The sequence below is a fragment of the Pristiophorus japonicus genome, chromosome 6 (genome assembly GCF_044704955.1).
Source record: "Pristiophorus japonicus isolate sPriJap1 chromosome 6, sPriJap1.hap1, whole genome shotgun sequence".
NCBI classification, from domain to species: domain Eukaryota; kingdom Metazoa; phylum Chordata; class Chondrichthyes; family Pristiophoridae; genus Pristiophorus; species Pristiophorus japonicus.
In genome coordinates, this window is record NC_091982.1 from 144,445,149 (window position 1) to 144,589,327 (window position 144,179).

General features: G+C 46.2%; 3 protein-coding genes and 1 non-coding gene across 9 annotated transcripts; 2 read left to right on the forward strand and 2 right to left on the reverse strand.

Annotated features, from left to right (window-relative positions):
* Positions 1-13,721: 13,721 nt before the first annotated feature.
* Positions 13,722-109,905, reverse strand: mterf4 (mitochondrial transcription termination factor 4). Of its 4 annotated transcripts, none has more exons than XM_070883255.1 (5): positions 109,807-109,905; positions 107,512-108,049; positions 102,125-102,309; positions 100,921-101,288; positions 13,722-13,864 (listed from the first exon to the last, which is right to left on the reverse strand). In XM_070883255.1, exons 1-5 carry the CDS (start codon positions 109,837-109,839, stop codon positions 13,861-13,863), a joined length of 1,128 nt encoding a protein of 375 aa, XP_070739356.1. In that variant the 5' UTR covers positions 109,840-109,905; the 3' UTR covers positions 13,722-13,860. The 4 variants fall into 4 exon arrangements, with proteins under 4 accessions (XP_070739356.1, XP_070739352.1, XP_070739353.1 ...); XM_070883251.1 differs by lacking the exon at positions 13,722-13,864 and adding an exon at positions 87,993-89,796; XM_070883252.1 differs by lacking the exons at positions 13,722-13,864; positions 109,807-109,905 and adding exons at positions 87,993-89,796; positions 109,088-109,697.
* Positions 38,152-96,486, forward strand: pask (PAS domain containing serine/threonine kinase). Of its 3 annotated transcripts, none has more exons than XM_070883248.1 (20): positions 38,152-38,209; positions 40,756-41,018; positions 42,285-42,496; positions 43,495-43,665; positions 44,391-44,531; positions 45,675-45,809; positions 54,258-54,399; positions 56,525-56,712; positions 60,025-60,196; positions 66,466-66,558; positions 70,286-70,457; positions 75,390-76,732; positions 79,403-79,578; positions 81,895-82,062; positions 83,236-83,361; positions 84,420-84,554; positions 86,896-87,095; positions 88,695-88,828; positions 91,280-91,429; positions 92,115-96,486. In XM_070883248.1, the coding sequence occupies exons 2-20, from the start codon at positions 40,802-40,804 to the stop codon at positions 92,354-92,356; spliced, it is 4,317 nt and encodes a 1,438-aa protein (XP_070739349.1). In that variant the 5' UTR covers positions 38,152-38,209; positions 40,756-40,801; the 3' UTR covers positions 92,357-96,486. The 3 variants fall into 3 exon arrangements, with proteins under 3 accessions (XP_070739349.1, XP_070739351.1, XP_070739350.1); XM_070883249.1 differs by lacking the exon at positions 38,152-38,209 and adding an exon at positions 38,217-38,469; XM_070883250.1 differs by lacking the exons at positions 91,280-91,429; positions 92,115-96,486 and having other exon boundaries at positions 88,695-88,924.
* trnak-uuu (transfer RNA lysine (anticodon UUU)) lies at positions 64,442-64,514 on the forward strand. The gene has a single exon. It is a non-coding gene; the product is annotated as a tRNA-Lys (tRNA).
* A 24,588-nt stretch (positions 109,906-134,493) lies between the features above and the next one.
* On the reverse strand, positions 134,494-143,955 carry LOC139265250 (tripartite motif-containing protein 14-like). The gene is made up of 3 exons (XM_070882187.1): positions 143,902-143,955; positions 138,680-138,810; positions 134,494-136,259 (listed from the first exon to the last, which is right to left on the reverse strand). The coding sequence occupies exons 2-3, from the start codon at positions 138,693-138,695 to the stop codon at positions 135,721-135,723; spliced, it is 555 nt and encodes a 184-aa protein (XP_070738288.1). The 5' UTR covers positions 138,696-138,810; positions 143,902-143,955; the 3' UTR covers positions 134,494-135,720.
* Positions 143,956-144,179: the final 224 nt, after the last annotated feature.

Genomic DNA, 144,179 nt, shown 5'->3' on the forward strand with positions numbered 1-144,179 from the left:
CTCGCTCCTCGCTCTCGCTCCCCCCCCTCGCTCCTCGCTCTCGCTCCCCCCCCTCGCTCCTCGCTCTCGTCCCTCGCTCCTCGCTCCCCCCTCGCTCCTCGCTCTCGCTCCCCCCCCTCGCTCTCCCCGTCCTCGCTCTCGCTCCCCCCCTCGCCCTCGCTCTCGCTCCCCCCCTCGCTCCTCGCTCCCCCCCTCGCTCCTCGCTCCCCTCCCCCCCCTCGCTCCTCGCTCTCGCTCCCCCCCCTCGCTCCTCGCTCTCGCTCCCCCCTCGCTCCTCGCTCCCTCGCTCCTCGCTCTCGCTCCCCCCCTCGCTCCTCGCTCTCGCTCCCCCCCCTCGCTCCTCGCTCTCGCTCCCCCCCCTCGCTCTCCTCGCTCTCGCTCCCCCCCCTCGCTCCTCGCTCTCGCTCCCCCCCCTCGCTCCTCGCTCTCGCTCCCCCCCTCGCTCCTCGCTCTCGCTCCCCCCCTCGCTCCTCGCTCTCGCTCCCCCCCCTCGCTCCTCGCTCTCGCTCCCCCCCTCGCTCCTCGCTCTCGCTCCCCCCCCTCGCTCCTCGCTCTCGCTCCCCCCCCTCGCTCCTCGCTCTCGCTCCCCCCCCTCGCTCCTCGCTCTCGCTCCCCCCCCTCGCTCCTCGCTCTCGCTCCCCCCCCTCGCTCCTCGCTCTCGCTCCCCCCCCTCGCTCCTCGCTCTCGCTCCCCCCCCTCGCTCCTCGCTCTCGCTCCCCCCCCTCGCTCCTCGCTCTCGCTCCCCCCCCTCGCTCCTCGCTCTCGCTCCCCCCCCTCGCTCCTCGCTCTCGCTCCCCCCCCTCGCTCCTCGCTCTCGCTCCCCCCCTCGCTCCTCGCTCTCGCTCCCCCCCCTCGCTCCTCGCTCTCGCTCCCCCCCCTCGCTCCTCGCTCTCGCTCCCCCCCTCGCTCCTCGCTCTCGCTCCCCCCCTCGCTCCTCGCTCTCGCTCCCCCCCCTCGCTCCTCGCTCTCGCTCCCCCCCCTCGCTCCTCGCTCTCGCTCCCCCCCCTCGCTCCTCGCTCTCGCTCCCCCCCCTCGCTCCTCGCTCTCGCTCCCCCCTCGCTCCTCGCTCTCGCTCCCCCCCTCGCTCCTCGCTCTCGCTCCCCCCCCTCGCTCCTCGCTCTCGCTCCCCCCCCTCGCTCCTCGCTCTCGCTCCCCCCTCGCTCCTCGCTCCTCGCTCCCCCCCCTCGCTCCTCGCTCCCCCCCCTCGCTCCTCGCTCCCCCCCCTCGCTCCTCGCTCCCCCCCCTCGCTCCTCGCTCCCCCCCCTCGCTCCGCTCCCCCCCTCGCTCCTCGCTCTCGCTCCCCCCCTCGCTCCTCGCTCTCGCTCCCCCCCCTCGCTCCTCGCTCTCGCTCCCCCCCCTCGCTCCTCGCTCCCCCCCTCGCTCCTCGCTCCCCCCCTCGCTCCTCGCTCTCGCTCCCCCCCCTCGCTCCTCGCTCTCGCTCCCCCCCTCGCTCCTCGCTCTCGCTCCCCCCCCTCGCTCCTCGCTCTCGCTCCCCCCCTCGCTCCTCGCTCTCGCTCCCCCCCTCGCTCCTCGCTCTCGCTCCCCCCCTCGCTCCTCGCTCTCGCTCCCCCCCTCGCTCCTCGCTCTCGCTCCCCCCTCGCTCCTCGCTCTCGCTCCCCCTCCTCGCTCTCGCTCCCCCTCCTCGCTCTCGCTCCCCCCTCCTCGCTCCTCGCTCTCGCTCCCCCCCCTCGCTCCTCGCTCTCGCTCCCCCCCTCGCTCCTCGCTCTCGCTCCCCCCTCGCTCCTCGCTCTCGCTCCCCCCCTCGCTCCTCGCTCTCGCTCCCCCCCTCGCTCCTCGCTCTCTCCCCCCTCGCTCCTCGCTCTCGCTCCTCGCTCTCGCTCCCCCCCTCGCTCCCCCCCTCGCTCCTCGCTCTCGCTCCTCGCTCTCGCTCCCGCTCCCCCCCCTCGCTCCTCGCTCTCGCTCCTCGCTCTCGCTCCTCGCTCGCTCTCGCTCCCCCCCCTCGCTCCTCGCTCTCGCTCCCCCCCTCGCTCCTCGCTCTCGCTCCCCCCCCTCGCTCCTCGCTCTCGCTCCCCCCCCTCGCTCCTCGCTCTCGCTCCCCCCCCTCGCTCCTCGCTCTCGCTCCCCCCCCTCGCTCCTCGCTCTCGCTCCCCCCCTCGCTCCTCGCTCTCGCTCCCCCCCCTCGCTCCTCGCTCTCGCTCCCCCCCTCGCTCCTCGCTCTCGCTCCCCCCCTCGCTCCTCGCTCTCGCTCCCCCCCTCGCTCCTCGCTCTCGCTCCCCCCCCTCGCTCCTCGCTCTCGCTCCCCCCCCTCGCTCCTCGCTCCCCCCCTCGCTCCTCGCTCCTCGCTCTCGCTCCCCCCCCTCGCTCCTCGCTCTCGCTCCCCCCCTCGCTCCTCGCTCCCCCCCCTCGCTCCTCGCTCTCGCTCCCCCCCCTCGCTCCTCGCTCTCGCTCCCCCCCTCGCTCTCGCTCCCCCCCCTCGCTCCTCGCTCTCGCTCCCCCCCTCGCTCCCCCCCTCGCTCCCGCTCCCCCCCCCCCGCTCCTCGCTCTCGCTCCCCTCCCTCGCTCCTGCTCCCCCCCCTCGCTCCTCGCTCTCGCTCCCCCCCCTCGCTCCCCCCCTCGCTCCTCGCTCTCGCTCCCCCCCTCGCTCCTGCTCTCGCTCCCCCCCCTCGCTCCTCGCTCTCGCTCCCCCCCTCGCTCCTCGCTCTCGCTCCCCCCCTCGCTCCTCGCTCTCCCCCCCTCGCTCCTCGCTCTCGCTCCCCCCCTCGCTCCTCGCTCTCGCTCCCCCCCTCGCTCCTCGCTCTCGCTCCCCCCCCTCGCTCCTCGCTCTCGCTCCCCCCCCTCGCTCCTCGCTCTCCCCCCTCGCTCCTCGCTCTCCCCCCCTCGCTCCTCGCTCTCGCTCTCCCCCCCTTCTCCTCGCTCTCGCTCCCCCCCCTCGCTCCTCGCCCTCGCACCCCCCCCGCTCTCCCCCTCGCACCCCCCCCGCTCTCCCCTCGCTCTCGCTCCCCCCCTCGCCCTCGCTCCCCCCACTCGCTCGCCCCTCGCTCCCCCACTCGCTCGCCCTCGCTCCCCCCACTCGCTCGCCCTCGCTCTCCCCACTCGCTCGCCCTCGCTCTCCCCACTCGCTCGCCCTCGCTCTCCCCACTCGCTCGCCCTCGCTCTCCCCACTCGCTCGCCCTCGCTCTCCCTCGCTCGCTCTCCCCACTCGCTCGCCCTCGCTCTCCCCACTCGCTCGCCCTCGCTCTCCCCACTCGCTCGCCCTCCCTCGCTCTCCCCACTCGCTCGCCCTCCCTCGCTCTCCCTCGCTCGCCCTCGATCGCCCTCGATCTCCCCACTCGCTCGCCCTCGCTCTCCCCACTCGCTCGCCCTCGCTCTCCCCACTCGCTCGCCCTCGCTCTCCCCACTCGCTCGCCCTCCCTCGCTCTCCCCACTCGCTCGCCCTCGCTCTCCCCACTCGCTCGCCCTCCCTCGCTCTCCCCAATCGCTCGCCCTCGATCTCGCTCTCCCTCGCTCGCCCTCGATCTCGCTCTCCCTCGCTCGCCCTCGATCTCGCTCTCCCTCGCTCGCCCTCGATCTCGCTCGCCCTCGATCTCCCCACTCGCTCGCCCTCGCTCTCCCCACTCGCTCGCCCTCGCTCTCGCTCTCCTCGCTCGCCCTCGATCTCCCCACTCGCTCGCCCTCGATCTCGCTCGCCCTCGCTCTCCCCACTCGCTCGCCCTCGCTCTCCCCACTCGCTCGCCCTCGATCTCGCTCGCCCTCGCTCTCCCCCGCTCGCTCGCCCTCGCTCTCCCCCGCTCGCTCTCCCCCGCTCGCTCGCCCTCGCTCTCCCCCGCTCGCTCGCCCTCGCTCTCCCCCGCTCGCTCGCCCTCGCTCTCCCCCGCTCGCTCGCCCTCGCTCTCCCCGCTCGCTCGCCCTCGCTCTCCCCCGCTCGCTCGCCCTCGCTCGCGCTCGCCCTCGCTCGCCCTCGCCCTCGCCCTCGCTCGCCCTCGCCCGCTCTCCCCCTCGCTCGCCCTCGCCCTCCCCCTCGCTCGCCCTCGCCCTCCCCCTCGCCCGCTCTCGCCCTCCCCCTCGCTCGCTCTCGCCCTCCCCCTCGCTCGCTCTCGCCCTCCCCCTCGCTCGCTCTCGCTCTCCCCCTCGCTCGCTCTCGCTCTCCCCCTCGCTCGCTCTCGCTCTCCCCCTCGCTCGCTCTCGCTCTCCCCCTCGCTCGCTCTCGCTCTCCCCCTCGCTCGCTCTCGCTCTCCCCCTCGCTCGCTCTCGCTCTCCCCCTCGCTCGCTCTCGCTCTCCCCCTCGCTCGCTCACTCACGCTCCCCCTCGCTCGCTCACTCACGCTCCCCCTCGCTCGCTCACTCACGCTCCCCCGTCGCTCGCTCACTCACGCTCCCCCACTCACGCTCCCCCGTCGCTCGCTCACTCTCCCCCTCGTTCGCCCCTCGCTATCCCACTCGCTCGCTCATCGCTATCCCCCTCGCTCGTTCACGCTCCCCCCTCGCTCTCCCCCTCGCTCGTTCTCGCTCCCCCCTCGCTCGCTCACGCTCCCCCTCGCTCGCTCACGCTCCCCCTCGCTCGCTCACGCTCCCTCACGCTCCCCCTCGCTCCCTCACGCTCCCCCTCGCTCGCTCACGCTCCCTCACGCTCCCCCTCGCTCGCTCACGCTCCCCCTCACTCTCCCCCTCACTCACGCTCCCCCCTCACTCTCCCCCTCGCTCGCTCACGCTCCCCCCTCACTCTCCCCCTCGCTCGCTCACGCTCCCCCTCGCTCGCTCACGCTCCCCCCTCGCTCGCTCACGCTCCCCCTCGCTCGCTCACGCTCCCCCTCGCTCGCTCACGCTCCCCCCTCACTCTCCCCCTCGCTCGCTCACGCTCCCCCCTCACTCTCTCGCTCGCTCACGCTCCCCCCTCGCTCACGCTCCCCCCTCGCTCCCCCTCACTCGCTCACTCACGCTCCCCCTCGCTCACGCTCCCCCTCTCTCCCCCTCGCTCGCTCACTCACGCTCCCCCTCACTCACGCTCACTCATGCTCCCCCCCTGACTCGCGCTCCCCCCTCGCTCCCCCTCACTCACGCTCCCCCGTCGCTCGCTCACTCACGCTCCCCCCTCGCTCTCCCCCTCGCTCACGCTCCCCCTCACTCGCTCACTCACGCTCCCCCTCACTCATGCTCCCCCCTCACTCATGCTCCCCCCTCACTCATGCTCCCCCCTCACTCATGCTCCCCCCTCACTATCCCACTCGCTCGCTCATCGCTATCCCCCTCGCTCGTTCACGCTCCCCCCTCGCTCTCCCCCTCGCTCGCTCACGCTCCCGCTCGCTCACGCTCCCGCTCACTCACGCTCCCCCCTCACGCTCCCCCTCGCTCGCGCTCCCCCCTCGCTCACGCTCCCCCTCGCTCTCCCCCTCGCTCACGCTCCCCCTCGCTCACGCTCCCCCTCGCTCTCCCCCTCGCTCACGCTCCCCCTCGCTCGCTCACTCACGCTCCCCCTCGCTCGCTCACTCACGCTCCCCCTCACTCACGCTCACTCATGCTCCCCCCTCACTCTCCCCATCGCTCGCGCTCCCCCCTGCTCGCTCACGCTCCCCCTCACTCACGCTCCCCCGTCGCTCGCTCACTCACGCTCCCCCCCTCACGCTCCCCCTCACTCGCTCACGCTCCCCCTCACTCGCTCACGCTCCCCCTCACTCGCTCACGCTCCCCCTCACTCGCTCACTCATGCTCCCCCCCTCACTCTCCCCCTCGTTCGCCCCTCGCTATCCCACTCGCTCGCTCATCGCTATCCCCCTCGCTCGTTCACGCTCCCCCCTCGCTCTCCCCCTCGCTCGCTCACGCTCCCCCTCACTCACGCTCCCCCGTCGCTCGCTCACGCTCCCCCTCACTCACGCTCCCCCGTCGCTCGCTCACGCTCCCCCTCACTCACGCTCCCCCGTCGCTCGCTCACTCACGCTCCCCCCCTCACTCTCCCCCTCGCTCCCCCCCTCACTCTCCCCCTCGCTCGCTCACGCTCCCCCCCTCACTCTCCCCCTCGCTCGCTCACGCTCCCCCCTCGCTCACGCTCCCCCTCGCTCTCCCCCTCGCTCACGCTCCCCCTCGCTCTCCCCCTCGCTCACTCACGCTCCCCCTCACTCGCTCACTCATGCTCCCCCCTCACTCTCCCCCCCCCCTCGCTCACTCACTCACGCTCCCCCCTCCCCTCACTTGCTCACTCCCCCCGGCCACTCACTCACTCACCCTCCCCTCCCCTCTCCTCCCCTCCCCTCTCCTCTCCTCTCCTCCCCTCCCCTCCCCTCCCCTCTCCTCTCCCCTCCCCCTCTCTCCCTCTCTCCCTCTCTCTTTCTCTCCACTCACTCCCTCCCGACTCACTCTCCATGGCTTGCTGCTCCGCTCCGTTCTCCGCCATTCTTTTCCCCGCCCCACAACACCGGAAGTTCTTCTCGTGGATTGGCAGCTCCCTGTGGACCAATCGGAGAGCAGAATGGGATGTGGACTAACCAGACTGACCAATAGCGGCGAGGTGAGGGCGGGATCAGGGCCCTGCCGCCGGCCAGCACGTTGCGCATGTGTGCCGGCCGCTGGCTGGTGCTGTCGCTGACCTGATGGACATTTTGATTGTGAGTCTGGACCTAATGCCAAGAGTTGTCGTGTGAAGTAAAATCACCTCAGAATTCTCACTACATCGAATAAACATGACCTGAATTCTGGTTTTACATTAATTTTTGGCAGTATTCATGCCTTGTGGTTGTGCCTGCGTATTTGAAAAGTACAAAGAACTTGCATGTATGTACCGCCTTTTTAAGCATATTTTTACTGTTGTAATGTGGGGAAATGAGGCAGCCAATTTCATCACAACAAACTCCCTCAAAGACCAATGAAATAAATGATCAGATAATCTCTTTTAATGATGTTAGTTGAGAGAATAATGTTGGGCTGACCACCCCTCCCTGCTCTGTGGGATCTTTTACGTCCATGTGAGAGAGAAGTTGGTTTAGCGAAAGGTGCCACCTCCGATAGTGCAGCACTCTCTCAGCACTGCACTGTAGTGTCAGCCTGGATTATTGAGCTCAAGTCTCTGGAGTGGGGCTTGAATCCCAAGCCCCCGACCGAGAGGCAAGACACCACCACCAAGCCAAGACTTACACTTCGTGTTTTTCTTTACATCCACCTGACGAATCAAAAGTGGGGTAAGGTTTACCGACAAAATAAATTGTGTACAATTGCGAAATAGATTTGATCTCAATGTTAATTCAGTGGTATGCATCTCGCCACAGATTATTTTTATTGTGTACAGTATATGCTGCAGCAGCTTTAGTGTGATTTTATGCATCCTAAATTATTGGTAGTTCTGCTGCAAATGATTTCCCTAGTGGAATCTTGGTTTTTGAAGCATGCTGTCCATTGTCTGTTTCAGAAGCCGAACCCCACTAAAGGTGAGGTGAGAGTGACTGCCCTTGACATCAAGGCAGCATTTGGCTAAGTGTGGTATCAAGGAGCCCCAGTCAATGAGAATCAGGGGGAAAACTCACCATTAGCTGGAATCATACCCAACTCAAAGTGTTATGTATGTAAACCTGTAAATACCATGTCTAACCACCAGAGGACATATCCCCTGTCCCAAGGGATCCCACAATCCTTTGGGAGCACCAGTATATAAGGAGGCCTCACAGGCTGGAGAGGCACTCTGAGATCTGTAATAAAGGACTATGGTCACATCTTACTTTGAGCTTGCAGTATCTAGTCTGACATAACAACTGGCGACGAGATACAGATGACGAACCCCACCGCAACAATGCAGAGAACTGTGGGCATCCTGGAGAAATTCTCGGCGGGAGATGATTGGCAAACCTTCGTGAAGCGCCTTGACCAATACTTCGTGGCCATCGAGCTGGAAGGAGAAGCGAACGCTGCCAAACGAAGAATGATCCTCCTCACTGTTTGCAGGGCAACAACATATGGCCTCATGAAAAACCTGCTCGCTCCAGCGAAACCCACAGACATGTCGTACGATGAGTTGTGCACACTGGTCCGGGAGCATCTAAACCCAAAGGTTCTACACGTACAAGCGGCCTGAAGGCCAAGAAGTGGCGTGCTACGTCGCCGAGCTAAGGTGCCTTGCAGGACATTGCGAATTTGAAGGACACTTGGAGCACATGCTCAGGGACTTCTTTGTACTTGGCATTGGCCATGAAGTAATACTTAGCAAACTTTTGACTGCAGAGACCCCAGCCTTGAGTAAAGCCATAGCGATAGCCCAGGCGTATATCGCCACCAATGACAATACCAAACAAATTTCTCAGCACACTAGTGCTGCTGCAAGTACTGTGAACAAAGTAATGTTGTTTTCGAATTGAAATGTACATGGCAGGACTTACATGCCTGCAGCTGCACATCCGCAGATGACTCGGAGTCCACCATCAAGGGTGGTGAATACAAGGCCCTTAACATCTTGTTCACGCTGCGTGGGTGATCATCATTTCCATTCATGCCGCTTCAAAGGATACGTTTGCAAGAGCTGTGGAACAAGGGGCACCTCCAACGCATGTGCAGGTGAGCTGCAAACCCTGCTAATCCTGCAAGCCACCATGTTGCAGAGGAGAGGACACATCCACAGTAGATCACAACGAACCAGAGCCTCAGACCGAGAAGGCAGAGGTATATGGGGTGCACACATTTACCAAAAAGTGTCCCCCGATAATGCTGAAGGTTGAATTAAATGGACTCCCGGTGTCCATGGAGCTGGACACGGGCTCAAGCCAGTCCATAATGAGCAAAAAGACTTTCGATAAATTGTGGTGCAGCAAGGCTTCAAGGCCAGTCATGACTCCCATTCGTACTAAACTGAGAACGTATACAAAGGAACTGATTCCCGTAATCGGCAGTGCTACCGTAAAGGTCTCCTACGATGGAGCGGTGCACGAGTTATCACTCTGGGTGGTACTGCTGTTCGGCAGGAGCTGGCTGGGAAAGATACGCTGGAACTGGGACGACATTCAAGCACTTTCGTCCGTCGACGACACCTCATGTGCCCAAGTCCTAAGCAAGTTCCCCTCTCTGTTTGAACCAGGCATTGGGAAGTTCCAAGGAGCAAAAGTGCAGATCCATTTGATTCCGGCGGTGCGACCCATCCATCACAAGGTGAGAGCGGTACCGTACATGATGAAAGAGAGGGTGGAGATCGAGCTGGACAGGCTGCAACGAGAGGGCATCATTTCACCGATCGAATTCAATTAATGGGCCAGTCCGATTGTTCCAGTCCTCAAGGGAGACGGCACCGTCAGAATCTGTGGTGATTACAAAGTAACTATCAATCGTTTCTCACTGCAGGATCAATACCCGCTACCAAAGGCAGACGACCTATTCGCGACGCTGGCAGGAGGGAAATCATTCACGAAGCTGGACTTGACCTCGGCCTACATGACGTAGGAGCTGGAGGAATCATCGAAAGGCCTCACCTGCATCAACACACACAAAGGCCTCTTCATTTACAACAGATGTCCGTTTGGGATTCGATCGGCTGCGGCGATATTCCAGAGGAACATGGAAAGCTTGCTGAAGTTGGTCCCGCGCACCGTGGTCTTCCAGGACGACATCTTGGTTACAGGTCGGGACACAGTCGAGCACCTGCAGAACCTGGAGGAGGTTCTTAGTCGGTTTAATCGTGTGGGGCTCAGGCTAAAACGCTCGAAGTGCGTTTTCCTGGCGCATGAAGTGGAGTTCCTGGGGAGAAGAATCGCGGCGGACGACATCAGGCCCACCGATTCGAAGACGGAGGCAATCAAGAACACACCGTGACCACAGAACATGACGGAGCTGCGGTCGTTTCTAGGACTCCTAAACTATTTTGGTAACTTCTTACTGGGTCTTGGCACATTGTTGGAACCCCTGCACTCTTTACTGCATAAAGGAGATGAATGGGTATGGGGTAAAAGCCAAGAAAATGCCTTAGAGAAAGCCAGGAAGCTGTTATGTTCAAACAAATTGCTTGTGTTGTACGATCCATGCAAGCGTTTAGTACTAGCATGTGATGCGTTGTCGTACGGGGTCGGGTATGTATTGCAACAAGCTAATGAATTTGGGAAATTGCAACTGGTTGCTTATGCATCCAGAAGTCTGTCTAAGGCCGAGAGAGCCTACAGTATGATCGAAAAAGAAGCGTAGCGTGTGTTTACATTGTAAAGAAAATGCATCAATATCTGTTTGGGCTCAAATTTGAATTGGAAACCGACCATAAGCCACTTATATCCCTCTTTTCTGAAAGTGAGGGGATAAATACGAATGCATCGGGCCGCATCCAGAGATGGGTGCTCACGTTGTCAGCATACAACTATGCCAGAAAACTGTGCCGATGCTCTCAGTAGGCTGCCATTGCCCACCACAGGTGGAGATGGCACAGCCCGCAGATTTAATTATGGTAATGGAAGCATTCGAGAGTGAGCAATCACCTGTTACAGCTCGAAAAATTAGAACCTGGATGAGCCAGGACCCCTTACTGTCCTTAGTAAAAAAAACTGTGCTCCACGGGAGTTGGTCTCATGTCCCGTTAGAGATGCAGGAAGAAATAAAGCCGTACCAGTGGCGCAAAGATGAAATGTCTATACAGGCAGACGGCCTCCTATGGGGTAATCGGGTAGTTGTGCCAAAAAAAGGGCAGGGACACCTTCATTAGTGATCTCCACAGCACCCACCCAGGTATCATAATGATGAAAGCTATAGCCAGATCCCACGTGTGGTGGCCCGGTATCGATGCAGACTTAGAGTCCTGCGTGCACAAATGTAATACATGTTTGTTAATACGGATTCTTTTTCCCTCAATCTGTTTCAGCGAATACACTGACACACGAACACCTTGCTGCCTTTTCTGTAAAAGACCTTTATTGAAGGTTCTCCGGCCGGGACTTGTCAAGACAAAGGGACACTCTCAATCAGAGCCTGTTTACCTTCCTCTGGACAAGCCTCTTTTCAGCGCGACACAACAACAGTTATACATTTTCAAAACAGAACACATTTGATTAGCACTTGGTCTATCCAATCCCTTTCTGCCTCCTTCCCCCCCCCCCCCCCCCCGAGTACGTCCAATGGCAGGCAAGAAAGTCTCCTAATTAGGGCTGGTGTCAGGGTCAGGTTAGTTATAGCTTCGCTACACTGTCTTCCCTTATCAGTAAAGAACCCAATTAGTTTCCCTTCCTCCTTATCAGTAAAAGCCATTACTTTTCTCCTCCTATCTAGGATTGCTTTCTTTCTTTGTGCCGCCTTGCGTCTTTCTCATGACCCGTGTTTAACCTCAACCTCAACTCTTGGTAACCCCTTTTTTTTCTGTCAATTCTGCAGTTGTCTGCATCTTGACATTTCTTTAGCTATTTTCCCATGATTCCCTATTTCCATCCCTCTGCCACATTTACAATCTTTCTGTATCCATTCTCATTCCCCCCTTTTATCATTCCATGATAACCCTGGTGACTATTCCAGGAGTATCGCATTCAGCCGTTCGCACTCTTTCCTGATCCTCCTTGTTGTCTGTGAGTCCGCCTCGAGCCTCTTCGCAAGGTCTTATCAATGTCTGTTTAGGTTCTCCCATCGTATCCTGTCGGAATATTATTGAATTGATAACTTCTGGAGCCTTGGTACAAGGCCGAAGAGAGGCCTTTTACCTCCTTATGGGCCAGTGCAGGAACCAGCACTTTAACCCTTGTCCCGCTGGTACCCCTAATGCCAAATCTTTCTCTTACATTTCCTCACTTTTGGCCCTTGGCTATACGCCAAGCTGGCCATATTTCCCAATAACTATCTCCCTGTAGGCAAGTTCCAGATAGGCTTGTTCACCCGGGTGGCCATCTCCCAAGCTTCGGGACCTCCTGAAACCTTCCCACAGAGTTATATAATGTAAGTCCTTCCTGTAGGACTGCTTAAATTTTCATCCCTTATGGCCTTAATCATAGTGCGTGCCCTGACTTATCGTTTGGCCTGTTTAATTCGTGCACATGTTAATCCCATCATGACCATCAGAACCAGACCCTGTATTACTACAAGTACATGTGATGATATTCTTATCCATGGGTGAATTTGAATATTAAGTCCAATGTCCCACAGCTTTGAGTACCAGGGCTGATCAGCCAGCATTGCGTTAGTGTCTCTCTGTAAGTTGTCTATTTCTTCCTTCAGCCGGGCATACTGTCGTCTTTGATTCTGGATTCCTTGCACCAAACGTAATTGTTCCTCATTTAGTTCCGGTATCTGTTTGCCTTGCGGTTCCCATACCGCCTCTTCGTACCCTTCTCGGAGGGTATCCGTGATTGTTCCGTGGATGATTTCCGTTGTCTCCGGATATATGTGGTATCCATTTACATCTATTTTTCCCATGGGCCTGAAACACAAGTTAGGGTTGGTGATGACACAGGGGGTGACTCCTCCCCTGGTCTTAATCATTGGGTTGGCTGCTCCTGTGCTTCATTCCCTTGTGGAGCAGCGATTGTTTCGGAATCGTGTTTGAGAGGAGTGATACTCAGCGTGCATCCGTTTGTTTGGTGGAATCTGCAATCATCATTCGTCATTCGTGGCGTACCTCGACATAAAACCACTTGGTTAATTTTATAGCAGTCAGTTATATCAATGCCTTTGGTACTATTGTTAATTTTAATCACCCGTCTGGCAGGCTGATGGTAACGTAACCGAGTTTGGTTTCTCACTTCACCAATATTATCGATCTGATATAAGGGGTCTCCCTTTGTTACGTCATACTGTGGTATGGACAACACAAATCCGATCATATTCACCCGCCCAGTAATACATCTGAATTTCGGCACCCATGCGTGACTATTCCTTCGTACCTCGCATGTGTTATTCATTTTTTTATCTAGAGTCCAATTGTTAAGTATGCTGTTCGGAATCCAATCTGGTATGTCTCCATTCTGGAGTTGCTCCAAATTATGTTATACCTCACTTAATATCCAGGCCCCATACCCGGAGCAAACTATCTCAGCCTGTAATCGTTTACTTATATCTTTTCCCATTGCGTGGATCAATTTTATTGTCTTGGCATTTCGGCAATGTATGGGCCACTTGTAACAGTTCCCCTTCCGCGCCATCTCCCAACCGCGCTTGTAGGGCTTGGTTATCCAAGTCCCTCCCCACTAAACCACTCAAGACTACGCCATTAAGTTGTTAACCCGGTCGTATATTGCCTACAGGCCTATGGAATTCATCATCATAACCCCTGCCGCATAACCCGTGCCTAGTGTTTCCAGTATTCCCCTTTTTTTCCGACCTTGCCCTGTTCCATTTCTGACATTAAATCTCAGGGTAGTGGGTTCCGGGCCTTCGAGGATCCGTTGTGCCAGGTTCTGGTATAGACTTATAGTTTCATTCCCACAGAAGCTCGGAAAAATTATATCCATTAGGTTTAGGATAAGTAGTCGCTGACGCAGCCCAAATTATATCCTTTCTTTAGATTCTTTTATTACTAGCCCCCCCCTTTGCTCCGTTCTCTTCCCACCCTTGCGGGGTGGATTTGGCTGCTTGTTTGCAGCTTCGTCTGCCCAGGCACGAGCTTCTAGAACTGAAATTCCATCCAGTTGGATTTTTGCGCCCTTCCCCTTTTGGTCCTATGAACTTGCTCCTGTCCTCGGAATCTACTGGCGCCCATGGCATCGGCAGCCTGCTGCATTACAACCTTACTTAATACACTATACATAGCCATGCGTTAAAATAAGTTCTGCCCTTGCTCCAGTCCTTGGCTGCTGGGTTGCATATTTCGGCAGTCAAATTAAACAAAGCTAGTTCATGTAGTTGTGTCTTTCCTGCGTGTGCTATATCTCTCGTAGTCCATCAGTATTATCCAGTGCCTGCTTGGGCCTCAAGGTCCCCAGTATCCGGAGTCTCCAGAGTCGAAGCAGCCGCTGCGGTCCCATCTCGGTGAGTGTTCTATCTGCAAATTTTAAACAGATAGCCTGGTCGTCACCAGGTGTTAGGTTCTGGTCTACTCATCTTTTATCCATGCATGTTGCGATCACTCTGTGAAATCGGAGGTAAGGTTAGGTTGGGTTTGTAGACTACACTTACCCACCGTGGGGTACATTGGTTCTATTGCCATAGGTGATGGTGCTATGGCTGCGCACTGCACCATCCGTCAGGCCCCGTTTATAAAAAAAAAATCTCTTCCAGCTTATTTATCTTAGCTTTTAACTCTTGAATTTGTTTTGTTTGAGTATCTTTCTTTTATTTGTATCAGGCGAGTATTATTACATAGGCTAGTTCTGTTTTTATTTTTATTCTGACTATCGTACCATTTCCTCTGTTAGGTGAGTCTTTTTTATTCTATTAAGAAATCCAAATTAATAATGTCCAGTATAAAACAGCTGTCAATGGGAAGGGTTAACTCCTTTACAGGTTTGTAAGAAAGCCTGATGTCATTACGTGACTTCACGTAATCATCCGAAAAATTCTTTTTTTTTAAGTCTTTGTGCCTTCAAAACTTGCTTAGAAATTAGGAATCCGTTAAAACAGCAGAAATCATTCGTAAAGCCATCATAATAAGTCTTCTCATCAGGGAAGACAGCATTTTAGAGTAAACTCCAATGCTTTCTTAACTTCTAATTGCCAAAGATTTTTTTGATTGATTTAAAACGAGACCACACATTTTTAATAGGTATTTTGTTTACTGAAATCCAATTTTCACACACGCTGTGTACATTCTAACATTTCGTTTTATTTTACGGGTCCCGTTCACTGGGCAAATCTTGTGGGGTTTTTTTTCTCTCTCAGCACAAAATCTAAACATCCGTGCCAGTTCCATTTTCTATAAGAATTTTAAAATTTAGTAAGATTCTCTAATTCCCAGTTCTTTCTGTGCTGAGTTCGCATAGCTTAGATCTTTTCTCCTCGTTATTTTCAAAACCCTCCTGCTTGTTTAGACTGTTCAGGACTTTTCTTGATAAACAACGTCCATTTTGGAAATCTTTCAAACTGCAGTGAAACTTTCTCATAATTTAAAATCATTATCACTGTAGAGTGTCTTTTACCTCTTCCAATTTTTTTTTCCTTTTCCTAATTAAACCAATATCTTTTTCACAGCAAACATCAACTAGTATTTAGTAAGTTATGTCTTTTTCCATCACAAACACATTTTTTTCAGCACTTATTTAGTACGTTACATCTTTTTTTCAAACCTTTTAGTTTTATATCTCCTTTTTTCTTTAAGAGATCAGATTTAATTTAATAATTTTTTTTTGAATCCACCTCAGTATTTTGCTGTGCCTTCTCTTAATATCTCAAAATCCCAATTCAAATTTTGTAATTTCAATCTTTATTTAAAACTTTTTCTTGAGCTGGAAGCTTTTTTTAAAAAGGCATTCTTTCTCATTCCGAGACTAAATTTATGTCTTTCAACCCAATGTAATCAATCCTTTGTGCATTTCCTAGCTCCGTAACTTATCATCCGAATAAATCCACACCTGCGTTCCTAACTTAAAATGTCTTAAAACTTCCCACATACAGGACAAGACTACAAAGGGTTGAAAAAACTTTCACTTGTTTGGAGAGGTGGGTGGGGCTAAAATAAAGAAACAGCTGCTCCACTCTTCAAACAGGCTTTTAAAACATGAAAACATAAAAATTCATTCCGCAGTCAAAAAATCACACAAGTACTCTCATTCAAAAACAGACATTCACAAAAGTCTCTCTTCATTCAACAAAGCTTATTAATTAATTTTTTTTCTTTGGCCGGCTCTATTTTTGGATCCATGATTGCCCATTCCCGCGTCGCCCCGCGGTAAAGAAATATTTTATCCTTACACAATTCCTTTTATCCTTACACAATTCCTCGCGTCGCCCCGCGATTTAGTTTTACACAATTTCTCTTTTCTTCCGCGTCGCCCCACGGTGTTCCTATTCGCTTCGCACCGCGATAGTCTATTTCTTGCGTCGCCCCGCGATTTCCTTTTCCCTTGGCGTCGCCCTGCAGTTTTCCTATTCACGTCGCCGCGCGATAGTCTATTTAAGTCCTATCAGCGCCTAGACGGACTAAGTGATATACAAAGTCGACATCATACCTGACTTCGACACTTATTTCCTAAGTTAAAAGGTATTCGCCAGATTGACCTGGATCTCGTTCAGACGCTACCTGAGAACCAGCGAATGGCAAAACTTTCTTCAGACTTTTGGGACTGGAGCAAACCGAAGTGGTGTTTAAAAAGTACTCACTCCAGTGGCCACTTTCCTCCTGTCTCGTCCGAGGCTAGATCGGCTCTTAATTCGCAAGCTTTCGGCAGCCGTCCGTTGAGATCCCACTTCTGACACCAAATGTTAATATGGATTCTTTTTCCCTCAATCTGTTTCAGCGAATACACTGACACACGAACACCTTGCTGCCTTTTCTGTAAAAGACCTTTATTGAAGGTTCTCCGGCCGGGACTTGTCAAGACAAAGGGACACTCTCAATCAGAGCCTGTTTACCTTCCTCTGGACAAGCCTCTTTTCAGCGTGACACAACAACAGTTATACATTTTCAAAACAGACACATTTGATTAGCACTTGGTCTATCCAATCCCTTTCTGCCTCCTCCCCCCCCCCCCCCCCCGAGTACGTCCAATGGCAGGCAAGAAAGTCTCCCAATTAGGGCTGGTGTCAGGGTCAGGTTAGTTATAGCTTCGCTACACTGTCTTCCCTTATCAGTAAAGAACCCAATTAGTTTCCCTTCCTCCTTATCAGTAAAAGCCATTACTTTTCTCCTCCTATCTAGGATTGCTTTCTTTCTTTGTGCCGCCTTGCGTCTTTCTCATGACCCGTGTTTAACCTCAACCTCAACTCTTGGTAACCCCTTTTCTTTCTGTCGATTCTGCAGTTGTCTGCATCTTGACATTTCTTTAGCTATTTTCCCATGATTCCCTATTTCCATCCCTCTGCCACATTTACAATTCTTCTGTATCCATTCTCATGTTCCCAGTTATGGTCCTGGCCCTCCAACCCGTGGTCTAGGGTCCATGTCGACTATGCAGGCCCATTTTTGGGGAAAATGTTTTTAGTGGTTGTTAATGCGTACTCCAAATGGATTGAATGTGTGATAATGTCAGCAAGCACGTCCGCTGCCACTATGTTTGCCACGCACGGCCTGCCTGATGTCCTTGTAAGTGACAATGAGCCGTGCTTTACCAGTGCCAAGTTCAAGGAGTTCATGACCCGCAATGGGATCAAACATGTCACGTCTGCCCCGTTTAAACCAGTGTCCAATGGTCAGGCAAAACGAGCAGTTCAAACAAGCAGAGCTTGAAAAGGGTAACCGAAGGCTCACTGCAGACTCGCTTATCCCGAGTCCTGCTTAGACCCGCACAAGACCCCACTCACTCACTGGGGTTCCTCCCACTGAACTGCTCATGAAAAGGGTACTTAAGATAAGGTTCTCGTTCGTCCACCCTGATCTACACAAACAGGTAGAGAGCAGGCAGCTTCAACAGAATACATATCATGATCGTGCAAACGTGTCACGTGAAATTGAAATAAATCATCCTGTATTTGTGTTGAACTATGGACAAGGTCTCAAGTGGCTTGCTGGCACTGTTTTGGCTAAAGAGGGGAGTAGGGTATTTGTGGTCAAACTCGCAAATGGACTCATCTGCAGGAAAAATTTGGACCAAACCAAACTCAGATTCACGGACTATCCAGAACAACCCACAATAGACTCTACCTTTTTTGACCCTCCAACACACACACAAGTGGCAGCCGACCCAGCAGTTGACCACGAAGCAGAACCCATCACCCCAGCAGCCCAACAAGGCCAACTGCACAGCAAAGGCCCAACAAACGACTCACCAACACCAGCATTTGCACTGAGACAATCAACCAGGGAAAGGAAGGCCCCAGATCAACTCACGTTGTAAATAGTTACGCTATTGACTTTGGGGGAAAATGTTATGTATGTAAACCTGTAAATACCATGTCTAACCACAGAGGGCTTATCCCCTGGAGTCCCAAGGGATCCCACAATCCCATGGGAGCATCGGTTTATAAGGAGATCTCACAGGCTGGAGAGGCACTCTGAGATCTGTAACAAAGGACTACGGTCACAGCTTACTTTGAGCTTGCAATATCTAGTCTGACTTTTTTTTCAAGACATAACAAAAAGGAAGATAGTTATGTGGGTTGGAGGTTAATTATCTCAGCCCCAGGACATCGCCACAGGAGTTCCTCAGGACAGTGTCCTTGGCGCAACCATCTTCAGCTGCATCATCAATGACCTTCACTTCATCATAAGGTCAGAAGTGGCGATGTTCGCTGATGACTGCATAGTGTTCAGTTCCATTCGCAACTCCTCAGATAATGAAGCAGTCCGTGCTCGCATGCAGCAAGACCTGGACGACATTCAGGCTTGGGCTGATAAGTGGCAAGTAACATTTGCGTCACACAAGTGCCAGACAATGACTATCTCCAACAAGCAAGAGTCTAACCACCGCCCCTTGACATTCACTCAGATAGAGTGTTTGCTAGTGCCATTGGGGAGGGGTTAAACTAATATGGCAGGGGGATGGGAACCAATGCAGGGAGACAGAGGGAAGTAGAATGGGGGCAGAAGCAAAAGATAGAAAAAAGAAAAGTAAAAGTGGAGGGCAGAGAAACCCAAGGCAAAAATCAAAAAGGGCCACATTACAACAAAATTCTAAAGGGGCAAAGTGTGTTAAAAAGACAAGCTTGAAGGCTCTGTGCCTCAATGCGAGGGGTATTCATAATACGGTGGACGAATTAACTGCGCAGGCAGCAATTAACGAATATGATATAATTGGCATCAAGGAGACATGGCTCCAGGGTGACCAAGGCTGGGAACTCAACATCCAGGGGTATTTAACATGCAGGAAGGATAGACAGAAAGGACAAGGAGGTGGGGTAGCGTTGCTGGTTAAAGAGGAAATTAATGCAATAGTAAGGAAGGACATTAGCTTGGATGATGTGGAATCTGTATGGGTGGAGCTGCGGAATACCAAAGGGCAGAAAACACTAGTGGAAGTTGTGTACAGACCACCAAACAGTAGTAGTGAGGTTGGGGACAACATCAAACAAGAAACTAGGTATATGTTCAATAAATATACAGCAGTTATCATGGGCGACTTTAATCTATATATAGATTGGGCTAACCAAACTAGTAGCAATGCGGTGGAGGAGGATTTCCTGGAGTGTATTAGGGATGGTTTTCTAGACCAATATGTCGAGAACCAACTAGAGGGCTGGCCATCCTAGACTTAGTGATGTGTAATGAGAAAGGATTAATTAGCAATCTTGTGCGAGGCCCCTTGGGGAAGAGTGACCATAATATGCCAGAATTCTTTATTAAGATGGAGAGTGACACAGTTAATTCAGAGACTCGGGTTCTGAACTTAAGGAAAGGTAACTTCGATGGTATGGGATGTGAATTGGCTAGAATAGACTGGCGAATGATACTTAAAGGGTTGACAGTGGATCGGCAATGGCAAACATTTAAAGATCGCATGGATGAATTGTACATCCCTGTCTGGAGTAAAAATAAAATGGGGAAGGTGGCTCAACCGTGGCTAACAAGGGAAATTAAGGATAGCGTTAAATCCAAGGAAGAGGCATATAAATTGGCCAGAAAAAGCAGCAAACCTGAGGACTGGGAGAATTTTAGAATTCTGCAGAGGAGGACAAAGGGTTTAATTAGGAGGGGGAAAATAGAGTATGAGAGGAAGCTTGCTGGGAACATAAAAACTGACTGCAAAAGCTTCTATAGATAAGTGAAGAGAAAAAGATTAGTGAAGACAAACGTAGGTCCCTTGCAGTCAGATTCAGGTGAATTTATAATGGGGAACAAAGAAATGGCAGATCCTTAATTTCCCTTGTTAGCCACGGTTGAGCCACCTTCCCCGCTTTATTTTTACTCCAATGTTGAACGAATACTTTGGTTCTGTCTTCACAAAGGAAGATACAAATAACCTTCCAGAAATACTAGGGGACCGAGGGTCTAGTGCGAAGGAGGAACTGAAGGAAATCCTTATTAGGCAGGAAATTGTGTTAGGAAATTGATGGGATTGAAGGCCGATAAAAAAATCCCGGGGCCTGATAGTCTGTATCCCAGAGTACTTAAGGAAGTGACCCTAGAAATAGTGGATGCATTGGTGATCATTTTCCAACAGTCCATCGACTCTGGATCAGTTCCTATGGACTGGAGGGTAGCTAATGTAACACCACTTTTTTTAAAAAGGAGGGAGAGAGAAAATGGGTAATTATTGACTGGTTAGCCTGACATCAGTAGTGGGGAAAATGTTAGAATCAATTATTAAAGATGAAATTGCAGCGCATTTGAAAAGCAGTGACAGGGTCGGTCCAAGTCGGCATGGATTTATGAAAAAGAAATCATACTTGACAAATCTTCTCGAATTTTTTGAGGATGTAACTAGTAGAGTGGACATGGGAGAACCAGTGGATGTGGTGTATTTGGACTTTCAAAAGGCTTTTAACAAGGTTCCACATAAGAGATTGGTGTGCAAAATTAAAGCACGTATTGGAAGTAATGTACTGGGGTGGATATAGAACTGGTTGGCAGAGATTCAGGATTAACGGGTCCTTTTCAGAATGGCAGGCAGTGACTAGTGGGGTGCCGCAGGACTCAGTGCTGGGACCCCAGCTATTTACAATATATTTCAATGATTTAGATGAAGGAATTGAGTGTAATATCTCCAAGTTTGCAGATGACACTAAGCTGGGTGGTGATGTGAGCTGTGAGGAGGATGCTTAGAGGCAGGCTGCAGGGTGACTTGGACGGGTTAGGTGAGTGGGCAAATGCATGGCAGATGCAGTATAATGTGAATAAATGTGAGGTTATCCACTTTGGTGGCAAAAATACGAAGGCAGAATATTATCTGAATGGCGGCAGATTAGGAAAAGGGGAGGTGCAACGAGACCTGGGTGACATGGTACATCAGTCATTGAAAGTTGGCATGCAGGTACAGCAGGCAGTGAAGAAGGCAAATGGCATGTTGGATTTCATAGCTAGGGGATTTGAGTATAGGAGCAGGGAGGTCTTACTGCAGATGTACAGGGCCTTGGTGAGGCCTCACCTGGAATATTGTGTTCAGTTTTGGTCTCCTATTCTGAGGATGGACATTCTTGCTATTGAAGGAGTGCAACGAAGTTTCACCAGACTGATTCCCGGGATGGCAGGACTGACATATGAGGAGAGACTGGATCGACTGGGCCGTATTCACTGGAGTTTAGAAGGATGAGAGAGGATCTCATAGAAACATAAAATTCTGACGTGACTGGACAGGTTAGATGCAGGAAGAATGTTCCCGATGTTGGGGAAGTCCAGAACCAGGGGACACAGTCTAAGGATAAGGGGTAAGCCATTTAGGACTGAGATGAGGAGAAACTTCTTCACTCAGAGTTGTTAACCTGTGGAATTCTCTGCCGCAGAGAGTTGTTGATGCCAGATCATTGGATATATTCAAGAGGGAGTTGGATATGGCCCTTACGGCTAAAGGGATCAAGGGGTATGAAGAGAAAACAGGAAAGGGGTACTGAGGTGAATGATCAGCCATGATCTTATTGAATGGTGGTGCAGGCTCGAAGGGCCGAATAGCCTACTCCTGCACCTATTTTCTATGTTTCTATTACCATCGCCAAATTCCCCACCATCAACATCCTGGGAGTCACCATTGACCAGAAACTTAACTGGACTAGCTCCATATAAACTGTGGCAACAAGAGCGGGTCAGAGACTGGGTATTCTGCGGCGAGTGTTTCACCTCCTGACTCCCCAAAGCATTCCATCATCTACAAGGCACATGTCAGGAGTGTGATGGAATACTCTCCACTTGCCAGGATGAGTGCAGCTCCAACAACACTCGAAGCTCAAAACCATCCAGGACAAAGTAGCCCGCTTGATTGGCACTCCATCCACCATCTTAAACATTCACTCCTTTCATCGCCAACGCAACTTGGCTGCAGTGTGTACCATCTACAAGATGCACTGCAGCAATTCGCCAAGGCTTCTTCGGCAGCACCTCCCAAACCCACAACCTCTACCACCTCGAAGGACAAGGACAGCAGGCACATGGGAACACCACCACCTCCAAATTTCCCACCATGTCACACACCATCCTGACTTGGAAGTATATCGCTGTTCCTTCATCGTCGCCAGGTCAAAATCTTGGAACTCCCTCCCTAACAGCACTATGGGAGCACCTTCACCACACGGACAGCAGCGGTTCAAAAAGGCGGCTCACCGCCATCTTCCCAAGGGCAATTAGGGATGGGCAATAAATGCCAGCCTTGCCAGCGACGCCCTCATCCCATGAACAATTTTTTTTTTAAATAGTCCCAAAAACAGCAACCTGTGATTCTCCTGTGGGTGCTGACAGATGCTGGGATACAGTTTTGTGTGTGCCAGGATCCCTCCAGTCTCTTGCCTGATTTGCCATTCTTCATATAGTGAGTCTCAGGGTGCTGCAACAACAATAACTTGTATTTATGTCGCGCATTTAATATAGTAAACATCCCGAGGCGCTTCACTGGGGCGACACCGAGCCACATAAGGAGGTATTACAGCAGATCTTGGTCAAAGAACTAGGTTTTAAGGAGCGCCTTAAAGGAGGAAAGGGAGGTAGAGAGGAGGAGAGGTTTAGGGGAAGAATTGCAAAGCTTAGGAGTAGGACCTTGGCAGCTGAAGGCAAGACTGCCAGTGGTGGAGCAATTCAAAAATGGGATTCTCAAGAGGTCTGAATTGGAGGAGCGCAGAGATCTTGGGGGTTGTGGGGCTGGAGAAGGTTACAGAGATAAGGAGGGTGATGCCATGGAAGAATTTGAAAACAATTATGAGAATTTTTAAATCGAGGCATTGCTTAACCGGGAGCCAATATAGATCAGGGAGCACAGGGCGATGTGTGAATGGAACTTGATGTTAGTTAGGACATGGGAAGCAGAGATTTGGATGACCTTAAGTTTACAGAGGCCAGCCAAGTTGGAATAGTCAAGTCTTGAAGTAACAAAGGCATGGATGAGGGTTTCAGCAGAAGATGTGCTGAAGCAGGGCCGGAATTGGGCAATGTTACAGAGGTGGAAATAGGTGGTCTTAGTGATGCCGCGTATATGTGGTCAGAAACTCATCTCAGGGTCCAATATGACACCACGGTTGCAAACAGTCTGGTTCAACCTCAGACAGTTGCCAAGGAGAGGGATAGAATCGGTGGCTTGGGAATGCAGTTTGTGACGGGGACCAAAGACATTGACTTAAGTCTGCCCAATATTTAATTGGAGGAAATTTCTGCTCATCCAGTACTGAATGTCAATTTAGAGACAGCAGAGGGGTCAAGAGAGGTGGCGGTGAGGGAGAGCAGGGTGTCATCAGCGTACATTTAGAAACTGACACGGTGTTTTCCGGATGGTGTCGCCAAGGGGCAGCATGTAGATGAGAAATAGGAGGGGGCCAAGGATAGATCCTTAGGGGACACCAGAGGTAACAGTGCGGGAGTGGGAAGAGAAGCTGTTGCAGGTGATTCTCTGGCTACGATGAGATAGATAAGAATGAAACCAGGCGAGTGCAGTCCCACCCAGCTGAATGACAGTGAAATGGCGTTGGAGGAAGATGGAGTGGTCAACTGTGTCAAAGACTGCAGACAGGTCGAGAAGGACGAGGAGGGATAGTTTACCTTTGTCACAGTCACATAGGATGTCATTTATGACTTTGATAAGAGATGTTTCGGGACTGAGGCAGAGGCGGAAACCTGATTGGAGGGATTCAAACTAGGAGTTCCAGGAAAGATGGGCATAGTTTTGGGAGGCAACAACACATTCAAGGACTGAGGAGAAGAAAGCGAGGTTGGATTTGGGGTGATAGTTTGCAAGGACGGAGAGGGGCCAAGGTTTGATTTTTTTGAGGAGAGAATTGATGACGGCAGATTTGAAGGAGAGGGGGACAGTACCTGAGGAGAGAGAAGCATTAACAATATCAGCTAACATGGGAGCCAGAAAGGGAAGTTGGGTGGTCAGCAATTTAGTGGGAATAGGATCGAGGGTACAGGAGTTGGATCTCATGGATAAGATGAGCTTGGAGAGGGCATCAGAGGAGAGAAACTAGAGAAAGATGCGAGTTCAGGGCTAGCTACCCTACTATGGTGGACAGCATCACAATTCATCCTCTCACCTGATGTTCACACACTTGCAGTTTCCATTAGGTGTCACTGGATAACATTGAGTAGTGGGAAGCCTCGCTAATGTATTTCCCCCAGGGGCACCGAAACCTTATTATATCACCCCTCTGAAATCAGCTAAGTCAGCACAGACCAAGCACTGAACCTGGAACCTCCTGATCTGAATAATTCAGCACCACACTGGGTGGTAAATTTACCCACAAAGCTCTGTGAAGGAAGTTAACAGATAAAGAGATGTCTTCTGGCGTCAAGGAACCACGATTCTTAGCCCTAAGTAGAGTATATCAGGACAGAGAATTTGGATCATCAATCTTAATATGGTGCTCAGAGGTCAATGCGATAGATGCTTAATCTGACGTAAAAATGATCAGTGACATTTAGAGCAACTTTTTAAAATTCTAAATGCAGACAGTCATAGAAAGCAATTAAAAATTACATCAAACTTCCAAAATGCATAATTCTGACAGATTCTTCACTGACAACTACCCCTGGGGAAGCTCCTTTACAACATTTGGAAAAAACATTCAAATAGATGGGTCGCCAACATTGTGATGCCATCTGCATTAAAAAAAATGTCTCAAAAGATATTACCCATCCAATTCGCATTAAATTGTCCTCAAGGAATGTTTGCAGATGTAGGTGTATCATTCTTCAAATGGAAACATCCTCCACATATCACCAGTAGTGAATCCAGGGCCATAATAGAGTACATTATGAGGAGAATATTGCTTTAATATATAGCTTCCTCCAATGGCTCAGCAAGTTTACCCAGCCAATAGCTGAGGCATACAGACTAGGAAGATTATAATCTTGATCCCTGATCTGTGCTGATTTACCTAATCTCAACCAAAATGGTGGTATGTGTTATGTATGCAACACCTTGTAACCAGCATTCTATCGCCACCAGAGGGTGCATCTGTTGGAGTCCCAAGGGAACCCAGCATCCCTTGGGAGCACTGCATATAAGCCGGCCTCCCATGCTGTGCTGGCACTCTGGAGTCAGAATAAAGAGACTAAGATCACACTTACTCAAGTCTGCAGTACTCAGTCACATTTCTTTATTTGAGACATAACAACTGGCGACGAGTAATAGATAACGAACCATCACACGAAAATGCAGAGAACTGTTGGTATCCTGGAGAAATTCTCAGAAGGTGACGATTGGGAAGCCTTCGTGGAGCGACTCGACCAAAACTTCGTGGCCAACAAGCTGGAAGGGAATGAGAACACTGCCAAACGAAAGGCGATCATTCCTCACTGCGGGGCAACAACCTACGGCCTCATGAAGTATGAAACCAACAACCAAATCATATGAAGAACTGTGTACACTGGTCTGGGAACACCTAGATCCGAAGGAGAGCGTTCTGATGGCAAGGTATCGATTTTATACTTGTCAACGGTCTGAAGGCCAGGAAGTGGTGAGCTATGTCGCCGAACTAAGATGCCTTGCAGGACATTGCGAATTCGGTGGATTCCTGGAGCAAATGCTAAGAGACGTTTTTGTGCTTGGCATTGGCCATGACATTATCCTTCGTAAACTACTGACTGCTAAAACACCGAACTTGAGCAAAGCCATAATGATAGCCCAGGCATTTATGTCCACCAGCGATAACACCAAACAAATTTTTCAGCATAAAGTTGCATTGGCAAGTACTATACACAAAATAACATCGTTTTCAGGCAGGAATGCATATGGCAGAACATACATGCCTGCAGCTGCACGACCTCAGATGACTCAGAGTCCGCCATCAAGTATGAATGCAAGGCAGTTAACACCTTGTTGGCGCTGCGGAGGTGATCATCGAGCTCATCAATGTCGCTTCAAACACTGTACGTGCAAAGGCTGTGGAACAATGGGACACCTCCAGCGAATGTGCAGACGAGCTTCAAACCCTGCAAACCACCCACGTTGCAGAGGAAGACCGATCCATGGCAGATCAAAATGAACTAGAGACTCGAACCGAGGAGGCAGAAGTGTACGGGGTACACACCTTCACCACGAGATGTCCACCGATCATGTTAAAAGTTGAACTGAGCGGAATTCCAGTATCCATGGAATTGGACACGGGTGCGAGTCAGTCTATCATGAGGCCTTCGAGAGGCTGTGGTGCAACAAGGCACAAAGGCCCAAGCTGAGCCCTATTCATACCAAGCTGAGAACTTACACCAAAGAGCTGATCCCTGTAATTGGCAGTGCAACAGTAAAAGTCTCCTATGATGGAGCGGTGCACGAACTACCACTATGGATTGTACCAGGAGATGGCCGCACACTGTTCGGCAGAAGCTGGCTGGGAAAAATCCGCTGGAACTGGGATGACATCCGAGCGCTTTCATCCATCGATGATGCCTCATGTGCCCAGGTTTTGAGCAAGTTCCCATTGTTGTTTGAGCCAGGCATCGGAAATTTCTCTGGGGCGAAGGTGCAGATCCACTTGGTTCCCGGTACACGACCCATCCACCACAAGGCATGTGCGGTGCCATACATGATGTGAGAGAAAGTGAAGATCGAGCTAGACAGGCTGCAACAAGAGGGCATCATCGCCCTGGTTGAGTTCAACGAGTGGGCCAGTCAGATTGTTCCGGTTCTCAAGGGCGATGGCACGGTCAGAATTTGTGGTGACTATAAAGTAACAAATAACCGTTTTTCGCTGCAGGACCCGTACCCGCTATGTAAGGCAGACGATCTTCGAAAGGCCTCACCTGCATCAACACGCACAAAGGTCTGTTCATCTACAATAGATGCCCGTTTGGGATTCGATCAGCTGCGGCTATTTTTCAAAGGAACAAGGAGAGTCTGCTAAAGTCAGTTCCGCCCACTGTGGTTTTCCAGGACGAAATATTGATCACTGGTCGGGACACCATCGAACACTTGCAGAACCTGGAAGAGGTTCTAAGTCAGCTAGATTGTGTGAGACTCGGGTTGAAATGCTCAAAGTGTGTTTTCCTGGCACCAGAGGTCGAGTTCTTAGGGAGAAGAATTGCAGCAGACGGCATCAGACCCACCGATGCCAAGAGGAGGCCATCAAGAACGCGCTGAGACCACAGAACGTGACAGAGCTGCGGTCGTTCCTGGGACACCTCAATCATTTTGGTAATTTCCTACCCGGGTTAAGCACCTTGCTAGAACCTCTACGTGTGTTGCTACGCAAGGGAGATGACTGGGTATGGGGGAAATCACAAGAGACTGCTTTTGAGAAAGCCAGAAATGTGTTATGTTCCAACAAACTGCTTGTTCAGTATGACCCATGTAAACGTTTAGTGCTAGCTTGCGATGCGTCCTCGTACGGGGTCGGGTGTGTGTTACAACAAGTGAATGAATCCGGAACATTGCAACCGGTCGCCTATGCGTCCAGGAGTTTATCCAAGGCCGAAAGGGCCTGCAGCATGATTGATAAAGAAGCTCTGGCATGCATTTACGGGGTGAAAAAAATGCACCAGTATCTATTTGGGCTTAAGTTCGAGTTAGAAACTGACCATAAGTTGCTCATATTGCTATTCTCAGAGAGCAAAGATATTAATACCGATGCCTCTGCTCGCATCCAAAGATGGGCGCCCACGCTGTCTGCATATAACTATATAATTCGCTACAGGCCAGGCACAGAGAACTGCGCTGATGCTCTGTCGGCTACCATTGCCCACCACCGGGGTGGAAATGGCACAGTCTGCAGACTTGTTCTTGGTGATGGATGCATTTGAAAACGAAAAGTCACCCATTACGGCTCGCCAGATCAGGACCTGGACCAGCCAGGATCCTTTACTTGTCCCTTGTAAAAAAACTGTGTCCTCCATGGGAGCTGGTCTCAGCAAAGAGTCCAGGAGAGGGGAGAAAATTGGCAAGGGCAGAAAAGTAATTATCAAGTACAATGAGTAAGAGTCAGATATTGGTAGTCCCCTTGAGGTGAAATCCTTGTTTTCAAAACTATATCTCTGAGTCTAAAAGGAAAACCTCCACTGGAACACTGCTGTGCTGTGTAAGCTTAAACCTATTTTAGAAAGAGTTACCTGAAGAAGAACATTTGTTCCCCCCAAAAATCTTGAATGGCATTTCTAGTGTCACTCTCAGGCATTTACTAAATGTGAAATGGTGATGGGGTTATTGGAGGCACATGTGTGTTTTTAAAAAACAGTTTAATGGCTCTTGTTCCATTCTTTCACAAATGTAATTGAATCATTAATAAACATGGAATAGTAAAGGTTAGTTTCATGCAAGATGCCCGTGGAACAGACAGAGAAAATATTGGTTTTATTTAGAAATAATACTGAAAATACTCAGCAGGTCAGGCAGCATCTGTGGAAAGAGAAATAGATATTTATCTCACCACAAATGCTGCCTGACCTGTTGAGGATTTGCAGCATTTTCTGTTTATATTTCAGATTTCCAGCATCTGCAGAATTTGGCCTTTGTATTGGTTTTATTTGTCCTTTTCAATCTAAAGGATAACGGAGCTACTACATATGCTTCATAAAGACCCTTTTATTCATGGTTATTTATGAAATATACACAGATCTGACAGTCCCTGAGGAAGACAAAAGTGGATATTTGACCAAGGGAAGCTTGTTTGAACATGATTGAGTCAGGACCCATTCCAGAGTGCAGTAGCAATTTAGCTTTTGAAGAGGATAATCAATACTCATCTGGGTGCTTAAAGGGGGTACTTACTCTCATCCAGCAAATTTTAAGCTTTTTGTTTATCTATTGGCTGAAAGTGAAATAAAGTTTTAGTGATAGGCATCATTCAATTAATTGTATTGGGGGATTAATGCTCTACAAACATTTTGATCTGCAACTTTTAAATAAAAAATCTCTTTTGTCTTCTTCCCTCTTCTCCTTTCCAAGTGTTATGATATATGGTGTCAGCTGTGGCTCAGTGGGTAGCACACTTGTCTCTGAGTCAGAAGTCTGTGGGTTCAAGTCCCACTCCTGGGGCATGAGCACATAAATCTAGGGAGCACTGCACTGTCAAAGATGCTGTTTTTCAGATGAGACATTAAACCAAGGCCCTGTCTGCTCTCTCAAGTGGATGTAAAGGATCCCACAGCACTATTTAGAAGAAGAGCAGGGGAGTTATTGCCAGTGTCTTGGCCAATATTTATTCCTCAATCAACATAACAAAAAAAACAGATTATTTGGCCATTATCACATTGCTGTTTGTGGGAGCTTGCTGTGTGCAAATTGGCTGCCACATTTCCCAGTGACTACATGGTCGTGAAAGGCGCTATATAAATCCAAGTCTTTCTTTCTTTCACAAACAGGCCATTCGGCCCAACCAGTCCATGCCAGCATTATGCTCTACTCGAGCCTCCTCCCGCCTTTCCTCATCGAACTCTATCACCAGTGCCTCTATATCCTTTTTATAATATGGCGACCAGAACTGTACGCAGTGCTCTAATCAAGGTCTGATACAGGTTCAGCATAACTCCCCTACTTTTCAATTCTATACCTCTATAAATCCTAGTGCTTGGTTTGCTTTTTTATGGCCTTACTAACCTGTGTCACAACTTTTAGTGATTTGTGTATTTGTACTCCGAGAGCAGTCCCTAAGCCAGTGCTCTACTCGGAGCTCCCACATGCCAAGCGAGCCCCAGGTGGGCAGAGGAAACGTTTCAAGGACACCCACAAAGCCTCCTTAATAAAATGCAACATCCCTACCGACACCTGGGAGTCCCTGGCCTAAGACCACCCAAAGTGGAGGAAGAGTATCCAGGAGGGCGCTGAGCACCTCGAGTCTCATCGACGAGAGCATGCAGAAACCAAGCGCAGGAAGCGGAAATAGCGTACGGCAAACTAGACTCCCCACCCACCCTTTCCTTCAACCACTGTCTGCCCCACCTGTGACAGAGACTGTAAGTCTCGTATTGAACTGTACAGCCACTTGAGAACTCACTTTTAGAGTGGAAGCAAGTCTTCCTCGATTTCAAGGGACTGCCTATGATGATGATTCCGGGATCCCTTTGTTCCTCTACCCCACACAGACTCGCACCCTCCAAGTAATAAGTGACCTCCCTATTCTTCCTACCAAAATGTAATACCTCACATTTATCTGTGTTGAACATCATTTGCCAATTATATGTCCATTCTGCAAGTTTATTAATGTCTTCCTGTAATTTGTTGCAGTCCGCTTTAGTATTGACTGCCCCCCCCCCCCCCACCCATTTGGTGTCATCCGTAAATTTAGAAATTGTGTTTTTGATTCCAAAGTCTAAATCGTTAATATAAATTGTGAACAACAGTGGTCCCAGCACTGATCCTTGTGGAACACCACTACCCACTTTCTGCCACTGTGAATAGCTACCTTTTACCCCTACTCTCTGCTTTCTGTCTTGAAGCCAGCTAGCTATCCATTCTGTCACTTGTCCCCTGACTCCGCATTCTCTGACCTTGTTCATCAGTCTATTATGGGGTACCTTGGCGAAGCCCTTTTGAAAACCTTCTGAAGGGATTGACTAATGCTGGGGTGCGTTTCCACAGATACCATGTCAACATTAAGAATAGGCTAGATGGTTGAAGGAAAGGATATGGGAACAGGGCAGGTGTATCCCATTAGGATTACTGCTCCTGTGGAGGATAATTACCAACACAGACTGGTTGGGCCGAACAGCCTGTTTCTGTGTCGTAATTTCTGTCATATGTATTGCCTTGGAATGGTTGGAACACAGGTTGCTGTCATTCTTGTGGTCTCCAAATCTCACTCACATTGATGTCGGAAAGTACTGAACAAAGGTTAGGGATCTGCCATCGTAGAGAGATGGAAAAATCAACAAACTGTCGCTTATGCACACTTCCTCGCGACTCACTCAAGAACAACATTGTTGTTCGTAACAATTCCTCCAGCCATGGATAGGCCTGCTGCAGAAACATTTAGTTGTACTTGCTGCATAAAGCAGGCTCAATGTGGGTAAAAATCTAGTGGCTCTGGTGATACGGTTGTAGAGTCTGAGTAGAGCTCTTACTTTAGGTGTCTCGTGTCGGACATGTGGTCTGTGGAGTGTGGTCAGTGCTTTGATGCTGGGGACGTTGGCCTGAGCGAGAACACTGATGTCGGTGCGTCTATCCTCCCAATGGATTGGCAGGATCTTGCAGAGGCAGCGTTGGTGGTATTTCTCCAGCGCTTTGAAGTATCTGCTGTATATTGTCCATATCTCTGAGCCATATAGAAGGGCAGGTATCACTACTGCCCTGTAGACAATAAGCTTAGTGCTCCTACACGGCAAGCAAGCCTCAGGTGGCCAGAGGAAATGCTTCAAGGACACCCACGAAGCCTCCTTCATAAAATGTAACATCCCCACCGGCACTTGGGAATCCCTGGCCCAAGATCGCCCTAAGTTGAGGAAGAGCAGCCGGGAGGGCGCTGAGCACCTCGAGTCTCGTCGCCGAGAGCATGCAGGCAACAGAAGGAGCGTGCGACAAACCAGGCTCCCCACCTACCCTTTCTTTCAACCACTGTCTGCCCCACCTGTGACAGAGACTGTAATTCCCGCATTGGACTGTACAGCCACCTGAGAACTTACTATTAGAGTGGAAGCAAGTCTTCCTCGATTTCTGTTTGTGCTCTTAATGTTTTTAATCGGCTTAACTGGTCACACAAACTCAACTCTTTGTAATTTTGCAGACAATTTGTGGAGAGACTAGAGAAGCTGGATTGTTCTCCTTAGAGCAGAGAAGATTAAGGGGAGATTTAATGGAGGTATTCAAAATTATGAAATGTGTTGATAGGGTAGTTAGGGAGTACCTGTTTCCACTGGCAGGGGTGTCAATAACCAGGGGACACAGATTTAAGCTAAATAGCACAAGAACCAGAGGCAACATGAGGAAAAGTTTTTTACACAGCGAGTTGTTATGATCTAAGGTACCATATAAAACATTACTGCACAAGATAAAAGCCCACGGGGTTGGCGGTAAGATATTAGCATGGATAGCGAACTGGCTAACTAACAGAAAACAGAGAGTTGGGATAAATGGATCATTTTACAGTTGGCAAATAGTAACTAGTGGGGTGCTGCAGGGATCGGTGCTGGGGCCTCAACTATTTACAATCTATATTAATGACTTAGATGAAGGGACCGAGTGTAACGTAGCCAAGTTTGCTGATGATACAAAGATAGGTGGGAAAGCAAGTTGTGAGGAGGACACAAAGAATCTGTAAAGGGATATAGACAAGCTAAGTGAGTGGGCAAACATTTGGCAGATGGAGTATAATGTGAAAAAGTGTGAGGTTATCCACTTTGGCAGGAAAAATAAAAAAACTAATTATTATTTAAATGGAGAGAGATAACAAAATACTGCAGTACAGTGGGACCTGGGGGTCCTTGTGCATGAAACACAAAAAGTTAGTATGCAGGTACAGCAAGTAATGAGGAAGGCAAATGGAATGCTGATCTTTATTGCAAGGGAGATGGAGTATAAAAGCAGAGAAGTACTGCTGCAACTGCATACAGTTTGGGTCTCCTTATTTAAGGAAGGATATACTTGCATTGGAGGCAGATCAGAGAAGGTTCACTAGGTTGATTTCTGGGATGGGGGTTGACTCATGAAGAAAGGTTGAGCAGGTTGGGCCTGTACTCAGTGGAGTTTAGAAGAATGAGAGGTAATCTTATTGAAACATATAAGATACTGAAGGGGCTCAACAAGGTAGATGCAAAGAGGATGTTTCCACTCGTGGGGAATCTAGGTCTAGGAGGCATAGTTTGAGAATAAGTGGTCGCCATTTAGAACTGAGATGCGGAGGAATTTCTTCTCTCAGAGGGTCATAAATCTGTGTAATTCTCTGGTCCAGACAGCTATGAAGGTTGGGTCATTGAATATATTTAAGGTGGAGATAGACAGATTTTTGAAAGATACGGGAGTGAAGGGTTATGGGGAGCGGGCAGGGAAGTGGAGTTGAGCCCAAGATCAGATCAGCTATGACCTTATTGAATGGCGGAGCAGGCTTGAGGGGTGGAATGGCCTACACCTCCTCCTATTTCTTATGTTCCTAATGCTTGAAAGTGTGGTAAAAGCAGATTTGATAATAAATTTCAAAAGGGAATTGGATATATACTTGAAAAGGAAACATTTGCAGGGCTATAGGGAAAGATCAGGGGAATGGGACTAATTGGATAGCTTTTTCAAAGGGCCTGCACAGGTGGATAGGTCAAATGGCTGCCTTCTGTACTGTAAAATTCTATGATTCTATGAAAGATGCTTGAGTCAGGATCTTCCAAAACTCTCATGATTCAGGAATTGTCCCATTGGATTGCAAAATTGTCAAGGTCACTCCATTATTTAAGAAGGATAGGAGAGAGAAACTTGGAAGGTATAGACCTATCAGTCTGTTGTGGTGAAGTTACTAGAATCTGTAATTAGCAACAGAGTGACTGAGTACTTGGACTGATCAGACAGAGCCAACATGGATTAGTAAAGTAGAGATAATGGGTATGTGTGACAGGATGTGGCTAGTGGTGTCCCCCAGGGATTTGTACTGGGGCCTCAGCTTCTCACTAAATTTATCAATGACTTAGATGAAGGAATAGAGAGCAGTATATCCAAGTTTGCTGAGCACACTAAGTTAAGTGACACAGTAAGTAGTGTAGCTGGGAGCAGAAAGTTGCAAAAGAATATTGATAGACGAAGTGAATGGGCAAAATTGTGACAGATGGAATTCAGTGCAAGGAAGTGTTCTGGACCTAAGAAAGGTAGATCACAGTATTTTCTAAATGGTGAGAAGCTAAAAACTCTGAGCAGCAGAGAGACTTAGGGTCCATGCACAGAAATCACTGAAACCTGATTGACAGGTAAAAATATTAAAAGGCTAATGGAATGTAAATCCCTTGCCCTACTGTCTAATAGAATCACCTTTCCTTTATCAAGATGGTGGGGCTGTGACTTCAGGACATGGGCAGATGTCCTTAAAAGGCTAATGGAATGGAATTCAAGGGGGATGGAATACAAAGGGGGTGCAAGTTATGCTACAGTTGTATAAAGCTCTACTTACATCTAGAGTAGTGCTTTCGATGGTATGAGACGTGACTTGACTAGAATAGACTGGCGAGTGATACTTAAAGGGTTGACGGTAGATAGGCAATGGTAAACATTTAAAGACCACATGGATGAACTTCAACAATTGTACATCCCTGTCTGGAGTAAAAATAAAATGGGGAAGGTGGCTCAACCGTGGTTAACAAGGGAAATTAAGGATAGTGTTAAATCCAAGGAAGAGGCATATAAATTGGCCAGAAAAAGCAGCACACCTGAGGACTGGGAGAATTTTAGAATTCTGCAGAGGAGGACAAAGGGTTTAATTAGGAGGGGGAAAATCGAGTATGAGAGGAAGCTTGCTGGGAACATAAAAACTGACTGTAAAAGCTTCTATAGATATGTGAAGAGAAAAAGATTAGTGAAAATAAACATAGATCCCTTGCAGTCAGATTCAAGTGAATTTATAATGGGGAACAAAGAAATGGCAGACCATTTAAACAAATACTTTGGTTCTGTTTCATGAAGGAAGACACAAATAACCTTTTGGAAATACTAGGGAACTGAGGGTCTACTGAGAAGGAGGAACTGAAGGATATCCTTATAAAGCGGGAAATTGTGTTAGGGAAATTGATGGGATTGAAGGCCGATAAATCCCCAGGGCCTGATAGTCTACATCCCAGAGTACTTAAGGAAGTGGCCATAGAAATAGTGGATGCATTGGTGATCATTTTCCAACAGTCTGTCGACTGTGGATCAGTTCCTATGGACTGGAGGGTAGCTAATGTAACACCACTTTTTAAAAAAGGAGGGAGAGAGAAAGCGGGTAATCATAGACTGGTTAGCCTGACATCAGTAGTGGGAAAAATGTTGGAATCAATTATTAAAGATGAAATAGCAGCGCATTTGGAAAGCAGTGACAGGATTGGTCCAAGTCAGCATGGATTTATGAAAAGGAAATCATGCTTGACAAATCTTCTAGAATTTTTTGAGTATGTAACTAGTAGCGTGGACAAGGGAAAACCAGTGGATGTGGTGTATTTGGACTTTCAAAAGGCTTTTGACAAGGTGCCATACGAGAGATTGGTGTGCAAAATTAAAGCACATGGTATTGGGGGTAATGTCCTGACGTGGATAGAGAACTGGTTGGCAGATAGGAAGCAGAGAGTCGGGATAAACGGGTCCTTTTCAGAATGGCAGGCAGTGACTAGTGGAGTACTGCAGGGCTCAGTGCTGGGACCCCAGCTCTTTACAATATACATTAATGATTTAGATGAAGGAATTGAGTGTAATATCTCCAAGTTTGCAGATGCCACTAAGCTGGGTGGCGGTGTGAGCTGTGAGGAGGATGCTAAAAGGCTGCAGGGTGACTTGGACAGATTAGGTGAGTGGGCAAATGCATGGCAGATGCAGTATAATGTGGATAAATGTGAGGTTATCCACTTTGGTGGCAAAAACACAAAGGCAGAATATTATCTGAATGGCGGCAGAGTAGGAAAGTGGGAGGTGCAACGAGACCTGGGTGTCATGGTTCATCAGTCATTGAAAGTTGGCATGCAGGTACAGCAGGCAGTGAAGGTGGCAAATGGTATGTTCGCCTTCATAGCTAGGGGATTTGAGTATAGGAGCATGGAGGTCTTACTACAGTTGTACAGGGCCTTGGTGAGGCCTCACCTGGAATATTGTATTCAGTTTTGGTCTCCTAATCTGAGGAAGGACGTTCTCGTTATTGAGGGAGTGCAACGAAAGTTCACCAGACTGATTCCCGGGATGACGGGACTGACATATGAGGAGAGACTGGATCAACTGGAGTTTAGAAGGATGAGAGGGGATCTCATAGAAACTTACAAGATTCTGACGGGACTGGACAGGTTAGATGCGGGTAGAATATTCCCGATGTTGGGGAAGTCCAGAACCAGGGGACACAGTCTTAGGATAAGGGGTAGGCCATTTAGGACTGAGATGAGGAGAAACTTCTTCACTCAAAGTTGTTAACCTGTGGAATTCCCTACTGTAGAGAGTTGTTGATGCCAGTTCATTGGATATATTCAAGAGGGGAGAGTTAGATAAGGCCCTTGCAGCTAAAGGGATCAAGGCAGGCAGTGACTAGTGGGGTACCGCAAGATTCTGTGCTGGGCCCCAGCTGTTTACATTGTACATTAATGATTTAGACGAGGGGATTAAATGTAGTATCTCCAAATTTGCGGATGACACTAAGTTGGGTGGCAGTGTGAGCTGCGAGAAGGATGTTATGAGGCTGCAGAGTGACTTGAATAGGTTAGGTGAGTGGGCAAATGCATGGCAGATGAAGTATAATGTGGATAAATGTGAGGTTATCCACTTTGGTGGTAAAAACAGAGAGACAGACTATTATCTGAATGGTGACAGATTAGGAAAATTGGGGGTGCAACGAGACCTGGGTGTCATGGTACATCAGTCATTGAAGGTTGGCATGCAGGTACAGCAGGCGGTTAAAAAAGCAAATGGCATGTTGGCCTTCATAGCGATGGGATTTGAGTACAGGGGCAGGGAGGTCTTACTACAGTTGTAATGGGCCTTGGTGAGGCCACACCTGGAATATTGTGTACAGTTTTGGTCTCCTAACTTGAGGGAGTGCAGCGAAGGTTCACCAGACTGATTCCCGGGATGGCGGGACTGACATATCAAGAAAGATTGGATCAACTGGGCTTGTATTCACTGGAGTTCAGAAGAATGAGAGGGAATCTCATAGAAACATTTAAAATTCTGACGGGTTTAGACAGGTTAGATGCAGGAAGAATGTTCCCAATGTTGAGGAAGTCCAGAACCAGGGGTCACAGTCTAAGGATAAAGGGTAAGCCATTTAGGACCGAGATGAGGAGAAACTTCTTCACCCAGAGAGTGGTGAACCTGTGGAATTCTCTATCACAGAAAGTTGTTGAGGCCAATTCACTAAATATATTCAAAAAGGAGTTAGATGTAGTCCTTACTACTAGGGGGATCAAGGGGTATGGCAAGAAAGCAGGAATGGGGTACTGAAGTTGCATGTTCAGCTATGAACTCATTGAATGGCGGTGCAGGCTCGAAGGGCCGAATGGCCTACTCCTGCACTTATTTTCTCTGTTTCTAAGGGGCATGGACAGAAAGCAGGAAAGGGGTACTGAGGGAATGATCAGCCATGATCTGATTGAATGGTGGTGTCGGCTCGAAGGGCCGAATGGCCTACTTCTGCACCTATTTTCTATGTTTCACTTCTGGGCACCACATCTCAGATAGGAGGAGGTGCAGCACAGATTCGCCCAAATGATACCGTGGCTAAAAGGATTAAATTATGAGGACAAATTGCAAAAACTAGGCTTGTATTCCTTTGAATATAGAAGATTAATTGGACTGTTTAAGATGATGAAAGGGTTTGATAAGTAGAGAGAAACTATTAACTATGTTGGGGAATCCAGACAAGGGAGGATGACTTTAAAATGAGAGTTAGGCTATTCAGAGGTGATGTCAGGAAGCACTTATTCACACAAAGGTGACTCACTCCCCCCAAAAAGGTGTTGAGGCTGGGGGTCAATTGAAAATTTCGAAACCGAGAGTGATAGATTTTTGTTCGACAAGGTTATTAAGGATTACAGAACCAAGGTAGATAAATGAAGTTAAGATGAAGATCAGCCAAGATCTAATTGATTGGCAGAACAGGTTTGAGGGGCTGAATGGCCTCCTGCTATTCCTAATTTAGGAAATTCCAATTAATATGCTGATAATGTAACATGTTACCTGGAAAAAGCAGGAATGTTGATAAATTAGCAACGGAATGTCATTGTAAACCCTTCCCCTATTCTCTAATAGTAGCACCTTTCCTTTATCAAGATGGTAGCGCTGTGACTTCAGAAGAGGGTCAGATGTCCTGACCCTGCTCCGGCGCACCTTTTGACCTCTCACCCTCCCTCCTCGTGCTCCCATGGTTACGGGATCCGCGCGTTCGTCTCCAAGCAAACGGCTCCAGTCGAAGCGCCGCCTTCCAAACACTGCCCATTGGCTGACGGTAGCGCACGCCGCACGCTCAGCGTTCAATTGGTCGGTTCGGCTGTCAGTCAGGGTGCGGCGCCTATCAGCAGAGACTAAATTTGGCGGCGAAGCGCGGGACTGGTACAGACAATGGCGGCTCTGAGGGAATAGAGAGCGAGTAACGGCAGGTAGGAGTGGGTGGCCCCGCGCTCACTGACCCGAAAGGGCAGCGACAGGCTTCGTATCTCAGTGCAGATCATATAAAGGAGCTGAGTTGGCCATTGACTGCCGGCCACGTCTACCCTGACTGACTCCAGTGATACCCCGCCTAACTGTCGAGGGGGCTGGCTACTGACCGCGACAGCCCACCCCTGGCCCGGCTGACCGCGACAGCCCACCCCTGGCCCGGCTGACCGCGACAGCCCACCCCTGGCCCGACTGTCGCAAGGTACTTCACAGGAGTGTTATCAAACAAAATTTGATGTTGAGCCATTTGTAGATATTGGGACGGGTGACCAAAAGCTTAGTCTAAGGTGTGGTTTTAAAGGAGAGGTGGAAACCCTGGGATATTGCCCACTGAACCGAGCTCTCATCTCATCTCATGTCCTGACTGAGTGTAGAGGTGATTGGCCACTGACCCTGATTGTTGTAGGTTTTGAATGCTGGTGCTGAGGTGTGGGGTGGATTTTGCCCATGGCTGCTAGCTTCTGTTCTGAATGATTTATGATGGGGACAGATTGGATCTTGACTGTAGTCGCCAGTCCTTGCGCTGATTATGTGGCAGTGCAATGGACTTGGAACATTGCTGGTCACTTCTCTTATTCTAGTGCCATAGCCACTAGTGTGGCAGGGGTATGGCAGTTTTTGCCTTGGAGTGGTTGAATGAGGGGCCCACTCACTGACCATCTTGAGCCTCCAACATAAGTGACAGAGTGCTGGCTGATGGCTTCTTGACTTGACTGAGTTTGGCTGGGAACTATCTGTTGGGTCAGTTATTGCTGCCTCTGATGATGAGCATCTATAATTTTGCCTCCTTATCATTGGTGCAAATATATTTATATTATATCCTATGAACTTTTAACACTAATTTGAATTGATTTTAGCTCCACCAGCATAAATATAAGATTTGATGTGACACTGAGGACTACAGATCAGGCAAGTCTTTTTGGTTTGATTACTAGTCTGTAATGAGTTGGCCAGTCTTTGTCAGGTCATTGGTAGCAGTGCTGCAACTGAGCTCTGTGCCCCAAGGTTATTGGGAATAGAGTGGAGTTGGGATTTTTGCTATCCTGTGACCTGTGCTGGAAGTGTCTGTGGATTTTGGGTGGGAATGCAATTGTGCTGGCTGTGGTGCATTTTGACCAAAGCAGATTCATCAATGTGAAATGCCAGGTTTATGTGTGATGAATGGCCACTTGGGCAATGCCAGAGAACTGCTATTTCCTGGAGTGGATAGGCAGGACCTATTTCCCTTAGTAGAGGGGTCAATAACCACGGGGCATAGATTTTAAAGTAATTGGTAGACGGATTAGAGGGGAGTCGAGGAGAAAATCTTTGACGCAGAGGGTGGTGGGAGTCTGGAGCTCACTATTGGAAAGGATGGTAGAAGCAGAAACACTCAGCGCATTTGGATGTGCACTTGAGATGCTGTAACCTACAAGACTGCGGACCAAGAGCTGGAAAGTGGGATTAGGCTGGATAGCTGTTTATCAGCCGGCACAGACACGATGGGCTGAAATGACCTCCTTCTGTGTTGTAAACTTCTATGATTTCTATGAGGCATAGTAAGAGGAAGAAAACAAGAGGGAGGAATTGAAAGAGTCTTGGTTTGCTGTTGCAGTATTAAGAAATGTTCCATATATTTGTATCTACCTGTTGCTTAAGGCTCACTTGTAATCTTCTTTGAACATTTTATCTTCCTGTACACGTGGCGGTCTGTGGCTGGAAGCATTGCTTATTTTTTTGAATTGTGGAATGTACGTTGGCAGGGGGAAAGGAAGAAAGGAAAGAATTGCACTAAAGTTGAACTGTTGCCAACAGCGAGATGTTGGGAAGAGGAAAAAAATCCCACAGGAAACAGACCGAAACATTAATTGTAAGGAATGGTGGAGTTTATTGGCAGTGAGACAGATTGAGACCCCATTGAAATGAAGAGTTGGATTTATTTTCACCGTTTTAAAGAGATGCCTATTAACAAGTTAAATCTTTCCTCGTGTGTTGAACCTTAATAAAAATGTGTTGCTTGGCAGCTCTGCTGTCACACCCCTTCCTCCTCGAAAGCTGGTCTTTTGCTATTGCTACAACAAAGATGAATTCTTTCAACCAGGACAAGCTGTTACTGTCACATTGATATCCAAAGTTAACACACTTAACCTGAAATTTGGTGTCAATATTTTTAAAATTTTGATGCTAATTTAATACGTTATTACAGCAGTGACTACACTCAAAGTACTTGATTGGCTGTAAAGCGCTTTGGTCGTGAAAGGTGTTATAAATGCAAGTCTTTTTTTATAAGATGTGCTACAGGATAAGTTCTACTCTTGTTGGTGCCACATCTCTGGTGACAGTTTTGTGCCAATGCACCAGCTGTCTGGTTCTTTTACCTCAAGGTTGGTTGTATTTGGTACTTTTTCTAACAATTATTCCGTATAGCTGACTCGCAGTAATGTACCAACATTTTGGGCAGTAGCTCTTTTTGTTCTTTGTTCTGACCGCCCCTCTCTCTCTACTTTAGGTGAATGATTGCATAAGCATTTACTATAAAAGTGCCAGTGCTAAAGATGGAGTCGAAACTCCGGGGCTCCTTGGATGGCAGTTGCAGAGCCTTATCACCATCTGACTATTTGGAGAATGGCAAGAGGTCAAGGGCAGCCCTGTTTGGACTTGAAAGGAAGTTGAACGATTCATTTGACCTCAGCAAAACGTTTCCACGGATAGCAAAGCCTGCCCTCCGGAAGGTAGCTCCTGGCACCTACTGGGACCTGGAATCTTTTACAGGTGGGCTTTTCCTCTGTTGTAGATGTGTGCTGGGAGATCTCTTTGGTTGGAAACATGTAGCTTTGATTGCAATTTGCAACAAACCTAAAAGAATTGAAATGCTGATTGATCTGTTAATAAATCTGCACAGCAGAAAAGCCATCTCAGGATTCTACGTTCATACTGTACAGTGCTGCTTGTGTGCCAATCCAGATATTTTTAGAATTCAATTTCAGGCTACACAGTCTAAGGTTTGACGGTATATTTAGATTGGTCTGATTTTTTTTCTATAACCCGAGGTTTGGTGACCTTGCTGTCTGACTTCTCAGAAATCAGCAGACTAGTGTTATCTAATAGTTTTTCATACACTCTAGCAGTTGGCAAATACAGTGAAGCTCAGTACAGTTTTAATCAGTGCTGGGAAATCAGCTTTTAAAAATGTGGAGTTGAGGTTGAAGATCAACCATGATCTTATTGAATGGCTTGAGGGGCTGCATGGGCTACACATCCTATTTCTTGTGCTTATGCCTGATTTACTTCTATATCTACCCTTATTCCTGTCTCTCACACACACACACACACACACACACACACACACACACACACACCTGCAGTATTCCAGACCCTTTCTTCCATAATCCCAATTCCAAGTATTCCCTTTGCAGTAGTCCCACTCACAGTACTACCCCCTACATTAGTCTTTACACAGCTCAGCACCATCTCCCACTACCCCAAGCTCCTTGGCCATACTCCATTTCCCAATTCCCACCAGTACCACACTCCCCACACACCAGATAACTGGGGACGACCTCTCCCTACAGTGAAAGATCCTCTTCCCCAATACTCAGATCCTGGTAGCCCTCCATTGCTTTCAGATCCAATCTGTACAACTGTCCTCCATCCCTCACTACTACATGTCTCCAATATTCCTGGAAGATCTGTCGTCCTATCTTGCTGTGCATCCTACCCTTCAGGAAAAGGCATAAAGTCCCTTTTGTATATCTTGATGCTCAGACTGGTTGGAGGATGATGTGGGTGGCCCTACTGTTTGCAGTCCTTGATGAGGGTTGCTTGCATGGTGATGAGTGCCATGAGCTCTGTGGTGGTGACCAACCACCTATCTTCCCAGCTGAGGAAGAAGTCATGCAGATTAGCCTAGACTCTCCTCCCCTTGACGGAGTAAGTCACTGGTGCTTTGTATGGGGAGACAAATGTTAAAGTATGAAGACAAAACGTGACCAAATTTGGCATGACCTTAACGATTTGTTCTTTGCTTACTTCTAACAGGTGAATCTCTGAACTCCTACAGTTATTCTTCTGTGGCCTCTCGAAACCTTCTCCTGACAGATCTCAGTAGTCCCTTCTCTTACCTTGGGTCATCCTCTAATATATCGAGCAACTTTTGGAATCTCCTAGGAGGTGATGGCAATTCTACTCTCCCTTCTGCAGTCCGCAACCCTAACAAAGCCATCCTTACAATAGACGGCCTGACTACAGAGGTACAAGATGAACTCTGATCTTTCAGCCTTTACTGTACTCCTTTACCATGTACTTACCACATGTAGCTTTGAAGAAATCGAGTACAAACAATCTAAGAATATAATAGTTTGGGGGTGAGGGAAGGGATGTGGTAGAGCCACTATGCATTTGCAGAAAGTTAGTGTGTATAATCTTGGGGATAGGGTGAAGAAAGGAAGCGATACTGGAGGGGACCCTCATATTTACATTATATTGTTCGAGCTTTCAGTGCAAACCCCACGTACTGAGGCAGGATGGTATTGTACAGCTCTCAGAATCTGAATGCTTTGGTACTCCTGCCCAGTTTATCTATAAAACAAACGAGAAATAGTGCTGTACCTTCGTGTGTGTTTAACAACGAGATTTCTCTCTTGCTCTATCACCATTTCTTTTATAATATACTTCCAAATTGTTTGTACCCTGCAGTAAATGACTAAAACTGCAAATTTGCAGCTGATTTACCTTATTGGGCTAAAACCTGTATGTGCAACATAGTGTTTTATGGCCATACTAATTCAGATGCACGCCATGTGTTCGTACACCTGACCGCTCCCACTGTTGCACAGACTGAGCTGGGGAGATTTGCTGCAATGAGCCAAGTCTGAATAAATGGCACGTCCCCTGCAGTACTGTTCTAATTTGCTTTACAGCTTAATTTAAGTACCCCTGTGAATGGTGTACATGTCTTCCATTAGCACTCCCTTATCTTGGTTCCTTTTTCAAATCAAACCAGGAAAAGTTTAACTTTTTTGGATGAATATGCAGCATCTTCTCCCTTCCCCAGGTATTTCACCCCTTCTATTCCCTACCTCTTTTACTGACCTGTTAGAATAATTATCCTGAGGATAAGAGCAAACAATCTAATTAGCTAGGGTTATATATCTGTATCTCCTGCCCAAGGTACTGTGCATTCCTGGTGATTTTCTAGTATGGTGGAGCTTGTAATTATGATGCCTGTTTGTTCTTTGTGACCTAACAGATATTAGTGGCCAATGATATGGCTTGTAAGCTGCTTTGTTACAGTAGCAAAGAGCTAATTGGTCAGAAGTTGTCTTTACTTGTATCGAAGTCCAACCATGTGCTGGAAGAGGCGCTATATGAAGAACATCCAGAAGTTGATGGACAAGTTGTGACCATCTCTGGAAAAGTGGTATGTGACAAAATACACACATTCAGTGGTTGTCTCCCCATGTTTCTATTGTGGTGTTCTCAGTAATGATTTATTTCCCTGTCGATTGGTCATTGTTGATTAAAAGTTGGTATGAGCTACTTTTCACAAATAGAAGAAGGGCTGTTTGGACAGAGGCAGGAGCCAAAAGTACTAAGGGCTGCACTGTGGGAGCAGGAGAACCAATGTGCATCAAACCTTGTACTGAAGGCTTAACCTAGGCTAAGCCATGCACTCACATAGGGTAGGATGGAGAGAGCTTTAACCTTGTGCTAGGGGATTTCTGTGAACTAAGCGTTGCGCTTGGTAGCACTTTTATGTATGAAGCCTCATAATTGCATGTTGAGGTAACTATGGATTGAAACATTTATTGTCCAGAAGAATTCTGTGATTTAATTGCACTGAAATTCGTTTTTATTAAGTCTGCGACATTCGGGTTAATTTGGGAGGGAGGGAGACTGGTTGTGTTGGGGGGAAAAAAGGGAAAGAAAGTCATTTTGAACTGATGTTGCATACCTATTAGCTGAATTTGGAATGACCGTAACAAGCCGTCATTCATGGTGTGAAGAGACCCAGAAACGAGAAGAAAATCCCATCTTCCCCAACATAAAAAGGATGAAATAAGCCAATAAATGACACTGTCCTCTGAGTAAACTACTTTCCAATAATATTCATACTTTTCCCATTCTGATTTGTGTTGTTTCCAGATTGACATTGTTGGCAATGGTGGAGTGGAGATCCCAGTGTCTGTCTGGATGAAGCGCATAACTGGTGAAGACAGGCAGTGCTGTGTTGTGGTGATGGAACCTGTAGAGCGACTTACTGCCTCTGTCACATTCACAGGCAGCGTGAGTTCACCTATCTTGATTTCAGTAAACCGTGGTTATCTAGTAGTAGTGAGCCACAGAATGCAGGCTAGTTCAACAACAACAACTTGCATTTACATAGCTCCTTTAACATAGTAAAATGCCCCAAGGCGCTTCACAGGAGCATCCTTGGACAAAATTTGACACCAAGGCACGTAAGGAGAGGTTTTAGGAGCATCTTCAAGGAAGAAAGAGGGGTGGAGAGGTTTAGGGAGGGAATTCCAGAACTTGCGGCCTAGGCAGCTGAAGGCATGGTCGCTGATGGTTGAGTGATTAAACTCTGGGGATGTGCAAGAGGCCAGAATTGGAGGAGTGCAGAAATCTGAGGGTTGGAGGAGATTAGAGATAGGGAGAGGCGAAGCCATGGAGGGATTTGAAAACCAGGATGAGAATTTTTAATTCGAGGCATTGAACTGGACATTGCACCGGGCCCAATCACTTGAAGGACAAGACTGTTGGGCTTTACACCAACACATTGCAGTTTGATACAGTTGGAAGGAGATGAATAATGTAGCTTAGTTTTTTTTAAATGATTGTCTGCCTTTCTTTTAAGGATATGTGGTGAACTTGGGAGGAAAAAACAAGTGGGAGGTACTAAATGAAACATCTTGCCTGTGAACTGCAGTTGGATGCTTAATCCTTGAGCCTCCTGAATGGCCTTTAGTCACAACTGTTCAGGTGGATATTGAAGATCCCACGGTACTATTTGATGTAGAGCAGAGAGTTCTCTCAAGTGTCCTGGCCAGCATTCCTTTCTAAACCAACATCAGATTAACTGATTATTCTTCTCATTTGATGTTCGTGGGACATTGCTGGATGCAAATTGGCTGCTGCGTTTGCCTCATAACTGTGACTGCACAAAGTAATTTATTGGTTGTGAAGTGGTTTGAGACATCCTGGGAATGTGATAGTGATATATAAATGCTAGTTGTCTCTTTCTAACTCCTTCAGTTTTATAGGAAACTGAAAAGAGAAGAAAAGGATTTTGACTTATTTTATCTCATTTGTAGTACTATAGTTCTTTTCCAGCCATCTATCTAATCTAGTTCCCAGATGCTCAATTGCAGAATGTTGCATTCACCTTTAGATTATTTCACGGTAAAATTAATGTTTCGTTTTTTTTAGGGAAGAATTGTATCCTGTGATGCATCATTTGCCTGTCTCCACGGCTACACAGCTGAGGATGAGGTCACCGGCCTTTCAATAACCAATGTCATCCCTTCAGTGAAGATACCCTTGCCTAACAAGAAGATACCAAAGGTTTGAAACTGCTGAACATGAATGTTGTAAAATCAGACTGGAAGGGTAGGGCGGTGGGCTGAGATTTTGTGAGGAAGCCCCCTGAAATGTAAACATATCTGGTTGGGTCAGATTATTATGCCATGCTTTTGGTCTTGAACAGAGGCTTTGAAGCAGTACATGTGAAAAGACCTGATCCTGCTGTCCACATCACTGGTCCTGACATTGTACTTCAGTTACTGATTTCCCACCTCTCCCTGCCTGTGGCAGTCTGTATAACTGCAATATGCATTCAATTTTTCTGTTTACCCTTTTGCATTTTCCTTGTCCTTTTCACTTCTAATTGGATGAATCTTTTCCTCCTTCTTTGTTTCCTTATGGCTATTTTGGTTCAAATCCTGTCTGCCATCCAGGTTTTTTTTAAATAAAGAGGAGTGATCATAAATTGTGTTATTTCTTCATTTATTTTAGCCTGTGCAATTTTTAAAAGTTGGTTATCTTAAAATTTTTAATACGCTAAATTAAAAAAATGCATTTGCAAATTAAAAATCCAGATGGCATTGGAGATGGGTTCAAGAGATGCTGCAAGGATGGTGATGTGGAGTGAAATATTTCAGTGGTAGATCTTTTTTTAAATGTAATTTCAGGATAACTCTGATGCCCATAGAGAATTCAGGAGACACTAGTTTAATTTCTGTGAAAATCGGAAGGTTGAAGCCTTGACTTTGTCTCCAAGTCTTTGGGAACTGTGGGGGGGTGGGGGTTGCACAATGGCAGGAGCATCGACAGAGATAGAACATAGAAGTTTACAGCACGGAAGGAGGCCATTTCGGCCCATCGTGTCCGCACCGGCCAGCAAGAGGCTATCCAGCCTAATCCCACGTTCTAGCTCTTGTGCCGTAACCTGCAGGGTTACGGACCTTCAGGTGCTTTTTAAATGTGGTAAGGGTTTCTGCCTCTACCACCCTTTCAGGCAGTGAGTTCCAGACCTCCACAACCCTCTGCATGAAGAAAGTTCCCCTCACATCCCCTCTAAACCGTCTACCAGTTACTTTAAATTTATGCCCCCTGGTTGTTGACCTCTCTGCCAAGGGAAATAGGCCCTTTCTATCCACTATATCTAGGCCCCTCATAATTTTAAACACCTCAATGAGGTCTCCCCTCAGCCTCCTGTTCCAATGAAATCAAATCCAGCCTATCTAATCTGTCCTCATAGCTTAGATTCTCCACTCCCAGCAACATCCTCGTAAATCTCCTCTGTACCCTCTTCGGTGCAATCACGTCCTTCCTGTAATATGGTGACCAGAACTGCATGCAGTACTCCAGCTGTGGCCTAACCAGTGTTTTTATACAATTCAAGCATAAACCACCCCCCCCATCCCCAGCTCTTGCCTTTTTTTAGCTGAGGCATAGAATACAAGTATTCTGTATGCCACCTTAACCACCTTATCTACCTGTCCTACTTTCAGGGATCTGTGGACATGCACTCCAAGGTCTCTCTGTTCCTCGACACTTCTCAGTATCCTACCATTTAATGTGTATTCCCTTTCCTTGTTAGCCCTCCCAAAATGCATTACCTCACACTTCTCTGGATTAAATTCCATTTGTCACTGTTCTGCCCACTTGACCAGTTGATTGATATCTTCCTGCAGTCCGCAGCTTTCTTCTTCATTATCAACCGCACAGCCGATTTTAGTATCCTCTGCAAACTTCTTAATCATGCCCTCTATATTTAAGTCTAGATCATTGATTGATTGATGTATATCACAAAAAGCCAGGGACCTAGTACTGAGTCCTGCAGAACCCCACTGGAAACCTCCTTCCAGTCCCAAAAACACCCATCAATCATTACTCTTTGCCTCCTGCCTCTGAGCCAATTTTGGATCCAACTTGCCACTTTGTTCTGGATTCCATGGGTTTTTACTTTTGTGACTTGTCTGCCATGTGGGACCTGAGCAAAAGCTTTGCTAAAATCCATATACACTACATCATACGCTTTGCCTTCATCGACCCTCCTGGTTACCTCCTCAAAATTCAATCAATTTAGTCAGACACGACCTTCCCTTAACAAATCTGTGCTGATTAATCCGTGTCTTTCTAAGTGAAGATTTATCCTGTCCTTCAGAATTTTTTTCCAGTTTTTCCACCACTGAAGTTAGGCTGACTGGCCTGTAATTACTTGGTCTATCCCTTTCTCCCTTCTTAAATAAAGGTACCACATTAGCAGTCCTCCAGTCCTCTGGTACCACACCTGAAACCAGAGTGGATTGGAAAATGATCATCAAAGCCTCTGCTATTACCTCCTTTTGCTTCTCAACCGCCTGGGATACATTTAAGCCAGGCCTGGGGATTTATCCACTTTCAAAGCTGCTAAACCCCTTAATACCTCCCTTCTCACTGTTTATTTCATCTAATATTTCACACTTCTCCTCCTATAGTAATGTCTGCATCGCCCCACTTTTTTGTGAAAATAGACACAAAGTATTAAGATCCATACCTACAATCTTCTGTTTCCACACACACATTACCTTCATGGTCTCGAATAGTGGAGGTTATCACATCTGATAATGAATACGTATTTTGATCTATAGGATCCCGACAGTCACTTTGTTCTCTAGCAGCTTCCTTATGCTATGGGGAATACAGATTAGTTTGATTAGTAAAAGCTCACTTTGAAGATATTAAGATGCTTTTCCTGACATCTATCTGCAAATGTGGTGGTCTATTCTGTTTGTTCAGATTGATACCTCTGTTATGTACAGACAGATCGGTTGATGTTTGAGTTCTACTGTTGTATTTGTAATGACCAAACCTTTTTGAGATCCTGAAAGACTATTAACAAACTGATCAGCCAATCTTCAAAGGATTTTGAATGGTATATCTGTGGCTGACTTTTTTTTCCAGTCAGCAGTTGTTCTGAAGCAGACAGCAATAAGCCACATCAGGGTCTGGGTAGTAGCGAAAAGACATGGGACCAGTTTTGCGTTGGCACAGCAGAAGTATCTGTTGTTTTCAATAATCCTGAAGAAAATAGTTAAGTCTGTAACTGTAAATGTGCAATTTGTATTCAATACTGTTGTGTATATGTTTAACGTTCAATACATAGCCTGATCAGCTTGTTCATTCTACCACTTTTTCTGAAGTCATGTGAGAGCATGTGATGTATCCAGTAAATGGGAATACAATGCTGAGTGTTATTGGTTTGATTATTTATATGGACTACCAGAAGGCATTTGACAAGGTTCCACATAAGACTTTCAACAAAAATGAGCGCACATGGGATTGAAGGCAGCCTATTGGCTTGGATAGGAAATTGGTTAGGAGGCAGAGAGTAGGTAGGAATGATTGGTATGTACTTAAATTGGCAGGTACTGGGGCCACAGCTTTTCACTGTGTATAAATGACTTGGATATACAGCTCTATTCCTTCATCCAAGTTTGCTGACGACACCAAATTAGGTGGCTCAGTAAATAGTGTAGATGGGAGCAGAAAGTTGCAAAGGAACATTGAGTGGGCAAAACTGTGGCAGATAGAGTTCAATGTGCAAATGTGTGAGGTCATCCACTTTGGACCCAAGAAAGAAAGATCAGAACATTTTCTAAATGGTGAGAAGCTAGGAACTGTGGAGGAGCAAAGGGATTTATGGGTCCAAGAACTGACATCACTAAAAGCTCATGGGACAGGTACAAAAATATTAATTTAAAAGGCTAATGGAATGTTGGCCTTTATCTCAATGGGGTTGGAATACAAAGTAGTGAAAGTTATGTCTGCTCTGGTTAGACTGCATTTAGAGAATTGTGTTCAGTTCTGGGCCATGCACTTTAAAGGTTATATTGGCCTTTTGAGGAGGTGCAGTGCAGATTCACCTGAATGATACCGGGGCTATAAGGGTTGAATTATGAGAACCGGTTACGTTGACTAGCCTTTTAAACCCTTGCATATAGAAGATTAAGGGGTGATCTAATTGAGAGGTTTAAGATGATTAAAGGATTTGATTAGGTAGATATTTCCTTTTTTCCTTTGGTGGAGGTCAGAGATTTAGGGGTGATGTCACAAATCACTTCTTCACACAGAGGGTAGTGGAAATCTGGAATTATGTCTCAAAAAGCTGTTGAATCTGGGAACCAATTGAAATTTTTTGTTAGGCAAGGGTATTGAGGGTTATGGAACCAAGGTGGGTGGATGGAGTTAAGATACAGATCAGCCATGATCTAATTGAATGGTGGAACAGGCTTGAAGGGCTGAATGGCCATCCTCCTGTTCCTATGATCCCTGGGTTTGCTTAAAATATCGAGCAAGTGAAGGCACATTGCGGGTATAGGGCACACGGGTTCACTTGGGTTCACTGTGCTCTGTGATGCTGAACTTGTGGAAAATATCCAGAAAAGAATCGCAAACCTTGGAAGAAGGTGAATGGAAGACAAGCAGAGACCGGTTCAGGCAAAGTAAAATATCAGTTTTATTTTTGTCTGAGCAATGTTATTGTTAAATTGTTTTTTTTTAAAACTTCGGTTTTAATGTCTCAAAAAATCCCATAGGTGAGCTTTGCTCCATATATCCCATAGTGCTTTCACTACTTGCTTATCTGGGTGATTTTGTAGTGTGCCCAGGGATCAAACAAAAGGCCCTATTCACTTTGTTTCAGCTTACTGGTTGCAGTATGTGCCCCCACAATAGAAAAACAGACATAGAAACATAGAAAATAGATGCAAGAGTAGGCCGTTCGGCCCTTCTAGCCTGCACCGCCATTCAATGAGTTCATGGCTGAACATGCAACTTCAGTACCCCATTCCTGCTTTCTCGCCATACCCCTTGATCCCCCTAGTAGTAAGGGCTTCATCTAACTCCTTTTTGAATATATTTAGTGAATTGGCCTCAACAACTTTCTGTGGTAGAGAATTCCACAGGTTCACCACTCTCTGGGTGAAGAAGTTTCTCCTCATCTCGGTCCTAAATGGCTTACCCTTTATCCTTGGACTGTGTCCCCTGGTTCTGGACTTCCCCAACATTGGGAACATTCTTCCTGCATCTAACCTGTCTAACCCCGTCAGAATTTTAAACGTTTCTATTAGGTCCCTTCTCATTCTTCTGAACTCCAGTGAATACAAGCCCAGTTGATCCAGTCTTTCTTGATAGGTCAGTCCCGCCATCCCGGGAATCAGTCTGGTGAACCTTCGCTGCACTCCCTCAATAGCAAGAATGTCCTTCCTCAGGTTAGGAGACCAAAACTGTACACAATACTCAAGGTGTGGCCTCACCAAGGCCCTGTACAACTGTAGTAACGCCTCCCTGCCCCTGTACTCAAATCCCCTCGCTATGAAGGCCAACCTGCCATTTGCTTTCTTAACCGCCTGCTGTACCTGCATGCCAACCTTCAATGACTGATGTACCATGATACCCAGGTCTCGTTGCACCTCCCCTTTTCCTAATCTGTCACCATTCAGATAATAGTCTGTCTCTCTGTTTTTACCACCAAAGTGGATAATCTCACATTTATCCACATTATACTTCATCTGCCATGCATTTGCCCACTCACCTAACCTATCCAAGTCGCTCTGCAGCCTCATAGCATCCTCCTCGCAGCTCACACTGCCACCCAACTTAGTGTCATCTGCAAATTTGGAGATACTACATTTAATCCCCTTGTCTAAATCATTAATGTACAGTGTAAACAGCTGGGGCCCCAGCACAGAACCTTGCGGTACCCCACTAGTCACTGCCTGCCATTCTGAAAAGTCCCCATTTACTCCTACTCTTTGCTTCCTGTCTGACAACCAGTTCTCAATCCATGTCAGCACACTACCCCCAATCCCATGTGCTTTAACTTTGCACATTAATCTCTTGTGTGGGACCTTGTCGAAAGCCTTCTGAAAGTCCAAATATACTACATCAACTGGTTCTCCCTTGTCCACTCTACTGGAAACATCCTCAAAAAATTCCAGAAGATTTGTCAAGCATGATTTCCCTTTCACAAATCCATGCTGACTTGGACCTATCATGTCAGCTCTTTCCAAATGCACTGCTATGACATCCTTAATAATTGATTCCATCATTTTACCCACTACCGATGTCAGGCTGACCGGTCTATAATTCCCTTTTTTTCTCTCTCCCTCCTTTTTTAAAAAGTGGGGTTACATTGGCTACCCTCCACTCCATAGGAACTGATCCAGAGTCAATGGAATGTTGGAAAATGACTGTCAATGCATCCGTTATTTCCAAGGCCACCTCCTTAAGTACTCTGGGATGCAGTCCATCAGGCCCTGGGGATTTATCGGCCTTCAATCCCATCAATTTCCCCAACACAATTTCCCGACTAATAAGGATTTCCCTCAGTTCCTCCTCCTTACTAGACCCTCTGACCCCTTTTATATCCGGAAGGTTGTTTGTGTCCTCCTTCGTGAATACCGAACCAAAGTACTTGTTCAATTGGTCCGCCATTTCTTTGTTCCCTGTTATGACTTCCCCTGATTCTGACTGCAGGGGACCTACGTTTGTCTTTACTAACCTTTTTCTCTCTTCATATCTATAGAAGCTTTTGCAGTCCATTTTAATGTTCCCTGCAAGCTTGTTCTCGTACTCCATTTTCCCTGCCCTAATCAAACCCTTTGTCCTCCTGCTGAGTTCTAAATTTCTCCCAGTCCCTGGGTTTGCTGCTATTTCTGGCCAATTTGTATGCCACTTCCTTGGTTTTAATACTATCCTTGATTTCCCTTGATAGCCACAGTTGAACCACCTTCCCTTTTTTTATTTTTACGCCAGACAGGAATGTACAATTGTTGTAGTTCATCCATGCGGTCTCGAAATGTCTGCCATTGCCCATCCACAGTCAACCCCTTAAGTATCATTCGCCAATCTATCCTAGCCAATTCACGCCTCATACCTTCAAAGTTCGCCTTCTTTAAGTTCTGGACCATGGTCTCTGAATTAACTGTTTCATTCTCCGTCCTAATGCAGAATTCCACCATATTATGGTCACTCTTCCCCAAGGGGCCTCGCACAATGAGATTGCTAATTAATCCTCTCATTACACAACACCCAGTCTAAGATGGCCTCCCGCCTAGTTGGTTCCTCGACATATTGGTCTAGAAAACCATCCCTTATGCACTCTTGGAAATCCTCCTCCACCGTATTGCTTCCAGTTTGGTTAGCCCAATCGATGTGCATATTAAAGTCATCCATTATAACTGCTGCACCTTTATTGCATGCACCCCTAATTTCCTGTTTGATGCCCTCCCCAACATCACTACTACTGTTTGGAAGTCTGTACACAACTCCCACTAACGTTTTTTGCCCTTTGGTGTTCTGCAGCTCTACCCATATAGATTCCACATCATCCAAGCTAATGTCCTTCCTAACTATTGCATTAATCTCCTCCTTAACTAGCAATGCTACCCCACCTCCTTTTCCTTTTATTCTATCCTTCCTGAATGTTGAATACCCATGGATGTTGAGTTCCCAGCCCTGATCATCCTGGAGCCACGTCTCTGTAATCCTAATCACATCATATTTGTTAACACCTATTTGCACAATATTCTTTGACTTTCGAAGAATAACACTAGACTAGAATGGGATTTAAGCTTCAACTATTACTCACATGTATTCAGTTTAAAAAGAATATGACAGTAGCCATGACACAACATAGATTTTACAGTAGTTATTAATCATAAAACCATCTTGAGTAAGTAGAAAATGACATAGTCATGACTATATGTTTTGGTTGGGGGGGGGGTGTGGCCCCACCAATGTTCCCCCTAATATTTTTTTTTTGGCGGGGGGGACCTTTTTAACGGGATGGGCAGCCCATTCACATACTTAACATTGAAAAGGCCAGTCCCGGGCCGCACAGGACTAGCAGAGCTGCATGGCCGCGCAGTTTGGAGGGAACATTGGCAATGTCTGCACAAAACTGTATTTTTACATGGCTTTGCTTTTCCTTTTCTCATTGTCCAGGGAAGCTATCTGGTCTATTCCACTCATTCAGGGAGACTCTGATTTGAACCAAACAGGCTGAGAAATACTTTCCAGAAAACAACCGAGACCAATGTTTAAATAACTTGCAGCTCGTTTCAATTCCACAATGAAACTTGTATTTAACCAAATCCCATAAGATGTTTGTATTTGAATTGAATGTCTTGTTCTCTCCCTTGGACACCTGGCAGAGACAAAAATCTTCAACATTTTATTAAAATAAACCGGGGCATGTTTTTCTGTGCATGAGCAGTGTTTTATGCACCGTGACAATTGAAGTCAGTACCAAACTAACTCTTGGACAGAACTGCTTCATTTTTGTCACAGCTGTGAGAGATCAACTTGTATTTCATAAAAATTACCAAAATGGGGCAATAGAACAACGGTTTAAGTGTCAATGGCTGAAAGCGGCAGGGTTAGGCGGCACAGTTACTTCAGAAATGGATGATAAGTGCTTGCTAGGTGTTTTGTTCACGTTCTACAATTTGCCTCCTCTTTCAGAACTTGAAAATTCAGCGTGCAGCTGGCAGAGCAAAAGACGGCACTACTTTTCCTCTCAGTATTAAACTCAGCATTAAAGACCTGAAGGATCAAAGCACTGAGGGTCATCATCAGATTGAGCCACCAGATCTCGGTTATCCAGGTATGGTATTTGTCTTTCCTGTCTGCACCATGTTTTGCAGTCTTAATATACCTTTTAAAAGAAAACCTAGATGGGAACGATTGATGAGCAAAGCCTCCAGTGGCCATGATGTGTGTTCAAGTTAGTTGCTGTCGAAGTGGCATTGTATTTCAAGGATGAAGAAATTTGGTAGTGCCCCATTTGGGGGCAGTAACCGAGGCAGTCGAAGTCCTGCCCTGGCCGCGAAATTGAGGTTACCGCCCCAAAGAGGAAATGGAGCGCAATGTCGGGCACTCCACTTCCCCTCGGGCAGGACCAGGGCGGTAAGCGTGCAAACTTTCCAGCACTACGTGGATCGCCGCGTAGCACTGGCACAAGCACCAGGCCCTCCAGTTCCATTAAAGGGGAGGGCACCCTATGAGCTCTGCAGTGGGGCGAGGGGGCACCACTACGCCACTAGGGAACGGGATGCCGAGCTGAACCATTGTGGCATGGACCCCGCAAAATCATAAAGGAAAGGCCGGACTGGTAAGTCGTCAAAAAAAAATGGCAGCACGCACCTCCCCTTTACTTTTCACCCCGCAAGCGGGGTGCGGCCCGGTTCGCGACCTGTGAGGCTGGCGTGAACATCACTCGCCGGTGGCCTCACGGGCGGTACCCAATTTCTGCTCCAAGGTGAAAACTGATCGTTGCACACAGCGGCCCAAGACACTAGTGGCTGGAGCGGTGCACTGTCGATTTCTGCCTCCACTAACACCCGTGCAATTTCACAGGATACATTAGCACAACCCACCCCGGGCGAGAAATCCTTCGCGTCCCCTTAACAGGAGGCGCAAACTATGCAAATTTCTCCCCCACTGATTTTATTTTTGAAGTTGCTCAAGTAGAAATTTTGCCAAAAAGCAAAAACGGCAAACACTGGAAATCTGAAACAAAGCCAAAAATGCTGGAACAGTCAGCAAGTCAGTGTCTGTGGAGCAAACAGGTGAGTTACCTTCCCTGGTGTACACCCTTCCTTCGATCTCTAGAAATTGTGCTAACAACACAATTTCAAGTCGTGACAAACCCAGCAATATAAGTTGCATCTGGCTGGAGGCTTTATCCTATCAAATGTTCTTTCCAGTTTATGCTTGTAAAGAGGCATTTGCTTTGAATTTAGATTCCTGGTGGTTCTGTGTTTGCTGTAAACAGCTCCTGATTGAAAGTTTATTATTTTTCCCTCTTTCACCAATCAGATCACAGATCACAGAACTAAAGACCAATCCGATGCTGGAACTACTATCCGATCCCAGAACCATCTCATTTGCGACTGATCCAATGTCGCAAAAATATTCTCTCTGGCTTTTGGTAACGGAATAGTTTCTCACCCATATCATGGTACCCCTGAAAATAAATATTATAACTCACCAGATGGAAAAATCTTCGGCTTCACATTCCTTCCAACCACACCCTGTCCTTGTTAATCCTCTCTACTCCTATTGTGTCCCCTAACCACAGTTTTCCCACCACTATTGACCCCTTCCCCCTTGTTTGATTCCTCCCTGCTCAGTATTGTGACCAATATTTTGGTGCCCTGTTGCCTAACCCCTTGCTGACTCACTTTCTCCCAATCCCATTTGCTCTCCCCAAACCCCTCTTCCTCCACTCCCTATTACTGGAGTATTTTTCTTGCCCCCTCCCCCATGCACATCCACTGTCAGTAAGTGAAACCATGAGATGCACAGTAAAGATCTCTCCCCTCTGCACCAACAATGTACCTCAATCACAGCCTCTAAAGAGGACTAGCCACTGCAGCAATGTGAACTTTTCCACTTCTCAACAACAACCATTCACTCTGAATGAAATTGTCAATTCAGGATCGAATTGTGGTCAGTTTTTGTAGCCTTGCACTCTGAGAACAGGATTGAAAGTGTTCCCGGTTCAATTCACTTGTCATGTTACACCAGAGAGAATGCATTTCCTTCACAGTAACAGAAAGCAGATGCTGCAGCAATACAGTCAGAACTGTACTGAATAGACTGGTGCATTTTGTCCTGAGTTTGGATGCTTTGACACTGATTTGTTGGATCCTCAAATACTTTTATATAAATGATTTTGTGGTACAAATGTACTTTTTAATGACCGCTTGCTTTATTCTTTTTCCAAGCTGAACCTGAGGAAGATGATGTGAATCTGGCAATCAAGGGCACTGAGGTGGTTTTCTCCGGAGTTGTGTGGGTTTTCACCACCATCAGTGGGCTGATCACTCTTCTGCCAAATGGAGCAATCCACAGTTTGAATAACAACTTTGCTCTGATGTTATTTGGCTATGAGAAAACAGAGTTACTGGGCAAGGTAAGGTTGTGAATGGCTGTTGGCTTAGTGAGGCATGTATGGACCAGTATCAGAAATTACAGCATTGGAGGCCACTTGGCCAATCATACTTATGCTAGCTCTTGACCTGGAACAATCTCTCATTCCCTTGCCCTTGTACCCTTTTTTTAAAAATTCTTTTCAGATATTTATTCAATTCCCTTTTAAATGACAGTCTCAGCTTCAATGGCTACTTGTGGTAATAAACCTCTGTGAAAGTATTTTCCGACCTCCCCTTTTGTTCTTCTAATGATCCTCCGTCTGTCACTTTATAACTTCGCTTTCATCATTTAACTTCTCAAAACCGCTCATAATTTTGAAACTCCTATTAAATTCCCGTTTAATTTTCTACGTCTGTGAAAAAGCTCCAATTTCTTTCGGCCTTTCTTCATAACAGTAACCGTGCATTCCTGGTATTCTAGTGAATCTTACCTTTTCATGACTAATATGCCCAGAACTGCAGGCAATATTCCAACTGTGGCCAACATTTTGTACCAATTCAACGTGATTTCCTTTTCTATTCAACTCCACAATGTATGAAGCCTAAAATCCTATTTGCCTTCTGTAATGTATATAATGACTCAAGACTTGTTACTGTAAGCTCACTCGGGTGCAAACCTAGTTCAACTTTATTCGCGCCCAAAGTGCGCACGTGACATGGTACTCACTCTTGTATACCAGGGCATGCACGTACAGCCTGATGACCTCCGACAGTGGTGCCCCCTGGTGTCTAGTGACCCCAAGCATCAATACATAACACCTTCCTACGTCCTTTTCTACCAACACTCCCAAATGGTGTTTATGATCTCTCGTGCATTTCTCATGGTAAGTCAGATTCTCCTCATTCCACATCATCGCGGCGATCCCTTGGAGAACAGTGTGATGTAGTGGAAGGATTCACAGTCTGTCCGGCTGCGACATGAATGCTCCTTCTGCGACTGTAACCACCTTCATACCAGTTGATAGTGGTTAGTCTTATACAGCGGGAGGGGGTTTGTGGGCTCTCCCAACCCACCGGACATGACGATCCCGATGGGTGTCTACCCGAATTCGGAGCCAGAGCTCCAGTCTCCACTGGCCAGGACTGTCGAACCCTGCACCTTCTGACTCAGCGGGCAGTACTATCACTGAACCAAAGGCTTGCTCCCTTGGCAAGTTAGATGATTTATAATGCTTGGACCACATAATGCACAATGTATTACTCTGTTGCTACAATGGACAATTTAAGTGGCCTGCCATTAACTCCTGTAAATAAACACTACCTGAAAGCATTCTGTGTTTAATTGCTATTTGTAAAAAAAGGTTAATAAGTGAGTGTGCAAACATTTGGCAGATGGAGTATAATGTGAGATTATCCACACTTTGGCAGAAATAATAGAAAAGCAAATTATAATTTAAAGGAAGAAAGATTGCAAACTGCTGCAGTACAGAGAGACCTGGGGGTCCTTGTGCATGAAACACAAAAAGTGAGTATGCAGGTACAGCAAGTAATCAAGAATGGAATGGAATGTTGGCCTTTATTGCAAGGGGGATAGAGTATAAAAGCAGAGAAGTCCTGCTACAACTGTACAGGGTATTGGTGAGGCCACACCTGGAATACTGCGTACAGTTTTGGTCTCCATATTTAAGGAAGGATATACTTGTATTGGAGGCAGTTCAGAGAAGGTTTACTAGGTTGATTCTGGAGATGAGCGGGTTGACTTGTGAAGATAGGTTTGGCCTATAGACATTGGAGTTCAGAAGATGATATTGAAACATAAGATAATGAGGGGACAGGACAAGGTGGATGCAGAGAGGATATTTCCACTCCTAGGGGAAACTAAAACGAGGGGACATAGTCTACGCATAAGGGGTCGCCCATTTAAAACTGAGAGGAGGAAAAATTTCTTCGCTCAGAGGGTTGTAAATCTGGAATTCTCTGCCCCAGAGGGCTGTGGAGGCTGGGTCATTGAATATATTTAAGGGAGAGATAGTGCTCAAAAATCTGTCTTAAGTGAGTAAAGGGTTATGGGGAACTGGTGGGGAAGTGGAACTGAGTCCATGATCAGATCAGCCATGATCTTATTGAATGGCGAAGCAGGCTCGAGAGGCCAAATGACCGACTCCTGCTCCTATTATGTTATTATTATCTATCAACATCATAGGCAGTCCCTCGGGGTTGAAGATGACTTGCTTCCACGCTAAAAATTAGTACTTGGGTGACAAACTCATTTTAAATGATGATAAAATGCATGTGCGTGAATTCTTTTAACGTGGAGTGGCCATTGCACACCAGCCACCACACGGGCTTGACTGAGCAAGGTCTTGGTCCAGTGGCAAGGGGATTCAAAACAATTGGAGACCTGGATCCGCTGCATATGCCAATACATACACACAAACCTGAACATACTCCTACTGTCCTCCTTCCCACAGGCCCTCCATGTGGAATTAAGTGTGGAGCAGAGGTCGGTCTTTGTCTATCCATTCATTCTCACTTACCCTATCTTTTATCCCTTTATTGGGTTTCCTTTCTTTCTGATTTCACTTTCTCTGAGGGGGGTGGTTGTGTATGCGGGACTAATGCTGACCGACGCACAAGTTGGCCTGAAAAATGATACTTGGGTTGCAGATGCACAGAGTGGCTCAAATATCAGCAGGGAAGACCCAGCTGGAAGATCTTGCCTTGGGGAATGGAGCAAAAGGCAAGCTGGAGACCCTGATGGAGGGATCTGCAATAATGGCAGGCAAAACAGCAATATTTAGTAAATCAAGCAAGATCAGTGGGTTTATTATGAGGGGCGTTAACATTTTGTCAGCTTATGATTGGCTCAAAATATACACTAACTAAAAAGCAAGCAGTGTTCATGGTCAATGGACACCTTCCCCTGTCTGCAAGCACATAACTTTTTGACTATTAATGTTGTGGCTGTGCTGCAGAGGTATCTTGTCTGAAATATTCCTGTGACTTCACTATAACCAAATAATCACCTTGGTATTCACTGAGGGGCATCACCAGGGAATTATTTTATAGCTCTGATTTTTAAATTCCAGGAGAATTATGAATCTCCTGTTCCAACTCTTCTGTCTTGAAGGTTTCTGCTTTGAGACCGGACTCTTTGAATATTAATCTACAAATATTGAACAGATTTGCCTGAAATGTTTTAATCTACTTTAACACCGTTGAATGGGTTAATATTTCCGTCAATAAAGTAGTCTCCAGGATGTTGTTTTTGTACATGAATATTTAAAGAATCTGATAATGCATTCATCTTTTAGATTGGGTTGTTCTGAGATGGGAGTATTTTTATTTTCTAGAACATTACATTTCTAATTCCTGGTTTCTATGACTACATGGATCCGATTGATGACAGCTTTCTCCCATCACCACCCCTGGATGATGATGCCGATGAGGTAGAGGTGTGTCGTAATGACGAGGCGAGTGAAGGAGGGTGCCATAGTTACACCTTGCTATCTGACCATGTGGAGGGTATGTTAAACATTACTATAGGAATTCTTCATTTGCCTTCACTTCTGTCTAGTTCTGATAGTGCTAGCACCTGCCCTGCTCCTGCTTCGCTGCTGTAGTTAGCGCAGTAGCTGTAATGCAAAATAGATGTAGAAGAGAAAAGGCACCAGCAGTAATGATCTAAATTGAGTTTTTTTTTGTAAAACTAATGAGAAAATGGCAACGTATTCCAGACAGATTAATGAATAAACTCTTGATGCTTTTTAAGGATTTTAAGTAAACTGATCTTCAGGTCTCCATCATAAACTTTAGTTTGGACTCCAAGCCAATAGCTGTTCGGAAACAAGCCTCCTTAATAGATTAAAAGTGTAACCTTTACTGAACCATTTATCTTAAGCCTATACTATTGAGGTAGTGTGTACTGAGCCTGATGTGGGACAGCATCGGGTCTTCAGAATCCCGAGGAAAGAAATCTTTAGCACATCTCAAGCAGGATGTAATGAAGGATTTAAAACCAGCCCAACAGTTTCTTAGGACTAAGGTTTGACTTTCCAAGAGTTGCTGTTATCAGAAATGTCCTCACTGCATGTATTGTTATTGCTGTCAGTTATGTACCAATTGCAGAAGGACCTACAATGTGTAATCTTGATGTGTATACTTGATCTTTAGGCCCAATGTTTTACTGTGAATTTTTATAATTGGACCCATTGATTTATAATTCAAATTCCATTTTTATTTCTTTGGAATAAGCGATTTTTCCTATGTTTTCAGGATTGTATTCTGATTTCATCCATTGCTCTGTGAAAATTACATTTTAGTGGCCTGCTTGCAGATGAATAAACAGCATGCTCCATAGAGGGGCATTGTGTGAAACATGTTTGACAACTTGCAGTGAGGCAGCTAGCAAAGTGGCCATGAGCAGTTCTAGTAATTTCTACTAGTTGGTTAGATCCCGAGGAGGGGAGGGAAGACATGGGGCTAGAGTTATCGGCATTCACAGCCAGCTGGTAGAAGATTGTTTTCAGGTGTTAAACATTTTGGGAGAAGACAAGTATGTGTGATTTATAAAGATGCAGCAATATTAATTCCTGAACTGCTTGGGATTATCTCCATTGCTGATTATTTGCCCCAGCCAGCTTTAAACTGCTGTTGAAACTTTTTCAAGTGCCCATCACATCAAATACTAACTGTGAGGAATTACAAGAGACTAGCTTGTTACAAGCAGTAGAAGGACATGGACGTAGTAAGATGGGAGAGGGATCTACAAGAAACATAACCAGGTAAAGCGAGCATAGGAAAGAATAAAGTAAGGGAGGGCATTGATGGCAAGGGAATAAATAGTTATAGAACAGGAGTCTAAAAAGATGGTTAAACATAGTGAGAGGAGTTAAACTGAGTTAAACTGTCTGTACAGCAATGCACAGTGTCTAATAAAACGGGAGCTGGAGGCAATCATGCGTTGTGAGGAACTAGACATAGTAGGATTACTGAGACATGGCTACAGAAAAATCAGGACTGGGAATTAAACATTGCAGGGTATAATATAGTCAGAAAAGATAGAGGGGGAAAAAGGTGAAGTAGAGTAGCTGTACTTAGGGATAGCATAATGGCAGTACAAAAAAGTGACTCGACTAAGACAAAAATAGAATCCATATGGATAGATAAAAGATATAAAGGATCAATCATTAATAGGTGTAGTCTACAGACCACCTAATAGTGGAAGAGAGATGGAGGAAGAAATATGCAAACAAATTAGGGAAATGATAAAAATGAAATTACCCAGGATTATTATTCTAACTACAAGATATTAATCGGACAGAAGGGAATGGAGTTCCTACATTGTGTATAGGACTCCTTTCTAACCCAATATGTAAAAAGCCTAACAAGGGAGGATTTGCTATTGGTTCTAGTAATGGAGATTAAACCAGAGCAGATAAGAGAAGTAAAAGTAGGGGAATATCGAGGCATTAGTGACCATGATATAATATGATAATTGAGAAGGACATAATTATGATGAACCAGGATAATAGATTGGAGAAAAGCTGATTTTGAGGGGCTGAGAATAGAACTTGGGGAAAATGAAATGGCAACAATATTGGCAAACAACGATTTAAAATAGCAATGGGAAACATTTAAAACTGTGTTCAACAGAGTGCAAGAACAATATATTCCGCTAAAAGGAAAGAACAAACTAAACACGAATGAGACTCCATGGATGGAGAAAGCCATAAGTGAACAATTGAGGGTAAGGAAAGAGGCATAATTGAGTACATTGACAGCAGGGGAGTGCACGATAAGGGAGAATATAAAGAGATTAGGAAAGAAGTCAAAATATCAATTCAAAGAGGAACTATGATGACTTATCAAGGAACATAACACATAATAAAATATTTTACAGGCTCATCAATTTTTTAAAAAAAGGAAGGTTGGGATGGAAATAGGGCCATTAAGGAATAGACTGGATAATATCACAGGTAATGATAGAGATGGCAGAAAAATTAAATAATTTGTCTTCAATATTTACCAGGGAGATAGAACAGGTGGACATAACCTTGGATGACAAGGTTAGTAATGAGAAGTCCCTCTTTAAAAAATGTTTTAAATGGAATATATTAAATAAACTCCTGGTCTGGATGGATTGCATCCATGCATTTTTTATTTAAATCTAGGAAAGAGATCATCATAGGCAGTCCCTCTGAATCAAGGAAGACTTGCTTCCACTTTTAACATGAGTTCTTGGGTGACTGTACAGTGTAATACGAGAACCACAGTCTCTGTCACAGGTGGGGCAAATAGTCGTCGAGGGAAGGGGTGGGTGGAACTGGTTTGCTGCACACTCCGCTGTCTGCGCTTGATTTCTGCATGTTCTTGGCGACGAGACTCTAGGTGCTTAGCACCCTCCCGGATGCGCTTCCTCCACTTGGGGCGGTCTTTGGCCAGGGTCTCCCAGGTGTCGGTGGGGGTGTTGCACTTTATCAGGGAGGCTTTGAGGGTGTCCTTGTAATGTTTCTGCTGCCCACCTTGGGCTCCTTTGCCGTGAAGGAGTTCAGAGTAGAGCGCTTGCTTTGTGAGTCTCGTGTCTGGTCTGCAAACTGTGGCCTGCCCAGCAGAGCTGATCAAGTGTGGTCAGTGCTTCGATGCTGGGGATGTTGGCCTGGTCGAGGACACTAATGTTGCGTCTGTCCTCCCAGGGGATTTGTAGGATCTTGTGGAGACATCGTTGGTGGTATTTCTCCAGCGACTTGGTGTCCACTGTACAGGCCCTCAACTGCCACCAAGCTCATGTTCTACAGGGCTGTAGTAATACCTGTCCTCCTATAGGGAAGAGATACTCTAAACATTTAATAATTTGTTGGAAAAAGGTGTGCCAGAGGACTGGTGGATAGCTAACGTAATGCCTATATTTAAGAAGAGGGATAGAACATGTCCGGGGAATTATAGACTAATGGCATCCTAACTAAAGGTGAAAATAGAAGAACATCTGGAAACCCAAAATATAGTAATGAATAGTCAGTATGGATTTCAAAAGGGAAAGTCTTGCTTGGCCAACATTGAAGCTTTGGAAGAGGTAACTGGGAGTAGACCAGGGCAATGCAGTAGATGTCAAAAGACCTTCGATAAGGTACCCCATAATAGACTGAACAAGGTCAAAACATGCAGTCGGGAAAGTAGCAGAATGGATAGCTAGCTGGCTTCAAGACAGAAAGCAGAGAGTAGGGGTAAATGGTAGCTATTCACAGTGGCAGAAGGTGGGTAGTGGTGTTCCACAAGGATCAGTGCTGGGACCACTGTTGTTCACAATTTATATTAACGATTTAGGATTTGGAATCAAACACAACTTTTTTAAATTTATGGATGACACCAAATTGGATTGTAAATACTGAGGAGGACTGCAACAAATTACAGGAGGACATTAATAAACTTGCAGAATGGACATATAATTAGCAAATGAAGTTCAACACAGATAAATGTGATGTAATACATTTTGGTCGGAAGAATCGGGAGGTCATTTATTACTGGGAGGGTGCAAGTCTAGGTAGGGTAGAGGAACACAGGGACCTTGGAGTACAAACACCCCAATCACAAACTTGTGACACAGATTAGCAAGGACATAAACTCTAGTGCTTGGTTTGCTTTTTTAATTTCTAGAGGGATTGAAAAGTAGGGCAGTAATGCCAAACCTGTATCGAACCTTGGTTAGACCACACTTGGAGTACTATTTACTGTTTTGGTCGCCATGTTATAAAAAGGATATTGATAAGAAGAGCCTGGATAGCTCAGTCGGTAGAGCATCAGACTTTTAATCTGAGGGTCCAGAGTTCAAGTCCCTGTTCGGGCGTTCCTTTTCAGCCATGATCATATTGAATGGTGGTGCAGGCTCGAAGGGCCGAATGGCCTACTCCTGCACTTATTTTCTATGAGGCACTGGAGAGGGTGCAGAGAAGATTTCCAAGGATGATACCAGAAATATGGATGTATACATATCTGGAAAGGATGAACAGGCTGGGTCTCTTTTTTTTTTCCTCAAAGAAAGGTTGAGGTGTGACCTAATAGAGGTCTTTAAAACTGTGAGAGGTTTTGATCGAGTGGATACAGAGAGAATGTTTCTACGTTGTGAAGAGCATAACTAGAGGCCATCAATATAAGATAGTCACCAAGAAATCCAATAGGGAATTCAGAAGAAACTTCTTTACCCAAAGAATGGTGAGAATGTGGCACGCGCTCCCACAGGGAGTGATTGAAGCGAATAGTATCGTTGCATTTAAGGCGAAGCTAGACAAGCATGTGAGGGAGAAGGGAATAGAGGGTTATGCTGATTGATTTAGATGAGAGGAGGCTCGAGTGGAGCATAAACACCGGCATGGACTGGTTACATAGATTTTGAATTTAGAAGCAATTATAACAACATGAATAACCATCAGCAAGGTTGACCACTCCAAGATCTTTGCCAGTATATGGAGTGAGGAGTGTTCTGATGACCAATCTGAAAACTACAGTCAGCTTTGCCTATTCCTAATTACCCTGAGGGCATTAAGTGTAAACTGGAGACTCATGTAGGTCAGACTGGGTAGGGGGCAGATTCCCTTTTGTGAAAGGCATGAGTGAACCAGTTGCGATTTTTGCAACATTCTAGTAACTGTCCTGGTCGCTTCTGGTGTTAACCCAAAAATGATCAAATTTATTGAATTTAATTTTTCAACTTGAAATGGTGGGATTTGAACTCCAGATCACTGAGCAGGCTCCAAGGGCAGTCTGTTGACTGCACTAAAATTCTCCGAGTTTGTTGACTTAACATTTCTACCCCACCAGAATAGTTCATCCTACAAGAGCACAGCCTTTTTTATTATAAGCGCTTAAGAAATTTTATTAACATTGTTGCTTAGTTTACCATGTTATGATGCTGCTGTATTTCATTAAAACTCATCCTTTGGTATAATAAACATGTCTGAGGTCTCCAAGTTTTTATAGCAAGGTTATATGTTAATGGCCAAGTACTGGGTAAATTGCAGCACTGTAAAGATCAGACAATGTCGAATCAAACCTGTTCTATAACAAAGCAGCAATATTTCCATTAGAATCTGGGGCCTGAATGCACTTGAGCACAGAATTGCCTTTAAGAAGATTACTCTCAACAAAGAAGCTGAATTGATTAGTGCATGATTAGGGGAAAAATAGTCAGACATGAATGAATTATATAAAAGTTCCTGTAGTATTTTGTGGTGCAAACCATACCACTGGATTCCTTTTGGGAGCATGTTAAGGGTTAAGTGCTTTGAGTCTGGTCTGTGATCTGGTTTTGATCAGACAGGATTTCAGCAGCACAAATCTAAACTGCAGTTAGTCTCCAGTATGGAAATCGCTCTCTGATGCCAGAAATGTCTTTGTTCCTTTTTTGTATAATATATAGTTTTTATTTATATTTTTTTAGGGGGAGGAGGGGGGGGAAGTGAGAGAGAGTGCTGTTCTGGAATGTTTTACAAGAATGCTATTGTGGTGCTTTTTAGCTAGTTTATGTTGGTACTATTTTCTCCTGTTTCACACAATGAGAGCATGAGAGAATCTTCTACTGTGCAGTCACTGGGAATCTAAAGTAAGACTGAATATAAAATTCACAGTTAGTGTAAATATTCAGTGACCTGCCTGCTCGCATTGTTTTCAATAGGTGAATATTTGCTGTGGTTTGTAATACAAGTAGGAATGCTTTTATCTCTCACTAACTGGTGTTCTGTTTTCTCTTCTGTGGTACTTCTTTCTTTTGGTCTATTTCTTTGGGTTATGTTTGTGTTTAGATGACCAGCATGGTGCAGGTAGCATTAACCCACTGAGCAGTGACATCGAGATACCTAACCTACTCTCTATAGTATCTGCTACGATGAGGAAAGGTACAGTATGCCAAATGGGGGCGTGGGTGGTGTGTGTAACAGGCCATTTGAATGCATGTAGGAATTTGGGGAGGGGGGATAAATAAGCTGTGCTACACAGATTACTGCATTCAGATTCTGGATTGAAACCCGAGGATCTTGCTCCATTTTAAATTACAGTTTGGTCCAATAATTTTTAGAAAGATATTAAAACTCAATCCCACTTATAATTTCCATCTTACCACCCCCCCACCCCCCTACCCAAAATCAACTGCTAAAGTTGTAGGTGGTTCCAGAAAAAATGTATAATGTACATTTGTCAACCGTGGCTCAGTGACCACACTCTCGCCTGAGTAAGAAGGTTGTGGATTTAAGTCCACTCCAGAGACTTGAGAACAAATTCTAGGCTGACACTCCAGTGCAGTATCGAGGGAGTGCTACACTGTCCGAGGTGCCTTGTTTTGGATGAGACGTTAAACTGAGGTCCTGCCTGTCCCCTCAGCTAGGTGTAAAAGATCCCATGGTACTATTTGAAGAAAAACAGGAGTTCTCCCTGGTATCCTGGCCAATATTCCTCAACCAAAATTACTAAAAACACGAGGTGGTCATTATCACACTGCTTGTGGGACCTTGCAGCAAATTGGCTGCCCCATTTCCTACATTACAAGTGTGACTACACTTCAAAAAGTACCTTGTTGGCTGTATAGTGCTTTGGGATGTCCCTGTAGTCATAAGAACATAAGAAACAGGAGCAGGAGTAGGCCATTCAATGAGGTCATGGCTGATCTTCTACCTTAACTCCACTTGCCTGCATTATCCCCGTATCCCTCGATTTCCTTAATATCCAATAATCTATCCATCTCTGTCTTGAATATACTTAACAACTGGGTAGAAAATTCCAAAGATTCACAACTTTCTGAGTGAAGAAATTTCTCCCTCATCTCAGTCCTAAATGGCCGACCCCTTATTCTGAGACTGTGACCTCTGGTTCTAGACTTCCCAGCCAGGGGAAACATCCTTCCTGCATCTGCCCTGTAAGAATTTTGTATGGTTTAATGAGATCATCTCTCATTCTTCTAAACGCTAGAGAATATAGGCCGTGAAAGACGCTAGAGAAATGCAAGTTGTTCTTTCTTTCTTGGTTACAAAATAAATTGTACGCTCTGTACCCAAACAATGATGTGCATGCATAACATCCATAAATTGTGGAGTATGTTCGCGATACTGGGTCAGATTTGTTTCAGACTCGCCAGACTTTTGTTTAGCCATTGAAAGGAAAAGGCTATTGACTGGTGCTTCTTTCTCCTATATTGGCTATTTACATTGCCTTTAGAAATCAGCCTTACTAAAAATGTAGAAGTAAAGGTGTCAACCAGTGCTATTCCAGAAAGCTTCATCAATTGTCGTATGAGATGTCTTGTATTTGCTCATTTTAAATCTGAAGTTAGGTTCACTCTGGGTTCATCACCTCCGATGTTTCAACTTCTCTTGGGGCGGGGTGGGGGTTGGGGGGGGGGAAATGACCCTTTACACCCTATGGGGCTTGGAAAGGTGTTTTTTTTCCTCCTCCTCCTCCTCCTCGAAGGCTTTGACTCCACTTCTGGGATTGGGTAAAGAGGGTGCCCATTGCCTTCTGAACGCTATTCACCTAAAGGAGGCATTGCAGCAGTGTCTAATCCTGCCTTCACCAAATGCTTGCACAAGTGTTCTTCCAACAAGCATTGGATGCCATCAGGAGTAGGAAACCTGGCTATTTTCTCCCCTCCTAATCCAAACTAGGCGAGGCTAATGATGGTACTCAAATCATTGACCCAGCTGAGATCAGTTCTCAGCTCAGACTGGCCATGTAATAATCTGGGACCATCCTGGTCTATGGGGCGAGGGGATTCATCTAGTGCAACTTGTTCTCAAGCTAATTTCTGTCCAACACCATCCTGGGTTCTGACAAGTTCTGACAAACTTTTATTTGCAACCTTGTTTACCACCCCATCAGTCTACTCTTCATCAGCAAAGTGCTGGAAGGTGTCGTCAACAGTGCTATCAAGCGGCACTTACTCACCAATAACCTGCTCATTGATGCCCAGTTTGGGTTCCGCCAGGACCACTGGGCTCCAGACCTCATTACAGCCTTGGTCCAAATATGGTGAAGTGAAGTTGACATCAAGGCAGCATTTGAACAAGTGTGGCAACAGGGAGCCCTAGTAAAACTGAACTCGATGGGAATCGGGGAGGAAAACTCCTCCATTGGCTGGAGTCGTACCTAAAGCAAAAGATGGTTATGGTGGTTGGAGGTCAATCATCACAGCCCCAAGACATTGCTGTAGAAGTTCCTCAGGGCAGTGTCCTAGGCCCAAACATCTTCAGCTACTCCATCAACTTTTTATCATTTTGAGGAAAATATTTCTTTTGCCACTAAATCAAAGATTGACACTAAATTTAGCAGAGAAAGAAACTCTAAGGGATGAGTAATGCAGTGAGTGTCTACCTATTGGTAGTAGTGACCAGCTAGTAGTAATCTCATTTAATGGCATTGATGGTGCCCTGTGCATCTCCATTTTTGACCAGTAAAGCAGTCAGCAGTTGACAACTTTCTAATTAGTGTGCCTAGTCTTCTGGGACAATGTTGATCAGTTTCCCAAATTGTTTTGCCTTCAATGGTGTGACATTAAACAGCAGAAAGATATTTCAAGCTAGGTCCTAAAAAGCAAACTCGGCTCCCTATTAGCATTGTTAGGAAATGGCATGCTCTGTTGGGTAATGCTACAGAATGACACTTCTGCATTATGTAACTGCGGAAATTGAAAGAAAGACTTGGATTTATATAGTGCCTTTCATGACCACCGGATGTCTTTACAGCCAATGAAGTACTTTTGGAGTGTAATCATTGTAATGTAGGAAATGCAGCAGCCAATTTGCACACATACAAGCTCCCACAAACAGCAATGTGATAATGACCAGTTAATCTGTTTGTTTTTTTAAATGTTGTTTTGAGGTATAAATGTTGGCCAGGACATCGAAATAGCGCCATGGTATCTTTTACGTCCACTTGAAAGAGCAGATGGGCCTCTGTTTAACATCTCATCCAAAAGATAGCACCTCTGACAATGCAACGCTCCCAAAGCAAGTGCTCTACTCTGAGCTCCCTCACAGCAAACGAGCCAAAGGTGGACAGCGGAAACGCTACAAGGACACCCTCAAAGCCTCCCTGATAAAGTGTGACATTCCCACTGACACCTGGGAGTTCCTGACCCAAGACTGCCCTAAGTGGAGGAATTGCATCCGACAGGGCGCTGAGCACCTCGAATCTTAATGCCAAGAGCATGCAGAAATCAAGCGGAAAGAGCGTGCGGCAAACTAGTCCCACCCACCCAGCCCTTCCCTCAACGACTATCTGTCCCACCTGTGACAGAGTCTGTGGCTCTTGTATTGGACAACCCACAACCTTCTGACTCCAGAGGCGAGAGTGCTAGCCACTGAGCCACAGCTAACGCGTATTAGGAGGATATACAATTGCCCTGCCCTATAAATAAGAATATTTTTAACATGGAATAAGAAAACCAACCTAGGGACATAAAATAAGTACTTGATATTTGTAATCCTTGTATATTTATGCATTGAGTGTTTATGTATAGCTAATATAAGGAGAACTCCTTGTTTGCCAACCTTTTTATTAACTGATTGGGTAACTCTGTGTGCTATTAACCTGGAATCAAAGCTTAAGTGCTTACTCTCTTTCTTTCTAATTTAGATCCAAGCCCACTGCTTGCTGGAGATGCAGCTCTCGTACAGCAGGAAAGAACGAGATGTGGTACTGATCTGAGTGTCCCGATTTTTTCTGGAACCAGCTCCAGACTAGATAGTGATGGCAGCCTCCCATCAACCATGTCATCTCCCAAAGTCACCTCCACTCCTTTCAGCAGGTAAATGGACACAATGTGTGAGGAAAAACCTAAAAGCAGGGATTGAGAGACGCTAATTCCAGAATTAGTCAGTCATGCAAGATAAACTGTTGGTCACATTCTTCTGAACGACCTTGTCCTGACTCATGCACTGAGATATCATTTAGGGCCTTTTAATATCCACGATCTGTGTCCCTTAGAATTTGATCAATCTCATTTTTGTAGCTGTGCAGACTGGATGTAGATATGGCAAGTGACTTTACATTGGAGGGATATCGGTGCTACTTTTGACATCGAGTGTCAACAATCCCATGGCATGGGCTGTAAGTAGAGCAAAGCTCCCTCTACACTGTGGCCAAGACACCCTTTAAATCCCAAATCTTGAGTTTCTTATTAAAAGGAATAATCAAGCCGTGGGCTGCACCTTGAGGTGGTTTAATTATTTTATCTCCTGACATCTGTTTAGTAAAATGTTTAGCCACATTTTAAAAAAGCATGTGTAATTTCAGGTAATGTACTCTTGTATATAAAAAAGACCGATGTATTTTTGACGGTCCATTGAAGAGTGACCAAGAATTGAAAATTGTTGGTGTGGAAAAAATTACATTTGTTATTCGGGAAACTGCTGAGAAAGGACTTGACCTATATCTTCTAAAATGGTGAGATCTAATGTCGATGTATTTCAATGTTCAAACTTAAACTTGTGAGGATGTTGCCTGAACTGGAGAATTTTAGCTGAGAAGATTGGATAGGCTGGGGTCGTTTTCTTTGCAACAGGGGAGGCTGAAGGGAGACCTAATTGAGGTGTATAAAATTGAGGGGCCTGGATAGAGTGGATAGGAAGGACCTATTTCCCTTAGCAGAGGGGTCAACATTGATTGGAAGTAATTGGTAGGAGGTTTAGAGAGGATTTGAGGGGAAATTTCTTCACCCAAAGTATGGTGGGGGTCTGGAACTCATTGGCCTGAAAAGGAGGTAGAGGCAGAAGCCCTCACCGCATTTAAAAAGTACCTGGATGTGCACTTGAAGTGCCGTAACCTTCAGGGCTACGGACCTAGAGCTGGAAAGTGGGATTAGGCTGGGTAGTGCTGTCGGCCGGCGCAGACTTGATGGGCCAAATGGTCTGTGCTGTAAATTTCCATGATTCTAACCTGGTGATTATAGGATTACAGAAATTTAGTGAGTCTGAACTGGACTGAAATGAGTAGTTTTTCCACACTAATAGATACACTAAATAGGTTGTGAACACAAGTAGTTACAACTGTCAGTCAGCTCTACTTTTTATTTTTTTTTAAATTGAAAATAAGATGAAGCTAGAAAAGTAAGTATATGCTGATCAAATACTCCACTTAACATAGTGATTCCTTTTTTTCAGGATTGGCTGGAAAGTTAAGTTTTGTTACTATTGTCGATTTATAATGTTAAATTGATTTCTTGGCAATTTGCAGGATCAACTTGGTGTCGGGGACCAATTTCAGAGCTTTGCTTGTAGTTTTTAGGAGATTAAATAAGTGGAGTAGAGGTTACAATATGGTAAATTATGGATGGTCTGGGAAAGGAATGGACTGAGTGGCTTTCACCTGTCTTTATTTTGTTGTATTCATTTCAGCAGAGCGTCTGTACAGTATCTTGTTGTATCACCATTTTCCACACAAGCCTTACATTCGGTCTACTAAGCAAGACTATTGTGTATGATTAGTGTGCTGTGACATGCATTTACTGGAATCTGGGCCAGTGCTGTCTCAACTCATTTTGCACAGCTGGCAGAGACACTAAAATTGCTTGGATTCATTTCCAACTGTCAGAAATCAAAGGATTGTGTTTGACTCTCTCCACTCAACCCTATCTCTGGCCAATTTTGGAGGATGAGTTTATCTGTCATTTGTGTTCCTATCATTTATGTTTATATCTTCGTAATCTCTTTCAGCCTCTCAACCCCACGAGATGTCTGCGCTCCTCAAATTCTGCCCTCTTGAGCATCCCTGATTATAACTGCTCAACTATCAGTGGCCGTGCTTTCAGCTGCCTGGGCCCCAAGCTCTGGAACTCCCTCCCTAAACCTCTCCGCTTATCTATCCCTCTTTCCTCCTTTTAAGACGCTCCTTAAAACCTACCTCTTTAACCAAGCTTTTGGTCATTGCCATAATTTCTTGTGCGGCTCGGTATCAAATTTATCTGTTTTGTCTTACAATACTGCTGTGAAGCGCTTTGGGAAGTTTTGCTACTTTAAAACTTGGGACTACAGTGGGATGAGGACAGAGTTGGCTAAAGTAGACTGGGAACACAGACTAAACGGTGGCACAATTGAGGAACAGTGGAGGACTTTTAAGGAGCTCTTTCATAGTGCTCAACAAAAATATATTCCAGTGAAAAAGAAGGGCAGTAAGAGAAGGGATAACCAGCCGTGGATAACCAAGAAATAAAGGATAGTATCAAATTAAAAACCAATGCGTATAAGGTGGCCAAGGTGGGAAACTAGCAGATTGGGAAAATTTTAAACGACAGCAAAGAATGACAAAGAAAGCAATAAAGAAAGGAAAGATAATTATGAAAGTAAACTTGCGCAAAACATAAAAACAGATAGTAAAAGCTTTGACTGATATATAAAACGGAAGAGAGTGACTAAAGTAAATGTTGGTCCCTTAGAAGATGAGAAGGGGAATTTAATAATGGGAAATGTGGAAATGGCTGAGACCTTATACAATTAATTTGCTTCGGTCTTCACAGTGGAAGACACAAAAACCATGCCAAAAATTGCTGGTCACGGGAATGTGGGAAGGGAGGACCTTGAGACAATCACTATCACTAGGGGGGTAGTGCTGGACAGACTAATGGGACTGAAGGTAGACAAGTCCCCTGGTCCTGATGAAATGCATCCCAGGGTATTAAAAGAGATGGCGGAAGTTACAGCAGATGCATTCGTTATAATCTACCAAAATTCTCTGGTCTCTGGGGAGGTACCAGTGGATTGGAAAGCAGCAAATGTAACGCCTCTGTTTTTTTTTAAAAAAGGGGGCAGACAAAAGGCAGGTAACTATAGGCCAGTTAGTTTAACATCTGTAGTGGGGAAAATGCTTGAAGCTATCATTAAGGAAGAAATAGCGGGACATCTGGATTGGAATAGTGCAATCAAGCAGACGCAACATGGATTCATGAAGGGGAAATCATGTTTAACTAATTTACTGGAATTCTTTGAGGATATAACGAGCATAGTGGATAGAGGTGTACCGATGGATGTGGTGTATTTAGATTTCCAAAAGGCATTCGATAAGGTGCCACACAAAAGGTTACTGCAGAAGATAAAGGTATGCGGAATCAGAGGAAATGTATTAGCGTGGATAGAGAATTGGCTGGCTAACAGAAAGCAGAGAGTCGGGATAAATGGATCCTTTTCGGTTTGGAAATCCGTGTTAGTGGTGTGCCACAGGGATCGGTGCTGGGACCACAACTGTTTACAATATACATAGATGACCTGGAAGAGGGGACAGAGTGTAGTGTAACAAAATTTGCAGATGACACAAAGATTAGTGGGAAAGCGGGTTGTATAGAGGACACCGAGAGGCTGCAAAGAGATTTAGATAGGTTAAGCGAATGGGCGAAGGTTTGGCAGATGGAATACAATGTCGGAAAATGTGAGGTCATCCACCTGGGGGGGGGGGGGGGGGGGGGGGAGAAAAGAGAAACAGTAAAAGGGAATATTATTTAAATGGGCAGAAATTACAACATGCTGCGGTGCAGAGGGACCTGGGGGTCCTTGTGCATGAAACTCTTTGCATGAATCCCAAAAAGTTAGTTTGCAGGTGCAGCAGGTAATCAGGAAGGAGAATGGAATGTTGGCCTTCATTGCAAGAGGGATGGAGTAGAAAAGCAGGGAGGTCCTGCTGCAACTGTACAGGGTATTGGTGAGGCCACACCTGGAGTACTGCGTGCCATTTTGGTCACCTTACTTAAGGAAGGATATACTAGCTTTGGAGGGGGTACAGAGACGATTCACTAGGCTGATTCCGGAGATGAGGGGGTTACCTTATGATGATAGATTGAGTAGACTGGGTCTTTACTCTTTGGAGTTCAGAAGGATGAGGGGTGATCTTATAGAAACATTTAAAATAATGAAAGGGATAGACAGGATAGAGGCAGAGAGGTTGTTTCCACTGGTCGGGGAGACTAGAACTAGGGGGCACAGCCTCAAATATGGGGGAGCCAATTTAAAACCGAGTTGAGAAGGAATTTCTTCTCCCAGAGGGTTGTGAATCTGTGGAATTCTCTGCCCAAGGAAGCAGTTGAGGCTAGCTCACTGAATGTATTCAAGTCACAGATAGATAGATAGATTTTTAACCAATAAGGGAATTAAGGGTTATGGGGAGCGGGCGGGTAAGTGGAGCTGAGTCCACGGCCAGATCAGCCATGATCTTGTTGAATAGCGGAGCAGGCTCGAGGGGCTAGATGGCCTACTCCTGTTCCCAATTCTTATGTTTTTATGTTCTTATGTTTTTATTAATGTTGGGGAAGTCCAGAACCAGAGGTCACAGTCTAAGGATAAGGGGTAAGCCATTTAGGACCGAGATGAGGAGAAACTTCTTCACCCAGGGAGTGGTGAACCTGTGGAATTCTCTACCACAGAAAGTTGTTGAGGCCAATTCACTAAATATATTCAAAAAGGAGTTAGATGCAGTCCTTACTACTAGGGGGATCAAGTGGTATGGCGAGAAAGCAGGAATGGGGTACTGAAGTTGCATGTTCAGCCATGAACTCATTGAATGGCGGTGCAGGCTCGAAGGGCCGAATGGCCTACTCCTGCACCTATTTTCTATGTTTCTAAAACCGCTATATAAATAAAAGTTGTTATCATTTCACACTATGTGCCACAATTTAAAATGCTCTAGTTTGGTTTTTGGGGATAATGCTGGCGTCCTAGATAATGTATCCATTTATGTTACACTTTGTCGTTTTTAGGCCAGCGAGTGACAACACGAATGAACTGATTGCGCAGGCTGAACTGCTTCAACCCACGGGCCGGAACAGTAATTCCTTGCTGCTTTTGGAAAGTGCTAGTACTCGGGATCTTCTCGCGGTGCCATCCATTGTGTCTCCCGGGACAAAACCAACAGATGGACATTTATCTCGGTTTGAAGAGGTCAATCCTGAGGACAACAAGGAACGATTGGTTCCAAAAGACTTGACGGAGACACTGTGCTCTGCTGGTGTATTTAGGTATTGTCCAATTTCAGTGGCTTCAGCAGTAGTCTATCATTGCTGTGACCGAATGGGTACATTACCAGGTTCACCAATTCGAAACCCGCTCATGTCTGCCTCTGGTACCCTAACCTGTCTGCCAAGAGATGAAATGGGCTGTTCGAATGAGGCTGGCAACTTTATTTGCCGGCTCCATAGCAATCTCTGTGATTCCCCAGGGACTCCTACCCTGGATGAATTGTGGCCTGGAAACAGGGCCTGTACCTGCAGTGTACATCTGGAAACTTCAGAAAGGAAACATGACCGAGAGAAAGTCATGCATTGTAATTGTCTTGGTGGTAAATGCAATACAGTAGGTGCAGCTGATGAAGGGACTCTGTGGCAAAAAGATTTGTGCTCCCATGCACTCAATCTGCCATCTGATAGCCACGATGAGCAAATGAGTGTCTCCAACAGAAACCAAACCGGAGTTTCTCCAGACGGGCTAAATGCTCCTGTAAAATTATCTGCAAGACAAGGTACGCAGAGTGGCACAAAGGCTAGAACCCTACCCGAAGCTGATATAAGCCTGATTCTGTATGGTCTCAAAGAGTTGGAGCTCAGCAGTGACTCCGAGCTGGTTTATGTAGACCAGTCAAGCACTTCTTGCACTACCTCCGAACTGCTCAGGACTCCATCGCCCTATGAGATCGATTCAGATCTTCAATCAGAACCCGGGAGGAGTAGGACGGGTTCCCCTTCGGCTGGTCTAGAAGAACCAATGAGAACTGGCACCTCCAGTTGCAGTGGCCAAAGTGGAAAATTAACCAGCCGGTGCATGGGGGCATCGGAACAGTTCCTTGTCCACCCAGTGGTGGCTGGTGTTTTGCCTGAAGGATCAATTTACAGCCAGGATGGCAAGATGATGAGTGCCAGTGAACTCTCAGTGCAGCACAGTCCTTGTCTGGATATGGTCGAAAGTAAGGATGAGCTGGAGGGACGTGCAACATCAACACCAATAGCCCAGAGATACTTGAAACGTCAGGTTTCTTTAAGGCCCAACTGTGAAATTAATGAAGGGAACTACACTGGAAACTGCTATCACAGGGATGGTTCCAGACTATGTAAGTCATTTTAATGTTGTATAATCGAAGGTACATAGCTGAAACTTGGTGTATTAAACTCTTTAATTCCTGCTATAATACTAGATGTTATTGTCTGGTCCCACTAGTGACCTATGTAGGCATTCATGAACTTCAGCAGTAGATGTCATGCCTTGAGTTGGATGCATTCACGTGTTGATGTTTCGTATTGTGGCATTTTTAGTAAATTTTCAAAGTACAGTACCAGCACTGAGATTCCAGCTATCTGGAAAGATTCAACAAGTTGGGACTTTTCTCTTTAGAAAAGAGAAGACTTGGAGGAGACCTTACGGAGGTCTTTAAAATGATGAATGGGTTGGACAGGATAGATGTGGAGAGAATGTTTCCACTTGTGGGGAATCCAAAACAAGAGGCCATAAATACAAGATAGTTACTAATAAATCCAATAGGGAAATAAGAAGGAATTTCTTTGTGGTTAGAAAGTGGAACTCGCTACCACAGAAAGTGGTTAATGTAAACAGCTTAGATGCTTTCAAAATGAAAGTAGACGAGTACGTGAGAAAAGGAAATATGCTGAAAGGCTGATGGAATGGGAAGAGTCTCGTGTGGAGTAAGAACACCAGCACAGATTAGTTGGGCCGAATGGCCTGTTTCTGTGCTGTATATTCTATGTAAAATGCAGTATTTATTTCTGAGGTTTGCATCACATTTCAAAGTGTCATCATTATTTTTAAGAGAAGTCATTTCATGTTTTTTTTTCTTGCTGGAATTTACAAGTAATTTCCTAACCGCAATTAAACTGAGTGACCCTAGACTGTGTTTTAGACATTGTAGCATTAAAGGAGCCAATCATGTTAAACACCAGTCATGTTAAGTAACATAACACTCCTGTCATTATAAAACCTGGTGCAAAGGTTCTGTCATTACAAATCCACAGTATATAATGCTGCAGTTACTATAAAACATTGCTTCTTACCGTTTACCTCAAATCTGCTAGTATATGTGTACATAAAAAATCTTGTGTCTAGTCTGCATCCATTGCTTGGATCTAACTGGCTCAAATATTGTTTTCATAAAACACTTGACAAATCTCAACTGAACAGTTACTGCCCACCATACAACTGGCAACAAAAGTGCTCAATCACTCGGTCCTGAAACTGCCAATTCAGAATTGGCAGTCAGTAAGCAGCTACTGAAAGTAAGATGCAGAAACTAACCGTGGTAAAATTAGTCTTGGTCCTGACGTCTTTTGGGGGTGGGTGGATTTTGTCTGCCATATTTGGTTGTCACCTTAGGAGTGTCAGAAAAACAAGTTGGCTAACATAAGCAAAGGGTTTTTTTTTTAATTGAATAATTCATAATATTATTGACTGATTCATTTCAGGTTTTTTTTTGAGGTCTGTCCATGTTAGACCTCCTACATTTTTCTGCTTCAGGTCTGAGTGAAGTGGATAAAGCCAAGTGTCAGACTCTGATTGACCCATTGATGATTATTCTGCTTGTCGCACTAGTGGACTCCATAAGCTGGCGCTTTTCAGTTTGGGGCCTTTGAGGAACCTTTGCAGATGTATACAAGAAACTTAATAGGATGAATGAAGTAAATCTGAAGCGGCACTTTGGATACATCAGGATAGTAAGACCAGAGGGCACGGACAGTCTGTGAAGTGCAAATTTACACAGAGGATGATAAGGACATAAGAAATAGGAGCATGAGTAGGCCATTTGGCCCCTTGAGCCTGTTCCGCCATTCAATAATATGGCTGATCTGATCTTGGCCTTAACGCCACTTCCCTGCCCGCTCCCCATAACCTTCGACTCTCTTATTGTTCAAAAATCTGCATATCCCCACCTTAAATATATTCAATGACCCAGCCTCCACAGGTAGAGAACTCCACAGATTCACGACCCTCTGAGAGAAGAAATTCCTCCTCCTCCATCATTTTAAATGGGCGGCCACTTATTCTGAAACTATGTTCGCTAGTTCTAGTCCCCCCCCCCCCCCCCCCCCCCCCCAAGGGGAAACATCCTCTCTGCATTGCCTTTGTCAAGCCCCCTCAGAATCTCATATGTTTCAATAAGATCACCTCTTATTCTTCTGAATTCCAATGAGTATAGGCTCAACCTTTCCTCATAAGACAACCCCTTCAGCCTGATGGTGAGTTGCTAGGTACACTTGATAATTTGATAAACATATGGATGATGGAGAATGGAATGGTTGGAGTTCTGGAAAGGTAGGACTGAAGGGCAGCCTTTTATCCAAACCTACCATGGGAGTTATTTTTGTGGGTAGGACCTGATGAGCTGCAGGAACGTGTACTCTTGCACCAGAGATACATGTGTATATAGTTGACACAGATATCATCAATCCCCTGGCCCTGCATATTTCTCAAATCTTGGAAGAATAATTTGATAAATTTTGTATTGACCATTTGAAGTCCCAGCCACATTAATGTCCAACAAATGATACGCAATTGATAAAATTAATGTTTTCAGTTCTGGGACCTGGATTCAAGCCCAGGTTAATGGGCTAGAAATCCACCTCTCGGCTGCCCATGTTAAATATGTTTGTGGTCAATGGGAGAATGAAGGCATGGGGAATAAGATACTCTTGTATGATCTGACTAGGATCTGTTCTTGTTGCCTTTTATTGATGCTATGGAAATGTACAGTCTGTATCTTTTTTTGTCCCAGGTATTGTGTTTCAGGTCAAATGTCTGCATTTGCGAGATGGCGGAAAGTTGTATTGCGTGTGGGTAGTGCGGGATCATATTCAGAGTCGGAGAGAGGCTGCACTGAAGACTCTTTTAATGTCCACTCTGAACAGCACCTCCATGTCTGCAGAACACACTGCTATCAGCCTGGGAGAGGTCAGTCAAGTTTCCAAAGCTGAAATATTCATTTGTTGATCTAGATTTAGCATTTTAGTCCAGTGTTGCATCTTGTCCCAGAAAATTACATAATCTCTGGTAAATGGAACTTATGGAAGAATTGGTGAGATAAATACTTCAAAGCTGGCTGTATCTGTACTGAGTGTTGTACGAATCTGAGGAACACCTAGACAGATCATGTGAATGAGTAATTTTTCTGTCTATTGCCAGCTGTGGCTCAGTGGGTAGCACTCTCACCTGAGTCAGAAGGTTGTGGGTTCAAGTCCCACTCCAGGAACTTCAGCACAAAAATCTTGGCTGACACTCCAGTGCAGTGCTGAGGAAGCTTTGCACTGCCAGAGGTGCCATCATTTGGAGACTACGTTAAACCGAGGCGCCGTCTGCTCTCTAGGGTGGACGTAAAAGATCCTATGGCACTATTTCAAAGAAGAGCACGGGAGTTAACCCCGGTGTCCTGGCCAATATTTATCCCTCAACCAACATCACAAAAAACAGATTATCTGGTCATTATCACATTGTTGTGGGACCTTGCTGTGTGCAAATGTGCTGCTGTGTTTCCTACATCACAACAATGACTACACTCCAAGTACCTCATTGGCTGCAAAGTGCTTTGGGAAGTCCTGAGGTCATAAAGTCTTTTGCTTCTGTCATGTTGCACGAGAAAAATAATTTTTACAGAATCCAGTTTTGCCCTCATGCCTTATTATTTTTCCCAAGGCTTCTGCTACTGATTTATAGGCCACGACCTTCAACTTGGGACATGGATTTTCTAAAGTACCATTGCCCCTTTCAATAATTTCACTGCAGTTCCTGTGAGCAGACATTACCATCCAGAAGCTGTATTCCGTGCATTATAGAAGGTTAAGGAGTGATTTGATTGAGGTTTTTAGGATTTTGGAAAATAATTGATAGGGTAGATAGAGAGAAAAATTTTTTCTGCTGGTAGGGGAGTCTAGGACAAGGGGATGTAACCTTAAAATCCGAGCCAGGCCATTCAGGAGAGAAGTTAGGAAACACTTCCTATGCAAAGGGTGATGGAAGTGTGGAACTCTCTCCCACATAAAGCAGTAGATGCTAACTCAATTAATCATTTAAAAACTGAGAGCAATAGCCTTTTGCTAGCCAAGGGTATTAAGGGATATGGTGCCAAGCTGGGTATATGGGGTTCAGATACAGATCAGCCATGATCTCATTGAATGGCCAAACAAGCTCAAGGGACTGAATGGCGCCCTCGTCCTATGTTCAAATCAGTGCTTCTACAGTCTAAAATGTCTACTATATTTGCTTACAATTTAAAGCATCAGAATAGTCAATACTACAGAGAAATGTCAAGACAACACCAAAAGTCCATCAGAGAGTTGTGCGCCCTCCATCAGAAATGCAGAACAGTCTTGGGAATAAACGGAGCCCTGAGTACTGACAGGAGAAACGCACCGGGCTAGAATTTCGGTTGTCAGCAAATGGTAGTTTTACGCCAAAATTACCGTTTTTAGGCCTAAATTTCAGCCTTTACTTATGCACTATCGGTAAGCTCAGTGTTGCATGAGGATTCACGGCGCAAACCGCGAGTTTCAGCAACTTTATTCCGTGGCCAGTAGCCCTGCGAGAGAGGCGTTGGGGGAAACACAAAAATGTGCGAAAAACATTCACAAAACCCTTGCCTACTAAATCGCTGAAAAATAATTTAAAAAATAAAAACTTTAATTTACCTTTTTTGCAGGTCTTCGTACTTACCGCTGCTAGCAGGGCCGCACCACAGATTTGACCTGTCGGTATTCTGGGCATGGCGGAGAGTGCTGAAATTACGCTAGTAGCACAATCCGCGGCGTTGAATGTCGGCGTACCTCTCCCCGGCGGTACGTGGGAACGCCACCGCAAAAAGGTGCCCGAAGAGCCTGCTGACCAGGTTTTTGCCACGGAAGGTCAAATCGCGATGAAAAGTCGGCGAAATTCTAGCCCACTATATAATTTCCTGCTGCTCAAGCACGGTTTAAGCAATAATTCCTCCTAATGACCAGTTACTCTGGGTCGGGTATCAAACTCTTCCAACTCTTCGATTTCCCTTTGTACTGCAAGTCTGCTATGACCAGGTTAGCAGATTCAATAGGTGCTGTACAGAAACCCGTTACTTGAGATCTGATGAGCTGGAGATTGTATTTCTAAAACTAAAACCCCAAACCTTATGGTGGGGGAGCTAAATGCTTTCTATTCCTCTTCAAATCATGGGTATTATTTAGATTTAAAGCTTTGCTCTCAAAGGCTTATGTCTGACATATGGGTTGCCATTCTTTTTAGGTTATAATGGAGACTGCCAGGTCGAAAGGTTTGAAGTGTTCAGAGGATCTGGAGGCGGTGAAAGCTTGTGAAGGAGAATACTCCGAATATTATAGCACGCTCAGCCCACTGGGGAAGGGAGCTTTCGGCTTTGTGTGGACAGCCAGTCAAAAACTCGGTAACAAAAAGGTATATGTAGAGCTTGATTCCTGACTCAACGAATGTAGCTCATTCATTTTAGGATATCTTTGTTTTTTCACACACACACAATAAATGCTACATCAGGGCTTGATAACAACTGGCTAGTATAAAAGTAAATTTAAACATCATCGTATCCACTGAATAGTCCAAGATGATTTTTACTATTGGAATACGCACACACTTATTTTTTTTACAGAAGAACCAGAGGGAAGATCAGATTTTTTTTTTAATGCAGTGAGTAGTTGGGATCTAGAATGCACTGTCTGAAAGGGTGGTGGAAGCAGATTCAATAGTAACTTTCAAAAGAGAAATTTGATATATAGTTGAAAAGGAAAAATTTACAAGGCTATGGAGAAAGAACAGGGAAATAGGATTAATTGGATAGCTATTTAAAAGAGCCTGTACAGGCACATTGGGCTGAAAGACCTCCTTCTGCATGATTAGTTTGATTAGATTGTTTTATCGCTATTCATAAATAACGAACAGTCAGTAAACTTTCATCAATTGTGAACGTCTTATAACTGAAACTACTTAGCAAGAAAGGTGTATAGACTAGTGATCTTGTGGATTAAAGACCCCATTCATAAACTGTCCTGATGGATCAACTAGTTAAGACGGTGAGTAACCGTCTTACAGGCCAAGAAGATTCCAGCTTTGATTCCTATTGTGTGGTGAGTTAGTGGCTCTCGGCTAGGATGAAGGCATTACAATTCATCTTGGGTTAGGGAGGGGGAAATCTGGCTAGAATTGTCACTTCTGCTTCCTAATATATTGAAAGTGTGTGTGGACTCTGGGTGAGGACAAGATTGAGTTTTAATGTTATGTCCCCTACAGTTAAATAGCCTGCTAACACTCTCTGGGCTGAGGCATCAAATGGGGTATTTTGTTGAGATCCTGGATTCCATCAAGGGTTTGAAGCATTCAGTGGAGAAGGGAGGGGAAATTTTTGTTGGAGTCATCATTTGACTTTGGCTGCGAGAAGATGTCCAAGAGCTTTGCTTGCTTTCCGAACCTCGCCGCACCTCCCACTGGGAACGTGCCACACTGGCATTCACAGCCTAGCTAGTTGCCAACAGTGACTGCTAATGACGATGTGAAAAATGTTTAGCCACCATTGTGGTTACACAGTTTGTACATTTTATTGTTGTTTTGTTTCTCCAGGTTGTGGTGAAGTTCATTCAGAAGGACAAGATTATGGAGGACTGCTGGGTGGATGATGTGGACCTCGGCAGAGTAAGTCAGGAGATTGCAATCCTTGCGAGACTCGACCATCCCAACATAATCAAGGTCAGTCACATTTATTTCTGTTTCTCCCTTTTTACATTTCTTGGTCTGGTCATCCTGCACCAGGCTTCTGCTGTAGATCCACAATATACTCCTGCAAACAAATTTGCTAAATCCAAATGGGGGAGTGTGGTCCTTTCTGGCGATTGACGCCGATGATGTTGCCTTCTAATTCGCTTCCTCCCCTATGACAGCAGTAGATGATCTATTTCAGTCCTTCTAACTTTATGCTACTGCTTGTGATGTGTGAATGCATTACTTTATGGACGTGCAACATAGAAACATAGAAAATAGGTGCAGGAGTAGGCCATTCGGCCCTTCGAGCTTCCACCACCATTCAATACAATCATAGCTGATCATTCATCTCAGTACCCCTTTGCTGCTTTCTCTCCATACCCCTTGATCCCTTTAGCCGCAAGGGCCATATCTAACTCCCTCTTGAATATATCCAATGAACTGGCATCAACAACTCTCTGCGGCAGGGAATTCCACAGGTTAACAACTCTGAGTGAAGAAGTTTGTCCTCATCTCAGTCCTAAATGGCCTACCCCTTATCCTAAGACTGTGTCCCCTTGTTCTGGACTTCCCCAACATCGGGAACATTCTTCCTACATCTAATCTGTCCAGTCCCGTCAGAATTTTATGTTTCTGAGATCCCCTCATTCTTCTAAACTCCAGTGAATAAAGGCCCAGTTGATCCAGTCTCTCCTCGTAAGTCAGTCCAGCCATCCCAGGAATCAGTCTGGTGAACCTTCGCTGCACTCCCTCAATAGCAAGAATGCTCATTAACTGTGCATTCCCTTCCTGTTGATATTTACTATGCTGAGCTGAATGCTCTCGCATTACTGGATGTGGGTCACAGTGAGCAAACTGGTTAGTGAAACTGAGGATTGGCTGGCCTTCAGTCAATAGTTCAATCTTGTATTGCGGAGTAGGGAAGAAAGCAGTCAAGCCTAAACCCCGCTGACTTGAGAGTTCTTTTTATTTCCTTTTATATTGTTCCTCACTGGAATTACTGTAAGAGCTACAAATTCAAACCAGATGCTTAATAATCCCTGCAGGTACTTGATGTGTTCGAGAACCAGGATTTCTTTCAGCTTGTGATGGAGAAACATGGAGCTGGTCTGGACCTCTTTGAGTTCATTGACCAACAGCCAGACATAGATGAACCATTAGCCAGTTTCATATTCAGACAGGTAAAGGGAACAAAATGACAAGAGATTGCTAACCAGAGCTGTTGGGTGTAAATTTTGAAGAAATATAAACAGTCATCCATTCTACATTAATATAGAGGCCAGCATTTCTGATCTCGTGACATTAAAGATCCAAATCATTTTAAATTCTAAATTTACATATTGTACATACAGGATTTATTAAGATGCTGTTTCTGTATTTTATGCAATGAAAAATTTGTGATGTTTATGAAGTGATGGCTTGAGGAGGTGGCACTTGGTTACCAATCTGATGAGTGGTTTAGACTGAGATATTAAACTGCAATCTTAAACTAACCAGCAGCTGTAGGAAGTGTTGAAAGAAATACTTGTTTTCTATTATTATGGGCATTTTGGACATGGTGTAAAATATAGACAGCAATAGTCATGAAAGGATAACATGGAGATGGTGATGCTGTTGAAAGGGTTAAAGATGAACCAAGGAGGACAGTAATGTTTGTAAAACAGTAACGCAGGAGAATGGCAGTGCTTGTCAAAGGGAGACGATGGTGCTCATGTAAGACTAACAAAGGGATAGTGATGCTATTGAAAGGGGAATAAAGGAGGGGAGCATTGCAGGTGAAAGAGCGACTACTTTATATAGTGCTTTTTAATGTTTTTTTTTTAAAACTCAATGGCAGAAGCTGGACAGGATTTGAACAAGAAGTTATGGAAGAGATGGACATGTTCAAGGAATTGAGAGGAAGGCAGGTTGACTATGGGATGGCAATTGGTGAGGATATCTGGGTTAAGGGTGGACTTTTTGAGTGAGTAGGGAGTTTAAGAGGAGAAGGTCTTGGCATGGAGCCTTTAAAGGTAATCAGGTGTTGAAGGAGACTGAGGCAGCAGGAGGCATGTTTTAGAGATGACCCGAGCTTGGAGAGGGTATAGGGGAGGAGCTGGAGGCAGATTGGGTTAGGGCTTGAGTGAGTACAGGAGAAGGGAGGATGCAGTGGAGCAAGTTGCATGGATCCATTTTGGTAATAAAGAAATTCATGAGTTCTTTGTGCCTAGTGCTTGAGGTGATGGTGACGTGGGTAGGGGAGTGCGGTTTAAGGAGCTGGATGATTGTAGAAAAGGGAGCCTGGGGTTCTGCTTGGCCACCGGGAGTTCCTGAAATAGTTGGGTGGGAGGTGGGAGCGGAGCATGATAATACCAACATGATCATGCCAGATTTGACACATGGCTAGGCCTTTGGTGCTCCAAGTATGCTGTAGACTACACCCCTCAGACTTGAGGGAGTGAAGGTGGGGGCTATATTGGCTGAGAGGGAAAACATCAGGGGTGGGATATAGTGTTGGCTTTTCTAGGAACAAAAGCATCTACGATAGGAGAGAGCACAGATAAGCAGATCAACAGCTGAGGGGTCATGAGGAGTGGAGGACCAGAAACCAGGGACTTGAGAACAAAGCTGTAAGGATCCTGGGATGGACATTTTTTCATGGTGATGAAAGTTTAAGGAATTATTGGAGAGTAGAGGAAATTGGTTGATGTGAGAGATATGAAAGGTGGTCAGTGATATCCTTAGCTGAAATTGAGACCATGGGTACTGAGAAGCCATGATGGCAAAGTGCAATTTTTTAATGCAAAAGCAAAATACTGCGGATGCTGGAATCTGAAATAAAAACAGAAAATGCTGGAAACACTCAGCGGGTCAGGCAACATCAGTGGAGAGAAACCGAGTTAATGTTTCAGGTCGATGACCCTTCGTCAGAACTGGCAAAAGTTCGAAATGTAACAGATTGTGAAGGAAGTGCAGAGGGACTGAAAGGGGGAGGGGGCAAAGAACAAACGGGAAGGTCTATGATCGGGTGGAAGGCAGGAGAGATTAGAGAGACAAAAGGGATGATGGGCCAAATAGAGATGGTAATGGCAAGAGTTAGGAAACCAAAGATGTCTAGATAGGGTGTGAATGGCGAAATAATTACCAGCTGTCATGGGAAACAAAAAAAAAGGGCGGTGGGGAGTTGTAATAAAAAAGGGAAGGAAAGGGAACAACATATGGGCAGAGGTTATGGTCTGAAATTGTTCAACTCGATGTTGAGTCCAGAAGGCTATTTTTTATGGTTCTATCAGATTGCTTTAAAGTCTCTGCCACTGCTCTCTCTATATGATTCATGTTCAGTTCTCTTTCCCTTCTATAATCTTAGTTCCTTCTGTATTCTCTCCTCTGCTTTCTCCACTCTGCTTTTGGTGCAGGCTCGAAGGGCCGAATGGCCGCCTCCTGCACCTATTTTCTATGTTTCTATATCTTGGCCACTTGTTTAGTTTTGCCGTTGCACTTTGCCAGTATGTACTGAGGTGGATGGGCCTATGTGTATTACAGGTTGTGGCTGCAGTGGACTACCTGCACAGCAAGTGTATCCTACACCGGGACATCAAGGACGAGAACATGATTATCGACGAAGATTTCACTGTAAAACTTATTGACTTTGGCTCAGCTGTGACCTTGGAGCCTGAGAAAGTTTTCCATACCTTTTATGGAACGATTGAATACTGCTCCCCAGAGGTGCTGATGGGAAACCCGTGAGTATTTATCGGGAAAATGTACGGAGGACAGATGTTAAGCATTTATTTTATTTGACACACAAGGTCTTTTAAGCTCCCCTTTCCTTGGTTTTGTCCACAGTTCTATCTCCCACCTATCAGGCTGTCCTTGCTGCAGGTAGGATCGGGCCTGGGAAATCCTCTAGTGTTGCCATTAATGCCACACTCTATGTTGACTCAATAGAATCCTGTATTTTTAAATTAAGGACTTCCCCTCTGATGCTATTCCTTCCCCTTCCTTTCACTTCAGCCTTTGTTGGCCATTCTTGCTGTGCAAACCTTATAAGAGGTGATCTTATTGAAACTTATAAGATTCTGAGGGGGCTTGACAAGGTAGATGCAGAGAGGATGTTTCCCCTCATGGGGGAATCTAGAACTAGGGGTCATAGTTTCAGAATAAGAGGCCGCCCATTTAAAACTGAGATGAGGAGGAATTTCTTCTCTGAGGGTCATAAATCTGTGGAATTCTCTGCCCCAGAGCTGTGGAGGCTGGGTCACCTGAATATATTTAAGGTGGAGATAGACAGATTTTTGAACGATAAGGAAGTCAAGGGTTATGGGGAGCGGGCAGAAAAGTGGAGCTGAACCCAAGATCAGATCAGCCATGATATTAAATGGCGGAGCAGACTCGAGGGGCCAAATGGCCAACTCCTGTTCCTGCTTCTTATTGTGTAAGCCTTATAATCCTGCTCTTTCCTCTGTAGCTTTTCTGATCCCATACATTGCGTGGCCTCTGAAATCCTGGTTGATATTAAAAAGGCAAGTTTATTGCAGTCCTTTTATAAAACTTCTTCCTAGCTTCTTACCGTCATGCACTATCAAACCAGACTTCCTCCCAAATCCCTGCCAATGTGACAAAATGAGAGTATTTCGGGGTAAATGACAAACTACAATTTCTTTATTATTGCCACTTACTGTAAGAAAATTCATGCGGTATCCAGGGGCCAAACAGGATTAACTGGAGCCCTCTGCTCCATGGCAGTCCCGACAGCATTCCCACTCCAGACACCCAAAGCACCGGCTTCATATTGATCAGCTTGTCCCACCTAGCTCTGTTCTTCTTGATAGAACCTGCCACTGAAATATATCACCAGTGAAGGTCGTGTTCAGTTTTGTTCCACCTGTGTATCAAGCCAAGATCCTTGCGGTGGCATCTATCTCACTGTAAAAACCGGTTTGCTTCTGGTATAAATAAAGGGAAGTTCATGGAGGACTAATGAGCGAAGCAAGCATATAGGAGGAAATAATGTTTATAAAATATTCACGTACACTTACACACTGTAATGAATATGCAAAAATAGCTTCTTGTAAAATATACTGAGTGTATACTTTTGAGAGTTCAAAAGGAGTGGGTTTTCCATTTTCTCACATACAGCACACAGCGTAAATGGTGCCCCATGTAGCGCAGTATTTTTTTTTAGTGGTTGGTGGTGATTACTGCTCCATGCGATATAGTGTTCTGCATTTGTGGAGGTTTTTCTCATGGTCTGCATTCAACATTAGCAGATCTCTGATTTTGAAGCAGTGGAATTTTTGTACCCGTGTAAATGTGTCTATCTTTTTTTTGTCTGTGTCCAGGTACTCTGGGCCCGAGTTGGAGATCTGGTCCCTGGGAGTGACCTTGTATACCCTAGTCTTTGCAGAGAATCCGTTCAGTGATGTGGAAGAGACAGTGGCAGCTTTGCTAAAACCACCTTTTCAAGTGTCCGATGGTAAGATGTATTTTCAACCTCCTAAATTTCAAATAGTGAATAACACAAGCGCCCATTTGTAATCTGGAGCGGGATTGTGAGTTCAGTTTGCAGCTCCTGGGATTGAAGTATTGATGCATCTGTTGTACCTGATGCATCTAGTTGGGATAGTAATACCATCATCATCATCGGCAGCCCCTCGGAATTTAGGAAGACTTGCTTCCACTCCTGAAGTGAGTTCTTTTCTTTTGTGGCTGAACGGTCCAATACGAGAGCCACAGACTCTGTCACAGGTGGGACAGATAGTCATTGAGGGAAAGGGTGGATGGGACTGGTTTGCCGCACGCTCTTTCCGCTGCCTGCGTTTGATTTCTGCACGCTCTCGGCGTTGAGACTAAAAGTACTCAGCGCCCTCCTGGATGCATTTTCTCCACTTCGGGCGGTCTTTGGCCAGGGACTCCCAGGTGTCAGTGGGGATGTCGCACTTTATCAGGGAGGCTTTGAGTGTGTCCTTGTAACGTTTCCGCTGCCCACCTTTGGCTCGTTTTCCGTGAAGGAGTTCCGAGTAGAGCACTTGCTGTGGCAGTCTCGTGTCTTGCATGCGAACAATGTGGCCTGCCCGGCGAAGCTGATCAAGTGTGGTCAGTGCTTCAATGCTGGGGATGTTATCCTGGACGAGGATGCTGATGTTGGTGCGCCTGTCCTCCCAGGGAATTTGTAGGATCTTGCTGAGACATCATTGGTGATATATCTCCAGCGACTTGCGATGTGTACTGTACATGGTCCATGTCTCTGAGCTATACAGGAGGGCGGGTATTACTACAGCCCTGTAGACCATGAGCTTGGTGGTAGATTTGAGGGCCTGGTCTTCGAACACTCTTTTCCTCAGGCGGCCGAAGGCTGCGTTGGTGCACTGGAGGCGGTGTTGAATCTCCTCATCAATGTCTGCTTTTGTTGATGAGAGGCTCCCGATAGTAATACCATTGCACCTGCAGTGGGAGAGTGGAGTAGCTGTTGGTGAAACTTTGCCTATTGATGCCATTGTGTTTGCAACTCGTGGCCAATGAAGCAGTTTTTGGACAGTGAGTCTGTTTGGTTTAGAGCCTGTCATGGCAGAGGGGGTAGATGTCATTGCAAAGAACCATATACTTCACTGTCTATTTACTATATTGCAAATGTACTTCATTCATTAACCTGTACACCCCTTTTCCAAAAAAGGGAAACTATCCTTTTATGCTACATGAACCTTTAGATATCAATGGTGAGTGGGATGAATTGGATAGCTCCTTCAAAGAGCCAGCACAGGCATGATGGGCCAAATGGCCGCCTTGTGTGCTGTGATTCAATCCGTACATACCGTATTCAGCATCAGCACAGAATGTTGTGCCTCAAACCGAGGAGTGAAAGTTCAAAAATAAAAGAAAAAACAGAAACTGCTGGAAACACTCAGCAGGTCAGGCAGCATCTGTGGAGAGAGAAACAGAGTTCACGTTTCGGGTCAATCCCCTTTCATCAGAACTGTTCAACATCCACAGTATTTTGCTTTTGTTTTAGTGAAAGTTCAAATGCTGTTTTTCTAATGCATGGAAGTCATGTTATTCTCCTTTGTTAAAAGGAAAACAATCGATTCTGTCGGTGATGTGCTGCGGAGCCAATGACTTGAACAAGGGAATGTTGAGCAATTGTTTTATTCGACCACTTGATGTGCACAAACAAATAAAATGGTGTCTCCCTGTAAATTTCTCTTTTTTTTTTTTTCCCCCCCCCTCATTGTATTGGTTTCTCTCCTTTCTGTTTGTGTTGCACTCTTTCTTTCTTTCTCATCTAGCTATGCCCATTCCCACAGCCTCGACGAGTACTGCAAAAGCTGGGATTACTCACCGAACAGTTCTTATCGATTGTGTTGCGTATGATCATGAAGTTTTGAGAATAGCAGTCTCGTCACTTTATTGACTAATGTCTCTTAGGCAGTCCCTCTTATCGAGGATTATCAACTAATTTATTGACTAATTATTGATTAACGATTGAGGTGTTATCAACAGTGGTCTGCCTAAGGCAGCTTCTGGCTCAATTCTCCCTTCTCCAAGCCATTCTGTCTTTGTTTCTCTCTTCAGTTCTCCATCTGATCTCCAGGTGATCCAGAAACAGCCTTCTTTTTCTCTTAGTCTTTTTCCTTCCATCTGCCCGTTTGCAGCTCTTTCAACATCCCATCCCCTCGGCACACCCTCAATTGTCATATTCTCTGACTCGCTACACAACTCATTTATTATATAATAGAAATATGTAGTGCAGGCGAGCAATGGAATATCAGGAAGTGTATGAATGTACAAAGTACAATATTTTCTCTGAGCAACGTCACAAGTGATCAACAGCAAATAATAAAGAATGGTGAATGTGCACAGGGGCAAATTATGTAATGGCCCAGGTTTTGAGGGTGGTTAAACTCTTCTGTGACCTGTCCCTTTTCTGTAGAGTTTATGAAGCTGGTGTCCTGGATGCTGCAGCCTGATCCTCACCTTCGCCTGACTCTGCAGGAACTAATGAAGAACCCATGGGTGACGCAGCCAGTCAACCTGGCTCTGTACACCTGGGAAGACGTGCACTCCACCAAAGAAAGTGAGGGTAAGACTTGAGTTCTTTACACACAGCTGGGCATTGGGCAACCTCCCTCGGCAAGGCTAGTGTTTTTTGGGTTAAGGGAGCAAGTCGAAAAGGATTTGAGGTCACACTAAGTTCCAAGATCCTATGGCACTATTTTGAAGAAGAGCAGGGGAATTATCCCCGGTGTCCTGGGGCCAATATTCATCCCTCAATCAACATAACATAAACAGATTATCTGGTCATCATCACATTGTTGTCTATGGGAGCTTGCTATGCACAAATTGGCTGCCGCGTTTCCCACATTACAACAGTGACTATACTCCAAAAGTACTTGATTGGCTGTAAAGTGCTTTGAGCTGTCCGGTGGTCATGATAGGTGCTATATAAATGCAAGTCTGGCTGTCTTTCAAAATAAGACCCTGAAGAGGTTTCAACCTATTTGATTTTATCCTTATCTTCTAGATGTTAAATGAGCTCCGCACGTGGTCTCAATCACACTTAATGACTTATTCAGTTCGTGTGATCCTCGATGTAAAGCATTTTATTCTTGCAACAAGTTACTTTATACCATGTTATCCTTACCCCCTGGAGGAACCAGCTCATTTATATGCTTTCAACACACAATTGCAATAAAATCACACCTGCAGGGAAGTTAGACAGCATGCTCCTTAATAACCAAATCACCGTTGCTACTTTTTGTAAACAGGACCTTCTACAAGCTATTCTGCCACGGCTGCAGAGGACTGCAGGGGATTTATTCCTTCTCTGAAGTTCGCAAGTAGTGAGAGTGAAGTGTGTGCCGACGAGGATCGCTGTGCGGATCTTCCCCAGGAACATGGAGGTTGTGAGCTGAACGGAAGTGATGAGGAGAGCACGGGTCCTGAAACACTGCCTTCTTTTGCAAAGCTTCAGTCTGACCTCCTGGAATACCTGCTTAACCAGGACTGAGGTGGGGGTGGGGGCGGCAGTCTTGTACTGCAAATCAAGACACACGGTAGCTGCAGTCACACTTGTTTTAAGTTTTAACTTATTGTATTTTTTCAGTTGTGCACTCCTGTAAGTGCACTCCTGATGCAACAGACCCCACTGTTCCCCAGGGAACAGTGGGGTCTGTTGCACTCCTGTAAAGCGCATATTGCGCTGTGGGGGTCTGTTGCAGTCCTATAAGGTGCGTATTGTGCTGTGGGGAACAGCGGGGTCTGTTGCACTCCTGTGAGCATAGTAACCAGCTGTGGGAGACAGTGGGATACCATTTGATATTTCAAGAGGCTAGTTAAAGTCAGGGGATATGCTAGTATTGCTGTTGATTTCAAGGTCCCTGGACTTAATGAAAAAGGCTCCTTATTCTGGAAATTGTGCAAGGGTTCCAATCTATAATTATTTAAAGTAGTTGGACTTGTGTTATCACACATTGCAAGTGCCTGTGGCATAAAGTATTTGCCCTGGGAGGCCATGGAGTCAGTGCTGGGAACAGAGACACTGCCACTGGAACTCTGCACCTTGGAGGAAGCCACTTCTCTGATTGCATGGAGCTCATCTTGGGAAGGTGGTTACTGTTTGCAATGTGCAGAGCTCCATGCTGGGGCATAGGAATGGCCCCTCGCAATGTGCAGAGCTCCATGCTGGGGCAGAGGAATGGCCCCTCGCAATGTGCAGAGCTCCATGCTGGGGCAGGGGAATGCCCCTTGCAATGTGCAGAACTCATTCCCAGCAGAGATGCTGCCTGCCTGTCCCTTAAAATTGCACAGCGCTCACTCACCTCAGGAGGAGGCAGCACTGACTGCCCACTGCATGCAGCTGATGCTCAGCATATTGTACCCAAGAGACTGTGTGCCCAGTGATGGGACTGACTACAGTTCCCGGATCACAGGCTCAACACCCGCTGTAGTTTGCTCATTAGCTTGAGCAGAGGCTCAGTGGTTTATTAACTGTTCTGTGATAATTAGTGCTTCACAGGAATGCAAACTGCTATCCTCAGATAACCTCTTGATTCACTCAAAGGTTATGATGTCATATGAACCTTTAGTTTCATGGGAATTTTAATATTGGAAACCTTGCTTGAAAAAAATCCCTGAAAATTTCCTTCCAATTTACCATTTAATTCGAGAGCTAGTATTTAACTAGTTATGGTAGATTAACTGTCTGTCGTGGAGACTCTCGCATGTATTATCTACAGTGCTGGATGTGTTCTCCCTGAAAGTGGCACCATACCTTAGCACAGAAATAAATGTCAACATGAACAGCTACTGCAGGATCCTAAAGAAGACAGTCTGAGCTGAAGCAGTTGATCCCTGAATGTTTTTAACTACATTATGTAGTGGGTATGCAATGGTTGTGAGCATATTTATAATGCTGTGTACTGACACTCTTTTTGGTTCTATGCCACATTTCAGTAACCTTGGATTTATACACTGAACACCTGCATCTATTGCACAATAACGAGTAATTTGAAAATTCTTAAGCTCGAATGTTGAGGGTGCTGAGCAACGGGGAAACACCTCACTTTATTTCTGACTCCGTACCATTTTTTTCACTTTCTGCAAACCTTTCATATAAATAGTAAATATAATCATTAATATTCACTGTTCAAACCACATTAGAGATTTTTTTAGTTTGATTTTATAGTAGGGCCCTTTTTTTGGCTTGCACTACCCAATATGTGTAGTGCTTTCATCAGTGTTAGAACCTGGTTCTTTTTATGTTGGAAGAATTTGGTTCTATCTAGGCCATCTGAATGAGTGACTGTGCTTGGTATCCACTTTGAAGCAATAACCGCACAGCTCCTCATTGCCCATGCTACATGGCCTTCTCAGCCATGGTTGATCCATACCCTTCATGATTCATAATCAGTAAAGATGTTATTTTGCCGTGTATCCAGAGTTTGTAGAAAGTGATGACCCTTGCAGTTAGGACAACTGAATTCATCTGTGATTTGAGGAGCTGAGGTGAAGCCAGAGCTTACTCTTGGTACAGTGCTGTACGTCCTGAGCATGAGATCAGTGTCAATCCCTAAAGTAAAAATGGACATTTTCAGCATACTCCTTAAAAACCCTAACACTAATGTTACCTAAACTTAAGATTTTGTGATTACTAATATCCTGCACAGTGCAGTTTAATTCTCATTTTTGTAGTGACCTATAGAAAATGGTCCTGGTTGCACCCATAGAATGCACTTGGTCAAAATTTCCTAAAGCTCGAAGTCAATTACTGCGTAATTGTCAATTCCAGCAAATTTCTCCAAGTGTGACTGATTTCTTAAGTTATAACTTTGTGTAAAATAAACAGGAGGTTTTGTGGTTCAGATATCATCGGCAGTCCCTTGAAATCGAGGAAGACTTGCGTCCACTTTAAAAATGAGTTCTCAAGTGCCTGAACAGTCCAATACAAGAATTACAGTCTCTGTCACAGGTGGGGCAGACAGTCGTTGAAGGAAAGGGTGGGTGGGGAGTCTGGTTTGCCGCACTCTCCTTCCGCTGTCTGCTCTCAGCAACGAGACGTTGTACTCAGCGCCCTCCTGGATGCTCTTCCTCCATTTAGGGCGGTCTTTGGCCAGGGATTCCCAGATACCGGTGGGGATGTTGCACTTTATATCACCCTAAAAGCCTCCTTGATAGTGATGGAAGCAATGACATCACTTCATTTAAAAGAGTGCAGTCCTAGGGCCATGTGACCAATGAGAGCCAACATTTTTTTCCCAGAATAAGGATCACCAAAGCATTGCTTAGTATGGATAAAGTAACTATTTTAAAATTAATATATTATACATTTCTGAGCACTAATGTGGCACTATTCTAGTATACTGACGGCTGATTTCACAATCTCTATCCCTAAAAAAACATGGGTAACAGCTTGCTAACCTTTGCACAACAGATTTACCCAAAGAAATGTTCAGCTTTTCTTTAGTTGCATGAACACACCAATCTGGTGATTAATGCAGACAATGAACTGCTACCTTGTTTCACATATAACAAGGTATTTGAGTTAGATAGTTTCTTCACAAGTTGGGAGTACAAATATTTATGATTCCCTTCTGAATTATATTGTTTCTAATACACACACAGATAAGCAGCAACGGAGTGTGCAAGAATAATTGTCTAACACTTCCATTCACAATGTGATACTAAATCCAACTTCTGATTAAGAAGCTCTTACTGTGGATGATTAGTCAGGGTAGATCTACTGCTGCAAGCTCCTGTGCATTTGAAAATCAGTTGAAGTTTGTGGGGACAGAGGTTGAAGGTCACATCTTGGTCATAAAAGCTGGTGCTGTTTCGTGGCAGAGCATGAACTATCTATATTAAGTCGTAGAAACAATATCACGAGTACTTTTGTTAAATACATTTGTGAAAGTAACCTGGTAGTGCATAATTATGGAGTGGACAGGGTAACATCAGCTGCTGTAGGTATGGGTTTGTGTCTGAGCGGTGGTTGTTTAGCACAAGTGTGACTAGTTTTGTTTGGTCACTTCTGCCTCACAGAGGATTAACTACTGCTCAACTGGGAGCTGGCTGTCGATTGTCAGTGATTCGTCACAGCCACTCTGGAAACTGCCCTCTTGCCTGCAACGAACCATGATGGGAGAAAGGAAAAATCCATCATTCTGTGTAGCTAAAGAATCCAAAACACCATAGCAATGAATCCAGCTTCCACAGATGTGGGGGCTGGCATCAGCAATTTGACAGCCCTAGACCAGGATAAATCATAGCGCTGCAATGCACAATCATTTAATAAGTCTTGGGGCACCTCTAGCAATATAAAGCTACCATTGCATAAGGATACCAAATACTTCTCGTCACTATTCACATATGTTGTACCATGGTACCTAAATCCTGTAATGTATACTTCAGGACCTACCAAACTTAATTCTGTCCCTGTGACTAGCCTGGTAAGATCTGTTTGTTAACCATTGCCCTGTCCTTGCCAAACATCCTGTTGGGATTATTATGTGGCACTAGAATTATATAAACTGTACTGTTATATTTCATAAAGATTCCAGGTGCCAGGATGTCGTATTTAAACTTTGTACTTCCTTGTCCTTTTCTCAAATTGCATATTTTTGTATTTACCCTTTGTGAAGAGTAAAGCTTATTTTGAAGAAGTCTGTTTTGAAAAAAAAAATTATGTTTTCCCTCCCCCTCCCCCTCCCCCTCCCATTTTGCATCAGTCGTGGTCACCTATAGCAGCATCCATCTACCTTCACCACATTTCGGACTCTATGCACATACAGTACATGCCTGGAGATGACTGCTACCAGCCAGACTCATAAAAGCTTATGCCAGTGACCAGGGTAACTATTTGAAAGAGAAAGGGCTTAAATTGATGTAGCACCTTATCTCAAAATAGTTCACAATCAATTATTTCTTGAATTGCAATCACTGTTACTAAGTAGGCAAATATGGCAGCTAATTGGACACAGCAAGATCCCAGCAACATCAACTGGGAGGACAGAATTGCTGTTGGTGGTGGTGCTTGAGCAAAGAATATTGAGCAGGAGAACTCCCCGATGCTTCTTTAAAGACAAGATGTGCATAGATCTTTTATGTTGACCTAAGCAGGACTCATCAGAAAGACAGCATGACTGCATGGGAGTGCAAGCCTAGTTCTCAAGGCCTGGAGTGGGACTTGAACCTGTGACCTTCTGACACAGCAGGCAGAATACTACCAACTTAGCCAAGCTGACAATTTTCTTTAACTTTATTTCTCAAAATCTCCATTCAAAGTTTGTTGCTGAATTTATATCACTACAGTCATTCAGTATGAAACTCCTTTTCTGGATTCTTGATCCTAATGGTGTTTATTATATAAATATGATATAAATTCACTCGAACATGCGAGAGTCCAACCACCGCCCCTCGACATTTAATGGCATCACCATTGTTGAATCCCCCACCATCAACATCCTGGGGTTACCATTGACCAGAAATTTAGTTGGACCAGCCACATACTGTGGCTATAAGAGCAGTTCAGAGGCTGGGTATTCTGCAGAAAGTGACTCACCTCCTGATTCTCCAAAGTCTTTCCATCATCTACAAGACACAAGTCGTGAGTGCGATGGAATACTCTCAACTTGCCTGGCTGAGTGCAGCTCCAACAACACTCATGAAACTCGACACCATCCAGGACAAAGCAGCCCGCTTAATTGGCACCCCATCCACCACCTTAAACATTCACTCTGGAGGCAGAATTGAATATTGGGAAGACCAAAGCCATTGTTTTCAGTCCCCGTCACTAATTCTGTTCCCTAACCACTGACTCTATCATTCTCCCCACCCATATTTTACCCTACGTAAACTAGAGGTGATCCAAAACTCAGCTGCCCGTGTCCTAACTCGCACCAAGTCCTGTTCACCCATCGCCCCTGTGCTTCTGACCTACATTAGCTCCCGGTTAAGCAACGTCTCGATTTCAAAATTCTCATCCTTGTTTACAAATCCCTGTATCGCCTCGCCCCTCCCTATCTCTGTAATCTCCTCCAGTACCACAACCCCCTCCCTGAGATGTTGCGCTCCTCTAATTCTGCCCTCTTGAGCATTCCTGATTATAAATCGCTCAACCATTGGTGGCCGTGCCTTCTGTTGCCTAGGCCCTAAGCTCTGGAATTCTCAGCCTAAACCCTTCTTTCCTCCTACAAGACGCTCCTTAAAACCTCCTTCTTTGACCAAGCAATTAGTCAACTGCCCTAATTTCTCCTTATGCGGTTCTGTCAAATTTTTTATCTCTTAATACTCCTGTGAAGCGCCTTGGGACATTTCACTATGTTAAAGGCACTATATAAATACAAGTTGTTGTTGGTATCCTCATGTGCCTGCTGCCCTTCTCCTAGGTGGTAGTGGTCGCGGGTTTGGGAGGTTCTGTCAAAGAAGCCTCGGCAAGTTACTGCTGTGCATCTTGTAGATGGTAGACTGCAGACACGGTGCGCCAACATCCTGACTTGGAAATATAATCGCCATTCCTTTATCATCGCTGGGTTAAAATCCTGGAATCCCTACCCAACAGCACTGTGGGAGCAATGCCCACATCCCGTGAACGAACATAAAAAAAGGGTCACGTTATTTCTCCCTGCTCATTTATTACAGGCCTGTTGGTGGTTTATGCTGTTTTTTTGTCATTTGTCATTATTCATTCACAGGATGTGGGCGTCCCCATCAAGGCCAGCATTTATTGCTCATCCCTAATTGCCCTGGAGTTCTTGCTAGCTAACTTCAGAGGCCTGTTAAGAGTCAACCACATTGCTATGGGTCTGGAGTCACATATAGGCCAGACCAGGTAAAATTTCCTTCCCTAAAGGACATTAGTGAACCAGATGGCTTTTTATGACAATCAGATAGTTTCATGGTCACCATTACTGATAATAGCTTAACTGAATTTAAATTCCAGAGCTGCTGTGGGAATACTAGTCCAGTAACATTACTACTATGCTACCGTTCCCTACTTCCAGTTACTATTAGAAAAAGCTCAACTGCAGCAAAGATCTTGCTCCTGCTTGCTTCAAAATGTAGTTTGATCCTTTGTTCTGCAATGTGGAGGATAGAATACTCAGCACATGGACACTTTAGCAATTCACTGAGATTAGCCAGTGACTTTTAATACAGGTCAATTTCATTTAGTAAATTGTTGATGCGCCAAATAAAGCGGTGGAAATATATAGGCCAGTCAGCATCTGTGGAGAGAAGACAGCTCAGCATTCTGGGCTAGGCCCTTCTGGGCTAGCTATAGGGGAACCAGAGGATGTGGTGTATTTGGATTTTCATAAGGCATTCGATAAGATGCCACACAAGAGGTTATTAAACAAAATTAGGGCTCATGGGATTGGGGGTAATATACGAGCATGGATTGAGGATTGACAGAAAGCAAAGAATGTCATTTTCGGGTTGGCAGACTGTAACTAGTGGGATACCACAAGATTAGTGCTTGGGCCCCAGCTATTCACAATCTATATCAGTGATTTGGATGAGGGGACCAAATGTAATATTTTGCTGATGATACAAAGCTAGGTGGGAAATTAAGTTGTGCGGAGGATGCAAAGAGGCTTCAAGGGGATACAGACAGGCTAAGTGAGTGGGCAACAACCAGGCAAATGGAATATAATGTGGAGAAATGTGAAGTTATCCACTTTGGTAGGAAAAATAGAAAAGCAGAGTATTTTTTAAATGGTGAGAGATTGGGAAATGTTGGTGTTCAGAGGGACCTAGGTGTCCTTGTACACCAATCACAAAGTTAACATGCAGGTACAACAAGCAATGAAGAAAGCAAATGATATATTGGCCTTTATTACAAGGGGATTTGAGTAGAGTAAATTATACTACAATTATATAGAGCCCTGGTGAGACCACACCTGGAGTATTGTGTACAGTTTTGGTCTCCTTATCTAAGGAAGGATATACTTGCTTTGAGGGAGGACAATGAAGATTCACCAGACTGATTCCTGGGATGGGGGGATTGTCCTATGAGAGAGATTGAGTAGACTAGGCCTACATTCTCTAGAGTTTAGAAGAATGAGAGGTGATCTCATTGAACCATACAAAATTGTCACAGGGCTTGACAGGGTAGTTGCAGGGAGGATGTTTCCTCTGGCTGGGGAGTCCAGAACCAGGGGTCACAGTCTCAGAATAAGGGGACGGCCATTTAGGACTGAGATGAGGAGAAACTTCTTCACTCAGAGGGTGGTGAATCTTTGGAATTCTCTACCCCAGAGGGCTGTGGAGACTCAGTCTTTTGAGTATATTCAAGACAGAGATCGATAGATTTTTGAATATTAAGGGAATCGAGGGATATGTGGGGACAGTGCAGGAAAGTGGAGTTGAGGGAGAAGATCAGCCATGATCTTATTGAATGGTGGAGCAGGATCGAGGGGCCGAATGGCTTAATCCTGCTCCTATTTCTTATGTTTTTCAACTTTGTCATTCACCTGACCTGTTTTTATTCAATGACCAATAAATTATTTCCACTATCTGTTTTATAGTCACATTCCACCCACCATTTTTTAAAAACCTGATTGAAACAGTCTTTGTGTAGAGAGACGAGAATAGAATGTAAGAAATAGGAGCAGGAGTAGGCCATTTGGCCCCGCGAGCCTGCTCCGCCATTCAATAATATATTTGATCTCGGCCTCCACTCCACTTCCCTGCTCGCTCCCAATAACCCTCGACTCCCTTATCATTCAAAAATCTGTCTATCTCTGCCTTAAATATATTCAATGATCCAGCCTCCACAGCTCTCTGGGGTGGAGAATTCCAAAGATTCATGACCCTCAGAGAAATTCCTCCTCATCTCAATTCTAAACAGGCGGCCCCTTATTCTGAAACTATGCTCCCTAGTTCTAGATTCTCCCACAAGGGGAAACATCCTCTCTGCATCTACTCTGTCAAGAACAGTATGATTTTTTTTTCAAGTAACAAATATTGGTTGTGTTTTTCATTAGTGATTTTTAACTGGTTTCCTTCAAATCCCAGCATCAACACCCAATTTAATCACTACTAGCTCTGATTGCTTTCTGGAACGTGACACTTTACCGTTTTCCCTGAAACGGTCCCTCATCTTCCTTGCTGCTGTACTCATCCTCGGATTCTGCTTCGTCTTCCCACTCCGAGTCCTCAAGTTCTTCATTCTCCATCTCCTCCCGGCTCAGCAGCTTCTTGAAGACGTCAAACTCTTCCCAAGTTGACATGGCCACTTTAGCCAGGAAATAGTCCGTGCTGGTGGTGAGTATGTCCTTCAGTTTAGGGTTTATGATCTGAGTCTGACCCTTTTTATCCGGAGTCTGGTAAAGTCCCAACCGTTCCAAGAAGATGTGCCGCTGCTGCAGTTCTTCCAGTGACATCCGGAATATTTCAGACTTCGCTATTTCTGGTTGTTTTATTCCCATTCGGAAATATGCATACTGTGGGAGAATATGGAAGGCAAAGGTAATGTAGCAGCAAAAACACCGGTTTAATACTAAGTACCAATATTTATGAAAATCTGATACGAGTCATACATTTTTGGAAGGGGAAGATAGAATTTTGTGATACAGGCACTGCGAATGAAACATAATTTGCCTTTTGCCAGATCTCTCTCTCTGTGGATATCCCAGAGGTATAGAATCCTCTCATATTACTTGACCTGGAGTTCAGCTTTTCCCCCGCATCATGTCCATCATCCGCCTCTGCAACTGAAATTTTAATCCCTGCTTATCCTTTCACAACTGGTCTTTTCCAGGATTCTGCTTGCTGGCTTCCCTGTTTGTACCATTTATAAACTTTCATCCGGAATTCCACAGCACCCCTGTCCTCGTCAAGATTCACTGGTTTCCCATGCTGTCAAATCCCTTATGCCCTCACCCCTCCCTACCTCCGTGATCTCCAGCTTACGTCCCCGCACATACCATCTGTTCCACCATCAGCAGTCACTTCTTCCCTCAGGTACTCCCATAAGATATCCACCTTGCCCCCTCCCTCCCCTCCTCAAGAACCTCGGCATCTATTCACTATCCACTGCCCTGTAAACGTATTTTTGTATATAATTAACACTATAAAAAGATTATGCATCTAATTAAACAATTTCCTCGTGAAAGTACAACTTTTTACAAGCACCAAATTTAAAATCTAGGTAACTTCACAAAGAATTATTCATCAGAATCATTTTTTTTATATAGTTAATTAGGGAGAACAGGTGGAAGGGAATGCATAAATAAAACAGGGTGGTCATACACAGAATCTTACAAGATGTGTCCATTACCTGGAATTTATATTCCAACTCTTCAAATTTCTCAAAAAGCACATTGGGTGAAGTTCGGAGGATCTCGGTGACGTGCTGACCTGTGAAAACACACTTGTCTTTGAAGAAACGCACTGTATTGTTCACCTGCTTTGCAGAGAGATTCAGGATCTGTGGACAATGCACCAAGACACGTTGTAGACTGCCTACAGAAAGGAAACGCAGATTGAAAATCCACAACAGGACCTGCAGATAGTACTCTCGATACGCACTCCGACACAATGCATTATCGCAATCACATCGCCACTCAATGCACGTTATGCTTGACCAACCTCATTGAGTTCTTTGAAGTCATCATAGGCGGTCCCTCGTATCGAGGATGACTTGCTTCCACGCCGAAAAGGGATGAGTTCACAGGTGTTTCAATGAAGTACCTAATATTTCAGATCCCAAACTACATCCTGAAGGATGGAAGATGCCTGTGTGTGGATTTTTTTACCGTGTGGTGGCCGTTGCACACCAGCCACCACACGGGCTTGACAGAGCTAGGTCCAGTGGCAAGGATTACCCAGGACGACTGGAGACCAGCTCTGCTGCACAGACCTAGTGTGCACATATATCGCAGTGTGGGCTGGCCCGAGCTGCCCCTGGGCCCTCGCCTCTTCTGGGCCCTGATCACATCCCTCTACAATCTCTCGCCACTCCTTCGCCCCGACCTCGCCACTCCTGCCCGCACTACAATCAACCATCGACCTCATGCAGCAGCACGCCGCCACATGCTGCTCCCTCTAATGGCCCTGGCCTGCTGATGGTCTTGCAGGCTGGGACCGCGCCGATTTCCGGGCCGGGCTGCAGCACACTGCTCCCTCTAATGACCCCTCAATGCACATCATGCTTGACTGACATTGAGTTCTTTGAAGTAGTAACAGAAAGAGTAGACAAGGGTAATGCAGTAGACAAAATATATTTGGATTTTCAAAAGGCCTTCGATAAGATACCACATAGTGGACTCATGACTAAGGTCAGAGCATGTGGAGTCAGGGAACAAGTAACTGAATGGATAGCAAGCTAGCTGCAAAATGAGTCGGCAATCCTATATAAGAACATAAGAAATAGGAGCAGGAGTAGACCATTTGGCCCCTCGAGCCTGCTCCGCCATTCAATAAGATCACGGCTGATCGGATCACGGACTCAGCTCCACTTCCCTGCCCACTCCCCATAACCCCTTATCGTTTAAGAAACTGTCTATTTCTATCTTAAATTTATTCCATGTCCCAGCTTCCACAGATTTACAACCCTCAGAGAAAAAAATTCTCCTTATCTATGTTTTAAATGGGCGGCCCCTTATTCTAAGATCATGCCCTCTAGTTCTAGTCCCCCCTATCAGTGGAAATATCCTCTCTGCATCCACCTTGTCAAGCCCTCTATATAATCTTATACGTTTTGATAAGATCACCTCTCATTCTTCTGAATTCCAATGAGTAGAGGCCCAACCTACTCAACCTTTCCTCATAAATCAACTCCCTCATCCCTGGAATCAACCTAGTGAACCTTCTCTGAACTGCCTCCAAAGCAAGTATATCCTTTCATAAATATGGAAACCAAAACTGCACACAGTATTCCAGGTGTGGCCTCACCAATACCCTGTATAACTGTAACAAGACTTCCCTGCTTTTATACTCCACCCCCTTTGCAATAAAGGCCAAGATTCCATTGGCCTGCCTGATCACTTTCTGTACCTGCATACTATCCTTTTGTGTTTCATGCACCAGTACCCCCAGGTCCCGTTGTATTGCAGCACTTTGCAATCTTTCTCCATTTAAATAATAACTTGCTCTTTGATCTTTTCTGCCAAAGTGCATAACCTCGCACTTTCCAACATTATACTCCATCTGTTAAATTTTTGCCCACTTACCCTGTCTGTCCTTTTGCAGATTTTTTTGTGTCCTCCTCACACATTGCTTTTCCTCCCATCTTTGTATCGTCAGCAAACTTGGCTACGTTACACTCAGTCCCTTCTTCCAAGTCGTTTATATGGATTGTAAATAGTTGGGGTCCCAGCACTGATCCCTGCAGCACCCCACTAGTTACTGGTTGCCAACCCGAGAATGAACCATTTATCCCGACTCTCTGTTTTCTGTTAGTTAGCCAATCCTCTATCCATGCTAATATATTACCCCCAACCCCGTGAACTTTATCTTGTGCAATAATCTTTTATATGGCACCTTGTGAAATGCTTTCTGGAAGTCCAAATACATCACACCCACTGGTTCCCCTTTATCCACCCTGTTCGTTACATCCTCAAAGAATTCCAGCAAATTTGTCAAACACGACTTCCCCTTCATAAATCCATGCTGACTCTGCCTGACCGAATTTTGCTTTTCCAAATGTCCTGCTACTGCTTCTTTAATAATGGACTCCAACATTTTCCCAACCACAGATGTTAGGGTAATTGGTCTATAGTTTCCTGCTTTTTTGTCTGTCTCCTTTTTTAATAAGTACAATTTCAACATTTTCAGACGACATCAAATTGGGGGTATCATTAATAGAGAGGACTGCGAGTATCTTTTTAGTTGTAATTCTGGTCATTAATTTGCGCCAGTGTGAGTCAGGAAAACATTACTAAATTTGCAAATGAACTTCAATGTAGGTAATTGTGAGGTGGTACATTTTGGAAGGGAGAATAAGGAGGTCACGTACTCCTTGGAAAATAAGTATCTAAATGGGATAGAGGAGCAGAAGGATCTGGGGCTACATAGATCACAAAGTAGCAACGCAGATTAATAAGGTTTTTTAAAAAAGTAAACAAAGCACGGGTTCATTTCTACAGGGATAGAATTGAAAAGCAGAGAAGTTCAGTTAACTTGTATAGAACTTTGGTTAGACCATGCTTGGGAGGACTGAACAGTTCTGGTCTCCATTTTATAAAAAGGAGATAGAGGCACTGGAGAAGGTGTAAACATATTTACTTGGATGGCACCAGAAATGAGAGGTTATACCCAGCAGGAAAGATTGAACAGGCCATGACTCTTTTCTCTGGAGCAAAGACTGAGGGATGACCTGATAGAGGTCTTTAAGATTATGAGAGGGTAGACATAGGGAAGATGTTTCCACTTGCAGGGGAGACCAAACTAGGAATCATAAATATAAGATAGTAATAAATCCATTCGAGAATTCTTTACCCAGAGAGTGGTTAGAATGTGGAATTCCCGACCACAGGGAGTGGTTGAGGTGATTAGCGTTGATGCATTTAAGAGGAAGCTAGATAAACACATGAGGGAGAAAGAAAGAGAAGGATATGTTAATGGGGTTCCATGAAGAAGAGTGGAGGAGGCTTGTGTGGAGCATAAACCATTTCACCTGTTTCTATGCTGTAAATAGTGTTATACTATGCATTGTCACACAAACACATTACCACACCAATAGATTGTTACCATCATAGGCAGTCCCTCGAAATCGAGGAAGACTTGCTTCCACTCTAAAAGTGAGATCTTGGGTGTCTGAACAGTTCAATACTGGAATTATAGTCTCTGTCACAGGTGGGACAAACAGTCATTGAAGGAAAGGGTGGGCGGGGAGTCTGGTTTGCCGCATGCTCCTTCCGCTGCCTGGTTTCTGCAAGCTCTCGGCGCCGAGACTCAAGGTGTTCAGCGCCCTCCCGGATACATTTCCTCCACTTAGGGCGGTCTTTGGCCAGGGATTCCCAGGTATCGGTGGGGATGTTGCATTTTATCGAGGAGGCTACTGAGGATGTCCTTGAAATGTTTCCTCTGCCCATCTTGGGCTCCCTTGCTGTGTAAGAGTTCCGAGTAGAGCGCTTGCTTTGGGAGTCTTGTGTCGGGCATGCGGACAATGTGGCCCTCCCAACGGAGCTGGTCGAGTGTGGTCAGTGCTTTGATGCTGGGAATGTTGGACCAATAGATTATAACTTAATACACACACACACTCATACACAAATACTGTATTATTCAATGCACTTTCACACAAATATTGTTACTCAATAGATTGCCACACAATGAAGTCACACAAACACTGTTACTCAATGGGCCCAGAAGAAGCAAGGGTCCAGGAGCAGCATGGGCCAGCCCACACTGCGATATGTGCGCACTAGGTCCATGCAGCAGAGCAGGTCTCCAGTCGTCCTGGTTAACCCTTGCCACTGGATCTAGACCCAGCTCTGTCAAGCCCATGTGGTGGCTGGTGTGCAACAGTCACCTCACGTTAAAAGAATCCATGCACAGGCATCTTCAATATGTAGTTCGGGACCGAGAATATCAGGTCCCTCATTGAAACACCTGTGAACTCATCCCTTTTTGGTTTGGAAGCAAGTCATCCTCGATACAAGGGACTGCCTAATACTATACTCAATGCAGCTTCAAACACTGTCACAGGGAGTGTCACACCAACACAATGCACCATTACATAAACATTATACTTCTGCCCACCATTCCTGGGAGCTAACTAACCTTCATCGGCATAATCTAGGTCCTTCAGCATTTTAAACACTTCAATCATCCTCTAATAAGTTTTGTTCTGTCAATCTATCATTAACAACAGCTAGAACAATAGGCCACTTGTGTACCGATAGACCTACCCCGACGGCTGGGCCAATTTAACACCAGAGGCAGCTGACAGGAGATGACAATGGCCATGACAAAGTGAAACCAGTGCCGAAAGGGAAAGAAGTTGAGGTACACAGAAGGTGACCCTGTGGTTCTACTGCAAGTATAGCATGCTTACTATATATAACCGATAGATATATAGGTCACCTTCTGGGTCAGGTTGTGGGATCAAGTCCCCACTCCAGGGACTTGAGCACATAAATCTAGGCTGACACTCCAGTGCAGTGCTGAGGGAGCGCCGTCTTTCGGATGAAACGTTAAACCAAGGCTCCATCTGCTCTCTCAGGTGGGCGTAAAATATCCCATGGCACTATTTTAAAGAAGAGTAGGGGAGTTATTCCCGGTGTCCTGGGCCAATATTTATCCCTCAATCAATATAACAAAAACAGATTATCTGGTCATTATCACATTGCTGTGTGTGGGAGCTTGCTGTGCGCAAACTGGCTGCCACATTTCCTACATTACAACAGTGACTACATCCGAAAGACGGCGCTCCCTCAGCATTGCACTGGAGTGTCGGCCTAGATTTATGTGCTCAAGTCCCTGGAGTGGGGACTTGATCCCACAACCTGACCCAGAAGGTGACCTATATATCTATCGGTTATATATAGTAAGCACGCGAGACCTGCTCTGCTATAAAATACTTTGAGATGTCCGGTGGTCGTGAAAGGCACTATACAAATGCAAGTCTTTTTTTAACCATCTTCCTATAATGTATACTTCCCGCTCAATGTATTGTATTAAAACTGCCCAGATCTGCAAGTGGACCAGGCAGTAAACCATTACCTTCTCCCAGCCCATGCTTCCGCAGGTTGTCAATGCGTGACTGCAGTTGATGGTCCTTTACTCCTAATAGTTCTGGACACTTCACCAGGACCTTGATGGTGCTGCTTGGGTTTAGGCCAAGAACGGTGAGGATGGAGAGTGCAGGGAGGCTCTTCTGTGGAGGCTGCACACCAATACTGGGATGCAAAGTAAGCAACTGCTTCACCTGAACCTGACTGAATCCCAGCTTCAGAATGGAGTCGACCACACTCTCTAATCCAGAGGCATCAACATCCGACTTTCCAAAATGCTTTGTGGCAGAATGTCCAGGAGCTTCCAGGGGCTCGGAGAAAGGAACCTGGGATTTGGTCCTTGGAGCTGGACAGGAGTCTGGTGAAGTCTTCCCGGAGTGACCGAGAGCCCTGGCTGTGGAGAACCCACGAGACATGGATTTCCAAGGCGTTGCACCTAGAGCATTGCGATTCTCTTGTGTAGAGGAAAGCTGCCAATACCCAGCGGGGGGCTGGATCCTTTGGAGGAGGTAGTGCAAACGCACAGCCTGAAAGATAACAAGACAGCTTCAGGAAAGAAGGGTATCGCGCCACGGTTTACATGAGTTTCAACAAAACCTGCATCGGGAGTTTTAATGACACTATATTACAGAGACTCTCTCCATTCTAGAGTTACCTAGTATCATTCAATAGGAGTGACCATATAACAACTTGTATTTATATCGCTATTTAACATAGTAAAACATACCAAGGTGCTTCACAGCAGTGTTTTAAGACAAAACAAATATATTTGACACCAAGCCACACAAGAAGAAATTACGGCAGAACCTTGGTCAAAGAGGTAGGTTTTAATGAGAGTCTTAAAGGAGGAAAGAGAGGTTTAGGGAGGGAGTTCCCGAGCTTGGGGCCAGGGAACAGAAGGCACGGCCACCGATGGTTGAGCGATTATAATCAGGGATGCTCAAGAGGGCAGAATTAGAGGCGTGCAGACATCTCGGGGGGGGGGTTGTGAGGCTAGAGGAGATTACAGAGATAGGGAGGGGTGAAGCCATGGAGGGATTTGTAAACAATGATGAAAATGTTGAAATCGAGGTGTTGCTTAACGGGGAGCCAATGTAGGTCAGTGGGCACAGCTTCAGTCATCACTGTTAAAGGGACTGAATTGCAGAATTCAATCCCCCAAACATGTAAAAATCCTGGAATTCCATATAATAAAAACAAAACTGAACTTATTCGGTCACCATATAACAGCAATCCTGAATGAAACCTATGGGGTCTCCCTGAAGCCTTAGCAGGGTCTGGTATGGTACGGAGTCAGATTCGGAAGGTTCCGGGCTCCATGTCCAGTCTGATTGGCTGTTCTCAGCAGGGTCAGCAGTGACAGTGCTGCACTTTGGGAGGGGAACGTCACTCCTGATCACCATCTGGTGTCCTTGCTGGAAGTGTGCATGTCAGGTGAGGGCAGTGCCAGCCAGCCTGCTGACAAGCTAAGGCACACACATGGAGAATGGGCACTTGGGGCAAATAGCAGGCAGCAGCCAATACCTGTGGAATCGTACCCCAACAACAAAATTCATAGCACTTACAACAGATCATTCAACCCAAACAGTCCCTGTCGGTAGCTGTGTCTCAGTGGGCAGCACACTCGCCTCGGAGTCAGAAGGTTGTGGGTTCAGGTCCCAATCCAGGAACTTGAGCACATAAATCTAGGCTGACACTCCAGTGCAGTGCTGAAGGAGTGCAGCGCTGAGAGAGTGCAGCACTGTCGGAGGTGCTGTCTTTCGGATGAGACATTAAACCGAGGCCCTGTCTGCTCTCTCAGGTGGATGTAAAAGATCCCAAGGCACTATTTCGAAAAGTATCCCCGGTGTCCTGGGCTTTATTCCTCAATCAACATAACAAAAAAACAGATTATCTGGTCATTATCATATTGCTGTTTATAGGAGCTTGCTGTGCGCAAATTGGCTGCCGCGTTTCCCATATTACAACAGTGACTACACTCCAAAAGTGCCTGCTCACCCATCGCCCCTTTGGCCCCTGGTTCTAAACTCTTCAACTACAGGAAACCTGCTCTGCCCCAATCCTTTCATCATTTTAAACATTTCATCATATCGCCCCATAATCTGCATTGATCTCGCGAAAAACTTCCAATTGTCCCAGTCTCCTTCAGAATGGGATCAGTGTCATCATTCTCCCCCTCCCCCCACCTCTCCATTCGCAACTCCCCCCTCGCCCAATAATATTCTCCCCATCCTGCTCCCTCCATTCCACCCCCCCCCCCCCCAATATTCTCACCCTCCCCCACCTGCAGTGTCACTGTTTTCAGATTCCGGCTCATCGCAGCCGCGGCCCTGTCTCTGTCCGTCACTAACTCGGACTCGGCAACACCGCCTTTCCCGGAGAAATGTTCCGGCCGCGAGAGAAACCGCCAAATCTCCCCGGCCCCGCCCACAACCCTCCCTGGTCCCGCCCCGGCACCGCCCCAACTCCCCCGGGCCCCGCCCACACACCCTCTAGCCCCGCCTACAACCCTCCCTGGTCCCGGCCCCGCCTCCCTCAGCCCCGCCCCAACTCTCCCGGGCCCCGCCCACACACCTTCTAGCCCCGCCTACAACCCTCCCTGGTCCCGCCCCGGCACCGCCCCAACTCCCCCGGGCCCCGCCCACACACCCTCTAGCCCCGCCTACAACCCCCCCTCAGGCTCAGTGGGTCAGAGCCCCCCCCAGCCTGAGCTGCAATATTCACCCTTGTCACTGAGACAGGACTAAGAACAGAAACATATGACTCAGGGTTTGTGCTGCTGATCACAATCCCGGAAGTGTCTGTGACAGCTTCTAAACAGTCATTTAAAGAAGAAACAATTTTATTCCCTAGTATATCCCCATACCACCATTCTTATCATCATAGGCAGTCCCTCGGAATCGAGGAAGACTTGCTTCCACTCCTGAAGTGAGTTCTTTGGTGGCTGAACAGTCCAATACGAGAGCCACAGACTCTGTTACAGGTGGGACAGACATTCGTCGAGTGAAAGAATGGGTGGGACTGGTTTGCCGCACGCTCCTTCCGCTGCCTGCGCCTGGCCTCTTCATGCTCTCGGCGATGAGACTCAAGATGCTCAGTGCACTCCCAGATGCACTTTCTCCACTTAGGGCGGTCTGCGGCCAGGGACTCCCAGGTGTCAGTGGTGATGTCACACTTTACCAGGGAGGCTTTGAGGGTGTCCTTATAACGTTTCCACTCGTTTGCCATGAAGGAGCTCCGCATAAAGCAGTTGCTTAGGAGTCTCGTATCTTGTATGCGAACTATGTGGCCTGCCCAACGAAGCTGATCGAGTGTGGTCAGTGCTTCAATAATGAGAATGTTAGCCTGGACGAGGACACTGATGTTGGTGCACCTGTCCTCCCAGGGGATTTGCAGCATCTTGCGGAGACATCGTTGGTGATATATCTCCAGCGACTTGCGGTGTCTACTGTACATAGTCCATGCCTCTGAGCCATACAGGAGGGCGGGTATTACTATAGCCCTGTAGACCATGAGCTTGGTGGTAGATTTGAGGGCCTGATCTTCAAACATTCTTCTCCGCAGACGGCCGAAGGCTGCGCTGGCGCACTGGAGGTGATGTTGAATCTCCGCATCAATGTCTGCCTTTGTTGATAAGAGGCTCCCGAGATATGGGAGATGGTCCACGTTGTCGAGGGCCGCGCCGAGAATCTTGATGATTGGAGGGCAGTGCTGTGAGAGGCTGGTGGAGGACCTTTGTCTTACGGATGTTAAGCGTAAGGCCCATGCTTTCAAAAGCCTCAGTGAATACATTGACTATATCCTGGAATTCAGCCTTGGAATGTGCGCAGACACAGGCATCGTCCACGTACTGCAGCTCAACGGCAAAGGTTGGGGTGATCTTGTACCTGGCCTGGAGGCGGCGAAGGTTAAACAGCTTCCCACTGGTTCTGTAGTTTAGTTCCACTCCAGCGGGGAGCTTGTTGATTGTGAGGTGGAGCATGGCGGCGAGAAAGATTGAGAAAAGGGTTGAGGCGATGACGTAGCCCTGTTTGACCCCAGTCCGGATGTGAATTGGGTCTGTAATGGATCCGTTGGTAAGGATCACGGCCTGCATGTCATCATGAAGCAGGCAAAGGATGTTGAGAAACTTTTGGGGGGCATCCGAAACGGAGGAGGACGCTCCATAGACCCTCATAGTTGACAGTGTCAAAGGCCTTTGTAAGATCAAAGAAGGCCATGTATAAGGGCTGGTGCTGCTCCCTGCATTTTTCCTGAAGCTCTCGCGCTGCAAAGATCATGTCCGTTGTGCCCCATAGGGGACAAAATCCGCACTGTGATTCCGGGAGGAGCTCCTCGGCCACAGGGAGAAGATGGTTGAGGAGAACTCTAGCGACAACCTTCCCAGTGGCTGATAACAGGGAGATTCCCCTGTAGTTGCCGCAGTCGGACTTGTCCCCTTTTTAAAAAATGGTCACAATCACAGCATCTCTGAGATCTCCCGGCATGCTCTCCTCCCTCCAGATGAGGTCATGTATCCGCGCCAACAGCGCCTCTCCGCCATACTTTAGCGCCTCAGCTGGGATTCCATCCGCACCCGTAGCCTTGTTAGTCTTGAGTTGTATTATGGCTTTGCCTATCTCATGCAATGTTTGAGTTTCACTGAGTTGGTGGTAGGTCACATGCTGCGGGATGGAGTCGAGAACACTCGAGTTAAAGGCAGAGTCTCGATTGAGGAGATCTTCAAAATGCTCCTTCCATCGGGCCCTGACAGCCTCGGTGTCCTTGATGAGTGTTTCCTCATTCTTGGCCAGGAGTGGGGTGGGGCCTTGGGAGTTTGGACAGTAGGTGGCCTTGACTGCAATGAAGAATCCTCGCATTCTGGAGGGGGAGGGTGAACAGCTAGCTGTCGTGGTACATATAGGTACCAACGATATAGGTAAAAAACGGGATGAGGTCCTACAAACTGAATTTAGGAAGCTAGGAATTAAATTAAAAAGTAGGACCTCAAAGGTAGTAATCTCAGGATTGCTACCAGTGCCACGTGCAAGTCAGAGTAGGAATTGCAGGATAGTGCAGCTAAATACGTGACTTGAGGAATGGTGCAAGGGGGAGGGATTCAAATTCCTGGGACATTGGAACCAGTTCTGGGGAAGGTGGGACGCGTACAAACCGGGCGGTCTGCACCTAGGCGGAGTGTTTGTTCGTGCTGTTGGGGAGGGTTTAAACTAACAAGGCAGGGGAATGGGAATCTATGTAGGGAGGCAGAGGGAAGTAAAAAGGGGGCAGAAGTAAAAGGTAGGAAGGAGAAAAGCAAGAGTGGAGGGCAGAGAAATAAAAAATAAAAAAGGCCCACATTACAACATAATTCTAAAAGGACAAAGAGTGTTAAAATAACAAGCCTGAAAGCTCTGAGTCTCAATGCGAGGAGCATTCGTAATAAGGTGGATGAATTGACTGCGCAGATAGCTGTTAACGGATATGATGTAATTGGGATTACGGAGACATGGCTCCAAGGTGACCAAAGCTGGGAACTCAACATCCAGGGGTATTCAATATTCAGGAAGGACAGACAGGAAGGAAAAGGAGGTGGGGTAGCGTTACTGGTTAAAGAGGAGATTAACGCAATAGTAAGGAAGGACATTAGCGTGGATGAAGTGGAATCTATATGCGTAGAACTGCGAAACACCAAAGGCAGAAAGCATTAGTGGGAGTTGTGTACAGACCACCAAACAGTAGTCGGGAGGCTGGGGATGGCATCAAACAGGAAATTAGGGACATGTACAATAAGGGTACAGCAGTTATCATGGGTGACTTTAATCTACATATTGATTGGGCTAACCAAATTGGTAGCAATACTATGGAAGAAGATTTCTTGGAGTGTATAAGGAATGGTTTTCTAGACCAATATGTTGAGGAACCAACTAGAGAGCAGGGGCATCCTAGATTGGGTCTTGTGTAACAAGAGAGGATTCATTAGCCACCTGGTCGTGCTTGAGGAAGAATGACCATAATATGGTAGAATTCTTCATTAAGATGGAGAGTGACACAGTTAATTCAGAGACTAGGGTCGTGAACTTAAAGAAAGAAAACTTCGACAGTATGGCAAATGGCCTCCTCTGTGCTCTATGATTCTATAATGTGGTCCTTGAGACCCGAATGCACTGTACAATCCACAAAAATGGGGAACAAAGAAATGGCAGACCAATTGAACAAATACTTTGGTTCTGTCTTCACTAAGGAAGACACGAATAACCTCCCGAAAATACAAGGGGACCGAGGGTCTAGCGAGAAGGGGGAACTGAGGGAAATCCTTATTAGTCAGGAAGTGGTGTTAGGGAAATTGAAGGGACTGAAGGCCGATAAATCCCCAGGGCCTGATAGTCTGCATCCCAGAATACTTAAGGAAATGGTCCTAGAAATAGTGGATGCATTGGTGGTCATTTTCCAACATTCTAAAGACTCTGGTTCAGTTCCTATGGATTGGAGGGTAGCTAATGTAACCACACTTTTTTAAAAAGGAGGGAGAGAGAAATAGGGAATTATAGACCAGTTAGCCTGACATCAGTAGTAGGGAAAATGTTGGAATCAATTATTAAAGATGTAATAGCAATGCATTTGGAAAGCAGTGACAGGATCGGTCCAAGTCAGCATGGATTTATGAAAGGGAAATCATGCTTGACAAATCTTCTAGAGTTTTTTGAGGATGTAACTAGTAGAATGGATAAGGGAGAACCAGTGGATGTGGTGTATTTAGACTTTCAAAATGCTTTTGACAAGGTCCCACATGAGAGATTAGTGTGCAAAATTAAGGCACATGGTATTGGGGGTAATATATTGACGTGGATAGAGATCTGGTTGGCAGACAGGAAGCAAAGAGTGGGAATAAACGGGTCCTTTTCAGAATGGCAGACAGCGACTATTGGGGTACCGCATGGTTCAGTGCTGGGACCCCAGCTATTTACAATATACATTAATGATTTAGACGAGGGAATTGAATGTAATATCTCCAAGTTTGCAGATGACACTAAGCTGGGTGGCAGTGCGAGCTGGGAGGAGGATGCTAGGAGGCTGCAGGGGGGCATGGACAAATTAGGTGAGTGGGCAAATGCATGGCAGATGCAGTATAATGTGGATAAGTGTGAGGTTATCCACTTTGGTTGCAAAAACAGGAAGGCAGATTATTATCTGAATGGTGACATATTAGTAAAAGGGGAGGTGCAATGAGACCTGGGTGTCATGGTACATAAGTCATTGAAGGTAGGCAGTAAAGAAGGCAAATGGCATGCTGGCCTTCATAGCGAGGGGATTTTAGTATCGGAGCAGGGAGGTCTTACTGCAGCTGTACAGGGCCTTGGTGAGACCACACTTGAGTATCGTGTGCAGTTTTAGTCTCCTAATCTGAGGACGGACATTGTTGCTGTAGAGGGAGTGCAACGAAGGTTCACCAGACTGATTCCCGGGATGGCAGGACTGACATATGAAGAAAGACTGGATCGACTAGGCTTATATTCACTGGAATTTAGAAGAATGAGAGGGGATCTCATAGAAACATATAAAATTCTGACGGGATTGGACAGGTTAAATGCAGGAAGAATGTTCCTGATATTGGGAAAGTCCAGAACCAGGGGTCACAGTTTAAGGATAAGGGGTAAGCCATTTTGGACCGAGATGAGGAGAAACTTCTTCACTCAGAGAATTGTGAACCTGTGGAATTCTCTACCACAGAAAGTTGTTGAGGCCAGTTCGTTAGATATATTCAAAAGGGAGTTAGATGTGGTCCTTACGGCTAAAGGGATCAAGGGGTATGGAGAGAAAGCAGGAATGGGGTACTGAAGTTGCATGATCAGCCATGATTTTATTGAATGGTGGTGCAGGCTCGAAGGGCCGAATGGCCTACTCCTGCACCAATTTTCTAGGTTTTTATGTTTCTATGTTTTATATCATGGCTATCGGCCAGTTGTTGTATCTCCTGCGCTTTCTCCATCCACCACCTGTTCTTTAGGTCCCTGATGTTTTGTTGGACCTGAGCCTTGAGCCGTCTATAATGTAGTTTTGTAGCTCCCGAGTTGGGTTGTTGCTACAAAAGACAAATACACACACTCGTGAATCCAGACTCAACTTTTATTTCCACTTATTTGACCACAGATACCCAACGAGATGGTGCTGCCAGGTATCAGTGGGTAGTGGGTAGCCTGAGTCAGAAGGTTGTGAGTTCAAGTCCCACTCCAGACTTGTGCATAAAAATCTAGACTGATACTCCCAGTGCAGCATCTTTTGCATGAGATGAGGCCCTGTCTGCTCTCTCACTTAAATGTAAAAGATCCCACGGCACTATTTGAAGATGAGCAGGGGACTTCTCCTTGGTGTCCTGACCAACATTTAACCAGCAACTAAGGAGTACCAAAACAGTCGTTTATCTCAGTGCTGTCCGACCTGTGTGAGAACACCAGTGGCAGGTCGGGGCCATAAAAAGGAGCGGCGAGCAGTATGGAGGCCTCAGGAGCAGCACGGGCTGCGACGTCATCAAGGTCCAGGTTGGTGATTGGAGCACGGGCAGACACAGCAGGAGAGGCGAGAGACTGTAGAGGGACGTGATCGGAGAGACGTGAGTTCAGGGCCAGGGGCCCAGGGGCAGCACGGGCCAGCCCACGCTGCGATATGTGCGCGCACTAGGTCTGTGCAGCAAAGCTGGTCTCCAGTCGTCTTGGTTAATCCTTGCCACTGGACCAAGACCTAACTCTGTCAAGCCCGTGTGGTGGCTGGTGTGCAACGGTCACCACATGTTAAAAAAATCCACACACAGGCATCTTCCACCCTTCAGGATGTAGTTCGGGATCTGGAATATTAAGTCCTTCATTGGAACACCTGTGAACGTATCCTTTTTTTGGCGTGGAAACAAGTCATCCTCGATACAAGGGACTGCCTATGATGATGGTTTGTGGGAGCTTGCTGTGGGAAAATTGCCTGTTTCCTACAGTGACTACACTTCAAAAGTAATTCATCAGCTGTAAAGCACTTTGGAATGTCCTGAGGTCATGAAAGACATTGTATAAATGGAAGTCTTTCTTTCAGAGAATAATCGTATACCAATCAAACAAAAACATTAAACAAGTGTAATGCAGATACCTCCCCCCCCCCCACCCCCCACACCCCCCCACCCCATGACTGAACACCATACAGATCAGCAGCAATGTTTTCATTAATTGTTAAATGGGGTGAGCGGCCCATTCAAATATCGTGCATGTGCGCTTTTTCCCATTGAATAGCCAGCAAGCCGGCTGTAGAAGAGGGCCAGAGAGCTGGGCGGCTGTGCAGCTTAAAGGGAACATTGATCTGTAGGATCAATACTGGGCCTATACCGAGTTAGCTGACCTTAGCTGATTTTTTACATTTATTCCTGGGATGTGGGCGTTGCTGGCAAGGCCAGTATTTATTGCCCATCCCTAATTGCCCTCGAGAAGGGTAGGCCTTTTTGAACCGCTGCAGTCCGTGTGGTGCAGGTGCTCCCACAGTGCTGTTTGGGAGGGATTTCCAGGATTTTGACCCAGCGACGATGAAGAAACGGCGATATACTTCCACGTCAGGATGGTGTGTGACTTGGAGAGGAACTTGGAGGTGATTGTGTTCCCATGCGCCTGCCGCCCTTGTCTACCTAGGTGGTAGAGGTTGAGGATTTGTGAGGTGCTGTCAAAGAAGCCTTTGGCAAGTTGCTGCAGTGCATCTTGTACATCTACAGCCATAATGCGCCGGTGCTGGAGAGAGTGAATGTTTAAGGTGGTGATGGGGTGCCAATCAAGTGGGCTGCTTTGTGTTGGATGGTGTCAAGCTTCTTCAGTGTTGTTGGAGCTGCACTCATCCAGGCAAGTGGAGAGTATTCCATCACACTCCTGACTTGTGTCTTGTAGATGATGGAAAGGCTTTAGGGAGTCAGGAGGTGAGACACTCACTGCAGAATACTCAGCTTCTGTGGCTGGTCCAGTTGAGTTTCTGGTCAATGGTGACCCCAGGATGTTGATGGTGGGGTATTCGAAAATGGTAATGCCATTGAATATCAAGGGGTGGTGGTTAGACTCTCTCTTGTTGGAGATGGTCATTGCCTGGCACTTGTGTGGTGCGAATGTTACTTGCCACTTATCAGCCCAAGCCTGAATGTCATCCAGGTCTTGCTGCATTCGGGCATGGACTGCTCCATTATCTGAGGAGTTGTGAATGGAACTGAACACTGTGCAATCATCAGTGAAAATCCCTACTTCTGACCTTAAGATGGAGGGAAGGTCATTGATGAAGCAGCTAAAGATGGTTGGGCCTAGGACACTGCCCAGAGGAACTCCTGCAGCGATGTCCTGGGGCTGAAATGATTGACCTCCAACAAATACAACCATCTTCCTTTGTACTAGGTATGACCCCTGATTCCCATTGATTTGAGTTTTACAAGGGCTCCTTGATGCCACGCTTGGTCGAATGCTGTCTTGATGTCAAGGGCAGTCACTCTCACCTCACCTCCGGAATTCAGCTCGTTTATCCATGTTTGTACAAAGGCTGTAATGAGGTCTCAGGCCGAGTGGTCCCGGCGGAACCTATCAGAGCATCAGTGACAATGTGGATATTCATGGAGTCTCCTCCTCCAGTTAGTTGTTTCATGGTCCACCACCATTCACGGGTTAATGTGACAGGACTGCAGAGCTTTGATCTGATCCATTGACTGTGGAATCGCTTAGCTCTTCCGGTGTTGAGCATGCATGTGGTCCTGTGTTGCAGCTTCACCAGGTTGGCACTTCATTTTTAGATGCACCTGCTGTTACTCCTGGCATGTTCCTCTACACTCCTCATTGAAGCAGGGTTGGTCCCCTAGATTGATGGTAATGATGTGGGAGGATTGGGGTGTTCAGATCAATACTGGGTCTGAGTTTGGGTTTGAGCCAAGCTCCAGAGGGGAAAATCAATGAGCTAAGGTTCCTGCTCCCAATTGCAATACAGTGCTGCCTACTGGAAAGTGAATGTGTGTGGATGTACTGCCAGGGTAGGATCAGGTTTGGCTGTAACACTTCGATATTAGTCAACATTGTTAACAGTTTTCTCTCCTCAGGTACTGTCCCGCTCTCCTTCAAATCTGTTGTCATCACCCCTCTCAAAAAAACAACCCTTGACCCCACTGTGCTTGCAAGCTACCGCCCAATCTGCAACCTCCCTTTCCTGGACATTCTGAAAAGGGAGGGTAAACAGCCAGTTGTTTCGGTGCATATAGGTACCAACGATATAGGTAAAAAAACGGGATGAGGTCCTACAAGCTGAATTTAGGGAGCTAGGAGTTAAATTAAAAAGTAGGACCGCAAAAGTAGTAATCTCAGGATTGCTACCAGTGCCACGTGCTAGTCAGAGTAGGAATCGCAGGATAGCTCAGATGAATACATGGCTTGAGGAGTGGTGCAGAAGGGAGGGATTCAAATTCCTGGGACATTGGAACCGGTTCTGGGGGAGGTGGGACCATTACAAACCGGCGGTCTGCACCTGGGCAGGACCAGAACCAATGTCCTTGGGGGAGTGTTTGCTAGTGCTGTTTGGGAGGAGATAAACTAATATGGCAGGGGGATGGGAACCTATGCAGGGTGACAGAGGGGAATAAAATGGAGACAGAAGCAAAAGATAGAAAGGAGAATAGTAAAAGTGGAGGGCAGAGAAACTCAAGGCAAAAAACAAAAAGAGCCACTTTACAGCAGAATTCTAAAGGGTCAAAGTGTGTTAAAAAGACAAGCCTGAAGGTTCTGTGCCTCAATGCAAGGAGTATTCGGAATAAGGTGGACGAATTAACTGCGCAGATAGTAGTTAACAGGTATGATGTGATTGGCATCACGGAGACATGGCTCCAGGGTGACCAAGGCTGGGAACTCGACATCCAGGGGTATTCAGCATTTAGGAAGGATAGACAGAAAGGAAAAGGAGGCTGGGTGGCGTTGCTGATTAAAGAGGAAATCAATGCAATAGTAAGGAAGGACATTAGCTTGGATGATGTGGAATCTGTACGGGTGGAGCTACGGAATACCAAAGGGCAGAAAACGCTAGTGGGAGTTGTGTACAGACCACCAAATAGTAGTAGTGAGGTTGGGGACAGCGTCAAACAAGAAATAAGGGATGTGTGCAATAAAGGTACAGCAGTAATCATGGGCGACTTTAATCTACATATTGATTGGGCTAACCTAACTGGTAGCAATGCGGTGGAGAAGGATTTCCTGGAGTGTATTAGGGATGGTTTTCTAGGCCAATATGTCGAGGAACCAACCAGAGAGCTGGCCATCCTAGACTGGGTGATGTGTAATGAGAAGGGACTAATTAGCAATCTTGTTGTGCGAGGTCCCGAGGGGAAGAGTGACCATAATATGGTAGAATTCTTTATTAAGATGGAGAGTGACAAAGTTAATTCAGAAACTAGGGTCCTGAACTTAAGGAAAGGTAACTTTGATGGTATGAGGCGTGAATTGGCTAGAATAGACAGGCAAATGATACTTAAAGGGTTGACGGTGGATAGGCAATGGCAAACATTTAATGGATGAACTTCAGCAATTGTACATCCCTGTCTGGAGTAAAAATAAAATGCGGAAGGTGGCTCAACCGTGGCTAACAAGGAAAATTAAGGATAGTGTTAAAACCAAGGAAGATGCATATAAATTGGCTAGAAAAAGTAACAAACCTGAGAACTGGGAGAAATTTAGAATTCAACATAAGAGGACTACGGGTTTAATTAAGAGGGGGGGAAATAGAGTACGAGAGGAAGCTTGCAGGGAACATAAAAACTTACTGCAAAAGCTTCTATAAATATGTGAAGAGAAAAAGATTAGTGAAGACAAATGTAGGTCCCTTGTAGTCGGATTCAAGTGAATTTATAATGTGGAACAAAGAAATGGCAGACCAATTGAACAAGTACTTTGGTTCTGTCTTCACAAAGGAAGACATAAATAACCTTCCCGATGTACTAGGGGTCGGAAGGTCTAGTGAGAAGGAGGAACTGAAGGATATCTTTATTAGGCGGGAAATTGTGTTAGGGAAATTGACGGGATTGAAGGCCGATAAATCCCCAGGGCCTGATAGTCTACATCCCAGAGTACTTAAGGAAGTAGCCCTAGAAATATTGGATGCATTGGTGATAATTTTCCAACAGTCTATCGACTCTGGACTGTTCCTATGGACTGGAAGGTTGCTAATGTAACCACACTTTTTAAAAAAGGAGGGAGAGAGAAAACGGGTAATTATAGACCAGTTAACCTGACATCAGTAGTGGGGAAAATGTTGGAATCAATCATTAAGGATGAAGTAGCAGCACATTTGGAAAGCAGTGATAGGATTGGTCCAAGTCAGCATGGATTTATGAAAGGGAAATCATGCCTGAAAAATCTTCTGGAATTTTTTGAGGATGTAACTAGTAGAGTGGACAGGGGAGAACCAGTGGATGTGGTGTATTTGGACTTTCAAAAGGCTTTTGACAAGGTCCCACACAAGAGATTGGTGTGCAAAATCAAAGCACATGGTACTGGGGGTAATGTACTGACGTGGACAGAAAACTGGTTGGCAGACAGGAAGCAGAGAGTCGGGATAATCAGGTCCTTTTCAGAATGGCGCAGGCAGTGACTAGTGGAGTGCCGCAGGGCTCAGTGCTGGGACCCCAGCTCTTTACAATATACATTAATGATTTGGATGATGGAATTGAGTGTAATATCTCCAAGTTTGCAGATGACACTAAACTGGGTGGCGGTGTGAGCTGTGAGGAGGACGCTAAGAGGCTGCAGGGTGATTTGGACAGGTTAGGCGAGTGGGCAAATACATGGCAGATGCAGTATAATGTGGATAAATGTGAGGTTATCCACTTTGGGGGCAAAAACACGAAGGCAGAATATTATCTGAATGGCAGCAGATTAAGAAAAGGGGAGGTGCAGCGAGACCTGGGTGTCATGATTCATCAGTCATTGAAGGTTGGCATGCAGGTACAGCAGGCGGTGAAGAAGGCAAATGGTATGTTGGCCTTCATAGCAAGGGTATAGGAGCAGGGAAGTCTTACTCCAGTTGTACAGGGCCTTGGTGAGGCCTCACCTGGAATATTGTGTTCAGTTTTGATCTCCTAATCTGAGGAAGGATGTTGTTGCTATTGAGGGAGTGCAGCGGAGGTTCACCAGACTGATTCCTGGGATGGCAGGACTGTCATATGAGGAGAGACTGGATCAACTGGGTCTGTTTTCACTGGAGTTTAGAAGGATGAGAGGTGATCTCATAGAAACATATAAAATTCTGACGGGACTGGACAGGTTAGATGCAGGAAGAATTTTCCCGATGTTGGGGAAGTCCAGAACCAGGGACATAGTCTTAGGATAAGGGGTAAGCCATTTAGGACTGAGATGAGGAGAAACTTCTTCACTCAGAGAGTTGTTAACCTGTGGAATTCCCTTGCCGCAGAGAGTTGTTGATGCCAGTTCATTGGATATATTCAAGAGGGAGTTAGATATGGCCCTTGCGGCTAAAGGGATCAAGGGGTATGGAGAGAAAGCAGGAACAGGGTACTGAAGGAATGATCAGCCATGATCTTATTGAATGGTGGTGCAGGCTCGAAGGGCCAGATGGCCTGCTCCTGCACCTATTTTCTATGTTTCTATGTTTCTCTCCAAAGTCCCTGAACATGTTGTCGTCTCCAAAATCCGTGCCCATCTTTCCCGGAACTTCATGTTTGAATCCCTTCAATCTGATTTCTGCCTCTGCCACAGTACCAAAGTCACAAATGACATCGTTTGTGACTGTGACAAAGGTAAACTATCCCTCCTCGTCCTTCTTGACATGTCTGCAGCCTTTGACAGCTGGGTGGGACTGCACTTGCCTGGTTCCATTCTTATCTACCAAATCGTAGCCAGAAAATCATCAGCAATGGCTTCTCTTCCCACTCCTGCAACGTTACCTCTAGTGTCCCCTGTTATGTTTCAAATAAAGCAATGTAACTGAGTACTGTAGACGTGAGTAAGTGTGACCTTAGTCTCTTTATTCTGACTCCAGAGTGCATGTCACAGCATGGGGGGCCTGCGTATATGCAGTGCTCCCAAGGGATGCTGGGATCCCTTGGGACTCCAACAGATGCACCCTCTGGTGGCGGTAGAATGCTGGTTACAAGGTGTTGCATCCATAACATCACTCCCCCCCCCCAAAGTCAATAGTACACTTATTTACAGGGTGAGACGATCTGGGGCTTTCCGCTCCCTGATCGATCGTTTCGGTACAAACACAGGTGCAGGTGAATTGATTGGGTCTTCGCTGGGCTGCTGCGCAGCTGGCCTTGCTGGGCTGCTGGGGATGATGGGTTCAGCTTCGTGGTCAACCGTGATGTTGGTTGCCACTTGTGTGTGTATCGGAGAGTCGAACTTGGTGGTGGCTTCTTCAGGTTGCTCGTAGCTGTCTGTGAATCGCAGTTTGGTTTGGTCCAAATGCTTTCTGCAAATTAGTCCATTTACAAGTTTGACCTCAAACACCCTACTGCCTTCGTTGGCTATGACAGTTCCAGCAAGTCATTTGGGACCATGTCCATAGTTGAGTACAAATACAGGGTTATTGACTTCAATATCGCGTGACAAATTTATGCGATCATGGTACATGCTTTGTTGATGCCGCCTGCCCTCGACATGATCATGGAGATCAGGGTGGACTAGAGAGAGCCTTGTTTTGAGTGCCCTTTTCATGAGCAGTTCGGCAGGGGGAACCCCGGTGAGCGAGTGGGGTCTTGTGCGGTAGCTGAGCAGGACTCAGGACAGGCGGATCTGTAAGGAGCCTTCCGTCACACGTTTCAAGCTTTGCTTGATGGTTTGGACTGCCCGCTCTGCCTGGCCATTAGATGCTGGCTTGAACGGGGCAGATGTGACGTGCTTGATCCCATTGCGGGTCATGAATTCCTTGAATTCAGCAATGGTGAAGCACGGCCCATTGTCGCTGACAAGGACATCAGGCAGGCCATGAGTGGCAAACATGGCTCATAGACTTTCGATGGCGGCAGTGGACGTGCTTACAGACATTATTACGCACTCAATCCATTTTGAATAAGCATCCGCAACAACCAAAAACATTTTACCAAGAAATGGACCAGCGAAGTCAACGTGGATCCTGGACCACGGTTTGGAGGGCCATGACCACAAACTTAGCGGTGCCTCCCTGGGTGTATTGCTCAGTTGAGAGCAAGTGTTGCATTGGCGCACGCAAGACTCCAAATCTGAGTCGATGCCGGGCCACCACACGTGAGATCTGGTTATAGCTTTCATCATTACTATGCCTGGGTGGGTACTGTGTAGGTCGCGAATGAACGTTTCCCTGCCTTTCCTGCGATTACCCCACAAAAGACAGTCCGTCTATATGGATATTTCGTCTTTGCGCCGCTGGAATGGCTTGATCTCTTCATGCATCTCCATTGGGACGCTGGACCAGCTCTCGTGGAGGACACAGATTTTTACAAGGGAAAGTAAAAGATCCTGGCTGGTCCAGGTCCTGATCTGGCTGGCTGTAACGGGTGACTTTTCGTTTTCAAATGCATCCATCACCAAGAGCAAGTCTGCAGGCTGTGCCATTTCCACCCCGGTGGTGGGCAATGGTAGCTGACTGAGAGCATCAGCGCAGTTCTCTTTGCCTGGCCTGTGGCGAATTACATAGTTAGATGCAGACAGCGTGAGCGCCCATCTTTGGATGCGAGCAGAGGCATTGGTATTACTACCTTTGCTCTCTGAGCATAGTGATACAAGCGGCTTATAGTCAGTTTCTAACTCAAACTTAAGCCCAAACAGATATTGGTGCATTTTTTTCACCCCGTAAACGCATGCCAGAGCTTCTTTTTCAATCATGCTGTAGGCCCTTTCGGCCTTGGATAAACTCCTGGACGCCTAAGCGACCGGTTGCAATGTTCCCGATTCGTAAGCTTGTTGTAACCCGACCCCATACGAGGACGTATCGCAAGCTAGCACTAAACGTTTACATGGGTCATACAGAACAAGCAGCTTGTTGCAACATAACACATTTCTGGCTTTCTCAAAAGCAGTCTCTTGTGATTTCCCCCATACCCAGTCATCTCCCTTGCACAGCAACACATGGAGATTCTAGCAAGGTGCTTAACCCGGTTAGGAAATAATTGAGTAGTCCCAGGAACGACCGCAGCTCCGTCACGTTCTGTGGTCTCGGCGCGTTCTTGTAAGCCTCCATTTTGGTGTCGGTGGGTCTGATGCCGTCTGCCGCAATTCTTCTCCCTAAGAACTCGACCTCTAGCGCCAGGAAAACACACTTCGAGCGTTTCAACCTGAGTCCCACACGATGTATCCAACTTAGAACCTCTTCCAGGTTCTGCAAGTGTTCGATGGTGTCCCGACCTGTGATCAATATGTCGTCCTGGAAAACCACAGTGCGGAACTGACTTTAGCAGGCTCTCCATGTTCCTTTGAAAAACAGCCGCAGCCGATCGAATCCCAAACGGGCATCTATTGTAGATGAACAGACCTTTGTGCGTGTTGATGCAGGTGAGGCCTTTCGAAGATTCCGCCAGCTCCTGCGTCCTGTAAGCCGAGGTCAGGTCCAACTTGGTGAATGTCTTTCCTCCTACCAGCGTCGCAAGTAGGTCATCTGCCTTGGGTCACGGGTACTGGTCCTGCAGCGAAAAATGGTTAATCGTTATTTTATAGTCCCCACAAATTCTGACCGTGCCATCGCCCTTGAGAACCGGAACAATCAGACTGACCCACTCATTGAACTCAGCCGGCGCGATGATGCCCTCTTGTTGTAGCCTGTCCAACTCGATCTCCACTTTCTCTTGCATCATGTTTGGCACCACACGTGCCTTGTGGTGAATGGGTCGTATACCGGGAACCAAATGGATCTGTACCTTCGCCCCAGAGAAATTTCCGATGCCTGGCTCAAACAGCAACGGGAACTTGCTCAAAACATGGGCACATGAGGCATCATCGACGGACGAAAGCACTCGGATATCGTCTCAGTTCCAGCGGATTTTTCCCAGCCAGCTTCTGCCGAACAGTGTGAGGCCATCTCCTGGTACAGTCCATAGTGGTAGTTAATACACCGCAGCCAGGTTCATGGCACCATGGGTGGCTCTGCTGCACGAAGGGTGGGAAAAAGAGTGGGAGAGCTATAGTGATAGGAGTCTCTATTGTAAGGGGAATATATAGGAGTTTCTGTGGCCGCAACCGAGACTCCAGGATGGTATGTTGCCTCCCTGGTGCAAGGGTCAAGGATGTCTCGGAGCGGCTGCAGAGCATTCTGGAGACGGAGAGTGAACAGCCAGTTGTCGTGGTACATGTAGGTACCAACGATATAGGTAAGAAGCGGGAAGAGGTCCTACAAGCTGAATTTAGGGAGCTAGGAGTTAAATTAAAAAGTAGGACCTCAAAGGTAGTAATCTCTGGATTGCGACCAGTGCCACGTGCTAATCAGAGTAGAGGGAGCAGTATAGTTAGAATAAATACGTGGCTTGAGCAGTGGTTCAAGAGGGAGGGATTCAAATTCCTGGGACAATGGAACCAGTTCTGGGGGAAGTGGGACCTGTACAAAAGGGACGGTCTGCACTTGGGCAGGACTGGAACTGATGTCCTGAGGGTAACATTTGCTAATGCAGTTCAGGAGTGTTTAAACTAATATGGCAGGGGGATGGGAACCTATGCAGCGAGACAGGGCGAAGTAATATGGAGTCAGAAACAGATGGTAGAATGGTGAAAAGCAATAGTGGAAGGCCGAGTAAACAAAGGCAAGAAACAAAAAGAGCCACACTACATTATAATTCTAAAAGGACAAAGGGTGTTAAAAAAATCCGTAATAAGATGGATGAATTAACTGTGCAAATAGATGTTAACAGATATGATGTGATTGGGATTACAGAGACGTGGCTCCAGGATGATCAGGGCTGGGAACTCAACATCCAAGGGTATTCATAAAAGGATAGAATAAAAGGAAAAGGAGGTGGGGTAGCATTGCTGGTGAAAGAGGAGATTAATGTAATAGTTAGGAAGGACATTAGCTTGGATGATGTGGAATCTATATGGGTAGAGCTGCAGAATACCAAAGGGCAAAAAACGTAAGTGGGAGTTGTGTACAGACCTCCAAACAGTAGTAGTGATGTTGGGGAGGGCATCAAACAGGAAATTAGGGGTGCATGCAATAAAGGTGCAGCAGTTATCATGGGTGACTTTAATATGCATATAGATTGGGCTAACCAAACTGGAAGCAATACGGTCAAGAAGGATTTCCTGGAGTGCATAAGGGATGGTTTTCTAGACCAATATGTCGAGGACCCAACTAGGGGGGAGGCCATCTTAGACTGGGTGTTGTGTAATGAGAGAGGATTAATTAGCAATCTCGTTTTGTGAGGCCCCTTAGGGAAGAGTGACCATAATGTGGTGGAATTCTACATTAGGATGGAAAATGAAACAGTTAATTCAGAGACCATGGTCCAGAACTTAAAGAAGGGCAACTTTGAAGGTATGAGGCGTGAATTGGCTAGGATAGATTGGCAAATGATACTTAAGGGATTGACTGTGGATGGGCAATGGCAGACATTTAGAGACTGTATGGATGAACTACAACAATTGTACATTCCTGTCTAGCGTAAAAATAAAAAAGGGAAGGTAGCTCAAACGCTGGCTATCAAGGGAAATCAAGGATAGTATTAAAGCCACGGAAGTGGCATACAAATTGGCCAGAAATAGCAACGAACCCGGGGACTGGGAGAAATTTAGAACTCAGCAGAGGAGGACAAAGGGTTTGATTAGGGCAGGGAAAATAGAGTACGAGAGGAAGCTTGCAGGGAACATTAAAATGGACTGCAAAAGCTTCTATAGATATGAAGAGAGATAAAGGTTAGTAAAGACAAACGTAGATTCCCTGCAGTCAGAATCAGGGGAAGTCATAACAGTGAACAAAGAAATGGCAGACCCATTGAACAAGTACTTTGGTTCGGTATTCACTAAGGAGGACACAAACAACCTTCCGGATATAAAAGGGGTCAGAGGGTCTAGTGAGGAGGAGGAACTGAGGGAAATCCTTATTAGTCGGGAAATTGTGTTGGGGAAATTGATGGGATTGAAGGCCGATAAATCCCCAGGGCCTGATGGTCTGCATCCCAGAGTACTTAATGAGGTGGCCTTGGAAATAGCGGATGCATTGACAGTCATTTTCCAACATTCCATTGACTCTGGATCAGTTCCTATGGAGTGGAGGGTAGCCAATGTAACCCCACTTTTAAAAAAAGGAGGGAGAGAGAACACACAGAATTATAGACCGGTCAGCCTGACATCGGTAGTGGGTAAAATGATGGAATCAATTATTAAGGATGTCATAGCAGTGCATTTGGAAAGAGGTGACATGATAGGTCCAAGTCAGCATGGATTTGTGAAAGGGAAATCATGCTTGACAAGTCTTCTGGAATTTTTTGAGGATGTTTCCAGTAGAGTGGACAAGGGAGAACCAGTTGATGTGGTGTATTTGGACTTTCAGAAGGCTTTTGACAAGGTCACACACAAGAGATTAATGTGCAAAACTAAAGCACATGAGATTGGGGGTAGTGTGCTGATGTGGATTGAGAACTGGTTGTCAGACAGGAAGCAAAGAGTAGGAGTAAATGGATACTTTTCAGAATGGCAGGCAGTGACTAGTGGGGTACCGCAAGGTTCTGTGCTGGGGCCCCAGCTGTTTACATTGTACATTAATGATTTAGACGAGGGGATTAAATGTAGTATCTCCAAATTTGCAGATGACACTAAGTTGGGTGGCAGTGTGAGCTGCGAGGAGGATGCTATGAGGCTGCAGAGTGACTTGGATAGGTTAGGTGAGTGGGCAAATGCATGGCAGATGAAGTATAATATGGATAAATGTGAGGTTATCCACTTTGGTGGTAAAAACAGAGACAGACTATTATCTGAATGGTGACAGATTAGGAAAAGGGGAGGTGCAACGAGACTTGGGTGTCATGGTACATCAGTCATTGAAGCTTGGCATGCAGGTACAGCAGGTGCTTAAGAAAGCAAATGGCATGTTGGCCTTCATAGCGAGGGGATTTGAGTACAGGGGCAGGGAGGTGTTGCTACAGTTGTACAGGGCCTTGGTGAGGCCATACCTGGTGTATTGTGTAGTTTTGGTCTTCTAACTTGAGGAAGGACATTCTTGCTATTGAGGGAGTGCAGCGAAGATTCACCAGACTGATTCCCGGGATGGCAGGACTGACACATCAAGAAAGACTGGATCAACTGGGCTTGTATTCACTGGAGTTCAGAAGAATGAGAGGGGATCTCATAGAAACGTTTAAAATTCTGACAGGTTTAGACAGGTTAGATGCAGGAAGAATGTTCTGAATGTTGGGGAAGTCCAGAACCAGGGGACACAGTCTAAGGATAAGGGGTAAGCCATTTAGGACCGAGATGAGGAGAAACTTCTTCACCCAGAGAGTGGTGAACCTGTGGAATTCTCTACCACAGAAAGTAGTTGAGGCCAATTCACTAAATATATTCAAAAAGGAGTTAGATGTAGTCCTTACTACTAGGGGGATCAAAGGGGTATGGTGAGAAAGCAGGAATGGGGTACTGAAGTTGCATGTTCAGCCATGAACTCATTGAATGGCGGTGGAGGCTCGAAGGGCCGAATGGCCTACTCCTGTACCTATTTTCTATGCTCCATCATAGGAGACTTTTACTGCTGCAATGTCAATTACAGGGATCAGCTCTTTAGTGTAAGTTCTCAGCTTGGTATGAATAGGGCTCAGCTTGGGCCTGTGTGCCTTGTTGCACCACAGCCTCTCGAAGGCCTTTTTGCTCATGATAGACTGACTCGCACCCGTGTCCAATTCCATGGATACTGGAATTCCGTTCTGTTCAACTTTTAACATGATCGGTGGACATTTCGTGGTGAGGGTGTGTACCCTGTACACTTCTGCTCCCTCGGTTCAAGTCTCTAGTTCAGCTTGATCAGCCATGGATCAGTCTTCCTCTGCAACGTGGTGGTTTGCAGGGTTTGCAGCTCGTCTGCACATTCGTTGGAGGTATCCCATTGTTCGACAGCCTTTGCATGCATAGTGTTTGAAGCGGCATTGACGGGCTCGATGATCACCTCCGCAGCACCAAAAAGGTGTCAATTGCCTCGCATTCACACTTGATGGCGGACTCTGAGTCATCTGAGGTCGTGCAGCTGCAGGCGTGTACGTTCTTCCATATGCATTCCTGCCTGAAAACAACGTTACTTTGTGTACAGTACTTGCCGATGCGTCTTTATGCTGCGAAATTTGTTTGGTGTTATCACTGGTGGACATAAATGCCTGGGCTATCGCTATGGCCTTGCTCAGGTTCGGTGTTTCAACAGTCAATAGTTGCGAAGGATAACCTCATGGCCAATGCCAAGCACAAAAAAGTCTCTTAGCATTTGCTCCAGGAATCCATCGAATTCGCAATGTCCTGCAAGGCACCTTAGTTCGGCGACATAGCTCGCCACTTCCTGGCCTTCAGACCGTTGACATGTATAAAATCGATACCTTGCCATCTCCTTCTAATTTAGGTGCTCCCGGACCAGCGTACACAGTTCTTGAAATGATTTGGTTGTTGGTTTCACCGGAGCAAGAAGGTTCTTCATGAGACCATAGGTTGTTGCCCCGCAGACGGTTACCCTTTGTTTGGCAGCGTTCTCATTCCTTTCCAGCTCGTTGGCCACAAAGTATTGGTTGAGTTGCTCCATGAAGGCTTCCCAATCGTCGCCTTCTGAGAATTTCTCCAGGATACCAACAGTTCTCTACATTTTCGCGCGATGGTTCGTTATCTATTACTCGTCGCCAGTTGCTATATTCTCAAATAAAGCAATGTGACTGAGTACTGTAGACTTGAGTAAGTGTGACCTTAGTCTCTTTATTCTGACTCCAGAGTGCTGGCACAGCATGGGGTGCCTGCTTATATGCAGTGCTCCCAAGGGATGCTGGGATCCCTTGGGACTCCCAACAGATGCACCCTCTGGTGGCGGTAGAACACTGGTTACAAGGTGTTGCATACATAACATCCGCCAAGGATCTATCCTTGGCCCCCTCCTATTGCTCATCTATTTGCTGCCCCTTGGCAACATCATCTGAAAACACAGCATCAGTTTCCACATGTACACTGATGACACCCAGCTCTACCTCTCCACTTATCTAGACCCCACCATGGTCTCTAAATTGTCAGAATGCTTGTCCGACATCCAGTACTGGATGAGCAGAAATGTTCTCTGATTAAATATTGGAAGACCGAAGCCATTGTCTTTGGTCCTTGCAATTAATTGCGTTCCCTAGCCACCGACTCCATATCCGTGGCATAACTAAAACCGCCTTTTTCCACCTCTAACATTGACCACCTCCGCTTCAGCTGTCTGCTGCTGAAACCCTCGTCCATGCCTCGTTACTTCTAGACTGGACTATTCTGCCTTGCCTCCCACATTCTACCCTATGTAAACTTGAGGTCATCCAAAACTCTGCTGCCCGTATCCTAACTCGCACCAAGTCCCGTTCACCCATCACCTACATTGCTAACCTACATTGGCTCCCGAGTAAGTAACGCCTCGATTTTAAAATTCTCATCCTGGTTTACAAATCCCTCCATGGCCTCGCCCCTCCCTATCGCTGTAAGCTCCCCCGCTGCCCCAAGATTTCTGCGCTCCTCAAATTCTGCCCTTGAGTATGCCCGATTATAATCGCTCAACCATTGGTAGCCGTGCCTTCAGCTGCCTGGGCCCTAAGGTCTGGAATTCCCTCCCTAAACCTCTCCACCTCTCTTTCCTCCTTTAAGACGCTCCTTAAAACCTAACTCTTTGACCAAGCTTTTGGTCATCTGCTGTAATTTCTTTCGTGGTTCGGTGTCAAATTTATCAAATTTAGGCAGTCCCTCGAAATGAGGATGACTTGCTTCCACGCCAAAAAAGGATGAATTCATGGGTGTTTCAATGAAGGACCTAATATCCCAGGTCCTGAACTACATCCTGAAGGGTGGAAGATGCCTGTGCGTGGAGTGTTTTTAACGTTGGGTGACCGTTGCACACCAGCCACCACACAGGTTTGAGAGAGCCAGGTCTTGGTCCAGTGGCAAGGATTGACCAGGACAATAACACTGCTGTGAAGTGCCTTGGGATGTTTTACAACGTTAAAAGCACTACATAAATAAAAGTTGTTGTTGTAGAACAATAGAATGCTGTATTGACACTGTATAGAGCTGTTCCCATCTGTGAAACTGTTCCAGAGCTCAGATTAGCGTCCTCTGGGGAGACGGGATGAAGAGGAGAGAAAACTTAAAGATATTTTCTTTTTAGTTGAAATGAACGGAGAGCTGTTAACTCACACATAACCAAGTCTGACAGAGAGGGAAGCAATCGGAGCTTGACCATCCCTGTAAGGGGCAGCATGATTGCTCAGTTTTGCTTTTTCTGGCCATCAATGTAGATAAATGTCAGGTGGTGCATTTTGGTAGGAAGAATAAGGAGGCCACATTCTGCTTGGATAGTAGGGGCGGATATTCGGCTTCTCTCTGCTCCATTTTGCGCCCCGGAGCGGCGGCAATGAGGTGTTCTGCGTGGGCGTTCAGCCTCCAGCGCCCCGCAGCGATCTTCGGGTCAGGTTTTGTGGCAGCGCAGAGCAGCACCGCACGGAAGAGCTGCGCCCAGTGTGCAACGCCCCCGGTTGTGACACCGGCGCAAGTTTTGGTTCTTGCCCGACCCGTCCGCCCCAAAGCACGTCCTGCACTGACCGCCTGGGAAATCAGGCAGTGCAACAATACCGACAGCAGAGAGGTAAGTAATGGACTCCTAAAGGTAAGTACGATTGTTTTTTCTGCAATTTGTATTGTGGTGGCATGGGCAATGTCTTGGGAATGTTTTTGTGGCTTTTTTTGGTTCCTCCCCCACCCACCCCAGCACCCAAGAGAGGCGTCATCATCATCATCATAGGTGATCCCTCGAGATGAGGGTGACTTGCTTCCACGCCAAAAAGGATGAGTTCACAGGTGTTTCAATAGGTCCCGAACTACATCCTGAGGGGTGGAAGATTTTTTTAACATGTGGTGGCCGTTGCACACAGGCTTGACAGAGCTTGGTCTTAGTCCAGTGGCAAGGATTAACCAAGACGACTGGAGACCTTCTCAGTTGCACGGACCTAGTGCGCACACATATCGCTGCCCCGGGTCTCTGGCCCCGAACTCCCGCCTCTCCTGGGCCCCAATCACATCCCTCCACACAGAGTCTCGCCGCTCCTGCTGTATCTGCCTAGGCTCCAATCACCGACCTGGACCTTGATGACATCACTCTTCGCTGCCGTCGCCCTCCTGCACCAGCTCGCGCTGCTTCCTGGAGTAGTATGCCTCCACGCACCTCCGCTCCTTTTATGTCCCCGACTTGCCGCTGGTGTTCTCATGCAGATCGAGGCCTCCATGCTGCTCCCGAGGTGTACAACACCTTCCTTAGCGCTGCACCCCAGACTCAGGGCCCAGCTGCCCAATGTTACTTACTGAGGTTAAACTGTTCCCGGGTGCAAACTTTACTGCCCCGCCTCAATTACCACCCCAAATACATCAAAGTCGAAAATCCAGCCCCTAAGAGTCAAAATGGAGTAGGGGAGCAGAGGAATCTGGGGGTACACATTCACAAATCACTAAAGGTAGCGACACAAGTTAAGATCTTAAAAAAAAAGCAAAACAAAGCACTAGGGTTCATTTCGAGAGGGATAGAATTGAAAAGCAGACAACTTGTGTGAAACCTGTATGGAACCTTGGTTAGACCACACTTGGAGTACGGCGCACAGTTCTGGTCGCCATATTTTAAAAAAGAATATAGAGGCACTGGAGAGGGTGCAAAAAAGATTCATAAGGATGATAATGGAACTGAGAGGTTATACTTATCAGGAAAGGCTAAACAGGCCGAGTCTCTTTGCTCTGGAAAAGAGAAGGCTGCGGGGTGACCGGATGGAAGTTTGTTCGGGTAGACGTAGAGAAGATGTTTCTACTTATAGGGGAGCGCAAAACTAGGGGCCATAAATATAAGAGTCACTAATAAATCCAGTAAGGATTTTAGGAGAAAATTCTTTAGCCAGAGTGGTTAGAATGTGGAATTTGCTAACACAAGGAGTGGTTGAGGCAAGTAACAGATGCAGTTAAGGGGAAGTACATGATGGAGAAAGGAATAGAAGAACATGGTGATGGGGGTAGATGAAGAGGGTTGGAAGGAGGCCAATGTGGAGTATAAACACCAGCACGGCCTGTTTCTGTGCTGTGGACTTGATGTATTGAGGTAAATGATTTTTAAAAATTCTTTAGGCTCCAAAATCCCACTTAACGCTCCCACTGCGTTTTATTTGAGATCTTCTGTCGTGTATGAAGAGCACAAAGTCTCACTTTTTTGCCAATCCTGATCTCACATTCATCACATTCAATACGCACTCCAGGAACGAATGGCAATCAACCGAACGGTGAAGCCAGACTCCGGCAAGTGAGGTTCCATGACAGGAACATGGCCCTTATGCTATGGTCACATTTCCAGTTATAGAACAGGCGGGGAGCCATCTGCAGACCCAGCAGAACCCCACATCTATAGTCAAGAGGGAGTTAGAAATGACCCTTATGGCTGAGGGGATCAAGGGGTCTGGAGAGAAAGCAGGAAAGGGGTACTGAGGGAATGATCAGCCATGACCTTATTGAATGGCGGTGCAGGCTCGAAGGGCCGAATGGCCTACTCCTGCACCTAGTTTCTATGTAACATAAACATCAGATTCAGCCTCTTGTCCGTTTATTCAAAACGCTGCCTTTTAACAAAAGACAGTTTCCATGAACAGACCCACACTTGATATGATCTAAAACTTATTCCTTTATATGTGTGGTGACCAGGAGTAGGCTGCTGCAAGATTTACTGCGATCATTTTGCACCGGAGGTAACACAGCAATGCACTCAAAGGTTGGGTAACTGAAGGTGCTGCTTGGGATAAAACCAGTAATCAAAATTTGTTCACAAAAATTTTAATCATATAGAAGCGCAATTAGGCATGGGCAATAAATGCTGGTCTTGCCAGCGGCACCTACATCCCAGGAATGAATAAAAAAAGCAACAGTATACAGCAAGTAACCAGCAGCACTGCTACAGATATCAAACAAGTCCACAAGAGTTTAAACAGCTTCTTCAGAATGAATTTCTCACATAGACCAATAGGCTTCAAGACTTTTACTGACTTCTTTAAGTAGGTGGGGCCATATTTCTGTGGGTCCAGCTATCAGCTCATACACCACTGAACTAGTAATGTAGAATCTTAATGGCAAAAACATGCTTTCCTGTCACAGATGTTAAACTATGGACATTAATTATCTTCTGTTGAAGGTTAGAGAGAATTAATTTGTCTATAAACTCAGATTTTTTGACACAGGACAGCAATCAGGATCATTCCCCTATCTGATTGAAAAATCTACTAATACAATGCCTATTGCATCTCAGGTTATCCATTTGATTAGGTGGAGTTATGAGAACAACTTAGTGTCTAACAAGCCCAAGTTTTATAGATAGTTAACATTTCAAAGACCTGCGGTTCGAGCCCAATCAAAAGAATCGGATTTGATTCTGATCAGTCTCGTTGTTAAGGCAGGCTGCACCCCTTGGAACTACAGGCGGTATTTATGTATTATCCCCCTCTCCTCAGAAAGGCCAAAGTCATTCTATTTTTGCCACTCCAGCTAACAGAGCCCATTTTAAATCCAGAACATATTGGTCTAACGCAATCTTTTTTAAAAAAAGCTAATTATATATAAATGTTATGGTTCGAAGCAAGACTGCTTTGTAGCACACACAGTTTGTACTTCAACGCCCCTGAGAAGGATGGCATCATTTAGATTCTATGTGAGCCAGCAGGAACAGGCCAGTTAAAGTAGTGAAAATGAACAATCTTTTACTTTTCTGCCACAGGAGATATTCTTCCAGGAGCACAGGATGAAACGGTGGTTACAGGCAGAATGTGGTACCCAGCTCAGGCAGTTGGGTGGAGATGGATCGATAGCCTGTGTCTGCTGCTGCCCGTACCCCACGTGGATGCTGTGGCCCATGGCCCAGACAGACAACGGAACAGAGAAGCTGCAAGGTCGGGAGGGTTTACATCTTTACGATGAAACGCGCTGGTTTTGCAGTTTTCTGGGTAAAATGGCGGAATGCAGTATTTTGAGTTATGCGGCAGCCCCGATACTAATCACTTCAGAGCAGACAGGGCCAGCGTCACCCCGATCCGAACCCGCAGGGCTGGATGGAGAGGCTCAGTGAACGCTCCATGGAAGGTGTGCAACAAGTTCATTCTGCTGCCCGACGCATTGTAAAAGGAGATTGTGCCGCCTTCAAAATCCACGTACACGCCCACCACGGAGGGTTTGTCTGCAGTCACGGCCATCCTCTTCCCATTGTGTAGGCTTGAAAAGATATCCGGGCCAGAGTGAACGCACCAGGATTTGTCGTTGAATCCCAGCAAACACTCATTGCCCACTCCTTTCCTGTCGATGCTCTTGTAGCAGACTCCAATGCTCCAGGCCCCGTCGCTCTCCTTAACCTCGATCTCCCAGTAAGCCCGGCCACAGCTCACTCCCTTGGTACCAAGGATCTGTGGCCACCGGTCAAAGATCTGCGAGCTTTTGGGAAACACCTGGATCTGAGTTGACGCCGACACTGTTCTGTTATTGTCGGTCAGGACGAGGTAGGGATTTGCAGTGTCCGGATCCAGAGTCGGTGTCTGTCCATCTGTGAGGAAAAAGGAGAATTGGGCTCAATGACTGCAGGCGGTGAGTGACAGAGTCCCTGACAGACCCTCTTCATGTTACTGCAATCTGTTTCCAAGTGTTTTTTTACACTCAGTGGGTAGCACCCCTGCCTCCAAGTCAGAAGGCTGTGGGTTCAAGTCCTCCTTCAGAGATCTGAACGCACAAAATCTAGGCTGGCACTCCAGTGCAGTGCTCAGGGAGTGCCGCACTGTCGGAGGTGTCGTCTTTCGGATGAGAGAATAAACCCTAAGTTGATGGGAAAAATCCCATGGCACTATTTGAAGAAGAGCACGGGAGTTATCCCCGGTGCCCTGGCCAATATTTATCCCTCAACCAACCTCACTAAAATAGATTATCTGGTCATTTATTTATTGTGCGCAAATTAGTTGCCACGTTTCTCACATTACAACAATGACTAAAATTTTAAAATATTTCTGGTTGTAAAGCACTTTGGGACATCCTGAGGTTGTGAAAAAGGTGCTTTGGAAATGCTATTTCACTCCTCTTGCAAAGATTTCCAATCAATGAGAACTGTGTGTCTGAAGCAGCTGGAGGGCAGATAAAATGGCTGCAGCGGCTTGTGCCTCCGATCCCACTGTCTTTAACCTTCTGAGCAGGCGAGCGGGACCCTGCTTTAAATATGCAGATCGGGTGTCAGCTGTGGTTCAGTGAGTAGCACTCTTGCCTCGGAGTCAGAAGGTTGTGGGTTCAAGTCCCACTCCAGGGACTTGAGCACAAAAATAATCTGGGCTGACATTCCCAGTGCATGCTGAGGGAGCGCTGCACTGTCAGAGGTGCCGTCTTTCGGATGAGACGTTAAACCGAGGCCCCGTCTTCCCTCTCAGGTGGATGTAAAACATCTCACGGCACTATTTAGAACAAGAGCAGGGGAGTTATCCCCGGTTGTGATCTTCTCACCAGGCCAACCTGGTAACAAGTGGATCGGGAGTCAGGACAGGTCCAGTAAAGTCAGTCATTTTTCATTTTTATGTTTGCTTGTGGGACCTGGAGCACCAGGAGAGCTCCTCCAGCCCCACGAGAAAAACTTGGGGCCTCCTAACCCTCCTCACCGGACACTGTTCCTTCATGTCCCCAGCAGCAGACTCCTGCCAGCTAAGATCCCACTCCCGGTTTGGGCAGGAGACCGAGTGCCATGGGGTGTTTAATTATGTTAAAGGTATTATATACATGGTATTTATTGTAGTTGTTACCAATGTTCATTACATGCAATAAAACATCAGAATCAGGTTGGTTTCTGCTTGATTACCAACAACCATTCCCATTAAACATTAACATAAGAATTAGAAGCAGGAGTAGACCATTCAGCCCCTCGAGCCTGCTCCGCCATTCAATGAGATCATGGCTGATCTTCTACCTCAACTTCATTTTCCTGCACTATCCCCATATCCCTGGATTCCCTTAATATCCAAAAATCTATCGATCTCTGCCATGAATATACTCAGAAGACTGAGCCTCCACAGCCCTCTGGAGCAGAGAATTCCAAAGATTCACCACCCTCTGAGTGAAGGCGTTTCTCGTCATCTCAGTCCTAAATGGCCGACCCCTTATTCTGAGACTGTGATCCCTGTTTCTAGACTCCCCAGCCAGGGGAAACATCCTCCCTATTAAGCCCTGTAAGGATTTTGTATGTTTCAATGAGATCACCTCTCATTAAAGCCGAGACCACAAGATCTTCCAGCTTGTCCACTGCTCCAGTCCATCGCATTGTGGTTAATATATTTATACAGCAAGCCTGGTTTAACGACAGCACTCCTGCTTAGGCCGTTCCTTGGAACGGTCCAAATATTTTACATGGAAACGGCAACATGAAAACATTTGAAAATGTCACTTCTCCACCAAACGACATACTTATCTCGTGGTTTTAGCTGAAATATTTTTTGAAGTGTAGTCACTGTTGTAATGTAGGAAACATGACAGCCAATTTGCACACAGCAAGATCCCAAAAACAGCAATGTGATAATGACCAGATAATCTGTTTTAGTGTTGTTTTAGGAGTAAATATTGGTCAGAATGCCAGTGAGAACGCCTCTGCTCTTCTTTGAAATAGTGCCATGGATCTTTTACCCCCTTGAAAAAAGTAGACGGGGCCTCGGTTTAACGGTTCATCTGAAAGAAAGCACCTCCGACAGTGTAGCACTCCCTCAGTACCGCACTGGCGTGTCAGCCTAGATTTTGTGCTCAAGTCTCTGGAGTGGGACTTGAACCCACAACCTTCTGCCTCAGAGGCGAGAGTACAACCAGCTGAACCACGGCTGACACACAATTTACAATGTTGACAGAAAAGCGTGACCAAAAATCACAACAACAGGAAGCAAGGTTTGTGAACAGGAAGTGCATGCTCTATGCAAGATTTTTAATACATTTCTGTAGGATACTTACAGAGTCTGACCATCATTTCTCTGTCCCCCAGCTCTTCGCTCTCCTTATCTGTACCTTTAATCGGGCCTTCTATTTGTGTGTTACCCAAAGTACAAGGTGGCGAGGTAAATGGCAGCGAGACATTCTTCAACCTGGAAACAAATGGAGCAATAGTAAAACGTGTGTGTTAACTGAAAATAAGACAAGTCAAGCAAAACCGAGCACTCCATTGTGGCTACGGTGTTACTGTTGAATGTATTTACTAAAAAATTAGTCTCAAATACAAGGCAAGCACCAAATCTTCCATATTGACCAAATCTAAAGAAAAGACTAGTATTTATATAGTGCCTTTCATGACCACCGGACGACTCAAAGCGCTTTACATGCCACTTTTGGAATGTAGTCACTGTTGTAATGTGGGAAACACGGCAGCCAATTTTCACACAGCAAGCTCCCACAAACAGCAATGTGATAATGACCAGATAATCTGTTTTTGTTATATTGATTGAGAGATAAATATTGGACACACTTATTTGTACTGTGAAAATGGCCACGATGCTCCATCCTTTGTCTATGATTGGTCCCCCGGGACGATAAGCCATCCCCTGAAGTTTCACTTCAATGTGTAACTGGAACCGCCCATCCCAAGGTCTCACTGACTTTGAAAATTCTAACTCGATCCACTTTGACTTCCTGAAGTGACAGAGGACAGAGCTCCCCAGAAGTCAGCAAGGGCCAGCCAAAGTGCCTTACCGCAGTCCAAGTGCATGTCTCTCTCTCCGTCTGTCTCTCTCACTCTCTCTTCCACTCCCCCCATCCATAGATGGGGCAGGCATTTTGTACGGATTGTTAACAGGTTTATTGGGTATGAGGTGAATAGTGACAGTGTCGTGACTTCTGGATATCATCCACTCCAACGACATCCTTTGTAGGGGTTTGGAAGAAAATGATCCGTCTTCCCCTCCTCCCGTGTCTCCCCTCCCCAGCCTCTCTCCCTCCCTCCCTCCCCCAGTCTCAGTCTCTCTCTCTCCCTCCCCCAGTCTCAGTCTCTCTCTCTCCCTCCCCCAGTCTCAGTCTCTCTCTCTCCCTCCCCCAGTCTCAGTCTCTCTCTCCCTCCCCCAGTCTCAGTCTCTCTCTCTCCCTCCCCCAGTCTCAGTCTCTCTCTCTCTCTCCCTCCCCCAGTCTCAGTCTCTCTCTCCCTCCCCCAGTCTCTCTCTCTCCCTCCCCCAGTCTCAGTCTCTCTCTCTCTCTCCCTCCCCCAGTCTCAGTCTCTCACTCTCCCTCCCCCAGTCTCAGTCTCTCTCTCTCCCTCCCCCAGTCTCAGTCTCTCTCTCTCCCTCCCCCAGTCTCTCTCTCTCCCTCCCCCAGTCTCTCTCTCTCCCTCCCCCAGTCTCTCTCTCTCCCTCCCCCAGTCTCTCTCTCTCCCTCCCCCAGTCTTAGTCTCTCTCTCTCTCCCTCCCCCAGTCTCAGTCTTTCTCTCTCTCCCTCCCCCAGTCTCAGTCTTTCTCTCTCTCCCTCCCCCAGTCTCAGTCTCTCTCTCTCTCTCTCCCTCCCCCAGTCTCAGTCTCTCTCTCTCTCCCTCCCCCAGTCTCAGTCTCTCTCTCTCTCCCTCCCCCAGTCTCAGTCTCTCTCTCTCCCTCCCCCAGTCTCAGTCTCTCTCTCTCCCTCCCCCAGTCTCAGTCTCTCTCTCCCCCAGTCTCAGTCTCTCTCTCCCCCAGTCTCAGTCTCTCTCTCCCTCCCCCAGTCTCAGTCTCTCTCCCCCTCCCCCAGTCTCAGTCTCTCTCCCCCTCCCCCAGTCTCAGTCTCTCGTCCCCTCCCCCAGTCTCAGTCTCTCTCTCTCCCCCAGTCTCAGTCTCTCTCTCTCCCTCCCTCCCTCCCCCAGTCTCAGTCGCTCTCTCTCTCTCTCTCTCTCCCTCCCTCCCCCAGTCTCAGTCTGTCGCTCTCTCTCCACCCCCACCAGTCTCTCTCTCGCTCTCGGACCCAGGGCCGCTGCTCTCGGCGACGGAGCAAGTCGAGGCCTAGCGAGTCCTGGAGGGACGGGGGGGCGAAAGAAAGGTGACGGTGGAGAGTCGGAGCGAGTCGGGGCCTAGCGAGGGTGAGTCCTTGGGGAATCAGCAGCGGAAGAGAGTCGGGGCCTCAAGTCCTGCTTCTCAGCACCATGTGGAGGGAATGATTCGGGGCCGGGAGGGACAAGGGGGCGGAGCTTGTCACCTGTCCATCAAAACAATTGCAGTACGGGCAGGTGGGGGGGCTGGATGGACGGCTGTCTGTCAAAAAAGTATGTACAAATTATTACTTCGATAAATATTGGTCAGGACACAAGTCAGGCTCAAAAAAGTTAAACGCCTCCTTCACAGGTTCAATCCGAGAAAGGCTGCCTACTCTGGTGGCATCAGATACTCGGCTTCTCAAAGTGTTACCTGAGAATCACACGCATCTCAATTGGTCCTGCCGACTAATATGTCCCATCTGAGAAAAGTGGCACAAACATTGTTATCCAAAAGATGTCCGTCAGATCTTGAACTAAATGAGCAGTATTGCTACTGTCAGTCATAAAATACTAATTCCATTTATCTAGCACCTTGTCACACTGAAATATCTCAAACCGTTCCACACATTATTTTTTGTAGTGACTTGTCCGGCAGGCAAATCCAGCAGCCATTCTACACCAGCAACGTCCCGCACACAGCAGGTAAATAACCAGCTACATGTGGGTTTTTTTGGTGGTGTTGGTTGAGGGAATAATGTTGGCCAGGACACCAATAGAACTCCCTGCTCCTCTTTGATTAGTGCCGTGGGATTTTTATATTCACTAGAACACAAAAACAAGAAAGTCCAATTGGTGAATTTCCCAGATGTTCCACTGCATTAGGTGGCTAAAAATTGAATATGTTGTTTTTGACACACTGAGGTCAATTTTAACTTTCGGGGCGATCGACTGGTGTAATATTTACCTTCTCTGCGCTGTCTCCACTATACTTCCATTAGGTGGTACAAACTGTGCCTGGATCTGTTCTTTACAATATGGGAGATGTGGCTGACCGGTTGGTTGTGATTGAAGCAGCACCACAACCAGCTGTAGGTCAACGTCAGGAACGTAGACTATGAAGTGAATGACTCCACCCCTGCCTTAGCTCATCTGCTGCTGAAACCCTCTTCCATGCCTTTGTTACCTCTAGTACTTACTATTCCAACACACTCCTGGCTGGCCTCCCACGTTCTACCCTCCATAAACTTGAAGTCATCCAAAACTCTGCTTCCTGTATCCTAACTTGCACCAAATCCCGCTCACCCAACACCCCTGTGCTTACTGACCTACATTGGCTCATGGTTAAGCCACGCCTCGGTTTCAAAATTGTCAGCCTAGTTTACAAATCCCTCCATGGCCTCGTCACCGCCCCCCCCCCCCGATCTCTGTAACCTCCTCCAGTTCTAACTGCGCTCCCCCCACCCCACCTTTTGAGCATCCCTGATTTTAATCACTCCACCATTGGTAGCCGTGCCGCCAGCTGCCTAAGCCCCAAGTTCTGGAATTCCCTCCCTAAACCTCTCTGTCTCTCTCTCCTCCTTTAAGATGCTTCTCAAAATCTCCTACTTTGACCAAGCTTTTGGTCCTGCCCAATATCTCCTTGTGTGGCTCAATTTCAAATTGTGTTTTATGACACTCCTATGAAGCGCCTTGGGACATTTTATTACGTTAAAGGCGCTATATATTTGTACTAACTGAAAGGAAGCCGTTTCTCCGATTGGCTCTCCATTATCACATGACCTATTGCTGATTGGTCCCGTTGGAGGATAAGCCACACCCTGAAATTCCTCTGGAATGTGTAACTGGAACTGCCCAGCCCAAGTTCTGACTGACTTTCCAATTTGTAACTCGATCCATTTTGATTTCAGAAGCCACAGAGGATAGATCTCCCCAAAAGCCACCAAGTTCCAGCCGAAGTCTCTTACCCCAACGCAAGTCCATCCCTCCCCTGGCCAAAGTCCCTTATCCCAGCGCAAGTGCTGCCTCACCCAGCTTAAGTCCCTTACCCAAGTGCATGACCTTATCTCCCACTAACAGCCCCAACACTCCTCTGAACCCTATAACTAACAGCCCCGACATACTTGTGTCCCTGTAACTAACAGCCTAGACACATGTGTGTCCCTGTAGTAACTCTGTTCCCCCTATTATTTTTATCTTCCTCCAGCAGAAAGAAATCTGCCGCTGTTACATTTGCCTTCAGCTACAACCATATAATACAATGGGTACAAATACACCAAACTCTGTGAAACATGGCGATCTACCTCAGCTACAACCATATAATACAATGGGTACAAATACACCAAACTCTGTGAAACATGGCGATCTACCTCAGCTACAACCATATAATACAATGGGTACAAGTAAACCAAACTCTGTGAAACATGCCGATCTACCTCAGCTACAACCATATAATACAATGGGTACAAATACACCAAACTCTGTGAAACATGGCGATCTACCTCAGCTACAACCATATAATACAATGGGTACAAATAAACCAAACTCTGTGAAACATGCCGATCTACCTCAGCACAACCCCAGAGACAATGGACAGACAAAACTCGTTCATACTTTGGGACAATCATCCGGAATAAATTTGTTCTGTTCACCACACAGACATTTAATACAAAATCTACCAATTTTAAATGGATTGTAGTCACCACTATTGGTCACTTTAAACAACAGACCCAGGCTCCACGAGCAGAGCTGCCTGGGCTGCACTTATTATTAGTAGAAAGCACAAATCAGAGGGAAAAAAACAATTATATTTCAACAAACGTGCATCATTTATGAGTGACTAGCTGAGGAGTCTAGAACCAGGGGTCACAGTCTCAGAATAAGGGGTCGGCCATTTAGGACTGAGACGAGAAGAAACTTCGTCACTCAGAGGGTGGTGAATCTTTGGAATTCTCTACTCCAGAGGGCTGTGGAGGCTCAGTCTTTGGGTATATTCAAGACAGAGATCGATAGATTTTTGAATATTAAGGGAATCGCGGGATATGGGGATAGTGCAGGAAAGTGGAGTTGAGGTAGATCATCAGCCATGATCTTACTGAATGGCGGAGCAGGCTCGAGGGGCCGAATGGCCTACTCCTGCTCCTAATTCTTATGTTCTTATGTGCTACTCTGTAAACTGATACACACGTAAAATAGTATGTATGTCAAGTGACGAATCTCAGTGTTACTGAAAGCGATGGAGTTGGTTTTCACTTACCGTTTAGCAATGGAGTTAAATCCCTGAAACAAAATAAAGAGAGAAAACTGGTGTTAAACAGAATGTGAACAGGTTCAATCATTCTGGAAGGGTAGCCACAACAACCTGAGCCACCACTGCAGCATATTTATCTATACATTAACATAAAGAACGTCCCAGGGTGTTTTACAGAAATGTACGTCAAGCTCCGGTGGGAGAGGTTAGAGGAGGGTGACTGGAGAAAGTACTTAAAAGGAAGAGGAGATTTTAAGGAGGGAATTTGAGAATGTATGTGCCAG

Coding starts and splice junctions, on each gene's coding strand:
- pask (XM_070883248.1), top strand. CDS start 40,802: ATGGAGTCGAAACTCCGGGGCTCCTTGGATGGCAGTTGCAGAGCCTTA. Junction 76,733..79,402: donor CAGGGATGGTTCCAGACTAT/GTAAGTCATTTT, acceptor TTTTTGTCCCAG/GTATTGTGTTTCAGGTCAAA. Junction 82,063..83,235: donor AAAAACTCGGTAACAAAAAG/GTATATGTAGAG, acceptor TTGTTTCTCCAG/GTTGTGGTGAAGTTCATTCA.
- mterf4 (XM_070883251.1), bottom strand. CDS start 109,839: ATGAGCCGGAATCTGAAAACAGTGACACTGCAG. Junction 108,050..109,806: donor TGAAAACAGTGACACTGCAG/GTGGGGGAGGGT, acceptor GTTATCTTTCAG/GCTGTGCGTTTGCACTACCT. Junction 102,310..107,511: donor GAAGCATGGGCTGGGAGAAG/GTAATGGTTTAC, acceptor TCCTTTCTGTAG/GCAGTCTACAACGTGTCTTG.